The following is a 139,485-nucleotide window of genomic DNA, read 5'->3' on the forward strand; positions in this document are numbered from 1 at the left end:
ACCAGTTTTTATTTGATCATGTATGTCTTAACTTGCTTTTAAAGGCCTAGGTCAGTCCGAATCAATGACTGAATTCTGAACCAGTTTTTATTTTAATCATAGGCACCTTAACCCACCTTTAAAGGTCTAGATTTGGCCTAATCAATTACTTAATTTTGAACCAATTTTTATTTTAATCATGGTGGCCTTAACCTGGTTTTGGTCAAAATTTTGAAGTAAATCCCATTAATGCTGTTTACCAAAAAAAAATCCCATTAATGCTAGCAAAAACAATTTTTTTTTTTTTTGGTAAATAATACTAGCAAATTTGACAATGTATAATTCTTCAAGGATTAGGAGCCCTTCAGGAAATCACTGACATTAATGGTGAGTTAAAGCCGTGTTTTTCAAGTTTGGGGATTGGATCTTTAAATTGCCTCATTTATGTATATTGTCAATCAATTTAGCATTTCACCCCAAAAAAAAATCAATTTAGCACGGCCAATTCAAAGCCGAAACCGTAAAATATTTCTCCATATTGATTTTGTGGTAGAAATTAGTACCTATTAAAGGCTGAATATAATGACATTTCATTCAGTCTGGATCGGAACCCATATGAGCCGATATTTTAGATTTCAAGTTGTAAAACTTGGTCAGAACCGAATCACTGCATCTATATCAATAAGAGGAAATGGTACCCTTGGAGAGAGTCTCCTAGAACATGATTGTTGGGTTTATACTTGTCGGAGCAGAAAAAATAGTTTTAGCTCCATGGTTTGCTCTTGATCCAAACATTGCTCATGAAATCAAAACAAAGTGAAAGTGGGCCGCCTCTAAATACGGGAAACCACCTCCGACGGTCGAGTTAATCCAAACCAGCAAATTAAAGACTCCATAGTGGAGTGAAAGCCCAAAGATATGAGAAAGATCACGGTCTTCAAAGGTTAGAAAGCAAGAAAGTGGTGGCTGGAGTGTTTTGAACTTACCCCATTCATGCTTGATGAGGGATTATATAATTGAGCCATACTAAAAATATAGTATACTTCACAGTCCTTGAATGTTTATTTGATGAAATAGAGGGTGGAGATAACTTATTGGAGTGGTTTGCTTAACAAGCTAAATTGTGTGACCAGCTGGAGACTTTGTTGTGGATGAAATATTAACATTAGCTTTGGCTTTGATATGACACGTGCCCATAGTTGAGGGGACAAGAAGACAAATACAATCTCCAAGGCAAGCTTGGACCACGTGAAAGACTCATTTGTCAACATGAGCATTTAATGCTTCTTGGGACCTTGAATACTGAGCTTAGCCTTACCAGAGCCTTTAATGCTGACTTGACAGCCTGGGACAAAGATATGCTGAGTATCATATTAGTCATATTCTTTGTTGAGAAGTCACCTGAAGCCAATAGAAGTGGCAAGTTAGAGAAGTGCCGGGATGAATCTTCTTGGCCCGATTTTAGCCATTGGTCTTGGCCCAATAATCTGGTCTGATACCTTGGATTGAACCATAATTTTTTTACCATAACAATACCTATGGAGTTGAACCGACTCAATAATGAATTTGGATTCTACATCCACACCAGAAGAATTTTTTTGATTCATATGATTTGATTATTTACACGTATCTAATCTTAAAGCAAATTTTTTATTTTTATTTTTTATCATCAATAATTAATAATGTTGAGTTAAATTTTAGCTATTTTGTTAAAAAAATGAAAATTTTGACTTTAAGATTGAAAACATATTAATAATCCAACTATGTGGGTTGAAATTTTTTCTCTCCATATGGGTAAGGATCTGGACTCGAACATTCTAGAACCTCATATACCTCAACTTATCCCACAATGTCTAAAAGATATCTTACTCGATATTAGTGGAATAGAAAACTATCAAGTTTTAAACAAACAATCTATTGGAATGCTCTTAGGTTGATTCACATTTTTGACTTAGAGATTGATGAATAATTGATTCCAATTATTATATGTGATGCTATACAAACTTATGTTCCAAAATAGAAGGAGGCGATGAATTGAATATGAATGTAACATTAAACATGGAAGGGACTCCTATAATCAACGAACATAAATTACGTAAAACCGCTAGTGCTCCCACTTGGCAGTACCCTATAAGTCAAGGAGAGAAATGCTCTCCTGACGTTTGTTTTACCATACGTGTTATATGCTCACATCTGAGTATGATAAAATAATTAAGAGATGAGACCTCTAATAGATTTTACATGGATCCCACGCAATATATGTGGTGAAAAAGCGACAAGAAAGCAGGGAGGTGATCTCGACTCAGAAGAATTGGTCACCCTAGTCCATTATAGGTGTGTAAGTGTCAACAATCAATTGTTTATTGGTCTTAACTCGTCTGTACCTTCTTACCCTCAAAAAAGAAAAGGAAAAAAAAAAAAGGCATCTCTACTTTGCAGTGTAATCGAAGAGATGAAGAGCTCTCTGCATTTAGCTGGAAAGGCAATAGGGCAGTCTTGTTCAACCAAGCCCAAATGAAGCCCATGAAACTAGAGCCTAAATTAGCATCCTACCCACCTGAGGCCCAGTAGAACAAATGAATAAAAAATTATTAAGGCAAGGTTTTTTATTTTTATTTTTTTAATTTTTTTTAAGAATAGTAATTTCTTTAAGATTAAAACCACGGGTTTGTTTATAACTGAAAGCATCAAATAACAAACACCAAGTTAAAAACAAGGGGCGATGGGAATCATTTCAGAGGGACTTTGCTCTTTCCTTTACAAGTCGATCTACTGCTCCATTTCCTTTTCGAAGAGTTTGAATAAACTGGATTGAATCGAGCCCAATCGTGTAAAATGGGCTTAATTTTCCAGCATGATTCCACTTGAGGATGTAAAATAAGACTTATAACATCCCAATTGTCTCCTTCAACAATAATATTTGAGAGCCCCAAATCTTGTGTCTGTATTAGTGCAGACCTTATCACCATTGCCTCTACCATAATTGCCGATTGTTCTACTTCTCCACAACCTTCATAAAAACAAAATAACATCTGAGCCCAATGATCTCTCAAGATTCGTCCATAACGAGCTTGAGTATTAGAAGCAACATTCAAAAATCAAGAACTGTCGACATTTATTTTGAGTCCTCCATCCGTTGGTGCTACCCAGTGGATCATTCTATTGTTTTTTGAATTTGCCACCTTCTTTGTAGAGTTGTTCATATACTCCTCAGATAAGATTGAAGCAATTCTTGCTATTTCCCAATGATTCTTTGATCTATAATTATGAATAACATGATTTCGATCAGTTATGCCATATTAACCACAAAGCATTTAGATGATGAAGAAGTAAATTCGTACATTCCTCTTATTGTTTTCCTTCTTTTAAAATCATCTCCTTAACCCGTGATTGAAGAGGTTCAGTTACAGTCCAAAGACTTGGTGTTAGATGTGATCAAACTTGTTTGTTAAATCCACAATCTAAAAAGAGATGTTTTTGTGCATCATTGATTTCAAACCCACATAGCATGTTGTGGATTTCTTACATCCCTTGTGCTTGAGTAGCTCTGGTGTTGGGATTCTATTATGCAAAATTTTCCAACGAAAAAACGATGAATTTTGGAACTAAATTGAGACACCAAATTTTCAACCGTGTTGTACTATTATGTTCCAAGGGCTGAATTGTGCATAATCTATATGCCGATGCCATGCTAGACTTTCCAGAGGCTGTTAGACTCCATATGATTTCATTAGGTTTATCCAAAAGAGGTAAAGGAATTTGTGAGATCGATTGTTCCAACTCTGGTGGCCACCAATCTTTAAGAAGCCCTATATTCCATGAGTGTGTTTGTTTATCGATGAAGAAAATACCTATTTTGGTGCATTTGGAACTAAATGCTACAATATTGTTGAGAGTTTATTCCAAGAACTCAATGATCTGTCAACGGGTTAATGGAGATACCAATACTGACTAAGTGAAGTAAACTTCAAACGATTTTTTATACCCTTCCGTAACTCTCTTAATAAGGTAAATAGCTTTCATTGTAGATGTTCTCAACATGAAATGACATATTATGTATTTTTTGAAAGATTAACAAGGTTGTAAGTGCAAATACACATACTGGTGTAAGTTTAAATAATTCACTAAAAAAAAAAAAAAATGCAAGGATAATATTGTATTATAAAAAAAATGAAATTACAAAGAGAACCACAATCTCAAAAACCGTTTACCCAATTTCTCCTCTCTTTTTTTTTTTTTTTTTGGTAGAAATTTCTCCTCCCTAACATGCCACGAAGCGTGTGGGGAAGCAATTCAACGCCCAACTAAAGTTCTCCAACTGCCCGCATTGTGGATGAAACCAGTCTGCACATCTATTAGTCTCACGAACATTATGAATCACCCAACACTACCAAGGTGCCAGTTAATTATTTAAGTGTTTATTATGAGTAATTATAGAAACGGAACTATATAATAAGTATTTGTTTATAAACAATCTAGGGAAATGAATATTAGAGAGTAATAGAGGATAAATAAATGCATTCAAATATATTGTTTGGTAGGAGATATTAAAATCTATTGAGAAGTGTAAGAATCGAAGTGTACATTAGAAAATTAATAAAAAAAAATTGAGCGTATATTCGGTTCATACTTTTATAATACAATATCAATGTATAATATTAATAATAATAATAATAATAATAATAATAATAATAATAATAATATAAAGGATGGTATATGATATTATGACGTCAGACCAAAAGAGAAAATACTATAATGTAACATGCACATTTTCAAGAACACATATGAAATGGGAAACTCAAAAACAATTTTTGTTCTAAAACTACTTTTAATAGTAAAATGGTAATAAATTTTTCATAATTTGTTGGATAAGTTGAAAATAATAAATTGCGAGAGGTGTACTTTGGCAGGTAACGTGAGCCTTATGCTAGATAAAAGACCAATCATAGTGTGCATAGAAATATCTATAAGAGTAAAATGAAGAAAAAAAATAAATATCTGTAAGAGAACAATTTTATAATCATTGATGTAAGTATTTAAATTCAAAATCTCATTACAAAGTAAAAATACATCAAGGGTAAGAACTAAAAAGGATATTGAAAAATTCTATACTCATAATTCATGTTGTTAACTTTATGTTCTCATCAGATATGTCAATAATTTAAATAAATTTCAAGATTATTATAAATTCATTACATAAATCCTATATATATATATATATATATATATATATATATATATATATATATATATATATATATATATATATATATATATATATATATATTGTAGTGAGAATTAAATATATTTGATTGGTTATAAAGTCTTGTGGTTGATTTCATGTAATATTTCTAAAGTGTTTTTGGCATTTTTCTTGATGATGAACATGATTTAGATTTTCCCTAGTGTCCTTACCCAAAAGGCAAAACAAGATAAAAAAAACTAAAAAAATAGTTCACATATGTTTAAGTTGATGGAACAACTAAACTACAAAGTATATTTAAGTTACATTTGGATTGACAACCCATCAAATTTCATGGTATTTTAAATCATATATTCTATTCATTATTGGTATGAACAATAAGTATATATATATATTATTCGTGTCATGCTTGCTTCTTGTATTTTAACCCTTCTATTGCGTTACCTATAAGTTAGGGTATTATTCATAGCATTTTTCCCACATGGCAGAGTCTAAAGGATTAAAACATATATATTTTTTCTTTTTCTGTCAAAGGATTAAAACAGGTTGTGTGAAAAAAATAAAAATATTCATATATCGATATCGTTTGCTTCATAATGATTGATATTTAAATTATCAGGAGGCAGTCTCTCTGAAAACAATTAAAAAATCTCATTAAAAAAAAGAAGAAAAACTAGAATTTAATTGAGACATTTCATTAGTTTGTCCACACCCACCAAACTAGAAAATAATTTTATATGCGATTAAACAATTCTAGTAGATTTTATTAATATACTTACCCAATAGAATTAAATCAAATATTCATTTGAGTGTTGAATAATCAAAACATTTAGGCTCTCCTTTGGTGGAATGTTTCACATTGATACTTATTTTTTATTGACTAGGTCTCCTAGTTAATTTGTCAGTTTTCAATTAATATAAATTTTAGTTTGTCACAAAAAAAAAAAGAAGAAAAAAATCGAGTCATCAAGAATATAGTTTAGAATTGGAATCACAATTGTATTATACATAGCAATTATTTATTCTTGTGTTTTTTTAAGGCGCTCTTTTAAGTGGGCTCCAAATTAGTGACTGTCCCTTAAGTGGGATAAATTATACAGTTTTTTTTATTTAAATTATAAATTTTCAAGTTACACCGGTGAAACCTATTGACAATAAAGTTTGGATTGTGTACTATATAAAGATGAAAATGCCTTTCAATCAATTTTCCTTTATTTTGTTCTCATCATTTTCTTTCGTCTCCAATCACCGTAGGAAATGTAGCATCGACTAAATCTTTCAGAAAGAGGTAGGCATGGAATCCTGTTGGTAGCCAGAGCATCGTAGGAAATGCAATACCGACTAAATCTTCTCAACAATAGTTCTCCTCCCTATTCCACCATTCTCACATTCACCTCCAAACTCACACTTGTTGTCGGTAGGGAAGGTGCGGTGATGGGCTTCTGGCCAAATGAAGGAAGATGATGGTTCACCCTTCACCTATCTAGGGAGAAAAATAAAAGTAAATTGATTGAGGGGCACTTTTGTCTTTACACAGTACTGTAGGTACGTTAAACATTTTACTACCCAAATTTAACGATCAAGTCTTTTGACCGTTAAAGGGTAACTTAGAATATTTGAATCTAAGCAAAAGAGTTCGTATGTTTTATCGCATTTAAGGGGACAATCACTAATTTAGAACCCACTTAAGAGGACGTTATAAAAAAACTTTTCTTTCTTTTGTAGAGCATAATTGTTCAGAATAATATATTTAAATGGTGTGATTCATTATGTTTCATCATGGAAGTAATACCTATTAGTATCAAAGTGGCTACATAAACAATATGAACTAAATGAAACATCTCTTACCCCCAAAAAATACATAAAATAAACCATCAACAATATTTGTTATACAGTTCTAAGAATAGAATTTGTGTAACTGATGGCGCACTAACCTAAATTATAAAAACAAACAGACTAAATCTTCCACCTCATAAAGAAGATAAGCGTGATTGGATTTTCACTTTCGAAAATTACCAACCACCTTCCATGAGTTAAATATATTTAATCATGAATATATATAAAAGATTATGCTTTTTGTCCACTTCGTCATGCGTTGATTTTTCTTACCCAAAAAAAATAATCATAGAAGGCAAATTTGAAATCAAAACAAAAAAATGGTTAAAAAATAACATGTGTTGGGTTGACAAATAAATTTGATAATGATGGAATCGAAGATAATCATAATATATATTACAAAAAGAAGAAGAAGATAATCATAAATATAGGTGGATCTGGTTTAATGCATACATTATATTGCCTAGTTCAATATGCAATTTAAACTTGAGAGGTTTCCATTGGATTCTCTTGCCGTTGTTTCACTTCCTTCATTCAGAGTTTCTTTCCCATGGACTGTATAAATCTTTCCTTGTTCTTCAATACAGAGGGGGGTCGAACTCTTTTTCTGGTTTCTTGTTGCTGAGAAGGATAATCAATCGAGGAAGCTCTGATTCAAAGCATCACGAGGGATATGAAACTACCAAGAAGCAGAGTTTTGCGCCACTTGGATTACGACAGAGGTAGATACATATCATCTTTTCATTATCATCGATGAATTCACAGTAGTTAGTGCTTCTTTATATGTATTATGTGGAGACATATAGACTCACCAATTAATATTCATAATAAAGTTTTGATCATATTTCTTATAGGATAACAAGTTACAAAAAGAGAATACTGGATCATCAATTTCTCTTGAGATTACTCTTTCTGTGTGGGTGAGCCAGGTGTCATTAGTTATAGAGACATGGAAGTAGTAGATAAGAACAAAGGGAGGAAAAATTTGATCTCCAAGACATTGGAGCTGTGTAGATCAGTGAGTAGTCGTTCGGGTGGAAATAAATTAGCCCTTTCGTCCATGTTGAAAAGCAGATCATGGCCTCGAAGCGTGAACTCACCTGCAGGCGAAAGCATTCGCAGAAGACACAGCAGCAACGGTGGTAGCAGTGGTAGCAGCAGCAACAGTAATAAGAGACGTCAAGTTGCACCAGAAGGGTGTTTTGCAGTTTATGTTGGGCCACAGAGACAAAGGTTCGTGATGAAGATGAAGTATGCGAATCATCCACTGTTCAACATGCTCTTGGAAGAGACGGAAGAGCAGTATGGTTACAATAGTCAAGGCCCTCTTGTTCTGGCTTGTGATGTTGATCACTTCTATGAGGTTTTGTCGGAGATGAACTGCGACGGTTACGCTCGTCAAGGTTGTAGTTTTGTCAAGCGGAGTGGCTCTTATCATCTTCTCTCTCCATCTCGGATGCTGACCTTGAAGGATTTATAGCTCAGATTAATTAATTCCTCATCAGCATGCCCTGGTATGTTAAGGTGGGGAAATCATGCAGCATTTAATCCAACATGTATGTATAATGTAGTATACATTTAAGTTTGACTGTAATTATAATTGGAACATAATTTGATTCGATTACTTTAATAGGAATAGAGTTCTAATTATAAAGGATTCGGATATTATGTTTCCTGAAAAATATTATTAAATGGAATAAATCAAATCAAGCAAAAGTTAGCACTTGGTAAATTGGTGAATGGGTTTCTCCTATCTATATTATTTCAGATTGTGAAGCTATTTCTACAACGCTTCAAAGGACAAAAATCCAATTTGGATTGGGTTTGTAGTAGTTTCATAGTTGAGATTAATAGGATCCCAATTAGTTTTAGTCTTGTGGTTTTTTATTCTGTGCCAGATTGGTAAATGTGCTTGTTGATTATGGCACGTGGTACTAAAGAGTTTCAGCTTTTCTAGGTATTGGTGGGGTGGGTGGGTTCCTCTTTGTTTGTTGTTGACTTGATTTTTCTCTGAGACCTGTTTGCTAAGATGGTTGGTTTAGTATGATTGAATAAGTTGAGTTTCTAACAAAAAAAAAAAAATAAAATAAGTAAGTAGCGAATGGTGTGAGGAGCTTTACTGGTGTTCTTATTGATAAACGATAAATTCTTTGCAAGTATAATTCTTATGGGTGCAATGGTCAAGATTGTACCATTTATGCTATTTCGATTTAACGGTTTATGTTAAAAAGACAAATTATAATTGTAATTTAAATCTTTTTATTTTATATTCAAGGGTCTTAAGATTTCAAATTTACAAATTATACCCTAGATTGAAACTCAATGAAATTCCATTCCCATTGGATGGCTGATAGAGAACTGCTTGGACTCTTTCACTCCATAATCCTTCATCACCCATATCTTGATCAGATTATCAGGTATGTACAAATCAAAGAAAGAAATCCTCCCAAAGCCTCCAATTTGCTCTGAAAAGTATGATCCCCGGAATAGGGATTTGGAAATTTTATGAGCTTCTTATCGCCAACGTTAAAAGAAACAATAGTCTCAGCTTCGGAGCTGCTACTTGCAATCAAATGAGGAGCTCCATTAACGAAAATCCCAGAAGTACAGTAACCAATGATTCCAAAGGGAATTTCGCCGATTCTCCACCATGAATCCAATCCGAGGGTATGAACCTCGACCAAGGAATAAGAAGACTTGATCAACCTACGATCAGCGGGGAAGTGAATAACTCTAATCACTTTGTACACATGCCTTGATGGACTATAACCAAAACCCATCATTGGAAAACGAGAACCTGGATACCACTTTGGTGCGAAAGGCAATTTATTGAAGTCTCTAGTAAATGGGTTCCAAACGATGACATCAAGGAAACGCTTCGTGAAACCCAAAAGGCAAACCAAGCCATTGTAGGAGCCAACAATCCCAATATTGGAAAGCTTAATAAGGGAAAACTCAAGTTTTACGGGCTGATCATCCCAAGTGTCATTATGATTGGAATAGAGAACATGATATAGATTGGATCTATAGTTGATTATGAGATTAGGGTTAGAAATGTTGGTTTCGACTGATCAATTAGTTGTTGTTTGATGAAATGAAGATCTGAAAATACATATCGCCAGGTTTTGCAACACACACCTGAATTGAAAGGGTTTTGCAAACCCTTCGTGTTTTCCAAAGAATTCTTCGAAAATGTATAAACCCAAAACTATTGGTGATTGATTTTGTATCAGTAACGGATCACAATGAAGCGAGCTCCGCTAGCTGAACTTCCCCGTCGTAATGGGAATGGGTTTCATTGAGTTTCAATCAAGGGTATGAGTTTGTAAATTTGAAATCTTAAGATTCTTGAATATAAAATAAAAATATAAATATTATAATTATAATTTATCTTTTTAACATAAACCGTTGGATTGAAATGGCATACATGGTACAATCTTGACCATTATACCATAAGGGTATTTTGATCATCAAACTTATGATTTGTCTTTAGTCATTTCTAGAAACCTTAGGAAGCCACGTGCAAAGGAAACTTTTTATAGGCTAAAAGTGACATGGATCAAACCATGAGGGGTCCGGATGAAAATTACCAAAAAAACTATCGAGAGGAATAAAAACAAGGACGATAAAATTCCTGGCTTTCCTGCCATCTTTAGCTCCGTTCCGTAATATTCGATTCTCTCTTGTTTATTCGAGAGATTGTTTGGATCCTGATCGTTTTTATTAAATTTGATTCGATTCGGATATTTACCGACAAAAATATGCGAGAATAGCAGGTGAGAATGCTCTATTTGGATTAGTTTTGTGTCTTTCGTTGCATCCTAATTCTAGGTTTCCTCGTCTTTGTAAATTGTGTCTCCTGATTTACTTTTTTTTTCCTTCTGTATTTCATGAAAATTTAATACCGCCTGCTATGAATGTGGAAATGTCAATATTCATCCGCTTGTTTAGTATTTTAGAAAAGCTCACCATTGTGGGCATGGCTGCTTAGGAAAGAAGGTGGAAATAGACGAAAGGTTTGTTCACTTTGGTCTCAACATTAGAAGAGATCTGGATTCTGGGATGGGTTGTTTAGGTCTGGAAAAAAAGGGACAAAAGATGAAAGGATTGTTTACTTTGGTTTGGACATAAATTCTGTAAACAATATAGATGAATACGAAGAGTGGTGAACAGGAAGCTTTGCCTCTCGTTCAATGTTGTGTGTGCCCAATAAAATATCCTTTTATATAGAGACTCAACAGTGTTCTCCTAACCCGCTAAAGAGGACTTTTGGAAACAGTTCTCAACTAACAATTGATATGGTTTGTTGTTACGAGTATCAGTACCTTACTCTGCTTGTTGTGGAGTTTCAGTTTGCAGAGGCATGACAATCACCATATTTCTTTTTCCTATTTCACAATGGGATATATAATCCCTTGCACCAAGATTTTGTACTAGATAGCATTTGAGTAATATTTAATACTTAAACAAAGTATAATGTGGAATTTAATGGAATTCATAATACACAATAAACTTGATGAAACAATTGAAAATGACAATGAAAATATTTAATACACTCAATAAACCTGTTCAACCTTAAGCCCCCAACATGGAAATTTCACATTGTTAGTGAATACAGGAAAGGGGAGAGACCTAAACTTCCACTGCCACTGCTTCTTCCTTAGTTACTGTAGAGGAGTAGTTTATAATTGCTCCATATGTTTGAATCCAGTAGAAAGCTTTGTCTTCCCCCTCTTTGAACAGAACCTATGCAACAATTGGCCTCAGAAAATGCTAATTATTCCATCTATATTCTAGAACAACTCCTTCAATAGATAAAGTCCAGAAAGAGTTCCCAGAAATATCAACATCAAATGCTCTTCTCTTTTCTTCCTAGATTTGCATCAGTTCTTCGAAGATCTTCATGGCAGAGATGGGCAACCCAAGTAACACATTTATGCTTCTCCTCTCTTTCCCATGAGATAGGAACAGTATCACTTCCTTCTCAGGCAGTGCAACAGGTCCTGATAGAAGAGGTTCTCCCCATCCAAAATCAGCACTGTGAAAAGCAAGCCTAGACCAAGTAGTTATCAAAAGTGTAGCTGCCAAAGAAGGCCTAGCTCTTGTTACTTCAAAATAATCAATAGCTGATCTCATATAGCTATCTGTTACCATCTGCACTGCCTTCTGAACTAACCCAACTGTAAACGACAGTGGATTCTCCAGCTGCTCACCTGCACTGCACAGTGAATTTGTCAACACAATTCCATTGCCAAAGTATCCCTTTGGTAATATTGGATCAAATCTAGACCTTCCGTCCACAGCAAAAAGAAGCTTTGTCTGCTGGTCAGGCCTCAATTTTAGCGCTTGACTGCGTGCTTTCCACACGAATGCAGAGAGAGCTTCAAAAGTAGTGCATTTCTTGAGTATTCCTTCTTTCATGACGTTCATCTTTAGTTGATCAAGCTTATCAGGGTCAAAACAGAATGACCTGTAGAGCATTTCTTCCTCGTAAAGGTTTGCAGTGTTGGATATGTCTTCTATTTCTGCGAATTCATGGTGAGGAAACTCCATATTTGGTGTGTCGCGTGATTTTAGAATGCTTCTGTCAAGGTAAGGTGGAACACTCAGCTGTAAGCCTCTGGCAGTTTCACCCCATGAGCACACAAACTCCATAGCTCCAATCCCATCAAACATACAGTGGTTCATACCCAGGCCAAGGACAAACCCTCCACACTTGAACTTAGTTACCTGGAAGATAAAGATGTTATATATGATGCCGGTTAAAAAAATGGGAAAACAGAAGGTTAACTTTTCCTATTTTCTTTAATGAAGTCTCATTTCCTATGTAAAAATTGTATATAACAAGCTACATGGTGAGTGTTGTTTGCATGATACAATAAAACTGTTCTGACATGATTTAAATTTCATTTTGGTTTCATGAAATCTTAACAATTTTTTGGTCTTTACCAAAATAAATATATAAGGTCAAGAAACTGAAATAATTTTAGTTGAATCAATCTGAAATGTTTCAAGAATAAGAAATTCCTTTGGCAGTTCAATTCCTGAGGATAGATTCTCTATATTTCCTTTGGAAGAGGATGGAGGTGACGACAGAGTGAATTTGGTTTGATTTCTTTGTAAACACGTTGAGCAACAAAATTCTTCTTGCTGAATACATTCTTGTTAAATTGATGTGCAAAATAAACTTGAAATTTAAACAAGCCCTCAGCTTTTTCACCATTTCAGATGACATGATTCAATTTCTTATAAGTGAAAAGTGTCATACCAAATAGCCTAATTAGAATTTAAGACTCCATGAAATTGAAATAAAAAATCATAACAAAAGAGCCTATATAACCCTAATGTCTATGTTTACATCATTAGGACTGATGTAACCTGAAATAATTGTATGCAGTTCTTAAAGTAGATTTCTTGCTACTACAGACTCTGAAGAGTACAAAAGCTGATTGACTCTCTTGATGCTTCTTCAAATCAAAATACCCGGCTACTTTGATGACTAGTTCAAACCTAATGGGAATATCTTTTAAAGAGGTAGCAAGTGTTTCTTTATTTATTCTGTCTGGCTACGTTCTATGTGCTTCTTGGGCTATTTATTTCTCATTTAATGTTAAAATATGATCTTCTTGTTATTAATCAACATATTCTGAACAGTTGTATGAATATATGAATAGTGTAGTGAATATAGGAAAGCCATCCCACTATTAATACTTAAAAATTTCAAAAGAAACAGAGGCTGAAAAATAATCCACTGTTCCCCTGCTTCCTCACATGCATGCATCTCTATGATATATTATGTATTGGTATGGTAAAAGTCTTCTATGTGAGATCTATTTCTGGAAAATGATATTTGGATAAACTTGTATTTTTATATATAAAAAAGGATAGAGTTGCAGACCTGAGCCACCAGAGGAGGAATTTCCAGTATGTTCTTTGCACCTGGAATGTCATAAACCAGCTTACTTAGGGTCGCTGGATCAGGTTTGGTGATGTCCCCTATCTCATCAACAGTACAATTTGCCTCTGCATCCACAAAAACAGCACCATCCCCTGTGCAATCCACGATTAGCTTTCCCTCTGAACTGATTGTGAGCCGCCCAGCAAGTGGGTAGTAGTGAACAAGAACCTTTGCCAAAGCATCCTTGATGATTTGCCCTGCTTGCTCATTCCCCTTCTCATTGGACTGGAAGCAGTAAATAGTTCGAACGATCACAGCAATATTCTGGTCCAGGTTTGAGAGAAAGTACAGACCCTTTTTTGTCTCCTCTGCGGGTGGAACTAGCGTTGGCTCTCCATGTGTGACACTAAGTTCGAATACATGCGAATTGGGTTTTTCCATTAGACAAGTTTCTTCAAGCTCAAGGACCTTAACCTGGGTGTGTAATGAAGATCAGCAATATATTCAGAAAGTAAGCAAACCAGGGAGGTGAACTGGTTAACTGCAGTTACAAAGAAAATGCATCTTCATCTATTCCTAGATTGGGTAGAAAATTTTCTTCTATGCAATGCTGAAGGAAAGCAAGTGTGAATGCTGAAAAACTCTCATAAAAACACAATAACAATTGGAGGGGATTTCCAAGGACCCAAGAAAGAAGATACCTTACTGGAAGATTGTCCCTCAAAAGAGAATGAAATAGCCCGTTATAGATGCATGTGTTGCACTGGAACTTGTTGCTAGTGTGGTTTTCTCGGGAAAGGGGTATGGAGGGGGTTATATATAGGGAAAGCATGCCAGAGTTCATTCAAGATTGTTAAATTCTCGTCAAGAAGAAGAATAGAATGAGAAAACGACAGGTTATTGGAGAAGGTGCTTTACACAGCGATGTCTTGACGGAGGAAGTTGAAGTAAGAGGAGGAAATGGCGTTGTGGGTATAACAAAAACACTTTCCTTCTTTTGTCATCTCTCATATGGTTGGGGTTGGCTACTTGCCAAGGTACCAAAACATTACCCGTAAGATATCTCTGGCGTGGCGAGAGAGGTGGGTTGGTTGGTGTGGTAGGCGTCCCAAATTTGCAGAACTTGGTCCTTTTATGGTCTGTCCTGTTGTATGACTCCCGGCCTGTTAAGGGGAAAAAAATATTATAGAAATGGACAGGTAAAAGTCAGTGAATATGAAACGAGCTTATGATTTATGAAACACATCATGTGGTAGGTGGTGGAAATTGGATACGGATCGAGGCCAATCACAGCACTCTAGTCGATCCTGCTTGTGCTATTGGACGAAAACTGAAGGTTCCTACTGCCTAGGATGGGAATCGGACTATCCAATAACTGGCTTTGGGATGGATTCGGACCAATCCAGGTTCAGTCCGACCAACCCGGTTCAGAATAGGTTCATAATTCTATGTTTTTAAACCCTCGCAGTAGACTTAGGTCTACTGTTCTACCCAAAAAAATACCCCTAAAAAAAATAAAAAAATTAAAAAAAGAATAGGAAAAGACAGAGATGACTTTCTTTTGGTAAAAGAAAAAAACTGAGAAGACTTATTGAATCTTCTCCGGATTAAAAGTAACAGTGCTGTTGGGTTGTTTTTCTTTTAACGTGTGACAGGGGGACAAAATACTTAAGCAATACTTGGGATCTACTAATTTCATAGACTAAGGATTTTGTTTGGCTGCTTCAGTATTTTTCCTTTTAAAAATTTGTTGTGGTTGAACAGGAGTTGTTGCGTCTGCTTTGTTTATGTGCTTTTTCTTATTTTTTGGGTAATCTGTCTATGTGCTTGTTTGAATATGGGGTTTTTGTGTAAAAATATGGAAGTTGAAGATCCCTAGCCCGCGAACCCTTAATCCTGAGCCAGGAGGTTGCGGGTCATTGGGTGGCCGGGTTGTGGTTCATCAGGCCACCCAATTAAGATCTCCAAGAAACGTCAGGGAGGCACTCCCAACTGGGTAAGCAGCCGGAGAAAAAAAAAATAAAAAATAGAAATAGAAAAAGAAAAAGAAGACATGGAGGTCCTTTGGTTATATTATTTTAAGGATTGTTATCCGGTTAAAGGTAATAGATAACTCAATACGCAAGTGCGTCTTCATTTGGTATGACATTCTTTCAAATTGGTATAAAAATTAGTAAACAAATAAATTCGTTATCGAATTGTTTAGGATGTGTTGAAAATTCATAGAAAAATCCTTTTCTTTCTACTACTACTACTACTACCAAAAAAAACGACAATGTAGTGGTCATGGGACCTGGCGGTTATGGTAATAGTGTTGGCGGCCCAACTAAAAAATGGTAGTTTTTCATTTTAAACATAAATTATTTTCACACATTAAGATTAACCAAACATGCTCTAATCAGGAGTATGAATCTTACAAAATAATAATATAGAACAGGAGGCAAATTCAGCAAAATAATTCCATAAAAGAAACACTCAAAAGCAGCAGAAATTTTGAGTCAGCTTCTTACGGTCTCAACTATTTTCAAAAATTATATTCTATGAATATATAATTAAAAAGAAAACTAATCTTCTGTGTAATATAAATCACCCCTGAAATTGTGACAAAAGACACCACCATAACCTAGCCAAAGTTTCATATGTAATACATTCATACCTTTCAAACACCAACCCAACCAAAAACAAAAAAAGAAAAGAAAAACCCAAATGGATCGTACCGTACTCAATGATTGATTTGATGAGCCGTTACTGTTAGCTTTGAGTGAAAGGAAAATTTTACGGAAGTTTCTGTAACTATTAGTTCAACAAGAAATCCTAATCTTAGAACAAAATTAAAAAAGTTAAAGTTTTCCTTAACCCATGGAATTACTTCAAACATCACCATTCATAGAGATTTTCATTTTCGTCAAAGGTGGAAAGAAAATCCTGCATAAAAAACATAAAGCATCCACAAAAGATACGGCAATGACGACGGGCTTTTAGCAGCACACCACGCTTGATAAAAAAAAGGGCCACAATTGATCTCCAGCCGAATAAGAACACCAAACGAACCCACCAGGGGAAAAAAGAATGGGTGAAAGGGTCTAAAATAAGTAAACCTGTTATAAGGCCTAGGGCAGCAGGTAGCCTTCTTCTGACCTTTTTGAACAGGAGTGTCACTGTTTCTGTAAACAATTCACACACCATTAGGCATGCCATGCTGGGTAAACGGCAGTCTCTCATCTTTCCATGCGTCTCTACTGAAACAGATTAACTCGGTAAGGAAACTTAAACTAGAATTTAATTTTTCCATACAGTAGATCAAGTAATAATGAATACATATATCTATTATACAAGGAGACAAGGCTGCACCCAGATTTACTGCCTAAAGAAGATACCTTCTAGCAAACTATGATCTGAAAGAGGGGGAAAAGAAGAAAGGAAAAAAAACTAACGTTAAAAAGCTATGCCACCTGCCGGATAAACAGTTCAAAACCTTAGAGGTTCAAAGAGATGCCATGACAGATCAAGTACCTCAAATGCACCTCACGGGTCCATTATGGTTTCTTAACCCAGTTGATTGACCTAGTCATCATTATCTTCACTTGCCTTATCAGCTTCACCCTCAGCTTGTTCATTATTATCATCTTCCTCGTTTTCCCCATCATCTTCCTCATCAGTCATGTTGGTTATAACATCTTCAATTATACCCTTCACTTCTGTCTTTTTATGCATTAGATCCATACCAAAGCGGGTTCCTGAACAAATAAGTCAACACACACCTGTTAAAATTATGTTATACTACTCAAGGAACAGAATGGTCCAGGGCCATGAATGAATCTCACAGGGAATCTGAACTCTGGACAGAACACTTATCGCAACCCTGAAACTACATCTTTTCAAGGGGTGCAAACAGGATGGTCCGATTTAAACCTTATTAACCATTAAGTTATATTGAGTTCATCATAAAAATTCTATATTGCAAAAAGAAGAAATGGTACCCAATTGCCTGATAATATCTGACAAAGTTGCCTGCAACAATGAATTACAAGGTTTTGTCAGTATAAACATTTAATAGCAGAATACATAATACTAAATCAGACATTACTCACTGTATTGAAGTCCACTTCTTTCAAGATGGCAGTTACCACAACATGCATCTCTTCCCTGCTTGGTTCAACCGCAGCCTTCTTAGACTTACCCTTGTCTAAAAAATAAAATAAAATAAAATTACCAAAAAGTGGCAGCCAAATTGTGTTTGTACAAAATTAGAAACAAAATAAAGCAGCTTGTAACAGAAGAAAGGAATGGTTGATATTCAATGATACTAGAATATCAATGGCTGAAACCTACAAATTTGAGATGATTCATCAAAGGAAAGAGTGGTGTCTAGTTGAACCATAAGAGATATGTAATAGGTACAGAGACAGTCTAAGCTTAGATCCTTCAATCTCATAAAATCCAATTCATGTTGAATCTCATTTCTATTCTCATAAGATCATGTGGGTTGAGGAGGTGGGTAGGGGTGGGTAAGGTGCGGTGGGGAGTGGGGGAATTACAGTATACCTTGTTTCACCGAAACCTTGGCCCCAGACTTGCTTGTTGATTCGCCTTTCACTGGTGTACTGGATTGCTTTGCTCTTCTCTTGTCATCCTTTGTCTGTTTATTTATTCCTGCTGCCTTGGATTTGTTTGGTGAAGCAGAAACTCTATCATCATCATCAGCAGTAGCAGCACCTTTTTTCTGAGCAGATGAAGAGCCTTTGGCAGGGCCTTTTACAGATTTCGTTGGTGTTCCCCTTTTGGTTGGGGTAGCTTTAGCCTTACCCTTGGCCTCAGAGCCCTTAATGTTCTTACTAATGCCTTTTACACTTTCCGTCTCTTTATTTGTCTTGTCTTCCTCTGATTCACTTGCGCCCTCCTCAGATTCATTTCTCTCGTCTTCCTCTGATTTACTTGCACCCTCATCAGCTTCTTTTGTCTTGTCTTCCTCTGATTCACTTGCTCCACTCTGCTCTTTCTGGAGTCTATCATTGTCATCACTATCATCAGAATCACCTTTAGTACCAGCAGAACCAGGTTCATCTTCATCCTCAACTTTGGAAACAAGTTTCTGCTTCTTTGTAACTTCAGGACTTCGTTTTGTTTTCTACATGTAATAATGCATGTAAAATATATAGATATAATTACCTCAAAAGTGAGATTGCAGAGGGGACAGGGAGAGTGCATGCACAAGGGAGTACCACCTAAAAAACTACAGTATAAATACGGACAAGTAATTTTGGTTTTTAAGAAAATGTTTACAAAAGCACAAAACAACAGTTAGAAGTTCAAAACAGCAGTTAGAAGTTGGATAGACAAAATAATGTGCAGACACTGAATTTTTGTCACCCTAGAGGACCCTTGAGACAATAATGAATTGGATTCAAACTGCATTTAAATATCGCATGGCAGAGCATGATTGGCTTACCCTTGGTGTAACTTGGGTGCCCTAATAATCTCAAAACTGAAATACTTCTAGGATAAGTGTTTTCTTTTATTTTGAAGCCAAATTTAGATTATTACAAATGCTACTGTATGCCACAATAGGGGGAGTGTTCTCCCTATTGCAGCTTGATTTTCTTTTTGGTTTGTTTTCCAACTAGGAGTAGGATTCCTAGAATTCTCTTAATTCCTATATCTTGAGTACCCCGAGTTGTATGTTCTTAGGGATTCCTACTTGGACCCAATAGTTTGGGCTTCCAGTTTATCTAAGTTTTAAATATTTTTTTAAAAATGATACAATCAGTAAGGGGAGCTTCATGGGTATCAACCACTGGTATTCTTAGCAACCTTGCCTCTCCCTTTGTCAATCTTCTTATCCTCTCTAAAATGGTTGTTGGTGCTTGAAGTCTGGTATTGTCATATGGTATCAGAGCATGAATACCAGTAAACAAAGCTTCTTTCAGCTGCAGTTCAGATAGATATACAAATTCCTTCAGTTCCTGGTTGCAGCACTTCTGCCACCGGATTACTACATTGTGCCCCAGTTACTGATCTTGTGTAACTAAACTAGGGCATCCTGATTAGTATGCTAATGGTTATGAAGATTATTACTTGTAGACATCAACATTCAAGAGCTAGACGCATGCAGATTCTGAATATAAATGCATAATTCTAGATTACTGAGTTCTGCAATTACTATCTATCTATCCAGCTGATACGGGTAATCTTTTGAAACCTAATTGCTCCCATACTGAAGTACATATGCTCAACCCAGCTTCGAAAGAATATTGGAGATTTCATTTTATTCAATCAAGTTTCCTCTATTATCTCCAGGCACCTTTTCTTGGGAAGATTTTTCAGCAGTGTGCTTAAATTGATTCTGTGTTTTGATACATGAAGCTGCTCATCCCTGTCTTTTGGGGGTAGTTTCCCTCCATAAAGGTACCACTGATTAAATTTTCAGATGTCTGCAATATATTGACATCGTGCTACATAATCACTCAAAACCTAGAACAAGATTTCAGTTTGAAGAAATTGCTGCTGCTGGCTGATTTGGTCTCTGAGATAAGTTCTACTATCAGGTTCTTGTGTTTAACTGCTGCTGGCTATAATTTTACATGCTGCCTTTGATTCCTATTTGCCAATCTGCATTACAAATGATCCCAAGGCTCTAGTTGACAAATTCACATCAGATAACCAAATTCAAGCCTAATAGTGTCTCTAACTACTTGTAACAGGCCTAGGCTGTTCAAATCTACATCCACGTAAAATCAAGGTTCAAGGCCTCAGTTTCAGACCAGGGTTTAGTAAGGCTCATGACCAAGTTAGTGTATTTTCTGTTGGTCCTTGGTTTAGTTGGTCATGGGACCTAATCAGGTCCTGAAAATTGCAATATAGTCTATTTTGGTGCGCTGAAAACTGAAAACCAAGTGGAACCCTTGGTGGTAGAATACATATTTAACTTTAAAACAACTAACTCAAAATGGTAGTTTGACTTTTGACTATGGTTGCTAACCTTCATTTTGTGGCTGTAAATATACACTAATCTGGCCTATCTATACAAACCTTTTGTACTAGAATACATATAGTTCAAGTAACAGCAAGAAAAAAAAACAGACACACATTTGAAATGTTGAGTCACCGGATTACTTGTTCCAGAAGAGATTGTGGGATTAGGGCAAAAATAGAATTTTATTTATTTTGCCTTCAAAACCCAATGAGAGCAACTAAAACTAGGTATTTTTATAATAATTGATCTTCAGTTGGTCCTACTGCCCTTCCAATCTAGTGCTACATCATTAAGCACAGAAACCAAGTCCCTCTCATAGGATAACATTGCAACATTTTGCAGGGTTCTATTACTTCTCCCATATTTGGAGAGTGCTACTTGTACACCTATAGTTGTAGAACCTTCAGAATACACCTTCTACATATGCTCCTTCTACTGCCTCTACGTGGGTCATTGACTTTTGACTTTGAGCTGACTGCAGCATACACCTTCTACATATGCTCCTTCTACTGCCTCTACGTGGGTCATTGACTTTTGACTTTGAGTTGACTGCAGCATATAAGTGTTATGGCTCCTACTCTATCTGTTTTAGCAAGGAAAAGGTTATGGTTGCAGATCATACCCTTTTTTTTGTATCTAGTAATGTTGTAATGTGAGAAATTGCTCCTCAAAAGTATACTATTCACAAGACCCCAATAGGGTATTTATAGTTATAGCCTAGTTAAGCCCTATACTAAGTAGGAAAAAGAAATATAAAACAAATAGAAATAAAACTCTAGACTTATTAGGAAACATAATCCTATTTTAATTAGAAAACCTTAGTCCATGTTTTCAACACTCCCCCTCAAGTTTGAGCATAGATATTTATCATGCTTAACTTGCTCATAATGTAATTGAATATCTTCGTGCTTAAACTCTTTGTGAGCACATCAGCCCGTTGCTCATTTGAAGTAACAAAGGTGATATGGATCAGCCCAGCCTCAACCTTCTCTTTGATGAAATGTTTGTCAATCTCCACATGCTTAGTCCTATCATGCTGTACTAGGTTATGAGCTATGCTGATTGCTGACTTACTATCTAAGTATAACTATATAGGAACCTTAAAATTTGTCCCAACCTCTTGAAGCAGCCCTTTAAGCCATAATACCTCACAAATGCCTTGAGCAATCGCCCTAAACTCGGCCTCGGCATTGGACCGCGCAACCACAGCCTGTTTCTTGCTTCTCCAAGTCACAAGGTTACCTCCCATATACACACAATACCCAGAGGTAGACCTATCATTTGGACATCCTGCCCATTCTGCATTTGTATATGCTTTAATCTTCAAATGTCCATGAACTGAAATTAATATTCCTTTTCCTGAAGTAGTCTTCAAGTATCATACATATACTGGCTAACAAGACTAACTACAAATGTGATGTCAAGTCTAGTGTGAGATAGATAGATCAACTTTCCCACTAATTTTTGATACCTTATCCTGTCAACTGGTTCTTGTTCCTTTGCCTTCAAGTGTAGGTTAGGCTCAATAGGAGTCTCAGCAGGTTTACGTCTTAGCATTTCAATTTTCTCAAGAAGATCCAATGTATACTTCCTCTGGGATAGATATACACCGCTAGTAGAATATGTCAAATCTAAACCTAAGAAATATCTTAGTTTTCCCATGTTTTTTTTATCTCAAATTCAGTCCCCAAAAAAGTCTTTAATGCTGAAATCTCATCCTCATTACTGCCTGTGATCACAATATCATCCACATATACTAAAAGTATAGTGGTGTGGCAACCATCTCTTTTAATAAACAAAGTGGGGTCTGCATTGCTTTGCATATAGCCATTATAAATCATTGCCTTATAGAACCTTCCAAACCACGCTCTTGGAGATTGCTTCAACCCATATAAAGCCCTCTTTAACTTGCACACTTTCTTATAAGTCTCTGTAGTAGAATACCCAGGTGGTATATCCATATGTACCTCTACTTGGACTTCTCTATGCAAAAAGGCATTCTTTACATCTAATTATTGTAAACTCCACCCTTTATTAATTGCACATGAAATAATAGTACGAACTGTGTTCATCTTGGCAACATGGGCAAATGTCTCCTGGTAGTCAATGCCATAAGTCTGAGTGAAACCTTTGGCCACTAATCTTGCCTTGTACCTTTCAACAATCCCATCTACCTTGTATTTGATCACAAACACCCATTTGCACCCAACAGTCTGCTTTCCTATGGGCAAAGTGCCAAAGTCACAAAATCCCACGTTTTTTTTCTTCTTTTTCCAGAGCTTGCATTTCCTTATCCATAGCTTATTTCCAGTTTGAGTGAGATAATGCCTCCTGCCAAGTGTTAGGAATAGAAGTAGTGGACAAAGAAGAAATAAAACTTCGAAATTCTGAAGATAGTGACTGATATGAAACATAATTGGAAATAAGATGTTTGGTGCAAATTCGAGGCTGCTTTCTTAATGCAATTGGTAAGTCCAAAGTAGGATTAGAAGAAGGGTCAAAGACATACTCACTTGGAGGAACTGATTGTTCAGGGCCAGGAACCAAAGCTTTTGACTGGCTTGGTTCAGAAGGGGTCACTTGTTGCTTTCTTTGATAGGTCTTCAGAGGTGTAGTCTCCCCCTGAATATCCTCCACCAGCTGTTCCTGTTCGGTCATTCCATCTTCCAAAGGAGGATCATCTGCAGGAATCTTAGGAAAAATATCGAAAGGAGGAATCAACACTAGAACCTCTTCACTAAAACTCTCCCCCGAAGAGGTGTAGGGGGAAAATAAGGAATTTGTTCATGGAACACAACATCCATAGAGACAAAAAAACAATGAAAACTAGAATGATACACTTAGACCCCTTCTGTGTAGGAGGATAACCCAAGAAAATGCACTTTAACCACGAGGATCTAACTTTCCATGAACATGGTGGTTCTGGACAAAGGCAACACATCCAAAAACCTTAGGTGAGACTGTAAAGGCTGGTGTCCCTAAAAGAACCTCAAGGGGACAACGTTGATCTAAGACTCATGAAGGCATTCGGTTAATTAGATATGCCGCAGTAAGAATGGCTTCACCCCAAAACCGAAGAGGCACATGCATAGAAAACATGAGGGAATGTGCTACCTCAAGTAAATGTCTATTCTTGCGTTTGACAACCCCATTTTGAGGTGAAGTGGCGACGCAACTAGTTTGGTGTATGATGCCATGGTTTGCTAAGTAGGAACGGAATGTGCCTCCCAAGTACTCAATTCCGTTATCTGTACAAATGATTTTGACCGTCGCCTCAAACTGAGTCCCAATCATATTATGAAAATTTTGAAAGCACAAGAAAATGTCATTTTTTTGGTGAAGTAAACACATGTGGTCCTAGTATAACAGTCAATAAAAGTAACAAACCATTTATGACCAGATACAGACATGGTCTGAGGACCCACACATCAGAGTGAATGACTTAAAAAGGAATTTTACTATGATTATTTGAAATAAGGTAAACATGCCTAGTTTGTTTGGATAAAATACATGTCTCACAATAAAAATCATTCAAATTACACCTTTTAATCAGATCAGGAAATAATTTGGACAAAATAGGTAAAGGAACGTGGCTAAGACGACTATGCCATTGTAATAAGGTAAAAAGTGCAGGAGAGGTGGAACTAGAGACCGTAAAAAGAGCTGATGTCTCAAAATACATCTCTCATAATAAAAATCATTCAAATTACACCTTTTAATCAGATCAGGAAATAATTTGGACAAAATAGGTAAAGGATCGTGGCTAAGACGACTATGCCACTGTAATAAGGTAAAAAGTGCATGAGAGGTGGAACTAGAGACCGTAGAAAGAGCTGATGGGGACCCATCCATTAAGTAGAACCCCCATTTTTGTTTACCACTGCCAATCGTAAGCCCCGTTTCCAGGTCTTGAAACACACAATGAGAAGGAAAGAAAGTTATTTTGCAGTTCATAACACGAGTAAGGCTACTAATAGATAAAAGATTAGCCGAAAACTTAGGAACATGCATGACATTAAATAAGGTAAGAGAAGGCGAACAGATAATAGATCCTTTCCCAGAGATAGGGGAGAGAGACCCATCAACCATTCAAACATCCTGAGCAATAGGACATATGAATAAGTATGAAACAAAGTAGATGAGCTTGTGGTTGGTTGCCCCAGAGTCGATTACTCAGGAGGGATAAGTTAAATTGACATTGTGACAACCAAAAATACATGTGGGGAATTGTGGATCAACAGAGGGAACAATGACAGATGCTATACTCGCATTGGAAGTCGGTACTGGAGAAGATGAGTCAAGTATAGACATCAATTGGCAAAGGTGCTAGAGCTTATCTGAGGAAAGAGGTGTTGGAGTACTCAGGGTGTCAAAATTGGCTTGATTTGTAGATGTTTGATTGCTGCCCTTGATTCCATCTATCTCCTCCACGGGAATTTGTTGGATGTCCATGCAACTTCCAACACTTGACCTTTTTATGATGCTCTTTTCTACAATACTCGCACTTTATTAGAGAGAGAAATTTACCAAAACTAGATTTATTATTACCATAACCAACCACTAATGCAGATCTATCAGATGTTTGAGTGTGTATTATAGCTATCCTTCGACTGTCCTCGGTATCTACCATGGCATAGGCTTGAGCCATAGAAGGGAAAGGATCTGTGTGCGAATTTGATCAAATTCTATATTCAATCCTGCCAAAAAATCTTAAACTCTCTATTTATCTTCCCATTGTTGAAAGGCAATAGCATCTTCAGCATTCTTCGGTGTAAACTTCCCATAGAAATCTAAAATCTGATAATATCCCCGAAGAGTGTTATAGTACTGAGAAAGAGTAAGGTCCTTCTGCTGATTGATTTTTCGTCTAATTTCAAAGCACTGTGCATCATTGCCAACTTTGGAATATGTATTTTTAATAACTTCCCAAATAATTGCCGCATCAGGAAGGAGGAGATAACTCTCTGTTATGCTAGATTCAATGGAGTTGATGAAAAAACCCATGACCATTCATTTGTATACCACTTGAAAATTGCAAACCAGGTGTGGAAGATTTTGTAGAAATCCCATCAAGATGGTCAGTAAGACCACGAGCACCAACAACGAGGGAAGCTGAACGAGACCATCTAAGATAATTTGTCCCATTAAGTTTCACAGTGATTATTTGAAGCGGAGAAAATTCACGATCTTTATAAATGAAAGACATGAGAGACTCTTCAGAATGTACCGATAAAGGAGATATGGGATCAACCATCATCGTAAGGAGAAATCATTCAACTTTACAAATAGCCCCTTGGACTTTTTTAAATTACAAAAAAGTCCCTAAAATCATTAAAAATTGCAAAAAAATCCCTAAACTTTTTCAAAATTACAAAAAAAATCCTTATTTTCAAAATTACGAAATAGTACTGAGAACTATTCAAAATTGCAAAAAGCTGCCCTTGTGGATTGAATGAATAATTCAGCGTATGAATAAAGGAAAAAAAAAGGGGGGGGGAAAATTTGAGAAAAAAGGCAACACTCTTGGAAGATCAGAGGAGAGACCCTGCAATCCAAAACAACATGAATCAAAACCGGAGAAATACAAACCCAACACTTTTGGATTTGAGAAACCAAAAACCACCACCAAAATAATCTCTTCCACTCTCGGAAAGCAACAAAAGTAGTAGACCAGCAGAGGTTTAGAACCTCTGAAGAAGAGAAAAAAAGGAGATAAAAGCCAAAAAAAGAAAGAAAGAGGGAATCGTTGTAGCCAGCTGATAGAAGCCAAGATTCGTTAAGATCGGCTGAAACAGAGCAGCTAGAGAAGAGAGTAAAGGAGAAATTGAGGTCAATCTCTAGTTCTCTCTTTCTTCCTTTCTTCCCTAATCGAAATTAGGCTCTTGATACCATGTTGTAATGTGAGGAATTGCTCCTCAAAAGTATAGTATTCACAAGACCCCAATAGGGTATTTATAGTTACAACCTAGTTAAACCCTATACTAAGTAGGAAAAAAAAATATAAAACAAATAGAAATAAAACTCTAGACTTATTAGGAAACATAATCCTATTCTAATTAGAAAACCTCAGCCCATGTTTTCAACAAGTAAGCATACTGTCCATGACACTTCTTTTACCTCTCATCTCTAAGTTGTATAATAAATCCCCTAATTCTATTGTCACTTTTTCCTTTCTCATTGTGTTTTACATGAGATGGTGACAAAGGGGATTATTGACAATGAATGTGAGGAAAAGGGGCTCTTCTTGATCCAATGCCCCCTCTACCCACGGCTTAGTTGTACTCTCGTGGGGCATAGTTACAAGAGTACCCTGTAATGTTTTGGTGTCAGTGTTTGGGCCACCCATCTTGCACTGTTAATGAGACAAAAACTGCCACTTTTGATCCCTCCAATTCCTTCATCCTATGCCTTTTTAGTGCAAACAACGTTTATTTCCTAAACATTGCCAAGAATTATGAGATACTCAATCCACAAACTCCACCCACACCTGTTAGCCCAAACCCAAAGCAAGACAATCATTCAACAAACTGTAGAAGCCACAACCACGTCACTCTAATGAAAATTATAGGATCTCTTCTATAACCCTAAAGCCTATTTACTTGATTCCAGATATTGTTTATTTTGCCATTTCTAACATGTTTCCTGCCATAAATCCATATTTTTACTATATCCTATATACAGTTTTGTTTGGAATTTCACCTTTGCAGTCAAGGTTTGAAGGATACCAACTTGCATTAACACACACAGAAGATTAAATGCAAAAGAAGCAATAAGATTCTTTTTTTTTGGGACAGTGACCCCTTTGTCTCTCTTTTTCTTAGGGGGTGGGGGTGGGGGTGGGGGTGGAAGATGACAAGATGGAAAATGAACCTTGTCTGATACACTTCCTGACGCTATTTTCGTCCCTGCACTGGACTTCCTCTTTCTCTTTTTACCTTTCTGTGATTACAATAGTAAGGAAGCAAAATCAGAAGATTCCCAGAATTAAACCTCAGACTCACTAAAAGCAAAGCAAACATGTAAAACCTGCTCCTTCTCAGCAAGTGAGACTTCTGTAGTAGCATGAGGAGATTCTAAAAATTCCAACAACTTTGCTGATAGCTCCTCCTGAAAGTATAGCTCAACCAGATAAAACAAATATTTTGCAACAACACAAGGCAAACACCAGTAAGAAGATGAGCAATTGTTAACCAACCTTTCTTGTATTGGACTTGGAAAATGGAACGTCAAGCAAATCACAGAAATCAAACAATTTTTCCTTGACAAATTTATCAAGCTTTTCCTTTATTTTTGCCCTTTGTTTTTCCTATAGAAAAGACAATATGGAAAAAAAATCACGACCATTGAACATTAAAAAGAGAAGTGAAAATCACTGATTTTCCTCTCTTTTTTCCCCCACTCAATTGACGTTGATTAGTGAGTATTTATGTGAATGGAAAAGATTTGACAAGCCAAAATCAAAAGAAAGTACCTCATTCTGAAGCCACACATAGCCAGAAAACTGACTTATATTTCTCTTCAAAACATGTACCTGCAAACCATGTATTTTTCACGAGCTTTTGATATTATAGGTGCACTGGAAAACAAACAACCCATTGAATATGAAGAAGAAAATAGACTAAACACACATCAAAAAGAAAACCCCAAGGTCAAAAATTAGATTTGAAAATGGATTTGGACAATTGGTGCAGAAACCAGGAATAAACTTCACCTTGGCTTTCTTCCCAAAAAGGATTGTATGAAGAATCTGCAGGTTTTCGTCAGGTTTTCTCTTTGACAACTTGAAAGCCACTGAAACAGTACGAATATCAAACTTACAAACAGATCACTTTGAAAATATTTTAAAGGTTATGCTACTGTCCCTGGTCTAAAATTGAATAGCGAAGAGCAGCAGGATAATGAGAAGGGGGAGGGGAAGAAAAGGGCAAACCTAAAAATTCAAGGGACTGATCCATTATGAAATAAAGCAAGTTTTCACATCATGTAATACCAAAAAAGATAAGTAATATGAACAATAGGTTGTACAGAAAGGACGGACAGTGACATCAAACAGAAAGGAGAAGTCGACAGCAAAGGATAACCTTTACTGTTCGCACCCAAATAGTAGCACCAGCATTATGCATAGGGGTCACAATTAACCTTTTCAGTTGAGTGATGGAGATTTCGTTGTTCCAAACATGAACAATTAACATTTTCAGTTGATGTAGATTCCGTGTTTCCACGCAGAAAAGAGGTAACATATAGGTTAGGACTTGAAAGAACCAGGAATTGATGAAAAGAAATGTAACCAGAAGCTAAAAAAATGTACCATTGGGAATATCTTTAAGCTGAACACCACGACCCTGAAACCGCATATGATACCGTTTTAGCATAAAACACGAGCCGAAACGTGAAGTGGACTGAAAGGAATTCAATGAAACAGTACGAGAGTCACTGCCGTACCTGTTCAATTGACAAGACTTTTGTTGCGGGAACCTTTTCAGAAGACGCTGAGTAGCGTTCGACAGATTTCCTTTCTCGCGAAGGTCTGTCGGCTGGTGTAACATGCTCTACAGAGCTCGAACTCCTCTTTCTTGGCTTCTTGGGGGTTGATTCTTCTTCGGATTTCGTGGACTCCCCAGCAGCAGCACTACCACCTTTCTTGTAGCTGCGCTTTCGACTTCCTTTGGCCTTCTCGCTTGGTTCTTCTTTCCTCTCACTCTGATCCCCTTCCTTCCCAACATCTTCTTCTATCAAATCCTTCTCCGCTACTTTCTCTTCGTCCCCTTCTACGGCAGCTTCTTTCTCTTCTGTAGCCACTTCTTCATCGAGCTTCTTATCTTCGGGAGTTTCAGAAGCCATTGAAGCAAACAAACAGATTACCAACCAAAAAAGAAACGGAACTTGAGCTAACCCTAAGTTCGTAAATGCAAGAACCCTAGTAGAAGCACTGGCGATATCTGCAACTGATCTAAGTGCTTCATATAGAATCTTGCTCAAAGGTACCCTTTTGCCACTAAGGTTTAAGACCTAAAACAGTGTAGAACCAGAGAGTGGAGACTAAAAACTGAAGACTGAAGAAGAGAAGAGGTTGAACAAGCGCGTCCGAACGGAGTTCCGGGGCGAAAAAGTTGGGTTGATGTAATTGTCAGGAGCGGACAGAAGAGAGAGCATTCGATAATCCCAGATCTGTAATAAGAGAAATAAGAAAGGGCGCGCTGAAACTGAAAAATGCTCTGTTTGAAATTTGACGTTAAATTCATAGCGCGCTCTGGAATCTGGTCTGCTACTCTGGTATCCCTCGGAGTTTCGTGTCTAGTTCTCGTTAAGCGCACGCTCTCTATGGTTCAACTTCAAGTCCGCGGCACAGTACCGGAACGGCTATGAAACCGATACGTTATTGAGCACAAACCCTGAATCAAATCGAATCAAACGAAACTAAATTCAAATTTTAGAACCAACGGACATTAATGAATTTTTTCGATTTAGGTATTTATGATAAAGAAAAATCTGCCGATTTAGCCTGAATTGTCGGTTCGGATTCCAAAGTAACATCCTTTTATTTGAGACGATATGGCACATGCTGATTGTTATTTGGACTATTTAGTTAGAGAGGTATTTATGTCTAGAAAATGAAAAATCATGCTAGCTTGGTCTAGTTGCAGGCAAATGGGAGGGTGGGAAAAACGGAAGAAAAATAATTTTTGAAAATAGAAATCAAGTCTGCAATCAGAATGCTGTGTGTAACTAGCTCTTATAAGATTTGGTTAACGTTGTCTTCCTTGTACTTTTTGATATATATAATGTATATATATATCAATTTACATATATATATTTTTTTTTTTTTTTTTTTTTTTGGTTGCTTCCCCACCACCCCGCATGCAATATAATATTTCATTTTTCGAATTAAAAGAACCCACAATGCTTCACCCTGCACAACACTTATATGCCTGGATCCTCTACTCATCATGGTAGACCTCCCCGTCACCAAGATTGCCGGCCCAGCAGCAAGCTGAAAGTCTGAAACACTAATTGGTTCGAGTCCAGAGAAGTTTTTCTGGGAGAAAGGGCATAGAGTGTTATGGGGGGGGGGGGGGGGGGTTGGTACAAGACTTCATTTGAACTGCATTATCTTTTTTTTTTCTTTTGTTGGTAAACATTTGAATTGTATTATCAACCACGTACATTTTGGACGGTAGCAGCACCCAATATATCTTTACCTGACTTGGAAGGTTTTATCAGCGACAACCATAAAAGACTAGGAAGGTTTTAAGGGACAACCATACAACAACAACAAATAAAGAGGCAACGAAAATGGATGATCCAAGTGCTGGTGGCCGGGGTTTGATCATCTGCACTTCTCCATCTCTCTTTCTGTTCAAGATCCGTCAATAGCTTCATCAGAAAGACGAAATGGCGGCAATTATGCAAATCAACAATTACATTCAACAGGCATATCCTCTTTCAAACTGGCCTTCCCTTCACAATAGAGGGTATCTACAAGGGAGGACTCGTTGTCACTGGATCTTGATTCCTTTGCATGAACTTAAGCACCTTACCACCCATTGATCCCTGCTTGTAGAATATGAACTGTAGGTTACGTGACCAGACAGGGCAGAGGATGCAATTGTCAAGCCTGACCGCATTTCCTCAAACAAGCAACCCCCTCCTCCAAATAGTCCTGTTTGGTAATCCAGAATTCGGGTGCATCCTGTATGTAATTAAGCAAACAAAATAGCAACTGTCTCATGAAGGTGGGGGTAGACATTCACTTTTGACCAGACGCAAATTGACAACTGCAGAAACTCAATACTCTTGTACGTGTGGAATCAAGAATCAAAACAATGGGGAATGGTGAGGAGAAGGGGACCGCAAACCTTCATAATTCCTGCTAGGACTGCACCTCCGAGGTATACCATATGCTTTCTCCGTGGTGGATCTTCGATCCGTAGCCGTAATTTCTGTCCTCACAAAAGTTAAGAAAGTGAACTAAAATTGACTTTCACTGTAAGCAATACAAATATATGTTAAACTCTATTCAATAACACAGCCTTATCACAGCATACGTGGATCCTGCCTCTCCAATCAACTCCATTCAAAACCATATATGATACAAGACCTAAGAAACTCCTCTCTCCAAACTTCTCCCGTAGTCATCTTAGATCTTTACCTACCTCATTTAGTTCTATAATTAAGCCTCTTATATGCATGTCCATACCATAACAAATGACTTGCTGGCAGCCTACCATGGCATTAGAGCCACCTCTAAATCAGCTCTAATTTGATTATTACTAACTTCATCCTTCCTAGTTTTATCTGTATGACATTTCTTATGTAACTACCCAACACTTCAAGCGATGCATGATACCTGGTTAGCCTTGTTGTTTTGACTTCTCTAAACTTTTTCACATTCAAGGGAAGGGAAAAAGAAAAGAAAAGATGTAATCTTTCCAGAAAGAGAAATTGGGAAATGACATCAACATATTTATAGATGGCTTCAAGCTTTCAATGCCCAGTGTCAGAAATTTAAACGGATAAATATGGGAAATTGTGGACAAGAATATTACTTCCGTAGAAAATACATCTCGTTGTACTGCACATTTATATTTTCTTGTCAGTTGTTAAGTATTTCTGAAGTGTCTAACGGTGTGAACATTGGTAATTAAAAAAATCATAGTAAATACTGAGGTCAATTCACCAGCAAAAGAATAGAGAGCTCTACACTTGGAGAAGTTCAATCGGGTAAGTTGTTTTGACTCCATAGTGAGCACTGTCATTGTTGAGAGGTTTATTTAAGCTCTCTGCAGAACAGTAATCTCATCTAGAAACTGTATCATGCCAATCTCAGAGAGCCCATGACTATATATTTATAATATCTCAACCCTTTTACCAGTCCAAGTGTCATAGCCTGTCACATGTTAAAGTAACAGTAGAGACCTTGTCAACTATGGCAACTGTTTAATATACTTGGTAGTGTCTCATGCTAACTACTTGGGTTGGATGCGGCCCACTACAGATACTTCTAACTGAGGAAAGACGACCATAATTAGCTAGAAATAAACTAGAATAATGAAAAATGAACACGTGCAAGTAAATGGCCTGAATAAAGTGAGACGATAAGGATCCAGAGCTTTACCTTTAACCCATCTTTATTCCCCTTCAAGACAACTTCAAGATAACGGTCCAGAATTTCTTTCTCCAGACTGTCAGAACAAATCAATAAATGTTACTTCACATACATCTGACATGTAAAAACTGAGATATCTTTTAAAGTGTCAAAAATTGAGAAGTGTATCTATAGCTAGAATAGCTAATCAAGTGTCAAAAGACTCAACATTTGCCTGGTTTCACTCCCTCCGACTCTCAGGTACTACTTATGGGTACCTTCCAGAGTCCCAAAACAGAAGCTGAATCCTGACCTCCTCTTTCTTGACTATTCTAGGAAACCCTACTCTATCCTATCCATACATTTCCACCTTCCAGCTGTAGTTCAGCCCCAGATTTTGAGACATCAGATCATCCTACATCAAATACCTAAATTGGTAAGGTCCTTGATGCAAGATATATCACACTTCGTTAATTAAAATCCTAATCCTAATCTTACTCTGTACTTCAAATGTATCATGTCTGTCTGGAAAAGATACAAGATTATAGAAATGGTGTATAAACCTGCATAGTAATCACTTTGAACACAAAAATGTGCTATCATGCCTACAAAACAAAGGACTGTCAACAAGCCATGTCTGGATCCAAACCTAGACTCTCATGATTGCTCGGGGGTATATCATAACAGCAATCCAGGATCACATTCATGAGCAGTGACTCGAGAGTTGGCTAACAGACCAGACCAAGTGAGTAGCCAATCAGGGCCCAACCGTGTGTTTTAGTTTATCCACGAAGGTGGCTATCACACACCCATAGAACATGTCTGAGGCAGCCAGCATTCACTGGTGTGCCTCATGTTTAAAACAATAAGATACCATTGGAGAATATCAACTCAAAGATTTCATAAGCCACATACTTCACAGTTAACTGTCCATCATCAGCTGGATTCGACAGATACAATAATTTTTTTTTCTTTTTCTTTTCAGATGAACAAAGAATTCATTACCAAAGAACCCCTGAAGGGAAAAGAGAATGTATAAGAGGGAAAAATAGGGACAGTAACAAAGACAAAGGCCCCAGGAAACAAAGAACCCAGACCAAGGGCAACTAAAGGGAAGGTTAATTACTAAGCAAGTAATTATATCAACCACTTAAGGAGTATATTTAGTTACTTCAAGAATATCCCTATGAAAGCTTACTTTCTTTATGATGTACAGTTAAAATGTCATAATCTGAGCATTCAAGCTCTTTGGGTAACGTATGATGCTGTATTGTTCTGTGCATCAACTTGTATTTTACCTACTTCTCTAGTTATAAATAGAACATGGCTGTGCCTCTATAGACAAACATCATTATATTCCCCAGCTCCCACTCTCTTACCTTCATAACAAGTTTTCAGTCAGGGTTTGAGATCAAATTTTACAAGGATTTGGAGTAGATTGACTTTTTTCCAGGTACGGAAGCTTAAACTTGAGTTTTTAGGCATTGATCAACTTCATGTTTTTGTTGGCTAACTGATCTACTCAAGCCCTTCCCCTAGATCTAAACCCCTCTTCATCTTGAGACCAGCGCTGATGGAAGTAGTAGCATATCTGTATCTATTGAAAAGACAAGTCACAATCGTCACAATGGGTTTTCCACTGGAATAAGTTTTGGTTGGGTAAATAAATCTGAACCTGGTCTTTGCCTGTACATATCAAGGTGCCCATCAGATAACTGGGTTCTGAAGAAAACAATTTGATACCCCTATTTAGAGCACTAAGGGTACCTTGAGGTCCATGACATAGGAACCCCAAATCCACAGCATGTATGGAATACACATACTTGAATATAATTTATTCAAAATTAAAGAAACTTCTCTCAAACAGGATAACTCTAATACTCAGTCCAGAAAATATTTAACACATAACCTTCAAGAAACAAGAGGGTTAGGGTCCAAGCAAGTCTGATGCCATGTCCATAATGAGCATCATACACAAGAAGGAAAATCCCTTGAATGTGCCCAAATACTAATTCAAGCAAATGTGCAGATACGTAAACATCAAATATCTGTCAAAGCTAAGAAATCCACCAATAAGACAATCGCATCCAGAAACTCAATATGGACATTTGAATATCCAGGAATGACAATGGAGTAATCAATTAACTTTTGGAAACCGGAAAAAGAAAACATTACCGACTAGGTAATCCAGGATACATGGTACTCCCTCCACTTAGAACAATATGTTGGTAAAGCTGCAAAACAAAGGCAAATCACACAGAACATAGGCTGGAATCCAAAAGGCATAAAAGAAAGAATAAGAAATATTCCCATCATTTGTGGATCCTGCTTCTACCAATATAGGGCAACAATAAACAAATGGGATGGGTGGTCTCATCAGTGTCATAACAAGCATATTGATAGGGCAAACTTATTAACAAGTAGACACCATTTTGTAAGAGTCTGTCAACCTCCATCTCCCAAACCCAACCCCCCCCCTCCCCCCCCCCCAAAAAAAAATCCCCCCCCTTGGGGGGGGGAGTTAAAGAGGTAAGAAATCAACTTCAGGATTTGCCCTGTAGAACAAAATTCTGAAGCTGGTCCCAAAGGAACCTACAGAATATAACCTATTTGTCAGAGTCACGTCCACAGATGCATATGCTCTTAAAGATACTGAGAGCAAAATTAACTAACTGGAGTAATGAGTTATTCACTGGACCCCATTTAGTTGGGTTAAGTCTGAATTGCAGTCTGTGTGATCAAATATCCACTAGTACACCAATCAAAGAGTAAAACCTGGATGCTGTAAGAATATACTGGAATGACCATATTTTACAAATTATCTAGGTACATACCATCATACGGTTGTCAATATCCATTTCCTGAATGCAGCGAAATACCATGTCCGCCATACCATCGCCTTCTACATCTATTAGTTCCTGCACCCAAGACACCAAATGATCCAAATCAAAGTACAATCTGATGTCATGTGGCAACAGCTGCCAGATCTATAATTAAGACCCTTAATAAAGAGCTCTTCAGGGCATTACAATAGCAGCTTCTGAATCATGTCTTTGTTTTTCCATTTCAAGTTCTTAATGCTTGGTGCTTCAATCAGTATCATGAATAGCATTGAAAACTGTTGAAAGAGTATCACACTAAAGGAAGCCTACATTCTGAACACCACCCTCTGGCATTTGAAGAGAAAATGGAAAACTTACAGGAGTAAAAAGAGCCTCAGGAGCTTGGAACCGTTCAGTGCCAACTTTAATAACCCTTCCATCTGGTAGCTGATCAAATCAAGTTCCAGCAACAAGAAAGAAGCAAAAACCAAACATAGAGGTTTTAGATTAAAATGAACATATAATTCCACCACTACCAAGTTTTATACTTTGCATGACTAGACAAATATGGAGTGTATTATGATCGACACACTCCTCTAAAACTCAAACGGAAATTCTTATAGGAGTCATACAACCAGCTTGTGGAATCTTGAGCAGTTTAAGTATTACATACATAAACTCAACTTAGCACAGATGAGGATGTTCAAATGGGTGTTTCGCAAAACTAGGAAGGATAAAGTGAGAGATTATCACATTAGAGCTGACATGGGGGTAGCTCTGATGCATGATTAGCTGCAAGAAAGTATTTTGAGATGGCATAGCCATGATCAACTGAGGCCTTTGGATGCTCCAGTACAGAGAAGTGTTTATTCAGGTTGAAAAAAAACTAAAAAAGCCAGGCCACCAGGGGCAGACCAAAATAACCTTGAAAAAATCACAGATGACTAAACACGAGACATTCAAAATGAGGTTCCTTAGCCCTTTTATCAAGTACTACCTCAAAAGAGCTCACCGGAGAACAATGATCCCACTTAGTTGGATAAGGCTAGGTAGTTGTAGTTGTTGTTGTTTTCCAAATTGAATAATAGATGCAAGGGTTTATTATGGTAAGTTTTGAAGAAGCTGGTAGCAAAATCAAATAAACCAGAATCTGTGAAGAAGAAGAGAACCCCTAAAGCCATGGTAGGTTTCAGAATGATCATAAATATTTATAGTTGCAGATGTATGCATTGATTATCAGTGCTGCCCTTCCCTAATAGATTGAGCTTTTAAAATGAAATGATAACATGGTACCAAGCAGGGAGATCAAGGGATCGACTCTGAGGAAGTGCATCAAAACTCCTGACATTTCTTCTCCCTCAGCATCTCGTGAAGGAACTGTAATGCGAACCCCACATGCAAGGACCATGTTGTCTTGGTCTGCACTTGTGGGTGAGTGTTAACTTATAAGATTGATGCTATCTTTTACTAATATTTCAGCTTTTTAAGTGAAATGAGAGCAAACAATATTGTCATTAAAGGAGAGTCCAGTAGGTATTTAATTCAAAAAGACCCCAGATAAAGAAAGGCATAACACTAAAATGACTCTAAGAGACCAAACACATTAAAAATCTTTTACTTCTCTTTCTTTCTTTTTTTTGGGGGGGTGCCTGCGTTTTTTGCAGGCAAGGACTATGGGATACAGGGAGTAACACTTGAGAAAGAAAGTAAAAAATTCTATATTATTTAAAATTTAGGGGTCAAAAGTTATGGAAGAAAGATTTCACTTAAAGAACCTTGCAAACACTAATTGTATGTTGTTAATTCTAAATCAATATAATGCATTGAGACATACTCTAAGCCTTGAGACTCAAGCTTCTGTTCATGCCTTCCACTCCGGGAAAAACTGATTCAATATTTAACCACATTCTACAATTCCAGTAATATCATATAAAGAACTGAAACCAGTCCTCCAGTTTAAATCCGGCATATGGGCTAACCAAATGCCGAAGGTTACTACACAAGCAGAGTCCGCCGGGGGGGGGGAGGACAATTTTCCTACACAGCCTACATTAGGAAATTATGATTATTAACTTCGCCTGAGGGCAATGTTTGGGAATAGAGTCACTTTGTGAGGAGTTGTCTGTTTCTATTGTATTCTCCATGTACTAATGAATTTCTATGTAACCAGAGGTTGATCTTTGATTGCTGATCAAGGATTTTACTTTTCATAAAGCTTATTATTGTAACGTACAAATACATACATGCAAATGGCTGGTGCAAAATTCTGAGGGGAGAACTTACTGTATAATTCTTGACAAGGATTGTGGTTTCCAGTCCCAGCTGGTATTCCCGTTTGTAATCATAACTACAGTAAAATAATAAATCTAATATCAGGCAACAATGTGACAAAGTTCCACAAAAATACTCCTGAAAAGATATTTGAGCTTCACCTGATGTAACAGAGCTTCTCTTTTATTTCCCTAACAGTTTCAAAGTCTGCATTTCTATTCATAGCATACCTTAAAGCCACAAATGTTCATCCTCCATGAGAACACAGAATGATAATGATATTGTAAACCTTTTCAGAAAGAGGACACCCTTACCCTCTTCGTAGGAGCAAATCAACAAGATAAGACGTTATATGCCTTCCAGCAACATTCATTCGCTTTGTAAGATGAGGGAATGAGAAGCCATCAACAACTGGAACCTGGAGAAAAAAATCTAAAATAAATGGATCTCAACTTTTAGGTTCCTAGTTTTTCTTCTGTAGTAGTGGATACTGTCTGTCGTACATACATTATATATATACACTAATTCAAAGTTAGGTTCTTTTTAATTATCACCTTATTACCCAGAAAATGAATAAATGAGACACCTAAATGATGTAACAAAAATTTTCAAACATTTTACTATTGGGGACAATGACAAATGAAAGTAATATCAAAACTTAAAAATTATAGCTCAGAGCAATAAACTGTCTATCTGATTTTATTCAATCCAATAAAACTGACACTAGTTCCTTTTTATTTTTAAACCGACAGCTTCATTGAGACGCAATTATGTGCAAGCTTAGCATTACCATCTTATTAAATAGGAGAAGCAACTAACCAGATAGGAATTCCCTTCCCAACAACCAAAAGGATACATAAGATACAAGAAGAGGCCCATGCATGAATAGCATGGTAGCTATTACAAGTCTTACTTGCATTAATCTGTGTTGGATTTATCAATAGATACTAATAATAATATTAAGCATCATATAGGTAAGTATCATACTGACACCCACCGATATGTATCAGCTGATACAATACAATACTTAATACTTGCTAGGCACTTCTATATAGCAATAAAAACTCTTGGCACAGGGACGGTTTCACAACTATTGGCATAAGAAAACCTTCCTCAAAACACAATTCATCGGCAAATTTGTTAATTTGTTACTGTACCTTTCAGCCCAGTCAATTGGTTATTTACTCAGGATTCAACAATGTTTTGTACAGGTAGTAACTAAAGTTTTGCAAGGGGAACGGCATGTCAAAAGAAGCGCTCATAACCACTTGGTGTGGCCACATGAACATGAGTAAGGCTGTTGCTAATTCACAGACTTTTTAATTTTCATGAAACTACCACCTCATATTTTTACTTATTTATTGGATGAATAAAATATCATTACCAAAGCCCCAAGAAGGGGAAGAAAGAGAGGGAGGTGTGGCCGTGTGGGGAATGCACAGCTGCAGAGCAGTAAAAGGTGGAGGGGGAAGAGGAGGTCCAAAACATCAGTGGATATTTAATAGAGTACCTAGCTGAATTATCACAGTTAACTTAGCTATAGAACATGGATATCTTCAAAGTAACACAATCATGAGAAAACAATCCCCAACAGCTTCAAACAATTTACAGAGCATCTTACCACGTGAGTGACACCATCACCAGAGTCAATAACAAGGCCAGTCAGCAAGCCTGTGGTGAACAAGTGTCATGTAAGAAAACAAGCATCAGACCCGATAACACAATTGCCCAAATAAAAATAGAAAAGGAAGAAAGCACAAAAACAAATTTCAAAATGGAATACAGAGAATGCAGAAAACAGTTTTGAATGTCCTCCAGCAGTGTAGGGAGGCCTTTCTATTATCATCCACCACCTTAAAAAGGAGCCATCACCAGTAGACCTTTTCCTTTTCTTCCTCCCCCCCCCCCCTTTTTTATTCTAATTAAGAGGTGTAAACCTGGGCTTTATAAGCACCTTGAGCATACAGTGTCAAAACAGCTTGGATTTGAATGAAGACACCTTCAAAGCTGTACTTTTCAAACATAGTCTCTACCTGTAATTTTTTCCAAGACACAACAGGAATTAACAAGAAACATGCATCATACATGAAAAGATCATGAACTCACGGAAACAAACAAGAGAATAGATCTCTAATCGATACTAACCATTTTTTCACGGTTTTTTGAAGGATTAAGAGGTGGATCTGTGAGCAAGATCTTACATTCTGTTGGGTCTATCTGTAAAAAGATAGTGGAAGTCAGTTAGGTCTATCATAGTAATTAGCCAATGTGACTTAACACTTCTTTTAGGTTGCAAAAGGGATTGAGGCACAAGAAAATTACTTTTAATTCATTGAAAAATGCATGATCCCAAACATGGCCCATATCATCCCAATGCTGCACAATGCCATTGTGTACAGGATAAGATATATCAAGCTGATGCCGCAATGCTGCACAACCATCTCCAACCACAATGTCCTAAATGAATAAAAGCATAACAAAAGCCATTCAAACATCCAGAAATCTAGAATTCTTACAGATCTTAATACTTTAGGGCCGGTTTGGTTACATGAATCTAGAGATTTCAAATCCCTGGATTCATGAATCTGAGAATTATACCCGTTTGGTTGTAAAAATCTCTAGATTCATGAAATCTAAAGATTCACGTTTAGGTAAAAGGTGAATCGAGATTTATGGGTAAGGGTGAAACCGAGATTTCAAAAGCTATACAATTGTCATTCACAAAAATCATGTCGATCAAATAATTTTAGGATGAATTCCGTTTCTTCCACAACCAAACACTTAATTTTATAAATTATAACTCCATGATTTGATCTCGGTTTTGTCTCCGCTCTGTCCCGCTCTTAGATAATCCTAAAGTCATAGTGAAATTCCTACATGATATGATTAAGTTTGAGCAACAACATAAATAAACAATTAAAACACATATGTAAGGGTAAATATTAATGATATATACTATTTGGAACTAACAGATAAAAAATAATAATTTAATATTTTTCTCCAAAAAAAGCATTGGATACTTGAATCAGCTTCTTCTCAAGAAAAGTTTCCTGATTATGGATGCCCGCTGTATACTTTCCATACGTGTGGGTAATTTTTGTTTTTTAAACACAATAAAGTTAATTAATGGGTTTCCTCTGCTCCTTGATCAGTAGCTTTTTCATTTAAAAAAGAAAAACAGGGACAGATCAAGGGAGCTAACATCTAATGCCACTGAAATTTTCTTGCAAAATAAGTCTGCTATGGAAACCATACTTGCATCACTGTAATCAGCCAAGAAAAGTATCAGGACACATTAATCAAGGAGAGACTTGATCAAACTGACTTGTGAAATGAACAATGATCCAAGAGAGCATGCCAGGTGCTATTGAGCCTTTCAACAGCAGGATCAAACCCAATTGACAGCCTTTTCCAGGTCCATTTGGACCAATTAAGGGCCACCTCACAGTGCTTATCCAAGCTAATTCTGGGTCCTTGAAGGGATGAGTTTGTAGTTGGCCCTAACATTTAGCATCTATAATTTTTTTAACACAAGGTGATCACTCTAAGACTCAAGGTATTTGCTCCAATGTCAAAGCAATGGACCCTTAGCCAGGTATCGTTAGACCGATTAAGGGCCATTACCAGTGCTGTTCCTGCTTATGCTGGGCTTGAACGGGTGAGTTCGTTAGACCGATTAAGGGCCATTACCAGTGCTGTTCCTGCTTACGCTGGGCCTTGAATGGGTGAGTTTCAAGATGGTCCTCACCTTTAACCCTTTTTTCGGGCACAAAGTGTTCACTCTTAAGAACTATGGGGTCAATGTCAAAGAAATAGGCCATTAGCAAGTGTCTGTAGACCAATAAACGGTCATTACTAGTGCTGGTCCAGCTTATGCTGGGTCCTTAGAGGCGTGAGTTTGCCAGTGGTCCTACACAAAGCAGTCACGCATAAGAACTGAGCCTAAGCATTTGCTCCAGGGTCCAATCAATGCCCAGATGTATTATTGGTCAAGAGGTCTTGTCCAAACATTCAAAGCCTTTTTAGCACTTAGCACATACCAAGTTAGTCCAAATCATTACCTAAACATAGTAGACTTGAAACTTTTTTTTTTTTTGGACTGGGGGGGGGGGGGGGGGGTTGGGGCATCTCACCTTCAACTCCTGTTCCACAAGTGATTCTTCGTACCGCAGCATGGGCCTCCCCACCACACAAGGAAATACAGATGTTGGGAAGTTTTCCGCAGCAAATCCACATTTTACATACTGTAAGGAATGCATCAATCAAATACTGCAAAAAAAAAATCTGAAGGAAGCATTTGAAACTATTCAGGGCAACATTCACAAAACTCATTGCAAAATGCAGATAGTGAATAATGGTGCAGCCAAATCTTGAGTCAACATGTCATGATCTTCAATTTGTTCCTAGAACTATGGTTCTAGCCTCTAGGACCGTTCTTAGAGGAACCAAATTTCTCACATAAACAACACATTTTAAACTAGCTTATTTCCCAGATCAGGAAGCTATAAATTGTAACAGCATAGTCCATACCCAAAAAACGTTTCATCCTCAAGTATAACAACACATGTCCATGTTCATATACGAATTTGCAGATGCCTACAGCCGTGTTGACTCTTTATGCGTTCTGATGCGGACTACTATAAGAAGATTAACAACTTGGCAATCTACGACATTCATTAACAATCTTGATAGTCAACAATTTCACCAATTATCGTTGCATAAAACTCAATTGTTTTCAAATACATGCTGAAGCATCCCAGTGTCAGCAGTTAAACAAACATTTCAGCGACATCTATTTTTCCGACAATGTGTGTCAAACTACTCTCTGTCTCCTCTGCGGTACTCTGACGATTTGTGAGAACTCAGATCAGAATCTAGTTAACGGATGATTCAATAACGGAAGTGACGAATCCAACCGACGCCAATTCTAACAGTTCATTCTCCACTGAAGGTTTAGATTAACAATGGGTAGACAACGCTCGTAGCAGCAGAACAGTACGAAAAGAAGTAATAAGTTATACAGAATTAAAGAAAACTACCCCAGTGCCATTATCGCAGACGACGACATTTCTGTTGTCCATTCTCCCTGTCGATTAGCTGAGTTGAGGATCCTTTCTCGTTTTGCGTTCTTCTGGCTAGCTCTCTTGCAGGTTCCCGACAACTTTTCTCTGTATCAGGAACCTTGCCACTTACGTTTTGACGGAGGGTGTTGTGGCTTGCGAGTTGCGAAAACCTACCAAACTGGTGACTGCGACTGAGCACCGAGTCGCCAACCCGCCAACCCGCCAACCCGACCCAGTTTACGGTGAAGGGAAAAGGTGTCAGGAGATATTTGTGTAATCACAGCGGGTAGTATAAAGAGTAGAAAAATTACATATAACACCGCCTCTCCCATCAGATCTTACAAAAAGACCCCAAACTTACTATAGAGTGTCAAAAATACCCTTGGTTGGCTTTTGCCTTTTGCCCCGCTATATATTTTCCCTCATTTACCATTTTCAGAGTTGGCGCCCAAAGGCTCTAGGGTTTTCGCGTCGGCCGTTGTGTTACCGAACACTCGTGACGGCGATAATGGTAAGTCATCACAGTCTCTCATTCTCTTCGTATTGCCCTAACTTTAAGCGCCGACGTGTGATTCCGAATTCAGTAGTTCTTGAATAGAGTTACAGATGTAGTCAATGGTTTGGTTTCCAGTTGGGAGCCAGAAGTGGTTGGGATTTAAATTTCCCATCGTTTTAGTTCAGATCGATACGCAAATGCTGGAATGAGATAGTATATAACCATAAATGGTTAATGTATATATCTTGTCTACATGCTTTCCTCATACAAGCACTGAACAACTACAGCAAAAAAGCTTTATCCCAACTAAATGGGTTCGGCTACATACAAGCATTGAAAAACTTAATAAGTGATGTATAAATTAGGAATTATTGAGTTTTGATTCAATGCTTAAAACTGGTTTGAACTGTGGAAATATGTTGTGCTTGTGTATGATACATGTTCTAATCTCTAGTAACCATACAGTAATCAGTGGTGTTGCTCGCCTCTTCTCTTGTTTTTATTGATTTGGCTTGGCTGGTAATATTATATCCTAACAAAACCACAGGCTCCAAAGAGAGGCGGGAAAGCTCCTTCAGCGCCGGCAAAGAAGAAACCGGTTTGTGACGTTGACATTGCACTACTTATTTTCCATCATAGTGTTTATAGTTCATTCTCAGTTGCTCACAGTTTTTGTAATTTTGGTGTCAGGAGAAGGTTGTGAATCCATTGTTTGAGAAGCGTCCTAAGCAATTTGGCATCGGTGGTGCATTGCCTCCAAAAAGGGATTTGCATAGGTTTGTGAAATGGCCCAAGGTTGTCCGCATTCAAAGACAGAGGAGGATTCTCAAGCAAAGGTTGAAGGTCCCTCCTGCATTGAACCAGTTCACGAAGACACTAGACAAGAACCTTGGTAATAATCTCCATATAATTGGTTTTCAGTGTTTTATTGGGGCTGAGTGGGTAAACCTGGTTTAAATACCATCTCAGTTAAATTATTCCTACCAGATGTTAGTTGAAGGTTCATGTGAAGTTAATTAGTTTTAATCTCCTTATAGCAATTCAGTTTATAGAGAGAGTTGCATGCCCAAGCTGTTTTATCCAGATAAGATTGATAAATCTTTTGCTTGTTACTATGTGTATGGAGGCAGTGGCTATACCAACGCTGAACAAAGAATGATCACACACACAATGAGTCTAGATATATAACCTTCCCCAACCACCCACGGCCCACGAGGGAAAAAAAAGGAAGCAGGGGCCATAGTCTTTTGGGTGTGTTAATCCATTATAACTCTCACATTGTTTCCTATGTTATATTCCTTTAGAGCCCATTTTTTATGTGTCATGTGCATGTCAAAGGGCCACTGTCCATTGGCTTAACAACCCACTAAAAACGGGACTGTAACACTTACCTAGTGAGGTTGTTCTGTCATGGATTTAGGCAACATAACTATAATGCATAGTGTTATCCAGGCTTCTTTTTTTTTTTTTTTTTTTTCTTTTTCCAGTAGAATTGTTGTTATTATTTTTATGGTAGCAAAGTTTGTCATATAGGCTCACTTTTTTCTCTTCTCTAAACTGCCAATAACTAAATCTATGTGCAGCAACAAATCTTTTTAAGATGCTTTTGAAGTACAGACCTGAGGATAAAGCTGCGAAAAAAGAACGTCTTGTAAAGAGGGCTCAAGCCGAGGCAGAAGGGAAGACCGTTGAGGTTAAGAAGCCTATTGTTGTGAAATATGGACTCAATCACATTACTTACCTTATTGAGCAGGTCAGGATTAGTGTATGGATTTACAAATTGACCCCTTGATGAACTCTGTAGATTGCTAATTACAATCTGCTCATTTTTTTTGTTTTCTCTGTCTCTCTCTCCCTCTCTCTAACAGAACAAGGCTCAATTAGTGGTAATTGCACATGATGTGGAACCGATAGAGCTTGTTGTCTGGCTTCCTGCCTTGTGCAGGAAGATGGAGATCCCATACTGCATTGTGAAAGGGAAAGCACGCTTGGGATCGGTACTGTTGTATTTGTATATTCTTGTATGAAATTTTGTGGCCAAACTGATTCAGACTAAATAATGCTATTATACCATCTTTTTGGTAGGTTGTTCACAAGAAAACTGCTGCCGTTCTGTGCTTAACCACAGTAAAGAATGAGGATAAATTGGAGTTTAGCAGAATCTTGGAGGCCATCAAGGTGGGTAATAATTGAAATTTACTTTCTACTGGTCTCCTTGCTGCCTGTTTCCTGTTCAGTTCCATTACAACTTTGGTTGCTGTTTTAGGCCAATTTTAATGACAAGTACGATGAATATCGAAAGAAGTGGGGAGGTGGTATTATGGGATCCAAATCTGAGGCAAAAACAAAAGCAAAGGAGAAGGTTCTTGCTAAGGAAGCTGCACAGAGAATGACCTAGAGGAGTTGGTATCACCTTTTCCTATACCATATGAAAGCAATTTTTCTTAATTTCCATCTTTGTTTAGGTTACTCCATTTGTAGCTGCAGTCTAGTTGAGCCTACTTGTTCACATTCAGTAATTCAAATAAATTTCTTTTTAGTTTCTTTTCTGCTTGTGGGGCCTTTCCCTTTTTCAATCACACTGTCCCATGAGAAGTAAAGCATAGTAAAGATGTGAACATTGCACTCAAAGTACCCCCTCTTTTTGGTGATTTGAATAACTTAATGGGGGTGCATGTTCTGTATTATTGAGCCGTCGCTACTGGTTATCTGTTATACTAAACACATCATGAATCTCTTAGGCCAATGAATCTTTTGATCTGCTGATGTCTTGTAGGTTGAAACGAACTGCGTATGGAGTCTTTGGTTGTCTTGGGGCTTATTATATATGATGAGATGGACTCCTCTCCCTTAAGGTTCTTCCATTCATGGTGAAGGGAAGGTGTTTGAATTGGTAACTTGGTGGTAAACTCTCAGGATGACTCTGCAGATTTAGATGGTAATAAAACGACTGCCTTACCTCGGGGAGCTAGGTTGGAGAGATGTGTGGTTGGGTGTTTTGTTTGGGTGGCTGGGGTTTGTATAACCTCCTGTTGTTGTTGTCGGTGGTGGTTTTTTTTCTTTTTTCTTTTTGTGTGCGCGCGTGCACCTTTGTGTGTGGTGGGGTTGGGTAGATTGTCGAAGGTTGGATCCATATCCTCTATTTCCTGATTTGTGCCTCCCCTATAGCTGGGGTTGTGCCACCTCAGCAAAAATGCCAATCCAGTGGTTGGCAGTGAATCTCAATGTCTAACCTCAAAGTTGTGTGCTGGCTATTAAATTGGCATTTCTCTGATGTAGTCACAACTCACAACCAAGCCATAGGAAGCACAAAATCAGGGAGTATAAGATGTGTGGATCTGTGGATGGTTAGACGGCTAAACATAACTGGCAGCTTATGAACCTTTTCCCCAACAGTCATAAATAAAATAAATAAAAATTCCCCCTGAGGTTTTTGTTTCTGGTGAACCTTTCATTGTTTCACAGGGGATGGGTTCTGCTAACATTGGACAAGAGATGTTGACAAATTTATTTTTCTTTTGGCTATATATTTTGGGTGGGCACACCAGGTTTTTTTTTTTTTTTTTTTGGGGGGGGGGGGGGGGTTGTTGTGAGAGAGGAGGATACATGGTTGTTCGGAGAAGGTACTTAGCATCACTGGAACTCTGTCTGATTTAGCTATAATCATGGTTCTAGCATCCTTCTTTGGATAGCCGTATTGTATAGGTAATTATATAGTATTGGGGTGGATTAGTGGTAGTCTCCATGAGTTGTGTATCATTGATATGGTACTTGGGATTAATGCTTGGAACCAAGAGTTAGAATTTGTGGCCTTCACCTCGATCAGTAAATGGCTTACTTTTAACCTACCCCCAAAATGTCCTACTGCAGACATCTTATTTGGTCTTCAGAAGTTAAATTATACTTGATTTATGAGTGAGCTGCTGCACTCTTTGAATTTGTCTAAAAATTTTTTTTGGGTAATGAAATTTGTCTAAATTTTGGCTGATAAATTATGTTCTGGTTGGGGATGTGAGGGCTGTCTTTCACTTTCTGCACTCTGTAGCATGCCAAATAACAGCTAGTACATGGGACTTGTGATAATTTTGGCCATTTCCTGTTCCGTTTTGTTAATTAAGAATATTCAAATTTGGGTACTGCCTGCAAATTGACCTCAGAAGCCATGTTGGGTGATCTTCCAATTGGAGAGCTGTAAGTCTGACCATGAGAAGTTAGAACAAACACCTACCTCCACAGTAAATGTAGACTGGGTTAGAAAGAACCCAAGGATCTTCATCTGCATTAACGTGGGATCTCTCTGCCAACTAAATCAGATAATAATATTAAGAAGAAAGAACCTACCTGGCTGAGACAGAAATTAACAATGGCAAGTCAAATTAGTAGCTGGAGGAATTTGGCCATGTCACTGCTACTTAAAACATTCACGGGCATTGCATTGGTCCTGTTTGTATAGCTATTACCTCCTACTATCTCAGTTCCTTGTTCAAATGGTAATAGTTTGACATGAGTGATGTTGGTAGCCAATGGCCCATTACAGCAACTAGGTTTTGAGGAGGCTATGGTGCCTTGGTGTGAGAGTAAGGCCCTCTTGATTGGAATGAAAGCCAAGTAAAGTGAAGTAGAAGTAGAATAAAATTATGACGTTATGATGCATTTCAATAGTAGTATCACATCAAATATCGATCATCCTCACTATTTCTTTCTTTGGAAGGTTTGACATATTTGTACCGCAATAAAAACGAATATTTGCTAATCTCCTCTCTTTTCTTCCCCCCCTTTTTTTTTTTTTTTCTTTCCTTTTTCTGGTTGCCCTTTTTTTTTTTTTCTTTCCCTTTTTTTTTTCCCTTAGAATATTATAATTATTATTTTAGAATATAATACTTTTAAGTTCAGAGCACCGAAAATTATGTGATCAAAATAAGGCAATTGTTCTTGTGGTTTTAAGGTCACTTTCATACAGTTTGGTAGTCCTTATGTCCCACATTTTTTTTTTTTTGCATTGGATAATTGTATATTTTTTAATTTAAGCATGGGATCACTTTTGGCTTCTGTGGATCTAGGTGTAGTAGCATGCGGATTATGGAGGAAAGATGCAATTTTGTGTAGGGCCTTCGTTTCTCATGGTCAAATTACCTCGACATGTCTAACCACTCCCATAACAACCAAATGGAAGAATTTTCACAGCAATATAGTTCTTTCAAATTGATTGAGTATCTTTGTTTTCTCTCTTACCTTGACCATTTGATGCTATGAGTTTATGGTAAAGGAAACCATTTCCCAAAGGGGAAAGCAGATGAGTCACACGGATATCATCCATGTGGCAGCAAATAGAAAAATTTAAAGGTTTATAATCCTTGTTTTAGTTGACGTTGGCCTAATTCTCTTGAATATCGTCATGCACAATGCATTGGTTGGAAAAATAATCAAATCAGATAGTCATCGAATGTAACAAGAGGATGGGTGATGAATAAACGGGTGATAGGTCACACGGATACTATTTATGCAGCATCAGAAAATACTTGAAGTTTATCATCTCAGAACAAAATTCCTTGAAGTTTATTGGGGCATGTATGAATTAGATGAAGGAGAAACAAAACTATCATTCATGGAGACAGAAAGATGTAAGGCTACATAAAAAATTGTAAATCGATCTTAAGTTTGTGTGACCCTTGTAGCCTTGGGGTGCTTACATAAATTACCATTTTTAGTATTATTATTTTTTTTTTTGTGGTATCTGAGATTCATTTGGGTCAGCTTGCACGTATCTCGATTACATCCTATGGGGAAGCTTTGTCGTCCGCAATAGTCGAATCTATGATCTCTCCACTGAAAAATATAGATTTTACTACTCTACCAACCTTGCATTTTTAGCATTATTGACTCTACATAGAATGTTTATTGTGTTTAAAGCACATCCATGTTGCAAACTTGCAATGCCTTTGGATCCAAAAAGATGATAGCAAGGTTTAAAGTATCGCTATCGTGTATTGTATTGGTCATATGATTTTAAAAGCCGTATCGTCCTGTATCGAGTATTGTATTGTTCTGGCTAATGTATTTTAGTGTAATTTAATGGAGATACGTATCGATATGTATCATCTCGGTTGGGTCAAATAAAGATACGAATCGGCTAGTATTGGTATTGTGAGATATTTTTTTACCGGAAGAAAAAAAATGAGTTTTTTTCTCAAAAGTCCTTTTTTAGGCATCGTAGGAGCAATGCTTCTATTTATTTATTTTGGGTAGAGTAGGAGCAATGCTTAAAGAGAAAACGAATATGAGAAAGAGTATATAATAATTAGAAACTAATATAGATAATTGAATAATTAAATGACCAATTCAGATTGTTCATTTTAAGTTCCGAAAATTGAAACATTATTTCGTTGTTTTTTCGGCCATCCAAACCCTCACCCTTTGCATCCTCCCGGTTGCGCTCTTTCTCCCTCGCTCTCTCCGCGACAGTCTCTCTGCAATTCGTCTATGTTCATGAAAATTTCGAAGCCCTATAGTTCATGAAACCGTGAAAAGTCTCCATTTTGGATTTCTTCAACTTTTACTTGCTTCCTGTTAAGCCCTGGTTGAGTTCTTATAATTTCGTCGGTTCCCGTTTCGTATTGCGCTCGTTACCTTCCTGTGTTTTCTTAGATTCCCAATTATAGTCTTACTTTCTTGTCGATCTACTTCCCGACGCTTTCTGCAGCGATGGCTGATGCGAAGGCTGATCTACCGGTGGATCTTCTTTCATTGAAAACGGGAGATGAGACTTGGAGCACTAAAGGTACTCTGGGTTTTTGAATACTTACGTTTTGCGTTCCGTAGTTAGTGTACGATTGTTTGATCGGATAATGTTTGGGTTTGATGTGATGTAACTCTCCAGTGATGGTTTTTGAACGATCCGAAGTATTTGGAACCTGTGGCTCTTGGTTTGACAAAGGATTTTTCCGCATTATATGCCGTTTTGCTCTATGGATATTCTTACTCATTTTTCAAAAAAACCATCGTGTAGGGTTGTAGTGAAAATATAAGGTTTTCAGGTGCTAGGTTTGATTTATTTTAGCCCGTCACTTCTGGTTTGTGTAATAGGTATACAAAACTATGGTTTCTGTAGTTTCTATTGATTCTATAGATCACAAAGGCTTTGCTGCATGGTCATAGTCGAGACTTTTAGTGTGCGTATTGCCAAATTCAGTAAACTTCGATTGTTGGATGCTATGGTTGGATACTGTAGTATAGTGCTCTGCTTCATTGGTTTTTGGTGATGTATAAGATTCGCTTTGTGCCTTTGACATCTTACTTAACTTCGTCTTGGAAACTGATGCATAAGATCGTTGTTGTGCCCCAGATAGATAACTTCACCTTGGGAGCTGTAACTATATTAGTGCGTTACTGAAGTTGTGTTACTTTCTCCAACACTTCATGTGCTGCTTCCCCCCCCCCCCCCTTTCTCTTTGGAGCTGTAGGGGGTGTCTGCAAATACGGGTTGTCCTTTAAACCCTAGCATCATACCTATTATCTGGGTTATCATACATTCTTGTTGAATATTGTAAACTTTGATGGCTGTGTAACTTGGAATTCCTAACGTTGAATGTAAATAGAACTTCTCTTTACTCTGGAGGTGATTTCGCTGTCTTAGCATAGATAAATAGTTAGTATTTCCTTCTCAAGGGCCTGCATCGTGTTGCATAACTGCTATCCTATGCTATTTCTCCTGACTTGCACTATCTTTTGCTTATACTTTGTTACTGTCCTAAATAAGTGCTAGTTTATGGTTATAGCTTTGCCAGCATCTTTGCTAGTTTAGGATTTATTTGTTCCTAGTTTCCTTTTAGAAGTAGTTGTATAATTTCAAGAATGTTATTCACTGGTATTGCTGTTGACAATTGTGGTGATATTTTTTTCTATGGTCTGCTGTAGGCTTTCTTTTCGTTTTCATCCTCAATCCAGTTATGGTGTAATTGATTATTCCTGTATTCTGTCCTTTGAAGTCAGCTTCTGAAATTGTGGGTGGGTACACTAACTATTTACATTTCTTTGACTCCATTTTAGAGGAAGTCTCAGGAGGGATTGATGAGGAAAGGACACTTGTGGGGTTTCTTGATGAACCGAAAGGTAGTCTTTTCTCTTGTGTTCTCTCAGTTTTGGTATTAAAAAAAAATCTCTTTTTCCTACTGTTCTTGGTTTCTGTTCTCATTATTCATTTTCTAAAATTGTAAGTAGTTTGACATCTATTTTGTTGAGAGTCATATCTATTGTCTTTAGGATATGTTTAATTTTCGGCTTATGAGATTCCTTACCAGGCAATTTGGATGTTTGTTGGTTTATGCTGCAGATCAAGCAATATCAGAGAACAACATACCTTTGTCTCCCCAGTGGCTCTATGCCAAACCAAGTGAGACTAAATCAGCACTTTCTAGTGCATCTGGGGTAAGAGACTCATCCTTTCTTTGGCTCAGATACCTTAATTTTTTGATAGTTTTTTAATTTTGGGAGAAAGAGTGAACAGATGTCCAACCACACTATCTCGGCCACTGTAAAGTACATGTAATTAGTGAAAATTTGTTGCCTCATTTACGCGTCTTACAGAACAGGTCAATACAGTTAGCATGTGTTCGAATTTCTAAACCACTCGATGAATTGAACAGTTGGAGTCTTTTATTCTTAAAAAAAAAAACCCGGCTTGTCTGTGGAGCTATATTGTACAAATATGATATTCCTTTTTTGAGATTTTCATTGAGTTTTAGGTTCATAGTCTATAAAGCCATCCTATGGATTAAAGTGCCATTTCTTATTCTATAGACCTTTTCTTTTACACTTTTTTCTCTAGGTCTGTAGAACAATTATTATGTTCTTTTGTAATTAAGAACTTAAGGTGTAGCCAGCAACAGAGTCATTGGGGTGTGCGTAAAACTGTGGGTATGATGGGATTCTCATTTCCATTCCTTTGAAACTTCTAACTTGAGAAACTCTTTCCATTTATTTGTTTTCTGGATACAACAGATTTTTTTCATTCTGCAGTTAAAATCTCCTACGGCAATGGTACCCTCGTGCACTGGGTTTTCTCTTTAGCCACAATTTTCGTATTACAACTATTAAGCGTTTAGAAGTTATAAGCTTCCAATTAAAACTGCTGAGTACCAAATATCTCGACTTTACGACAAATTGACACTGATTTGGTCACGTAGGGTTTCTCTGCATGAATGTGTAAAAACTCTTACGAATTGGCAAAGGGAATTGGAAAGTGTTTAGGTGATGATGTATTGTTTTGGCATGGAAGCTTGTGATGAGCTTTGTATGCTTTTTATCATAATTTTGGTGTATGTTTTTTTCCAATTAAAACTACTTCGTACCAAATAAAGTATTGTGATTTTTCTTTGTTAATACTACTTTGGAGATTTATTGCTTAGGTCATTTTGTTCAGTGAAATGATAAATGTTATTCATTTGCTTTTGATAGGAGGTACGGGCACCGAATTCTTTGCCTCATGGAAGCTCCATCGATCCAACTCAGAAAGAGGGTTGGCGTTTAGATGCACCTCAGGACAAAAAAGATTGGAGGAGGGCTGCAACTGATATTGAAAGTAGTCGTCGTTGGCGTGAGGAGGAGAGAGAAACTGGTTTACTAGGTAGAAGAGACCGCAGAAAAGATGATCGTCGTGTTGATAGTACTGCTGACGGTAAAAATTTGCCTTCTTTGGATCGCTGGAATGATGTAAATAATCGTAGTTCTGGGCATGAAACACGACGAGACAGCAAATGGTCCTCAAGATGGGGTCCGGATGACAAAGAGAAAGAATCTCGAGCTGAGAAAAGGATGGAAGTCGACAAGGAAGATGCTCATGGTGAGAAGCAATCTTTTGTTGGCAGCAATCGTTCTGCTTCTGAGCGTGAAACTGATTCTCGTGATAAATGGAGGCCACGACACCGGCTAGAAATTCATTCAAGTGGGTCAAATGTGTACCGTGCTGCACCTGGATTTGGACTGGAGAGAGGAAGAATGGAGGGTTCAAATGTTGGATTTGCTCAAGGACGAGGGAGATCAAACATCACAGGAAACCTGTCTCTTAATAGGCCTCCCTCTGCAGGCTCTATTGGTGCTCCTTTAGATAAGAATGAAAATGTACATGGGAGGTCTGGCCTCCTTAGAGATTTGTTTTGTTATCCTAGAGGCAAGCTGCTTGATATTTACCGTAAGAAAAAGGTTGTTCCGTATGTCAATGCACAACCTGATTGGTATGGTGAAGTTCCAACTATAACTCAGGAAAGCTCTGTTGAGCCTTTGGCATTTGTTATACCTGATGCTGATGAACAGGTACAGATTTGAGGGTTTTCTAGCTCTGACTATAGTTCATTTTTGGAAATTCATGTTAAATATTGTGGTTCTCAATTATTAGTTTTATTCTTCCTTTCATTAAATTGATTCATATGATGTGACCAGGCTGTCCTTAATGATATATTGAAAGGAAAGATCACAAGCAGTGGAGTTGTACATAGTTCATCCCGGGATAACATGAGTAGATCAAATGAAGATTCAACAGGTATTTAAGTTTGTCTAAGTTCTTTAGCTGGCTGATTAAATAGATCAGGCTTAATTCATCCAGGAGAGAATTAAAAAAAGATCTGGCTTTCTGATAACTATGTATTGTTGCTGAACCGTTTTATGCTTAAACAACCCCCCCCCCCCCCCCACCCAACCAAAAAAAAAGAAATTCACTATAGTTTTTTCCCCCTTTCAGGTGATGGGGTTCTAACATTGTGTGAGGGTAAGCAAGAAATTATTTTTTCTGTTAGCATGCTGGAGTCCAATGAATGCTTTGAAAGTGCTGCTATCAGTGATGCTTGTGGGACAAGTGCTTCAGAAATTTCCGTCTGTGATGGTAAGGAGAAATACCTTGCATCTTTTGATCATTACAGATATTTCCATGTAATTTAACATATAGCTGGCTTACTTAGGTTGTTTGTTCTCCTTTGAAAGTTGTGTTGTATGTATTTTACTGCAGAAAGAGATTCTTTTATTGAGAAACGCAAAAATAACTTTTTGATTGATGGTGGGACACAATCTGATGGCTCGAGCATGGCAGTTCCAAAGAGTGATGATGTCTCTGATGTTGCAGGATTTGGTGGTGCTAACCATGTTAACAGAAGTGGGGAAAATCAGCAGTCAGAAAATTCTGCTTCCCCCAGGCACCCTAGTGCTGGGGGCCTTATGTCCGCTGCTAATGTTGATATTAGTAGCAAGCTTCCTGATGATTCAAGTTCTCTTTTTGATCTCTCTTATGTCCAGCCAGTTTCTAGTAGTCATGAACCGTACTTAAAGAGCAATGGTGTAGGAAAACTTATAGAAAGGTGTACCCCACCTGAAGAATGGAGTTTATATTACCGTGATCCTCAAGGAGAGATCCAAGGACCATTTCTAGGTGTTGACATCATTTCATGGTTTGAGCAGGGCTTCTTTGGGACTGATTTACCAGTCTGTCTCTCAGATGCTCCAGAAGGAACACCTTTTCAGGGACTTGGGGAAGTCATGCCACATTTAAAGACCAAGGTTGGGTCCTTCTCTAGTTCTAATGCACCTGATCAGCTTCAACCTTTTGAGGCTACTGGAGGTGGTGTCGAGTCACTTATGGCTCCTCCTTCTGCCCATGCCCATCCTCCTGCCTCTGCCCCTGTTTTTGTGGGTTCAGTTGGCATAGATGGCCAGAACTGGATGACTTCTGAATTTGAAGATCGTACTGCTCACAATGTTCACTCGGTAATGTCTGAACGTGACAATCCAATGGAACCCCATTACTCCGAGGGTCAAAACTTCCATGATTTTGTTGTGGAAGCAGAAGGTTAGTAATAGTGGGTTTTTTTCTCTTCTTTTTTTGTGCTGCTTAATATATAATTACGATTCTGAGATAATAATATTTCGTATTTATTTTATTCAGAAGTTGTGTTTCCTGGAAGGCTTGGAAGCAGTAGCGAAAATCCCGTTGCCAAGTACTCTACTAATATTGGTGATATTTTGCCAAATGCTGCCAGCCTCCCTCTTCATTCAAATAACTTGGTAGAAAATACAATGTCAAATCAGCAGGACAGCAAGTTGCATCCTTTTGGCTTGTTGTGGTCTGAGCTTGATGGTCCTCATCTGAGGCGTACCCAGTCATCAAACATGGCTTCTGGTGTCAGCGACCAGGGCCATGTTATTGATCCCCTTGTTGGAAGAGATACACCTTCTGCTGCCAGTAATAAGCACAGCTCATTCGGTGCAGTGGTTGATCCCTCTCTCGCTGGGGATGCATGGTCAAATGGCTATAGAAGAGACATAATTCAAAATGGCAATTTACATAAAGGCACAGCTGATATCCACCCATCCCACCTGGAACAAGAATCCAATCGCTTTGATCTATCTGAGCACTTGATGTCACAACAATTGCAAAAGCCACCACTACAGCCAGCAAATTTTTTGTCTCATCCTTCTTTGCACTTGAATGAATCAGTCCTGGAGCAGGTACCAGGTTCTGGTTTATCTAGAAACAGGAATTCTGCATGCTATCAACAACCAGCAATGCCTGAATTTGAGCATCATTTAAAGCTTCAACTACAGCAGCAACGACTGTTTCAGCTCCAACAACAGCAGCAGATGCAGCAGCAATTGCAGCAGAAAGAACAGCAGCGGCAGTTTCAGCTCCAACAACAGCAGCAGCAGCAGCTTCAGCTCCAGCAGCAACAACAGTCTCAAGTTAGACAGTTGCTTCTTAAACAGTTACGGCATCATCAAATGCATGAGACTGGCTTTGCACAATCACGTATGGATCCTGTAAGGGCTGACAACATGCTTGATCAGGCTTTGTTCAGGCAGCACTTCCTGCGTGAACTGCAACAACATTCCCAGCCTCTTCGCAGGCATCTTGATCCATCTTTTGAGCAGCAGCTCATCCAAATGAAATTTAGCCAAAGTCAACAGAGAGAACGTAGAGAACATCACAATGATCCATTTGAGTTCCTATCGCATGCAAAGCATGGGCAGATGCTCTCTTTGGAGCAACAACTTCAGCAGGAGCAGCTGCAGGCAAGACAATTCTCTATGGAGTCAAGGCAACAGATGGGGATGGAAGAAGAGAGGCACATTGCTGGTGCCTGGTCTGTGGATGAAAATGGTCAGTTTGTCAGAAGCACCCCAAGTGCTCACCAGGTTCAGTCTGCGGATTTTGCTCCACTGGACTTCTACCAGCGACTGCAGAGGCCCTCCCCTTTTGAGGATCAACTAAATCATCTTGAACGGAATTTTGGAGTACAGGAACGGATGCAGCGAGGTCTTTATGAGCCCAGTACACTGGAATTTGGAGAGGTCATTGTCTTTGCCTGCTGGGACTCCTAGAATGAACTTGGATGTTAATGCTTTGTCCGGTGCTCAAGGTCTAGAGTTACAGGAGCAACTCAATCACATGCACCCAAGTGGTCAAGTGGGTTCATTTTCTTCCAGTGTTCACTCTCATCAACAGCAAGTTGGAAAGCGGATTTTTGCTTCACATTCAGATGCAGTGGAGAACCGCTGGTCTGATCGAAATGGTCAGAAGGCTGATCACTGGATTGAATCCCGGATCCAACAATTGCATCTTGAAGCAGAGCATCAGAAAAGAGGGTTAGAACTTAGTGCGACTTCTGAGGTCCCTGGTCTGTGGGCATCAGCTGAACTAAATGAAAATAATTCAAAACGGATGCTGTTTGATCTGCACCAGAAACTGGGAAATCATTCTAATCAGTCGGTTGGAATGGGTGATGGTCCTACATCACTTGAAATAAGAGAACCATCTTGGCTCTTTTCTAGCTCTGCCTCTTTGGATCCACAGCCTGGTCTGAACAGTTCTTTTGTGGATGGTTCCCGTGGGTCTAACTCAGGCAACAGTCTGCAGGATCGGTTTTTAAATGCAAGCTTGGATGAGCAGTCTAGTAGTCTGGAAAGTAGTGAAAGACTATCCATGAGATCTAATTCTGGAGCTTTGATTGAGGAAGAACAGTTCTTTCCTGGCATAAATGAGAGCTCTCAGTCCTTCTATGCGGATTCTAACATTATTGGTAAATCGTCTGTATATGGTGACTTATCAGAAACTAAGGATGGAAAGAAGGGGAAGAAGCGCTTGTCCAAAAGTAAGGTTGGAAGTAAGTCGGTATCAGAGATTCAAGAAAGCATGGATGAGCAAGCAAGTGTGTCTTCTGTGGATGCTGATGTGCCAATTAACGCCCCTACAGGGCATAATCTACTTGGTAATGCTGGTAGGTTTTGTTGAGCATTATCTTCTTCATTGGACTTGCATTTTGTTCATGTTGCTGGCTGCACTTACTAAATCCTGTTGGTGGAAATGTAGGGCGCTACAACTATGAGACAGGACTGGACAGCACATACGGTGAAGAGATGGCAAAGGACAGGTATGGAGCCAGTGATGGGTTTCATTGCTGTCCTGAATGTCGGGTTATGAAGAACCCACCGAATAGAACAATCCGCAAATAAGAGAAAAGAAGAACACAATAATAACAACTAAGAGAAAAGAAAGACACAATAATATATGGGCAAGAGAGAAAACTCCACTATAAATAAAGAAATATCTAAGAGAGAAGATATTCGGGATAATAAGGAGGAGAGGCATCTTTATAGCCCCCCCCGCGCTGTCGGACTAATATTACAACACTGAATACCTTGATGAATCATGTATTGGTAACCAGAACGTCATATCTGTCCCTGTCATTGTCTGTATTCTTTGTTCTTTTGTCTTTTCCTTGCAGGCATTTAGTTGCCTTGGTCCGTGGTTAGATTTTTCAGATAATATATTGTCTGAGATTTTGCTTGTTTCCTGCGCCTGGACAGACCATGTGAAATCAGAGCTGAGCCCAGTTTCCCCTAACTCTCATTGGCCTTCATGCTGCTTGAGGCATTACATGATAGGATAACAATCTCTTACTGCTGTTGCATTATGTATAATCCTGAATGGATGCCTATACACATGCTTGGGAGACTCATTGTACCGTGGTAGCCATTTATCTGAAATCATGTTTTGGATGGTAATATTATAAATTAGGCCTTTAATTTTCTTGGCTATATAGTAATGTCTAATTTATAAGCTGATAAATGAGGGTAATGGTAGTACACGGACTGGATGGATTAGAATACCTAGAAGCTAGATAAGAGTTCTGTTATGATTATTAGAGTGGCCTGAGTGTGATTAGGAATCGTTTTGTGAGTAAAATGATAAGATTTTGGTGTTTTATATATGTAATGTGTAAGCCCCCATCAATGTGGATGATTTGAAAAAAGAATATGATTTTGCAAAGGGTTTAGCTGCTACTGAGGGCTTTAAGCAGTATGGGATCAGTATTTGGTATCTATTTTTTCTCTACTCTTCCCTCCTTCCGAGAAGATTGGTCTTATCTCTTTTCCCACCTCTTCCATCAACTTTTGTCTTCCCTTATCAATGTAGTTGCTTTTATTTCAGGTCCGATTGCTGGGTTTGAATATTGGGGCCTGCTGGCATCCGAGATCCATAATTTGGTTTTGAAGATTGCATTATAACCCTACTCTCAATGCCTGTTTTTTTCCTGTTAGAAACTAGCTATAGATGATGAGGGGATTAATTGAGTGAAGAAATATCTAACCTAAAGTTGTTCCAAGTTCAGATAGGGCTGAGATTCACCTTACTTCAATCTTGCCCTGTTTAATGTTTTAAACATTGCTTTCATGGGGATGCTATGTAGTTTAACTTTCTGAATCCTGCTTAACTCTGTCTTTGATCTAGTTGAAAATTCTGTTGGCTTAGCAATAGAAACGTGTGGGCGCCCATGATATCTTATTTATAATGCGGTGGTCCAAATGTTGTAGAACCAGCTATTGTTTGTAGCAGCAGATGGTAGTCTTGTTAAATTTAGTGTTGGTAATGAATTTTGGACAGCCATTGTTTTTACATGTATTTTTGTTTGTCAGGGCAAGAACTTTGCTATCTCAAGGGACAGATAGCTCTTTGGCAAAACGTCCGCCCGTCACACATGTTTTATCATCTCATGATACACAGTCTCACCTAATTTCTTCCCCATCCGTGAAAGGGAGAGTCATAATGAATATTGCTCCTCCTGAAGGTATGGATGCCTTAATCAACTTTAGTTTTTCTTTTGGAACAGCACTAATTGTTTTGTGCAAAGGGGTACTGGGTATTTCACTTTTTGCTAAGTAAAATTGCCATCAGCTTTGTCAGCTTTTTTGTTTTGAATTGAATGGAAATAAAATGAGAACTTCTGCTAGTCGTTACTGACAATGATAATATGACTACAATCAGAATGAAGTAATTAATTACTAAAAGTTGCTTCACTTCTCAACTCAATTACTTGCGTAATTTATAAAGGCTCTCTTTGATAAGTTTGAATGTATGATTGTTTCACCTACAAATATAAGTAGATGTATTGGTATTGATTTATGACCCTGTCTCTCATTAAAATAAGTCAATTTAAGCATAAATTTCTAAATAGATCAACGGCTGTTTATGATTAATTTCCAAAAATTGCTAAAAAAAAATTATGCAGGTACCATTAATGAACATGTGCAGAATTACTACATAAGTAGGGGTTAAATGGTAAAATCATAAAAAATTAGAACAAGAGGTCACTTTATCTCTCTCTAGCTCTCTCTCAACCTCCAACTTGCTCCCATCTCCACTTTATTAATATTTTGGGGCTATCAAAACCAATTCAAATCAGTATAAGCGAACCAAAACTAAAGCAAAATTTATATTTACAAGATAAACCAAAACAATCCCAAAACCCAAACGAAATCGAAACCCAAAACTTCAAACCCTAAACCCTGCCCCAAAACCTAAGACCTGGTGTACAAACCGGAATCTTAAGGCTTAAGGATCTTTAATGAGGCTCAAAGGTAGTGAAAACAAAGATTGAAGAGTAGAATGCAAACTTTTATAGATATTGCAGAACACAAAACCCTAAACCAAGAGTATGGGTACTCCAATATGTGGAGACTTTAGCTCTTGGGTGCTTATATAGGCACAGGATCGAGACTCAGGTGCGCATAGGGCCCCATCGTCAGTACTCGAGATTCCTTCCGGATAAGCACGAACAAAGGTGACACGCAGGCCACGTGAAAAGAAGGCGCACTAAGTAGTGGCGCTGAAAGTAAAAGATTCAGTGCGCAGACCGAAAGAAAGAAAAGATGGGCACGTAGGCCCCACACGCTATTTACAAAGTAAATGCACCATCAGTAGTGCCTGGGTCCACACGCTTCCTGTGAACTTCAGGGGGTCCTACTGGGCCCCCCGGATCAAAAGACGAGCCCGTATGGCCGACAAAAAGATGAAGCCATTTGACTGGGAACTCGTCAGAAAAATAAAGCAGATTGCCAAGGATCTGCCGGATCTAGAGATTCCCCCTCCAATAAATTTTATCATTATTGAGGGTGATGGATGCATGGAAGGATGGGGAGGAATCTTGAAGTGGAAGCCACGTGAGCATGACTCACGCAGTCTTGAAAAGATCTCAGCCTATGCCAGTGGTCGGTTTCCGATCATCAAAAGTACTATAGACGCAAAAATTGCAGCGGCTATAAATTCACTGGAGGCCTTTAAGATCTATTATCTCGACAAGCAACAGGTAACCTTAAGAACTGACTATCAAGCTATATATCTGTAAACCATAAGCCTTCAAGGCTACGTTGGCTTCAATTCGTGGACTACCTCACCGGAACCGGAGTTCAAGTCCACATAGAGCATATTGACGGTTCCTAAAACTATCTTGCCGATAAACTCTCAAGGCTTGCTCACTCATCGCAAGCATGTCCAGTCACAGTGAATCATCTAACAGTCCAGAAGCAAGCGAGATACCCATCCCTAGTATACTCTTGCATCAGCAAGTATATGAGGAAATTCAACCACTCGAGTGCCCGAGGGCCTCGCAGTATACGGACCTTATTCGCATCCGCTCGGGTTGCTCAGTCCCAACAGGTTGAAGAAACGGGTCAAAGGTCTATGGCGGAATTGGAACAGAAAGCTTGGGCCACACTACAAGACAAACAGAGGCAGCTGCTCCGATCCATCCTGGACTTGTAGAAATCTATCCGAGAAGTTGGACATATTACGGCAGCTAAAAGGGTTCTTTGCGCAAAGCAGCTCACCTGCAATATGCTTGCTACCCACTATGCCCCAAAAATTGAAAAGTTATATAATGCAGAAAATCGGTCACACACCTGGTGTCACGAAGAATTGGGCAAGATGGAAGAAGCAACACTGAAAATGGTGGATGCTACTGCAAAACTGGCAGAAGACGTTACCACGTGGACCCCCGAAGTTCACAGGGAAGCGTGTGGACCCAGGCACTACTGATGGTGCCTTTACTTTGGAAATAGCGTGTGGGGCCTACGTGCCCATCTTTTCTTTCTTTCAGTGTGCGCACCGAATCTTTTACTTTCGGCGCCACTACTTAGTGCGCCTTCTTTTCACGTGGCATGCGTGTCACCTTTGTTCGTGCTTATCCGGAAGGAATCTCGAGTACTGACGATGGGGCCCTATGCGCACCCGAGTCTCGATCCTGTGCCTATATAAGCACCCAAGAGCTTAAGTCTCCACATATTGGAGTACTCATACTTTTGGTTTAGGGTTTTGTGTTCTGCAATATCTATAAAAGTTTGCCGACTATACTGAATGTATTTCTTGTTTTATAATAACGTCACAAATAAATACAAATAGGTCATAAACAGAAATATAAGTTATTCCTAAGAGAGTGCTTAAGGGTACATTACAACGCTAAATCGTCTATTTCACAAGATTAGCATATTTGATATAAATTTTAGTACATGATTGTAAAATTTCTACCTTTTTTTTTAATAATTTGTAATTAATATTAGTTACTCTGACCCCTTCCCGGGACCTGCTTGTGGGGAGACTTTCGGCACCGGTTTGCCCATTTTAATTTTATTTACTTTCAGTGCCTTGTAGGCTCCAATTGTTTCCACAATTAGGTTTAGAAACATAAATTCCCTGAAAGCTTTCCATGCCATTTCTTGGCATACAATGATACGAATTAAGAAAAATTTTACATGGTTTAAGAATCCTATTTGCAAGGAAAATTTTAAGAAACAAGCAGAGGGTCTTACTGGTTATCAGACCAAGCCTCCTTTTGGGATTTTGCTTTTGGTTTTTTTGTTTTTTACACTTTCTTTTTTTTAATTATTTTTTTTGGGGGGATGTTATGTGGGTTGTATAAAATTTGTGTTATTTCTCTGTTGGCTTAATGCGCATATATTTTCTATTGGTCCTTCTATAACATTTATTTTTGTGATTTCCCTATTTGTAGCTTTCCCAGAGGGGAGACGAGATTCAGGAGTGAGTCTAGCTTGCCAGGTTTCTGAAAATTCTGTGTTTGGTAAGAAAGATGTGCATTTTCGGCGGACATCATCTTTCAGCGACACAGATACACCCGAGACCTCGTTTATAGACATGCTTAAAAGCAGTGCTAAGAAGCCTTTCTTACCGGAGTCTGATACTGGAGCTCTAGAGACAGCCGATGGCAGCCAAGGGAGCCGGAGTGGTAAAAAGAAAGGGAAAAAAGGGAGGCAAATTGACCCTGCTCTTCTTGGCTTTAAAGTCACTAGCAATCGAATCATGATGGGCGAGATTCAAAGACTCGAAGATTGACCGGTCATCTGGTGAGATCCTGTAATTTTTTTGTTGGGGTTGCCGATTCCTCTCAAAACTGTACAGACCTGCATTGACAGGTATGAGTATTCTTTAATTTTTTTTTTCTCCTATCTTTTTGATCCCCGGGCAAGAGCCTGATTCAATTTTGGGAATAGATGGAGCCCACAGAGAGAGACATTTTGAAAGAGTTTTGTACAGATGTCGATGTTATAGGAACATTTACTAATGAAGAAGATGTTGGTCTTGAATCACTAGTTTCGTTTATTCATGTAGCACAAGTAGGTGTGGAGTTCAACAAGTAGTGGATTAAGGTTTTCCAATTGTGAATCTTCTCATGAAGAAACGATAGAAGAAGATAAATGAATACAAAAAGGAAATTTCAAGAAAAGATAATTGGTCCATGATCATCTCTTATAATCTTTCTTAAATTTGTACAATAGTGCACGTCTTTGTTAAATTCAGTTTATTCATGATTAGATAATTTTATGGTTCCTAATTTGTCCTTGATTTCTTGGGCTATTATGTTGTTGTATTGTATTAGTGTAAAGAACTCTTAAATTTTGTCTTCGTTCTTCCTCTATATAAAACAGTTGTGTCAATTATATTGGAGTGTTCTTAAAAGTAGATCATTGGTGGAAGATTGTGTAAAATTCATGTGGCAAGATTTTGGCTAGGCAGATCCTTATTTTTTCTCATTTCAACAATACCTAATTTTTTATTTTTGTTCTTATTTTCAATCCTAGTTTTATTTTATTTCATTTTGGTGTGTATTTGATCCGCACCTTCTATTCCAAAGTTTCAATTTCTAGGGTTTTGAAGACCTGGAATCTTGAAAACGGACGATTTGGAAATTTCAACAGATCTAATGATCTCTATTTGTCCCGTTTGACAATTTTCCCCTGCCATGCTGACAGGGTCTCTTTTAGCTTGTACTTGTCTTAGTTCTGTGCTTTATGTCTAATGAATGGAAGGAACTCATGCAGTCACTATTTCCAGATTCTCCCGTCCTACTGGGTTTCTGCAAGGTTTTTTGAACTTTGAAGCATCTACATCAATCGTTGCGTTTCACATAATGAAAGAAAATGGAGAGATACCCAAGGAACTACGTTAGTTTTCCTAAAATATTTGACCAAAAAAAGGTTTTTCCTAAAATCAATCGTTAGATTTCACCTGAGATACTAAAGAATAAGAACTTTTTTCTTTTGCTTAATTGATCATAAAAATTATTGAAAAAAAAGGATTTTTATTTGGGGCAGCTGCTGCTGCCAGCAGCTGACCGCCAGGATTTTGCCACCAATTTGAAAATCAATCGAACGGTGGAAATTAAAAGATAAATGATCATCTTGTAAATATCATTTCTTATTTTTACTTTTAATGGTTTAATAGTTTGTAAATTTACAAAAAGTACTCCCTGGCTCTACGACCCTTAATCCCGCACCGATTTTCAGAAGATAAAAGAAGATTGAAAAAAACTGATCGCTCCGATGGATGCACGGCTGTAGTGGTGAGAAACTCTTCGCTCAACTCAGGAACACCAATGGTACAGGCTTCACCACTTTTGTCAACGGGATGTTCGACCACATTTCTTAACTAGGAAGTACCAATTTCGTTTTGATCGATCTCCATGAGCATTTCATCTGGGAACTTCTCACTATCGCTGCTCATCCCTAAGTTGTCATTTGTCTCGTGTCTCCCCCATTGACACCCAAAATTTTCAAATACTAAGTGCCAAAATCATAATAAAAAACCCAAGAAACTAGCTAAGTAAGAAATAAATAAACAAATGAAATGTGTAAGACCATGATCCTTTCTGCAAGACAAATAAGTTAAACAAAGTAAAAAAGAAAAAGAGAACGCTGGAGATGTTTTGAATAAGAGTTACAATGTGAACGGTGTTACTTTGAATGAAAATGTACCATTGGAAAAGCTTCATATATAGTTTCTCCACTAGCCTTCCTACCACCAAGCAATTGCCTCGAAACAGTTTTCTTCTGCTTTTCCCACTCGACTGTTCGCGGAAGCGAGATAAATTGCGATCTACGAAAGAATCCGTGCACTCCGCATTCAGTTTCTTCTTCTATCTTCTTCTGTCCTCTGTCTTCTGAAAATCGGGATTAAAGGGTCGTATAGGCAGGGAGTACTTTTTGTAAATTTACAAACTATTAAACCAATAAAAGTAAAAATAAGAAATGGTATTTACAAGATGATCCCTTATCTTTTAATTTCCACCGTTCGATTGATTTTCAAATCGGTGGCAAAATCCTGGCGGTCACTTCTTGGCAGCAGCATCTGCCCCAAATAAAAATCCGAAAAAAAAAAAGAAAGCTTAATTTTGAAAAGGAGTTATAGAATCTTTATTTTAATGCTTATTATTTTTACTTCCCTAAATAGTCTGACCTAAATTACCAATAGGGTCCTTTTTCTAGGGTTTATATTTTTGTGTTTTAAGAAAAAATAATTTACCCACAAAAGTTAGTTATCAATACATTTAATTTTTTTTTTAAGTAACTTTAAAAGTTAGTTATATACCATTAGATAAAGATAAATTAAACGGTTTTTGTTCTGTCTTTTTTTAGTTCTATTTTGGGTTTTGGTTGTCTTACTTTGACGGCTTTGACGTAAACCATCCAAGTAAATGCTACTGTTATAGAAGTTTTAAATGGATGAGTTTTATTTACCACACCTGATCTTCTAAGTTTAGAGAACAACACATAGTCAAAAAACAAACTTCATCACTTTATCTTTCCACAATACGTTCTCTTGGAGTTTAGTTTTCACCTCCTAACAATCATCCTTCCTTCCATATATGCTTGCTTGATTGCAGACTCCAAGTAATCACCCCAAAAAAAAAATTTGCAGACTCCCAAGTCTTCTTGCCTCTCCATCTCCCCTTGATAGTTGCAGGTCACTGCACACAACCACAAGTTTAAGCAGTTCAGTTGCAAGTTAGAATTGGGGGAGGGATTCCACTTAGTTGATTATTTTTTGGGCATTCGCAATGGGAAGCTTAATGATAGAACCAGATGAAATACAAGTGGATTTGCTTCATAGCCCCTTCAATACGTTAATAGCCAAGAAGCTTTGTATTCCAGTAGCGAAAATGGCTTCACGTTCCGGTGGTATTTTCTATAATAGCAACCCACTCTCTTTCCAAGCTCCCATCCTCATCTTCCACCTTTCTCTATGTGCTTCCATCATCCTTGTCACGGCTTTCCTTCTCAAGCCCACTGGTCAACCTCTCCTGCTTTCTCAACTTCTCGTAAGCTCTCTCTCTCTCTCTCTCTCTCTCTCTCTCTCTCTCTCTCCCTTTGGAGGATAAAATTGACTTATCTATACGTTATCCTGTTTTTCTAGGGTGGAATCTTACTGGGTCCTTCATTTCTGGGTTTCAAGAAGGAAATTAGGAACACATTGTTCCCCTTACAAAGCCTAGTCATGCTTGATGTGGTTTCAGACATCGGTATAATGTTTTACTTCTTCTTAGTTGGAGTTAAAATGGAACCTATCTTGATAAAGAAATCAGGGAAGAAAGCCTATACAATAGGCATTTCAGTTGTTATTGTCCCCTTGATTTTATCTAAACTTGCTTGCTTCATAGTGGTGAAGTGGATGAAGCCAAATCCCACCATGACTCATTCCATTCCATTAGTAGGAGTAGCTGAAACTATGATATCCTTCCCTGTCATTGCTCACTACCTTACTGAGCTCAAGATTGCAAATACAGATTGTGGACGTTTAGCCATGTCATCATCAATGATCAGTAGCCTTTTCACTGTGGGATTATTGTTGTTCATCTCAATGTTCAAACCAAACCAACACACAGCTTTGTTGGATCAAATCTTTTACTACATGGAAAAGGTTGCGGTCCTCGCATTGTTGATAGGACTCATTTTACTTGTGATTCAGCCAACATTGTTGTGGATGATGAGCAGGTATTCGACAGGGGAGACAGTGAATCAAGCTTTAATCCTTGGCGTGCTTGTGGCAGTCATGATGAGTGGATTTATCAGTGGGCACATTGGTCAGCATGTAATCATAGGACCTTTCTTGCTGGGTTTGACAATACCTGCTGGACCACCTCTGGGATCAACTCTGGTGAAGAGGCTAGAAGTTATTATAACATGGATACTCATGCCATTATACCTTGTGAAGAATGGTCTGTGTCTTACTGTCATTGAAATTGGTTTCAAGGAATTCGCCATTGTTCAAGTTGTCATCCTCTCAACTTGCTTGGGAAAATTTTTAGGGGCGTTTTCCCCTTCCCTCTACTTTAGGATGCCTCTGAAAGAAGCTCTCTCATTGGGATCAATTATGAATGTCCAGGGGATTCTTGAGATTACCATCTTCAGAATGATGCACAGGAAAAAGGTAGCATAAACATGCATATATCTTTCATTCCCTCATTATTAACGTTTTGCTAATTTGTTTGGAAATCTATGCAGCTCATAGATGGGGATTCCTTCGTTGTGATGTGCATATCTATGCTGGTTATTACAGGGGTGATCACACCTTTAGTAAGAGTCATCTATGGTCCATCTAGAAAGTATATCGCCTACCAAAAAAGAACCATTCTACAATTAAAGCCTCACGCAGAGCTTCGGCTTCTGGCTTGCATCCATGATGGAGATCATATCCAAGCTATGATGAACCTTATTGAAGTCTCCAACCACACTAAAGAGAACCCAATTTGTGTTTATGTTCTTCACCTTGTGGAGCTTATTGGTCGCTTCGCCACGCTTCTTATCTCTCATGATGAACAACGCAAAACACCACCTTCAAATATAGGAAACCTCTCTAGACGTGTAGTGATAGCGTTTAGAAACTATGCTAAGAAGTCTATGGGTAGTCTCACTGTGCAGTCTTTCACCTCAATCTCCTCTTATGAAACCATGGCTGATGATGTTTGTACACTAGCACTCAATAAGAGGGTTACACTCATCGTCATCCCTTTTTACAAGCAATGGCCTTGCAATGGTGTTCTCTTAATGCCATCTGAAAGTCCCATGAGATCCATGAATTTCAATGTCCTCAATAAGGCCCCTTGTTCTGTGGCTATCCTCGTTGATCGTGGCCGCTTGAGAAGCTACAAACATTGCAAAGAGTTTCTTGTTGCTATGTTCTTCTTGGGTGGAGCTGATGATCGAGAGGCACTGGCGTATGCGGCACGAATGTCTTGGAACCCCAAGGTCAAGCTCACAGTGATCCGCTTCCTCCCGCACCAGGAAGCCTCAGTTAATGGTGACAACTACGAGAAGCAGGTGAAGCTAGACAACATTGTTGTGGCTGACTTTAGGATTAAGATGGCGAGTAACAAGCAAGTCGTGTACAAAGAAGAGATGGTCACGGATGGTTCAAAGACTGTTAGTTTCATTAGATCCATAGAGAATGATTACCAACTCATATTGGTGGGTAGAGGACATGATGAGCAGTCACCACACATGGTTGGACTTGCAGGGTGGGACAATGAGGAGACATTGTTAGGGCCTATTGGTGATTATCTAGCATCGTCAGATTTCAGGGGAAATGCAACTGCCTTGGTGGTGCAACAACAGACTAATGTGGTTGAAGGCTCTTCTGAGGATAGCCTTGGGGATCTAATACCATATGAGCTAGGGTGAATCACAATTTGTTCAAGGATGAAGAAGCATAACCCAAATTTGCTTATTTTTCATGTAACGCCACTTGTGAATTCTAGAAAACTAATGGAATCATCATTATCCATTTCTGATTTAGTAAATCATTCCCTCCCTAGCTAGAATATTTTTTTTACAGACTTCCTTAACATAAACAGGTCATGACTCAAAACAGAAATCAGCTACAATGCAAAACTTAAGTAATGTTCTCAGCTAATTTATATACCCTTGACTACATCCTTAACGGGTAGCTGTTACACATAATTTAAATATAAGACAAGACTTTTCATGCCTTGTCTTTTAATGGGCCTTAAATTGGTGAGATCGTGCATGTGCTTTTACGCTCTAGCGGTAGTAGCCTCTTATGTAGATGCAATAAGTCGAAAAAAACGCCTTTGTACCAAAAAAATAAGTCAAAAAAAGTCATGGGTTCGAACCTCCATCATTACCAGTTGACCACACCTTCCCCTTTCCCCTAAACGTGTGTGCCCCAAGGTTCTATAACTTGTTTGATAATGACCAAAAAAACAATTAAATTGTTGAGATCTATTTAGCCCAACAAGGATGGATCAGAACGGACCAATTGAAACCTCTAATTTTTGTCCTAACAAAAAGAAAAACCTTTAATTTTTAAACCGAACCCAAAAAAGGGTGCATTCTGGAACATCAGATCCGGGTAGTTACTGTGCCCGACCCGTGCAGCCAGGAAGATACCATAACCGTTGGATCATCGTAAGGGTTTGCGAAACCTATTTGGAAAGCTTTTGTTTGGGATCGGGTCATGATGGAGCAATCCAAGATCCAATTCATCCGAGCAGACCCGATGATTAATACTGACTATTGTGGTGATTTTCCCCTCTCGGAGCATGCTATCGTCGTAACAAGTAACTACGAGTGCCGAGTTACGGGAGATGGAGAACGCGGAAGGCGCGAGTTCGAAATTTTCTTCCTTAAGCGAACCAGAGCAGGAGCTTTACACCATTCCAGGCTACTCCAGTGAGTCTCTTCACCTTTCAATACCTTTATTACTCCTTTGTTCCTACTTGTGTGGTGACCACTCATGTGTTTAGAACCCTAACTTTTGTGTTTCTCAGGTTGGTTTTCCTGGGACGACATTAATGAAATCGAGAAAGATTCTTTGAAGGAGTTTTTCGATGGGAGCTCTATCTCTAAAACACCGAAAGTATACAAGACATACAGGGATTTCATTATCAACAAGTTCAGGGAAGAGCCTCAAAGGAAGCTCACGTTCACGGAAATTAGGAAGTCGTTGATTGGTGATGTTAACTTGATTCATAAGGTTTTCCTTTTCTTGGAGAAGTGGGGGTTGATTAATTTCATTTCCACGACCTCATCGACCGTTGATGAGCCAGAAATTGCGGCCGAGGAGAGTTCGAGGGTTAAGCTTGAGGAAGGTGCCCCCAATGGGATCAGGGTGGTCGCTGTTCCGAATCCTTCCAAAATTGTTTTACTATCACCGACACCGAGCGGGAATGATGCTGGTGAAGCGGTCAAGAACGGGTACCGATTGCCGCCACTCGCATCTTACTCGGATGTTTTTGGCAATCTTTTGAGCCGAAAAGAATCGGTTTGTGCAAACTGTGGGGAAAATTGTGTATCGGGGCGCTATGAATCTACCAAGGTACTCTTTTTCCATTTTAAAACGAGTCTTCTCTATTTGTATGGATTATTACGTTTTTCTTATGTGGCATTTTCCATTCCCATCTTCATCTGGGATTATCATAATTTTTTAACAGAAAAGACTCCTAAATAGTTATCTAATCTGTCTTATTTGGTCCAAAATTTGCATAACATACTGGCAACAATAATATTATTAAACACAGAATTTCGGATCGCACAGAGTAGGAAAAGCCCTTAATCATGTAGTATACTTGGCTGTTTAAGATCCATAAAACTAGCTAAACTGGGCATGATCATGTATAGTTCTAGACTTCTAGTACAACTTTATCAACTACTTGAAGTATTGAGCTATCTACAGCAGCAAAGAAGGTATGTAACATGAGCGTTAATAATTGGCTAGTCTATTAGCTGCCTCAATGTTTCAAGGCTCCTCCATATGTTTAGTAAACGAAACCCAGAAATCATATGAGATAAAACCTCCCTTCTTAACGGGGGCCCCCCCCGGGGCCGGCGCCGCCCCCCCCCGGGTCCCCGGCCCCCTCGCGGCCCGCCGGCTCCCAAGCCCACTCCCACTAAGGAAAGTTATGATCATAATGAAACTTTCCTTCTACATTCCTTAATAACCGTTGCCCTGATTAAACATCATGATTATCGAGATTTGATCATTATTCATACATTTTTGCCACATCATGTCACCCTCGGTCAGCTTTTATAATTTAAGATAGATAACCCCAACAGCCACACATTTAGTTTAACTTTTAAACTAACCCATTACAGTCTGCAATTTGGAGTAGAATTCTTGATTTGTCTCATCCTACCCGGCTATCTTTGCCCCCCCCCCCTCCAAAAAAAAAAATTTTTCCAAAAAAAAGGGTTGCTTCCTTTCTTCAGAATGGCCACCTGTTCATTGCTTCCACTCTTTCTTCAAGAATACATGTTGCAGAGTTCAGACTCTTCTGATGCTTTGCTGGTGGCCTTACATGATTGACTGATGACCAAACCCTTGAGTGATCTTTTAATCAAGATGGCTATATTTTTCAATCAAACTGTAGATTTGTAGATTCAATCAAATATCGAATGCCTTTCTTGCTCTGTTTTCTACCTGAGTACATATTTTCTGTCTTTCTTGGAAAAAGAACCCTATTTTTCTTTTCTCTAATTGATCAGAAGAGAGGCAATGCTGCTTGTCCACTATACTCCTCTGTAGTCAGAGATAGAAACTGGGAGTTTAAGCATCGACACTACTACAGTCTTTTGGCTTCAGGCTAAGGATTGGTAGAGTAGTTCTGCATTTCCAAAAATATTCATTCATGGATCTTGGCCCATGATGGTAACTGGTAAGCATACATGAAAAGTCGAACATGTTTTAAGGGCTGGACCTGGTAAGCATAGCTTGGTAAACGAATCGAATCAGATAGTTCTGGATAACTGTTTGCAAAATGAATTCAAATTTTATCTCAAATTTGTTTATATTCAAAAGATGACTAACTGAATTTGAGTAACACAATTGTCAAAAGAATTCAAATATGGCTATTTCCATATCTATACTGAATTCAACTTGTGTACATTCCTAACCAGAAAACCATGACTGTAGAGAAGGATCACAATGTTATTTAATAATAAAGAACTCTCAAGTTTTAAAACAAAACTATCTTGCTGCTGAAAAATTAGGATGGACAAAATACAATCATCAATTGCCATTTAGTTGGGATAAGGCTCAGTTGCTGTCGGTGGTGTTACATTTGCAAAGCATAATGTGTTTCTACTGTTTATTATAATATATACTTTTTTTACATTATTGTTGACCCTATTTTATCTAAAAATCTGTTACTATGTGTGTAATTGGTGAATTAAGTAATTAGGCTCTGAACCCATGGCTCATATGAACCTCATGGGACTTATTTCAAGTGAAACAAATCATCCTGGTCATATTTCTGGAGTAAAGATGTATTCCTATAGCTGGAATATTAACTAGGCTATCACTTGGGATGGACATGTCTATCTCGGTCATATAACAAACAACTGAAGTTATAAAATACGCAGGAATTGGGAGGGAGTGATTGCCAGATCTGAAATCACCATGTAGTCTGAGAAAGCAGTGTATCACCTCCTAATTGTAAACTGTATTTATATAGCAGTTGTATTTGCTATGCTGGTCACTTGGGATGGACGTATGTATATCAGTCATATAACTAACAAATGAAGACATCATGGAATTTCCCTTTAAAAAAGCAGGAACTGGGGATTGCCTGATCTGAAATCATTCTGTAAGCAAAGAAAGCAGTACCACCTCATATTTGCACATGTAAATCCTCCAGGAACAAAGTTTTCTTCTTTGATGATTATAGATGCAACTTATAACTTAATTCCAGCAGTGGTTTGTTTATCACAAGCTCTTCTAGGAACTCCAAAAATGATGGTTGTTCAACTTTCCTCTTTAGTGAGTTGACCATTAATATTCTTTTTCCTTAATGCTTCTTTTTTCCATGGCATGCATCACTCTATTTCCAAATATTTGCTTCAGTGATCTTTTCTGGCCAGGAGAAATGAATCTAAAATTGGCAACTGCCATGCCCTTCCAACTCTGCAACCCCACTTTTTCATCTTTCCTCCTCATCCCTTGCTGTACAGTGTAAAAAATCAATCATACTATCCTTTTTGTATCCCTGCTGGGATCATTCATATTTTTCCAGGTTTTTAATTCTGTCGTGCAAATCTGTTATTTCCTGTCTTTTATAATATTTCACATTTTTTATTTAATTTTGTTAATAAATGTTTTCCCCTTTATTGTCTCTCAGGGAAACATCGTAGTTTGTATAAAATGCTTCAAAAGTGAAAAGTATGAGGAAAGCAAGACTGTTGATGATTTCAAGTTTATTGATTGCAACAATAATGATGGAGCCAATCTTTGGACTGATGCAGAAACTTTTCTTCTTTTAGAATCTGTCCTCAAGCATGGAGATGACTGGGACCTTGTGGCAAAAGAGGTTCAAACCAAAAGTAAAATTGAATGCATCTCAAGACTCATTGAACTCCCTTTTGGAGAGGTTATTTTGGGTTCAACCAATCAGAAGGATGATGGTGGGAATTTAAATGGCAGTACAAGTAATGTCAAACAAGGTCCACCTACCTCTGTTGATTCTCAAGAGCCAATTAAAAGACAAGATCAATGTAAAAATGAGGTTGATCTGATTGGGAAGGATGAGGTCCAAGGCCCTCCCTCAAAGAAAAGATGCATGGATGCATTTGTGGATGCCAGCAGTTCACTGATGAGACAGGTATGAGGACTAGTCAATCTCGTTTTTGAAAATATTTTCAGCATGGCTGCCAATAAATTCAAAAGACACTTGACTAGGGTAATTTCTTGTGAACATATTAGTTACATATTGGATGCTATATTCCTTTTCGGTTCTTATCAGAAAGTAGTAGGAAAAGTTAGATAAAAAGAAGATCAGATATGCTAAAGCAATAATTGCATTCTCTAGTAGAAATTTGAAAATTAATCGTTCTGTTGATCAGTTTTAAATTTCCTACTTGTAAAGGAGGGTGGATGTTTTGATATAGCCTGGGAGGGGGATTTGACCTTGTTTTGAAGGACATTGTACAATTGCTAGACTATATCATGGTTCCATGAGGCAAAACATATGTGGTTTTTTTTTTTTTTTTTTTTTTTGGGGGGGGGGGGGCAAATTTTCAAGAAGTTGGCTCCCTTGTTGTTTAAATACCAATGAATCATTTGTCTGAAAAAACTTTTTGGGGATATTGTTAATGTACAAACTGGTTGCCATCATTTATTCTTCTGATATTATGGGCAGTAGAAATCTGATACTACATTTCTTAGGTAGCTCTGCTATCTACCATGGTGGAGCCCGACGTTACAGCTGCTGCCGCTGAGGCTGCTGTTGGGGCTATGTGCAGTGAAAACCAGCACGTGAGGGAGATATTTGAGGGAATGGAGGATAAAGACTCTGATCAATTTGGATTCCCCAATTCAACTAACAAAATAGAAGGGTAAGTATTTCTTCTATCTTGATACTTGATAATGTTCTTTAGATGTTATATTCCTTATCATTGAGGTAATTTTGCCTTCCCAGACACCTTTCAGTGGCTGGCTTGAAGATGGGAGAAAGAAACACAGAATCAGGTAATTTTTCATTAGAAATGTGTTTACACAAAATTACAAAAAGAAAATATTATTTTAATTTTTGAAGATGGGAGAAAGAAATGTGTTTAATTTTCATTAGACGGTTGGTTGTATATTACAAAAAGTTGGGTATGCGAAGGTTTCATTCCTTTTATTGTTCTTATTCTATTGTTAAGTGATTATCATGGTTTCTGGTGGTTTTACTACCAGCTGTTTGGGCATCTTCTGCAGCAGTAGCTTGTGCATTTTGCCAAAATGAACTTCAGCAGAACCAGCATGGAATAAAATATTATTTTTTGGTGTTTCAACTTATATAGTTTTTGCTACAGCTAATTTTAAAATTGATCAAGCTTTACACAAGCGATGTACAGGAAGCCAGGCAGGCCACATTCAAGTTCAATGTGAATGTTCTTTCAATCTACATAACCTATCCATTACTCAATAATCATCTTTTTAGTTGAAAATACGTCTTTTGCTTAATTAATGTGTGAAAGTTTGTAGCATTGGATTTTTTTTTTCAATCAATGCGTGTGGTTAAATTTAAAACAATTGTGGATCTTGGAGTAATCGAGCAGCATCTCATATCCTTTAGTTCCAACCCAAACTACTGAGATGTCAGAGTTCTTTCGCTTAACTGGTAGGATTTTCTGTAGCACATTTATAATTGACCTTTGGTCCAGTTTGCTTTGTCAATACATCAGTCGGTGTGGATCAGTCCTGGTTCTAATGCTGTTATACATTTTACTTTTTTGAGACATGCTAATGAGGAATTTAGCCCCTTGTTGTAGTCAGAAGATCATGCTCATATCTGCACAATGCATTGCTTAATATTATTCCGTTCTGTTCCTTCATCTGGGGTTTTTTTTTTTTTACAATGACATTGCGTGGTTTTTTTTTTTTTTTTTTTATTACAGAAACGGATGTGTTTCCTCCAGAGAACATACCTCTTGCATTGCGAATTAGAGCAGCAATTGCAACAGGTTTTGGGGGAGCTGCTGCGCATGCCAAATTATTAGCAGATCAGGAAGATAGAGAAATTGAACATTTAATGGCAACCATTATAGAGACACAGGTTTGACTTTTTTTTTTCTCATGATGCTGTCATAAGGCCTTGTGGAATATTATTGCCCCTATGCTGTCAAATTTAGAATATTCGCTGACTTAACTGGTTATGTTTACCAGTTAAGTCGTCATTAAGGCTGGATAGTTGAAGCCTGGAGGATTGGATTAGTCAGTTCCTTTACTGCGAACTGGCTGGTCTTCCTTGTTTTAACTTGTTTTAACTAGTGTTACTAGAGATGGTAGGGCTTTTTTCTTGCTATTAGGTAAAATATCACTTGTTTTATGAAAATTTATCCTTGCCCGCTTCTTTTTGAGACACTGCTGTTGTATATTAACAGCTGAAGAAGATACACTGCAAAATTAAACATTTCCAAGAACTGGAGCTTATCATGGAGAAGGAATACTCCCTGGTACAGCAACTAAAAGAGTCGCTCATCAAGGAGTGGATTGATGTCTTGCACGGAACATTTGACACAGGCATTTCAAGATGGAAGGATCATTCTACTGTAAAATCTTTTGTAGCAAACGTATTTTGAATTTCAGTCGTGTACAACTGTAGAATATGGAAAGTTGTAATTTATTAGGTGATCTTACTTGTTTCTGTTCTCTGCTATGTGGAAGTGCAACTTCCATTCTTAAATGCAATGAAAAGTTTAGTTTCTTTATTTAATCAGTTGATTACCTTCTGATTGGCTCTTTACAAGTCCTCCACGCAATTATTTGGTTTGTTAGAATCCCTCCCCCTTCTTTCTGGAAGCCAATTGGAGACAAGAACAAATATTTAACCTTTCAAGGGAGAGCTCCCTGGGATGCTTTGGTGGTAGTTTTTTCAGCCAAGAACTCCTGCATCTGGAGCTCGTGTGGTGCATTATTGGTTAGTGAAATCCTATTCATAAAAGATGCTTAGAGAATTCCTTTTAAATTCAATTTCTTCGACTGCTCGTTCTTAAACCTTTGTGATGACAAAAGGTGATGGATGTCATGGTGACTTGAAATCTCGTTTTGAAAGAAGATGACGATGATAACGTATTCTCAAGCTCGGCAAATATTGAGGGCATTCTATTATAGTTCCATCATCCGGGGAAGGGTTTCAGACGGAGAGTTACACACTTACACTAACTGAAAGATATTTACAAATTTCACATACTTTTTTGCACATGAAATATTATTCTGTACAACCTTTCTGGATTTTCTTCTTTTTTAGTTTTTTTTTTTCTTCTTCTTTTAGGATGTATGTACGTCTGTACACAATTTAATCACATAATATCAAGAGGTACAAACTCAGAGATACCTACTACGACTATGACCTAACGAGTCCGAAATTTCGAGCTTTAAAGAGGTTCCCAAACAGGAAACCAGTTGTCTCGTCAGCAGGTTTGGGAGTGACACTTGGGTTCCGTCGCACCCACAGAATGTTTTGTCCAATCTGTAGGCAAATTGAGTCAATAGCCTTGGGATCAACAGGGTTACCAGAGACATCTGTGACATAGAAAATATCTCTTGCTTTCCCTCCTTTCGTTGAAATTTTTGCTCTTTGAATGCACAAACTATTTTCCCGGAATATCCTTGTAATCTCCGACAGAAGACCAAGTCTGTCCTCAGTGCACAGTTCTAGCTCCATTCCCTGCAATGCCAATAAATAAGTCTTAATTAGAATATTACAATTAGCAATGTACCTGCTGATAAAGAGTTTTCTTCTGGAGTACTGCTATTCTTTACCTCTGAAGCTCTCCTCTCAATGGCAGCTTCAAGACACTGTTTCACCCGTCGTCGTTCAGCTTCTGAGCTTATAGGGAGCCCATCAACATGCCGGATGTAATATTCCTTAACAAAACCAAAAAAATATAGTTAGAACTAAGCAAAATTAACTGAAAAACAGCCTAACCTCCTATGCCATGACTGGGTGATATGACTGAATAAACGTTCTCGAGTAAATTATTTTCACAGTTTATGTTGTCACCTCTTCCCTCTGAAAATCAATTGCCTTTGGGCAAGAATTTACCTGGTAAGCTTCCTTCCTTCCTGTATTGACTGCTCCATGAAACACCACATACTGCATGTCAGTTAGTGCACATATGGTGTCAAAGAAGAGCTTTGGCCGATCTTTAGACCTCATAGTAACCACAGTATAGTCCTTCTCTACGCAATCCAATATGACGACATGGGGTCTAGACCTTATATCATCAGCTCTCTCAAGCTCTGAGCTTTCAAACTTTTCATAATCCCTATCAGCAAACATCATCTGGTGTAACCTTCTCTCGGTGTGCATTACACCAGGGGGTGAAAGCATCATTTTTGCTTCTTTTGGATCGTTATTGACTTTAAGCACATTGCATAGGAGTTCCTTGATTTTGGAGAGGCGTCTTTGGTCTTCAATTGCACACCCTGTGTCCTCATCTGTGACATGAACTACAGCTGCTGCTCTAGCATTGTGCGTCCAGATCTCAGCATTCACCACATTACAACCAAGGTTAGCAAGCACAGCACATACTTCAGACAGTAAACCAGGCCTGTCAGTGCCAGTTAGTTCAATTGAGGTATGCTCTTTAGAGTGCATTACCCCTACAGATTCTCTTAATGGGGGAAAGAAGCAAGCATCAGTTTCGATAGTCTGCAAGAAGGAAAACAAGGGGAAATGTTAAAAGACTTCCTAATATCGATTGTTGGAAAAAGATTTTGATTTGGGATTTACTGAAAATATCGATACCATGTTTTCGCTATGGGGAAGGGGGAATATAGGTTCTAAGGTGAGACTGGAAGATTTAGAGGAAAAATCTCAAAAACTACAACTGATGCAGGAGAATTAAATTTATTGACAACTCTTTTTGGAATCATTTGGATTGTTAAAAATAATAAGCAATTTTCATCTTGAAAGCCTGAAAAGTTTACCTACTAAGAAAAGCATAGAGGAAAGGCATACACCAGGAGCAAGTGCCCTTTTTGTTCTTTAATTTTTCGTAACTATCCCAAAAGCTAAGCAAGATATATAGACGTCCGCAGAAGACAAGATGAAGACTGAAGAAAGCAGTACCTAAAGAGGTAGAAAACAGCAGCAGGAAATGGCTAACCTTTTGAATGTAATTCATGACTTCACCTTCTCTGATTTTATTCCCATCTTGGTCAGTCACGTTAAACACTGAAATATTAACATTTGGGTTGATCAGTAGATGAGTAACAAAATTTAGTGACTTCTACTGAATTTGATATTGGCAGTTACAGAAGCAGTCATACCATTCATAAACCAACCCCCATCGGAAGAGATATATGCTTTTGTTATGACAAGGTTTAGATCTACGAGTACTTGAATAACTTCCAAGAGAATGCCATGTTTGTTGACACTGTAGACCTAAACGAGAAAATATTCAGTAATTCCGATTGATTGATCGATTGAAACATAACATAGAAACTTAAATAAATATGATTAATGACAAAGCGCAGAAACCCCTCTATGATAGGATAACTGTGTTGCTCAAAACTAAGAATCAAACTAACATGGATTTCAAGTTTTACCTGAATAACAGTAGCATTCTCGCAAGTATCGTTGTTAATTACAACCCTGCATCATCCAAAGCAAATACGATTAAATCACAAAACTCTCAAAAGAAGAGTTCGCAGAGCTTGAAGGAATTAGGAAAATAGCTCTTTTAGATGCTTTCTCAAGGTTTAGTTCAGAGCATCAAATAAAAAGTATACAGTTTCAGTAACAGTATCGACGGAAATTCAGATCCCAAGAGTTGAGGGTTCGTCAAGAGCAACAAGTGCACCAGTTAAAACCCATAAATCAGAGGAGGAAAAAAAAAACTCAAACCAGAGCAAACAGAGACCCTTTGCACAAACACCAGAAACTTGAATCCTCAAACTACTAAATAACCAAATAATAGAGAGAAAAAAAATGATGGTTTCCAAATATGTAAAGGGGAAGGGGGAGAATTTTTGTTTTATTCTTCTCATACAAATCTAAACTACCTTGGGGGATTCATCCTCCTTATGAACTTCGCATACTCATCATCCATTTCTTGTTATCAAGCCTCCCAACGAACCAAACTTCTAAAGAGAAAGGGAAAAACAAAGTAAAAACAGTTCCAATGCTCTTGGAAAAATCTTTTGCTGTCGAGGAAGAAACTCAGACCTTGGAGATAAGGCAAGAGAGCAAGAGAGCAAGAGAGCAAGAGAAAGACAAGAGTGTGTGTATTTGAGAGGGGAAGAGCCAGAGAAGAAATCAGACCAAATTGTGAACAGCAAGAACGAAGGAAACCTTGGCCTTAAGAAAACGGATTTCAGAGACAAATAATCAGATTTAAATTCCAAGGCAAGGCCAAACGCAGCCTGGATATTAAAGTACCGCGTTTCTGATACGTGTCGAAATGCTATTGGCCAGAGTATAGCAGTTACGGTCTCTCTCTGTTTCTCTCTCTCTAGTCTCCACTGTGTTGCGAGCTGTTTCGAATCCCACATACTTGGAGATACTATGGGCCTCTCAAATCCCAGCCGTTGGATACGCATTTAAAGATTAGGGAAGGTCCAGATATGGGAAATTTATCAGGTGGCATTCTGTAAATGAATTTAAAATTACTTCAAATTGAAAAAGGAAATATTGTGGGCCGTTTGTGGGCCGTTGAGATTTTCAAAGGTCAAGGTTTAAAAACGGTGGAAATGGAATCCCTTTCTCAGATGGTAGGATCCACATCTTTCTGCATGAAATACGCTTTATTATTCTGTTACTGTATCCTTACCAAAAATGAATAAATAGATAAACATGTGATTTTCATGGAAAATAATTTTACCTTTTACGCTATCTATGTACTTTCTTTTTTGAGAATCCGAACCGTTTTCCTTACAAATGGGACAAAAAAAATTATTTAAAAAAAAAATCCTAAACATGTGATGGAATAAAGTGATTTTAATAATAACAGATTCGATTAAATGGAAATGTTTTGTGATTATTTACAAGTAATAATTCAATAACTTGTGTGGGATTGATGAGCTGTTCTACACCAGTCATTTTCTATATTCCATAAATAGTAGCATAAACATAAAGTGTTATGTGCCAGCATCATGGATCAACCGAACGGTCCGAACCTTCTAGTTTTAGCACTCATGTCCCTATTTGTTAAGACCGTAAATCCAAAAATAATAAATCATGTTTCTAAACATGTGTAGTTGTTTAATGCCCGTGCTTTTTATTAAAATATATATTATCATATATTTGAGAATAGATCTCACATTAACATGGTGTGTTATACAGTTATACTTCATTATCATAGATTAGGGAAATTCATCTTTCCTGTTCCATGGCTTTTGATATTGGACAAAACATACCGGTAAGTGGGTAAGATTTCTATTTTCTAGTAGAAAGCAAGTGGGTGGGTATGGGTGCTTTCATAAATATTGTTAATGTTTAGTTGAAAAATCTTATAATCTTCAATATTTACATTAAAGAGATACAAACAGGTTAGGCTCTTGGTTTTAAGTACAAATTTGGTATACATTTTCGCACTCATGTGAATGGTCTGGAGGTGAATTTGTTATATGTCTTAGCCAACCAATCCAAAGAGTTTATTCTCCATCCAATTAAGAAGAATTTTGAAAATTTGGGATGGAAATTTCATTGAAGATTGATACTGAGGAAAATTATCCCGAACCCGATTAGACTAGGTTCAAGTCTCCGAGTTCTCGTTGGACCACAGTCGGGACTAGTCTTGACCAAATCACTACAAATGGAGGCAATCGCCAGACGGTTATGGATCACAACTACATCAAAAGAAATAACTACCATTAAGGTGAGGAGAGGAATCGTGCTAAAGTGGGCAACTATCACGATCCCAAATATCCAAGGTAAAACCCTAGGATTGGACGGCCACCCAGAAGGATCCTGAACGCATTATGCAATCCGAAATTGAGGTAAAATCTATATAAACCAGTGACTTACTAGTATACCAGGTATCTGAATCGTTTTGTTTACATTTATGTTCATTCATTGCTCTGCAATTAGTCAGAACTTTATGATAAATTCATTTGTTGACTTAATCCTCGAAGGTAGTCTCCCAACCCCACGGTCGGGCCATTCCTAACGTTGTTTTGCAGATCATCTTCACAAATCTCAAGGTTGAGCATTAGAGATGTTTTTGGATTAGATCATTATTTTATATCTAATAATATGCATGATATTGTATTTAAAAAAAAAAAAGAAAAACCCAATTATCATCAAAACTCACGGGTATCATTTTCTGGACTGTGGAGAAGGAAAGAAGACAACGCGAAACGACGCGCTGCCCTTGTCCACATATCCTATCTTTTATTGGATGTCTCCGAAGAGACTCCGCATATCCTATCTGAAAACTAGATATAGAAAAAGAAAGACCTGCAACGTGTTTGCACTTGGGCTTGTGGGCTTTATCTTTTTTCCTTTTTTTTTTTTGTTGAAAAAGATTTGGGCCTTATCCAAGACAGTGCATCAAAGTCGATCCACGTCAACACGATCCGTTTCTTTGATCACGTGATGGTCCTGTTTAACTAATAAATATCTCCCACCCGAATCCTCAGATCTCAATGTAAATATCTTATATTTTCACGAAAAAACACAAGAAGAAGAGAATCTAAATATCTTGTATCTGGGTAAAGGCAGCAACGTGAATTGGTGGCCAAACCGAACAAATCCTGGCCCCCCATTCCCACCTCCCACCACCCGCCACTGACAAATTCTCCACACTGTTACTATCTAGAACTTTTCCCTTTTCTTTTTTACAAATCTAGAATCTAAGTAAGAGTGACAACTTGACATATGGCGCACCACATCGTGACTTGTGGGTTTGGAGCTGACTTCACCAGACCAGGGTGTGGGAAGAGAGAGATATAGTAAAGATAGGTATCTTTGGGATCTGAATTATTCCAATCCCATGCAGATAAGTGGGAAGAATAATTGCTTTATATCTCTAATAAGGTTCTAGTTTTTGACATCCGTTTAAACTTCCTTGGCACTACATCTACATGCATCGTTGAATCGGAATTCGAAGTGGATGTGAGATTGGTGTCGGAAATTCTTTTTGGGTGAAGATTGGAATCGGAATTGGTTCCTACTATAGAGGGACTTGTATATTTTAATGGGCCTGTTGGACTTCAAGTAAGCCCAAGCTCAATTCACATAGAGTGGCTCTTCGTACTCTGAGGTGCTTTAGTGCTTTCACAACAAGCTAATTAAGCCGAGTGCCAGAAGGATCTTGACACCGTCGGCTTCCATAGTTCCATGAATTGTATCTCGCTTTCATGACCGTTGATTTTGATACTGCCGGCTTCCAAGGGCATCTTTTCGCGCATAAATATTATTTTTATCTGTCTATCCTAAATTATTCCTATATTAACTGTTACAAACGTATTACCAAAATGATTTTTTTTTTAAATACATTAAAATGTCCACCGCCTCTGTTTCCCGCCAAAATTGCTATGGGCCTTTTCTAACTTCCTAGTTTTCTTATAAATACTACTTGTTTACTGGCGGTATTGGGATAGGAGTTTGTTGCTTCACTCGGCGGAAGAGATGGTGTCGTTCCTGCCGAGTTTGGTCACTTGGTGTGTTAATGCTATCGTCTTTTTCCTGTCTAACATTGCCCAACTCCCCTTCTGCTTTCCTTGAACGATCGAAGAAGACGGTCTGTTTCTTTCTGTCTCTATCCAGCGAAAGAAATGCTGTTCCGAAACTTCCGTTAGATAACTCACCCTCTGGTTTTGTACGGCGGTGTAAGAGTAAGACTTATGATTATGACCTAGATGCGGGGATTTTGGATTTCATCCCAAAAAAAAAAAAATTTCAGGTGTTGATGCAAAAATAGAAGTCGATTCAAAATCGGTCATCCGTTAGGGTTTTTAATTGATGTAACCATATTGAGGGATGTAGTTTGATTTATGTGTTTAAAGTGGACATGTTCTGATGTTCGTGAGTTTTTTTTTTCTTCTTCTGCAGCAGAATCTAGATTATTTTTCAGTCACCAGACGAGTAAGTAAATGTATTGATCTCATCCTTCAACCTTCTTATTATCATAAATTATACAATCTTTTACTTTTATTCAACTCTAATGACCTGAAAATCCAATTTAACTCCGGCCAGAGATGCGGGTAAAATGGAACAGGAAAACCTGTGGGGAAAAATGTCCTATGATGTATCTTCAATGATCATTTAAGAAATTGAAACAATAATTCATGTTTTCGATATGTTTACATCAATGATTGTGATGAATGCTTGTTGGCATTCTTATAAGATTGCCTTTATTGAGGTAATATTTTTTGATCACTGTCTTCATTATGGAATTCATTTATGAGACTTTCTAGATTAAATTTCACTGGGAGTGATATTCTTATTTTGGCTGAGGGCACCAGTGTTCTTCAATTTGTGTAGGTGGTGATCAAATACTCACATCATTGGTGTTCAACTTGGTCATCGGAAATAGGAAAATAGGTTACTAAAGAAGCCTGTAAAGTTCTTCGACAGGTCTGTTATATCTTATACTTCTGCTGCCTGAAGCCATTAGGGGTTTGTTTGAGGTCCTCTCAAACACGTTCGCTTATTCCTTATACATTAAATAGATAATTTGTAGAATACTGCGTTTAAGCATAGAGTTAAAATCACCCTTAATCATGAACATTAAAAACTTGCTGTTTCTTGTGGATTAAATAATTCTAATACATCATTAGTTGATTTCTATTTTTGGTAGAGAACTTGAAAAGTATTATATTTAAAATTACTAAATTTTTCATGTTCAAGCACACTGGTAGCCACTTTTTCTGAGGCATAAGTAAACCTTCCAGAAATCAGAGCTTCTCAAATTCAGAACCAGAATGTTTCTATGATCTAAAATGCTTTTTCAATGTTTCATTTAAGGTACAGTTTTAGGCACTGTGCTGTAAACAGTGAAAAGTATATTTTAATTTGTTATTAGTAAATTTCTTGTTGGAGTATATGTTTTTTCTGTTTCAGTTTCTGACTTGTTTCCTCTTCAGTTTACTTGTGAGATAGCTCATTTGGGCAGTGGGCAGCTTGGAGATGGAGATTATCAGTCAGATTGCTCTTCTGCTAGCTTAAATTCTATTTCAATTTCTGACCTGTATTGTTGAAAAAAACACATAATTAATGCACCGTAGAACATGCCATTTCCATGATGTTTTTCTTATTGGCAACCCAGCCTCTGCTGTGTCCATGATGTGAATATGCTATAAGGCGGCTTTGACATTTCACGTTCTTATTATTATTCTTATTTGCTGCACAAGAACTAACTCCATTTACTGAATCAAGTTCCATATTGTGGAACTTGTTAATTTTATGATCCCTGTTTTATATATTAATTCAACTAGGACTAGGATGAAATATATACTTATGGGAACAAAGTCCAATTATCATGAAGGATAAATAGTGTTAATGTTTGTTGTGTTTTCCTTCCAGCTACCCAATCAGAAACTTTATATTGTTATTAGGAAAGTTACTCAGTACAATAACGAAACTAACAGTTTGCTACAAGGACAATTTTTTCTTGGAACTAAATTATAAGGTGCAATCGAGTATTTTTTTTGGTATATTGAATAAATTAGATAAGATTAAAAGAAAATTTATGCAACTTGAATGTGAAATTGCCAGTTGTATCTTGTCTTTTTCAAGAAGGATTTGCAGAAAAGGCGCTTGTAAGACCAGGCGTGTTCTACCAAGGACTCCTTTTGTTGTTAGTGATCTCCTTGAGGTACGTTGCTCTGTTTTTTTTTCTTAAAATCTTGTTTTTCACTTTCTTCTTTGGCTCCTTCTTTTACTCACTTAATTCTTGTGTTTGCTTTGGAGATAAATTTTTGAAACAGTTTCTTCAGATTTTGGCTTATTCTTGCTCTGTTCAACATGGTTTCTGCATGAGCAAAACTAACAGGGAGTAGGGATACTTGAAAGTTTGAATGGGATTTTGCTGGTCTGATTCATGTTCTTCTGTTGCCAGTTGTATCTTGTCTTTTTCAACGTGTGAAGGATTTGCAGAAAAGACTCTTGTAAGACCATGGCATGTTCTACCGAGGACTCCCTTTCGTTGTTAGTGATCTCCATGAGGTATGTTGCTCTGGTGTCTCGTAAAATCTTATCTTTCACTTTCTTCTTGGGCTCGTCTTTTACTTACTAATCCTTGTGTTTGCTTGAATGTAGATAAATTTTGAACAGTTTCTTCAGATTTTGGCTTATTCTTGCTCTCTTCAACATATGCATAAGCAAACAAACAGGGAGTAGGGATACCTTGAAAGTTTAAATGGGATATTGCTGGTCTGATTCATGTTCTTCTGTTGCCGACGTCCCAGCTTGTAAATTATGGCATTGACGATGAGGAGAAATGGCAGTATGCTGGTAATATTATTCTATCTTTGTGTGTATGCTAGTGCTTTGAGAATCTAATATTGCCTTAATGACTTCAAAATAATTTTGCTGCATCTACAATTGAGTGCTTCATTTATATGTAGTTTGTTTTAACCGTCGATACCTATTGTTACAAAGCCTCTGCCTACTACAATGTTGGTTAGGACTAGGTCCCATTGTTCCATTAGAGTCTGGAATGATCTCTCTTCTTCAATATCACTCTATGTTCTAGAGGTTAAGTTAATGTCTTTTTGGGTTGAGTATATGAATACTAATCGCATTGGTGATAACTTTTCAACATTTTAGAGATTTGAGTTGATATATCTCATGAGGTTAAGATTTTTCAAAGATTGTGGATCTTGAACTAGTGCTGGAGATTCTTAACTACTTTGTTCCATCAAGTGAAACGTTTAGTATGTGCTGAGGTTTTAGCTGAAAACTTAGATGATATATTCTTTCTTTATATCTTTTCATTCTTAGTGTGATACGTGTGATCACATTACAGTTTGTACTACAGGGTTATGACCTCCCTTTTCATTCTCCCACCCAAATTTTGCATATTTTGGTCAAGCTGAAAAAATAAATACATGATTACAGTATAACTTGCTCTACAACAATTGCAAAATTATAACTTTAGTTTACAATTAATTTAACAAACTAATAATAAGAATATGTTAAAACCAACAAATATGCACATTGAGATAATAATAAGAATATGTTCAAACCAACTAATATGCATATTGAGATAATAATAAGAATATGTTAAAACCAACTAATATGCATATTGAGATATTTAAAATGTTAAAATTGAAGGATTTGGATAATTATTATTCATGAAAAATAGATAGCTTAATTTAATTCATATTATTGTACAATATTAAATTTTTTTAAACTTGATTCTTATTATATGTTAGTAGTTTTTTAATTGGCTCTAGTATCTCAGATTTATTCTTTAAATAAAAATTGACAATAGTCACATATACTTTTGATTATTGTTGTTGATTTTGTATGATTATTTATTGTTCTCAATCATGCATAATATACTAATGAACAAATCAATTCTAATTCACTAGCCAAAAAAAAAAAAAAAGAAGACAAAATGGAATACTATTTAAAACACCGCATGTGATTCACATTTTTAATAAATATAACAATTTTAAAATTTATTTGTGTTCACCTAATTTCATTTTCATTCACCACTTTATAGTTTTAAATATTATTTCCTTTCCAACAACCTTATATAGCTAGTGGTTACCTACATATATTATTTCCTTTATGATATATTCAACAACCTAAAAGCTAATGGTTACCTACATATATTATTTCTTTTATGGTATGTCCAACAACCTTAATGAATACCTACTACATATATGATTTGGGATGAGTTTATTTGATTGAAAATTGATCCAACCTAATTTTGACAAGTATTATCAAATGTTTAAACTTTACATGAATGATTTTTTTTATATATTAGGGATGGAAATATTACATAATATACCATTAGGTAGGATCGAATCACGACCTCTCCTCTGAGAAGTTTTGGTTTTTACCAACCGACCAACATTGTCGATGGTAGATCTATTAGTAATTTTATACACATATCTGAAAATTGATTAATCATCAAGTCATTGATCACATCATAGTGGAATCTTGGGATTTCAGTGCTTCATTGGGTATATCAAATTCCAACATTCATTTGGAAAAGTAAATAATGTGGTTTATAGTTGATTCCATTTCCACCTTCTTGGGAGAATATGCGGTTCAATCCTTGATGAAAAAGAGTAAGGCAAAACCAGAGGAAACATAGATTTTAGGCAGTTAGCAAATGCCTATGTCGTTGGGGCTTAGTTTGAAGCCTACATTACACTAAGAAGGATATCAAGATCATAAAATAAACAAAAACTTACATGACTGTAGAGCACATCAAGAAGTTCAAAAACATAATATCAATCATAAACATCTATTGGAACCGCGTGTTTGCCGAAGAAGAAAGAGGAGCGGGAGAGCCCTAATCGTAGAGCTCTACCCTTGATATTTAGCTCACCGTCGATCGACTCCACCTACTTACAAGTGTACTAAAATCCAAATACACAACCTTGGTTCAAGTGATTGAAAATTAGTATATTATGTAGTTCAAATGTTCAATACCGAAGTAGATCAATTATCAAATTATCTTCACTCACTTTTCTCAGTTGGCCTATTCTGATAGATAATTTAAGTTTTAATTTTCCATGTGAATTTTAAGTAAATTTCTTTTATTAGCAAAAGAAAAATTAGTATATCTGGTGATGAAAACTAGGTAGGAGATTTACTTAGAAATGTTTACCAAAAAAAGATTGTTGGCTATCTGGACTTCCACTTACTTGTCTCTTGGGAGTTGGGACTAGGGGGTCCATCATGACTCGCGACTTCGCCCAAGGCCTAGGCGGACACTTCGAGTAGGAGCCTAGGAGGTTCAGCGGGAGAGGAGGCATCCGTCATTTTAAGAGATGCAAGCCGGAGGCCCGGAGTTTTCGCACTTTGCTTGTGACTTGTGAGTAGTAGAAAAATAGAGACCCAGACAAGATCCAAAAAAACAAAATAGAGACCCACACAGGCGGAACAACAAACCAATCTCAATTTGTTTTTCTTTCTCTCGCATGCTTTTTCAGTTTTCCCCATCTGAAACCGCTTTGGAAGTGTGGACTGTGGAGAACAAGAGCTAGCAGATAAACCGATTCAAGAAAACAGAAACCCAGATTATTAATCAAACATCGGCAGAGCGTGCCTTGAATTACACGCTCAAATTTGCACCAATGGCGGCAATCCCATTCACTGCTATGGTAAGAACCCTTCTCAAAACCCTTTCATCCTTTGGTGTTGTTTTGAACTCATTGCCCAATTGATAGGGTTCTTTTCCATGTCGTAGGCTAGTGTGGGTTCGACAGTTTCCAGTTCACCTGCTTCAGCTTCTAGACACATACCGCAGTTGAAGGCTATTAACCCCTATGGAAATGCTTTTTTGCGGAAATGTTCGGCACCGACTGATATCGCCTCGCCATCGGTCTTCGTTTCTGGTTCTTTTCCCATGCGAACATCTTTTTCTTCGTCGTTGTTCCCTTCTTCGCAGAGGAGAACTGCTTTCGTCCGTGCCGCAGCTCAGGTTTGTCCATTTCTCGGATCTTGGTTATTTCTTGCTAAGATTACAAATTATCTTTCCATTTTCCTGGATTTACTATTACTTATCAATACTATGTTACGGCGGTATGCAACTCCATAGTTGTTTTCTGTCTTTTAAATATGAATTTGATTGCTGTATTATGGATTGGGATTTGTCAACATTCGCGTTTTCAGAGTTCAATTTGTTGATGTGACTCTCTGGCGTACTGGTCTTTCAGGACATTGGATTGCAGTCAAAAGTCACCCACAGGGTATATTTTGATATAAGCATCGGGAATCCAGTGGGTAAACTTGCTGGGAGGATTGTGATAGGATTGTTTGGTGATGATGTTCCTCAAACCGCTGAGAATTTCCGTGCTCTATGCACAGGTAGTGTTTCTATTCTTCGTAAGCATAACTTCCCCCTATTTCCTCCTTTTTTTCTTCTTTTTCCTGTGCATTTTTCAGTGAAACCTGTTCTCGTTTTCACTGTATTTAATCTTGCTCAGGGGAGAAGGGTTTTGGGTACAAAGGGTCCACATTCCATCGTGTAATCAAGGATTTCATGATTCAAGGAGGAGATTTCGAGAAAGGAAATGTACGATTCTTTTCTCATGGTTAATTTATTATTTCAAATGGAGCCGTCTAATGTATTCTGATTCTATGTGTTAAAATGATATAAATTGATGAATGGATCCCTTTGGAACTTTAGGCAACTTGGAACTTTACAATGTCTTTATGATTTTAAGGTCCAGACTATAAATTATGGACCCAGACTATTGGCAGTTCTGATGGTTCGGTCATTTGTTAGGTCCAAGCATAAAAGCACTGGTTGCAACACTGACCAAATTGTCACAGCCATTTATGAGATCCCGCAAGGTCACCTTCTAACTAAGCACTTTAGTTGGTGGAGGGAACTTTAATGCGACTGAGGCCCTATGCTTGCTCGTTCTATTTTGCACCCATGAGAAATTAAAAACAGACTGACAAAGCTCTAGAATGATACTGTGAACTAAGCTCAGTTATTTAGATTTAGTTGGCTTCAGTTGGTGAAAAACTGAATATCAATGGCAGAAATTATTTACCTGAAGCAACCTCAGGGGAAAATGGGGCAGAAGTTCCTACCCAGCCCCTCCCAGTGGCCGTCTAGAAGGGTAACAATATCAGCAATTTAGCAACAAGTGAGGGTCAGTGTTGGACCCATCTTTCAGAGAAAAAGAGAAGAAAGGGGGTGCTGGAGTATTAATCAGAGATCATTTGGGAAGGTCATCAATGGCAATTTTGCTCCCGCTGCAGCTCAATTCTGTGCTCGAAGCAGAAGCAATGGCATTCAGGTATGGGTTGCTGTAAGCTATAGGGTAAGGCTTCAAATTTGTGGAGATAGAATCCGACTCTCAAGTTCTGGTAAATTTTCTTGTAACTGAGGAGGTATTCTTCCATTGAGGCCCAACCTGTTGTGGAGGACATTAAATATTTGTCCTCAAAGTTGTTGGGCCTTAAGCCCAGTTATATCTCTAGAAAATCTAACCAGATAGCAGATTTTCTAGCTCAGAGCACTCGCGGTGTCGTGCCCAACCGAGTGGCCGTGTTCCTCTGACTGGTTGTTAGAGCTATGCTCGGCCTCATTTGAAGTACGTCATGAATAAAGTATTTTATTACCCTAAAAAAAAGTTAGTTTCTAGTCACGTTTTGTTGTCAGAAATTAGTGCTTACATTAGTCTAGAAGACTGAGAAGTGTTTCAATTTGCAGTTTCTACTTAGTTATAGGCTTTTGCTTCACTTCAAACTTGAGCCATTGAGCTGATCCCTGCCTCTGTAAGTTTGGGATCCCTTGTTAATGAATTTGTTTATGATCACTGAAGTTCTGTTTGCTGCTTAATTCTGTGAGGATTCAGTGTGTTGGGAGTGTACTTCCATTGTTGCTTCTTATTTCATGCATTACTATTTCAGCTTCAGTTCGTGGAAATTGACCCTTGAAAAAGCCCATTAATCTGGTCTTTTCCCTTACCTTTTCTACACCATACAATAACCTTTTTTTTTTCTTCTGACACATAATTGTCCATTTCCTTAACTCTCGCAAGTCTGATAAGTTTGTCCAGAGACTTTTTCCAATATCCTATTTCAGGTGACTAGGCAAAATTGAACTAGGCAATAAGTCAATGGCATGCCTCCCTGCACTAAAACATCTGAAAAGTCAGACGTAAGCTCTTTAATGGGTTGTGAGAGCTGTATATCTTGCTGTGTAGTGTCTTCTCTAGTAGTCAGTGCCAACATCACTCCTAAACCCTTAACTCCTTTTTTCGAAATCCTTTGTTGAAGGGGCCAACAGCTTCCTCTCATTTAGCTCAATGACTGTTGTTGGCACATTTTAGCAGGTAGGTTAAGACGGCGAGACACAATATGATGCCTGTTGTGCATGGACCCACATTGGTTCTTCTTACTACCAACCATGAGATCATTATCATAGAATCATAGTTTTCCCAGTAACTCATTGGTCAATCTCACGAGGATGTAACAGCATCATTTTTTTTCTTTTTTCTTTCAAGAGCAATAGAGTTGCAAATGTATGGGTCAACATTGTTTTACCGTGATGTTGTTGCTATTCAATAGGTATTCTTTGTAGGGTTGGATGTTTCTTTGTTCTTAACCTAAGCCTGTTTCACAAATATTCTGAAACATTAACTAAAAAGTTGTCAAGTTGTCTGGATTTCTAGGGGCCTGGGTAGCCACTGCCTTATCTTTTGAGTGCTTTGTTTTGGTTTAAATAGTATAGATTCAAGTTTTTGTCATGTCCATCCATCTAGTTTTTGAGAATCTCTTTTCTGGGTTGATGCAAATATACAGCTTGAAGGGAATAACAAAAAGAAAAACAAAGGGGAGATAAGGAGTGGTTTTTTTTGGGGGGGGTGGGGGATTGAGACAAAGCCTACCCTAGGAGGATTAAGTAAAGAGCTATTGAGGCCCCAGATAACAAGAAAGAGCATATTCTTTGGAGAATCTACAAGAGATTGTTGAGGAAGAAGGGAAAGCTTGGAACTAAGATCTTTGCAGCTGACCTTCCAAATCTATCTGGTCTTGAGATCTGGATTTGGTGACATCTACAAATGTTGCACTCTGCGCAAGTCAGAGATATACAGACACCAAACATCAGCTTTCAAATTCTATTGGCAGTCAAGGAAGCACTAAAGGATGAGCTTAGCAACAGCATTTAGTGTCAAAGCCATCAGAGAATTGAAACTCTCTCAGTTCTAGACTTTTGTGTGGTTTTCTTTTCTAGCCCATCAGGTTTTACAGCATATATTTAAAATCTAATCACAGTTAAACTTTTCATATGGTTGAGTGCTTCTGTGTCATGTCATGTCTTGCAGATTCATTTTAAGCATAGTTTGCCTTTGGCTTATGCTACCTTGCATCTCCGTTGACTAATTCTCAGAATTGTCTTTGCTTGCAGGGAACTGGAGGCAAGAGTATTTACGGTCGAACATTTAAAGATGAGAACTTCAAGTGTAAGTTGATTTATAACACCTTGTTCCCTCCAAAAGTAACAAAGACTGTTAAGACTACCATGGTGATAGTATGTGTGGCATCCCACCTGGGGATTAGGTACCAGTCATCCAAAGATACAAAAGAACTTTCTAGTTCAAATTTCAATTGTTTGGATGGATCGAGCATAGAGAGAACCTCCAGCGGTCCTATTCAAGGATTTAGGGATTGGAAATCCCTGTCCTGGCTGACACCAAATTAAGTCAGCCAATGAAGCTGAGTTATACTTGGCTTTGAAGTGATAAGTGGGCTTTTTTTTATTTTTTTTTATTATTATTATGCCCCCCCCCCCCCCCTCCTTTTCTTTTGTGATGTCAGTTCGATCAGTTGCCAATCCATGGTTTAGACAGCTGATACAACTGATGTGAGACTGGTCTTTAAAACCTTCTTCTGAATTGGAAACTATTGGTTGGTTTGTTCTGAAAGATCCAGATATCTGGTTGTGATCCATTCACCGTATGATCCACCATCACCAAAGTGGATGGCACATTGTTCCATCTCCCCTCCCCCCCCCCCCACCGCCCCAAAAAAAAAAAAACCCCAAACCCCTTATAAATGCAGATATATTCATTTTCCAACAGAAAAAAAAGTAAAAATAAAATAATAGCAGATATAATTACTTATTTATTAGTTAGGTAGAAATATACCTGAACTGTAGAATTTCAACAGTGTCTCATGTTGGACCGGGAGTTGTCAGTATGGCAAATGCAGGGCCAAATACCAATGGAAGTCAGTTTTTCATTTGCACTGTTAAGGTAGGTTCTCCCCTTCCCAAGTTCAATTTCTCGATGGCACAGTTATAAAGTGTTTATATGCGTGGAGCTGCTGAAAACTGTTGATATGATTGTCAATTTGGTATGGTGCAGACACCATGGTTGGATCAGAGGCATGTTGTGCTCGGGCAGGTTTTGGAAGGCATTGACATTGTAAAGTTGATCGAGTCGCAAGATACTGATAGAGGGGACCGACCAAGAATGAAGGTGGTGATAAGTGACTGTGGTGAACTTCCAGTAGTCTAAGATTCCACACCCAATCATGAAGGTGCTCTCCTGCTGTTGGATGTAGGAGCCTTTTCTAATGTTTGGTATTCAATAACCCAGTTTTGTTTTTGATGTAGTACTCTGAATGAAGCCACCCTTCCTGGTTTTTCCCCGATAGAATGCTGGCTTTGAGCCTTCATTTGGACCCCCAATATAAGTGTTTGATATGTTTTCAGACTCGGGATTGTCACAATAATCAGACTTGTGTTATGGTTCGTGATGATCTAGGCTTACACGGTTCCAGATTGGCCGGATCCGTCCAAAGTAGCCTACAATGACCAAAATGCAGGGTTTGCCGGTTCAGTTCTCTCAATAAAAAGGTATAGGGATAATTACTGACACTCTCTATATATTTTACAAATATCTTTTTTCATTAGATTTAACCTTCAATAATTTCTTCATGGTTTCCTTTCTTCAAAAAATTATACCGTATTTTGTTTGCGAATTTGTATCTTTCACGTTAGCTCCATGCGGATATTGACTCCATATTGCATCGTATCTGTTGCGACCCTTTTAAAGCGGGAGGATTCAAATCAATCATTACACGTAGAGGCATTAAACTAAACTTTGGCCAAGAGTTTATTACAATGGTGGTCACCGTCAGGGTTTTTTGGGTCTAAACCACCAGGCACAATGAGTGAGTCAAAACACCGCCTATAGAATTATACAAAAATGAAGTTCTTTTAGGTCGTAGATTTTATAGAGCTGTTTGTTTCGTAAGGTCTGGGGTTCAGGGACTATTCGCTTCACTTCACAACAAGGCATTGCTTGCCAAACTAGGTTGGAGGCTGTTGAAGAATCCACGGTCCCTTTTGCAAAGGCAGTGTGGACGGGGTGCTGGCTGGGATTCAGATTTGATGAAAGGAGGGACTGCAATTTGGCGCATTGGATCCTTGAATGGATGGAGTTCAAGAGCTTGGGAAAGGAACAGTGTGAAGCAGTTTTGTGTGACATTGGAATTGGATTCCCCCCTTGTGGTACTTATGGTGTGCCTGGGACGCAGTTTATTATCGGGAACGACAATGGTGCCCCCCAAGTGGTTATCGTACAGGCAACAAGGGCAGCGCAGGAGGTCCTTAATGCGTACAGTTGAGGTGCAGCAAGGGGAACTACCTTGGTGATTTCATCGCAGACAATTTACAAACTCAAACAGTGATGCGTCTTTTAAAAAGGAGGATTCTAAGAGCTGATTGGGCTTTATAATCAGAGATTGCAGGGGTGAGCCTGTAATGGCTAAGTCCATTAGGAATCACTTCGTCAACAAGGGCTTCTGGAGGCGTTGGGAATGGGCCTTAACGATATTGAAGTCGAGTCTGATTGTCGAACCGTCGTTATCAATGTGTTGCAAAATCGCAAGAGGCTACTACTTTCATGCTAGTTTTCTTTTGCTCCGTGAGATGCCAACATGGTGGCAAGTTCTCCCCGCCAGGGAGGCCCTATCACTAGAGACGGTGATGGTTTGGCTATTACCCACTAGCTGGCTGAAGGAGGTTATCCGGTTATCCCTTCGCCGCCGTCTGTGTTTTCCAACAACTATTATTGCTAGGATTGTGTCTTCAGACAAAGATGGATCCGATCCAAACTGAGCCGATTAAACCATTCTGGGATTCAAACCTTGACTTGTCGCTTATTCTATTCTAGAGTCCAACATGCAAACGTGCAAGGTCCCCAGATGCTGATGAAGTTCAGAAAAGTTTTTTAATTAACCACTGGAGGTATTCCAAAATTTCATTGAGAGTAATTATCCGGTTCTAAATTTGGTCTAGTGCCTAGTTGTGGCGCATTCCGGAGGAGCAGAAAGCAGAAACCCTATTAAAGGGAATCAGTATGATGTGGTCAACACCAATGGTAGGAAAATTGCTATACATGTATATACATTCTATTGTGGACAAAAGAGAAGCTGTACAGTACAGGTGAATTATACAAGGGAGCTTCAAGTACCTATGTTGTTGGAGAGGAGACCCTGGCTTCCAAGGCTCTCATTCTATTGACTTGCTGGTTTACAGACATTTGGACAAGAGTGTGCTTGATTGATCTATTGTCGCTTCTATGAGAATGATTTTCTTAGGCCCAGGTTATACAGGAATTTTTCTGATCTAGTTCGGAAGAGAGTACCAAGGGAAAATCTAGCATTCTCCCGTGAAGCAGATTTTGAATATAGATCGTCTTTCACATGGAGTATTGTCTGCCCAATCTCGTTCCTTACTGCCTCAATGGTTTCACTCTTGACCGGATACCCAGATGCATCCGTCACATAGAACACATTAACCGCTTGGGATCCTCTGGTTGTGACTTCTGCCCGAATCACGGCAAGTCCATTTTCTCTAAATATGCGGGTTACATCAGATAAAAGTCCAACACGATCTTCACTGCAGAGTTCTAGCCTTATTCCCTGGATTACAATTATAATACCAGAACATCAACATGGTTCAGAAATTCTTCCATCATCGTAGAAGTAGAAAGAAAAATAAAACAGGTGTGATTTTACTGGATGAAAAACAGAGTGCAACTCGGTATATCCTAGGTTCGTACCTCTGAAGTTCGCCTTCTGATAGCTGCCTCCAAGCAATGGATTAACCGTTGCCTCTCCGCTTCTGAATTGACAGGATACCCATCCTTGTGCCTGATAAAAAATTCCTATGAGAGGGAGAAAAAAGTTGAGCATCAGACATAACTGTTGCATTGAGAAATGAAGATGGGGGTAAGGTAGCTAATTAAAACACAAACTGAATAGGATTGTAGATAACTAGACCTAGGAGATTTGAGGTATACAAACTAACTTGGAGTCAAAAGAATATTCCATTCATCCAAGATTGAGTTCAGTTAGGGTAGCCTTGGACATTTTTCTTTTTAAGATACATAAGGTGATCAGTATTCTATATTCTACGCTAAATGGGTCAATGAAACTCAGCATGGCAAAACTAAACTTTAGGCAGGCTGCTTCTGTCAGCCTTCCCTGCCGCCTGTCCTGATATTGGCATGCATCCCCAAGTATATTCATGAGCTTTGTCAGTACTCCCACCACTGCTATTTAGTCTCACATAATTGTAGCTTTTCAAAGCTCTTTGCAGTAAACTCTTTTGGGTTGAATTTTGATACATGATCTAGAGACCAGGAGTCTACTTTGTGCACAAAATTGAAGTTCCAATTAAGCTGCCTAAGTGTAAGATTCTCGGGATACACTAAATTCGGCATATACTATTCTATTAAAAAAAGTGAATGAAGAAAACCTGATAAGCTTCTGGTCCTTCTGCAATGACAGTAGCATGAAATACCACATACTGCATATCTGTTAAAGTGCACAGAGTATCAAAAAGTAGCTTGGAGCGGTCCTTGGACCTCAAGTTCACAACTGTATACCCCTTCTCTTCATAATTTTCCACCGTCACTAAAGGTTTGCTCTGGTTATAGGTAGTCATGGGCTCATCTTCGTCCCTATCATAATCACGGTCAGCATACATCATCTGATGAAGCCTCCGTTCCGTGTGAGTTCCACCCACAGAGACAACGGTACTTGCACTGCGCTCTCTATCCCCTTTAAGCACATAAAGGAGAAGTTGTTTGATCTTAGCAAGGTGTTCTGGACAATCAATTGGCAAACCGGTTTCTTCATCCGTGATGTAGACTACGGATGCCATCCTTGAATTATGGGTCCAGACTTCGGAAGCCACAACGTTGCATTTGAGGTCAGCAAGAACAGCAAAAATTTCTGACAGCAAGCCTGGTCGGTCTCTGCCAGTCAATTCAATACTTGTGTGTTCTGTAGCAGCCTGAACACCCACAGACCTTCTCAAGGATCGGAAGCTTCGAGCTCTTGGTCCCAACGACTGTCACAAATCAAATGGTAACCATCAGAACGCTTACAATTCTCTTGTTTTACAGTAAGCTTAGCTTTCTGGTAGACAATGCTTTCCTGCCAACTTATTTATATATTATCTGAAGAGTGAAGGGGGGGGGGGGGGGGATGGATTAAGACATTAAGTCATTGACGGACAAGGTGTCATAGCAAATCATGAATAGAAATCAAGATTCCACCTGCAAGTTATGGTTTTTATTTTCTTGTGAAGGGGAGGGTGGAACATCAGTCCTTTGTGAAGCAAGGCATGACCATAGGATGAGTGCTCGCAAATCAAACAATTAGAAGGCAGAATAGGAAGCAATTAGGTTAATTCCTCATCTGTGATGTATGAACAGTATTCGGGGGATATGATCTTTTATTGAGAAATTTTAATGGCTACCTGATTCCATTTGTTTATATTTCTTGTAAGAATCCAATTACCTAATTAAGACAAGTTGCAAAAAATGAAGAAAGGAATACTTTTCATGGATCTACCTGTTCAATGTGGTTGATATCAATATCTGACAGCTTATTTCCAAATTGATCTACAACATGGAGTACTGCAAGAAACAACGATACAAGCATAAATTATAATTAAATAAGTAAAACAAAAAGATGAAGAGTTGTTTGCGAGAGAAGAGGGAAAAGGGGAAAAGGAAAGAAGAGGGGGAATCTCACCATCCATAAACCATGCACCATCTGAAGAAATGTAAGCCCTGCTGATTGTTAAATTCAAATCAGTTAGAGCCTGAACTACCTCTAACAAGCTCCCATGCTTTTTAGCACTGACCACCTGAGAGTGTAAATTTTTTTCCCATCAAACGGAAGTTAAAAGGAAAAAAATACATCGCAAGAAGAACACAAAATCCCAAGGACGGGGAGGATAAAAATCCTTGGTTATCCTAACAAGTCAATTTAAAACCGATATTCCAAGAACAAACGAAAAGGAATTGCAGGAGGCATGGTTAATATCAACCTACCTCGACTAAAGTTGCCTTGGGGTTTGAAGCATTATCAACAGTGACCCTGCAATTTCCATGTTTAAAATTAGAAACGGTTTACAAGAAAAAACCCAACTGGGGATAGATATCGAAGCTGTTGAAACATTAAAAGAATGAAGAAAAGCCAAGGCATGACGAAATAAGAAATTAGAAACACCAAGAAAGGGGCAAACCTTGGAGGGTTCATGCGAAACATAAGTTTCTCAAATTCATTGTCAACGTCGAGAGAAGCATACCAACAATCCATGGACGATTTCCAAATTAAACCCAGAACTCACAAGAGAGAAAGAAACAGGATGAGAGGGAAGGCTTTCTTGTATATGTTTGTCCAGATATAAATGAATTTGTTGGTCGTTCTGGGAGTCCAGTGCCGATGCGAAGGAGCTGTGGCTCTTGATTGAGCAATTGAGCATTAAAGGATCGGGTGGAGACTTCACAGTGTTGGGGTGTGTTTAGGCTTTCCGAGAAGATTGAGATCTGAGAATCTAACAAAGGAAAAATAAAAATAAAAATGGAGATATACTCAGATTAACCAAAGAGGATTCGAAGACTGCTCTCTTTCAATGATTCTGCTATAAATAAATAAAAGAGAATTCCAACCACAGAGGAGAGGAGAGGAGAGGAGAGGAGTGGTGTGCGACAGCGGAGAACGGGAGAAGTTAGGGTCCACACTCCACACCGAAACGTTCATCCAACCCCAGCAGGAAGCGAAAAGCCGTTGTTCGAAACTTCGAAGGTTGGCTTGACTCTTTTAGCAGTGCGCGTCATCTCGACTCGGCTGGGTTGTCGAGATGCACGTCGTCTAGAAATGTGCTGACGTGTCCAAAGCGGTGTCTCAGCCGTTGGATGAACGCAGTTTATCTTAATCGTAACTCCCGCCGAAACGAACAAGTTTTGGATCAGTACGGGATACAATTACAATTTACAAACATAAGTTTGAGACTTCGAGGGTAGTTTGGATAATTAGTTAATTACGTCATTTAAACATCACATTGCACGTCTTGAATTGCTGGGGATTTAGTTTTAGCGTGGCCGTCCATTTTGGGTAATGAGCATCATCATATCATCATCATCTGGCATCGATCCCCATACCATCATCATCCCCAACATCATCGGCATCAGTGTAATATATTAGTATATACATATAATCCTAGTCGGAGTGGTTGATGTTTATTAGTTGGGTAATCACGAAGGTTCCGGGCGCCGTTCGTTTTTGCCCTTTTTTTCTTTTTGTTTTTTTTTATAGTTTTTTTCAAAACTTTCCCGGCCCCCCCCCCCCCCCCTTCTCTTTTCTTCTTCCTTTTTTTCTCCCTCCTTGTTCTTTGTTGTTTCTCCCGTCCCCGTCTGGTTGTCTCTTTCCTTGCCTTCCGTGGTTGGTTGTCGCCCCGCCCCGCCGCCCCCCCCCGCCCCGGCCGCCGTCTCCCCCTTCTTTTTCTCGTTCTTTGGGTTTCCTGGTTGCCGTCTTTCTTGTTTTCCTGGCGTTTTCTTCTGTCCGTTCTCCGTGCTCTGTTTTTTTGTTTTTTTTTCTTTTCCTCCTTGCCTTCTCTTCTTTCTGTCTTCTGTCCCTTCTCGGCCTTGCTTTGTTGGGGGTTTCGGTGTGGGGTGGGGGTGTGTTTTTGCTCCCGTGTTGTCTTTGGCGGCGCATAGCTCTTTTCTTTTTCTTTTTTTGCCCTGGATTGGGGGTTTTTGTTCATATTGTGGGTTTTCCATTTTACTCGTTTCGTCTTGTCCTTTTTGTCTTTCTTGCCCGGGCCTTCGCTTCCGCGTGCCGGCCCGGGGTCCGTGTCCCTTTTGTTTATCTATTTATTCATTTTCTTACATGTCAGATGGACGGCTACCAACAGCCGTTGACATGTTCTGATTAGACTCCCAAGCTTCTGAGCCACGTTGATCATCTACATTCGTCATCGGAGTGAATCGATGATGATGATGATCCATTTATTATGGATCTCTTCTCGCCTTTTTTTTTTCTTCTTTCTTTTTCTTCAAATTCTTGGCCTTCTTCAACTGCGTAGCATTCCTATCCCGTTTCTCAGGTCTAAGTCTAATTTTCTCCTCTTAATTAATTTTTTTAAACAAATCCTCTTAATTAATTAATGACATAAAACAAAGCAGTGCATAGGTGCGTGAATAAGCACGATTGCTTCATTTGGTTGAGTGTTTAGGTTTCATTTTCAATCCAATTCAACGAGGCCATACTTTTGTTTGTGTGTGTTATCGTGGTACTTCCAACGGCCCAAAGGACTGGTTTCTGGGCCAGCCCATAATCGCCTACTAGGCCTGGGCTTTCCTCGACTGAACATCACCCTAAGGGTTCTCTTGCCGAGAAGTGACTCAAGAGCACTAGTCGGATCCTAATCCGCGATAGGGCGAGAATGGTCTACGTGGCAAAAACCACCTTATGTAGACCCAATTCCTCTACAGCTAGTTGCCTGTGTCAGGCGGTCTTACACATTCAGAGATCTCCTTGAGCCCAGAGATGGCAGCATCATCGGCTCTTATTCGTGAGTCTCCAGCATGCCGCACAAAAGGGTGCGATTGAGACGTAACCCTCAAATGTGACCCTCCAAACGGTTGAGGTGACTTTCTTGGCCGTGTCTTGGACCCCTAAACCGCAGAAGCCATCTCCACCTTCCATCTCCATAATTGATCATGCAAAGGCTACAAGGTCCACTACCTCTTGGGGTATGAATCTTTAATATAATCTCTCATTATAGACGAATGAGGTAAACTTTACACACTCCAGCCATCTCTCATTCGCTTTCTAACCCTTCAAGAGCATGATCTTCATCATCTCTTGGGGCTCTTTACTTTTCAATGGAGTCTTTGATTTATTGGCTTGGACTAACTCGATTGTCGGAAGTGGCTTCCCGTCCTCAAAGGCGGCCCACTTTCACTTTCTTTTGTCTCTAGAATAGGGGCTGGATCAGGAGATAACCATGTGGTCAAGGTCATATTTCTTGCACCAACAATGTGTAACATTTACGAGTGGATATTCCTCCTAGATGTTAAAACCAATACTCATTGACAAATAATCAAAATTGTCCCAAAGCATGTCTGGCTTTTGCGTTTGTTTTTTGAATTCAATAATTTCCCCTTTAACCTGAATTCAATGGTTTCGATAGCTCAGTATACTTTTTTTTCTTTCTTTTTTTCTTTTCCTAATGAGTCCTAAAATATTTTTTGTATTTATATCCATAAATCATGTTGCACAAGTTGAGATTTATTTGACTTTGTACATAGTACTGATATTATTCTTCAATCTTTTCTCAAAATTGCAAAATTATAAAAACAATTTTTAAAGTCAATCATTTCTACATTTTTTTATGTGTAATCATTACTTTATACACCATTGAAAACCTTTAAGGTAAAATAAGATATCAAATATTATTATACCACCACAATCTAGCGTTTTGTTGTTATGTATGCATAGCACCTTTTTCCCTTTTTTTAATCTTTTTAATAGATAGGTGGATCCTTAACCAATGCGAGAAGACCCGTGCTACTCTCTTCTAACGAACGCGTATAAGTAAAAGTAATTTCTATTGGAAAAGGGAATAAACCTAATAGAAGGAAAAAATAATGAATTTTAAGAAATAGTACATGTAGCTGACAACAAAAATTTATACATTAAATCAGAATAGTTGACTCAAAAAAATTTTGCAGAAGCAACTTGTCGTTGACAAATTTTTTTATTACATTTTCTGTCCTAATCCTAAAATTTCTAGTAATATTGTATAGGTTATTATATAATATATATCCATTTTTCTTATACCCCAGTTACAGCCTAAAATATAATTTTCTTTCGGTTAAAAGCCTAAAATATTGATACTAGATTACTAGGGGCGCTTGCTTCCGCCTGAGTGCATGCATCACTTCATATCCCCGACAGACATTCCAAACTTTGAGAAAACGAAACCAAAAACGAAACCCTCAAATAAAAATAAAAATATACATAAAAAAGCGAACCACCATGACATAATATAAGAAACTATTCCATCACCAAGAAAGCTAGATCTGTCTTTCGTGGTGTGCTTTCATTAGCCTTGCATGCTTTGGCACAGAGAATTATTTTCTTCGGCAGTTCACCCAAAGCCCAAACACAGGAGGTGAGATGAGAGAAAATAATAGATCAGCTATTCCTGATCTGACACTGTGTTCTTGGTTAGTTTGATTCAATTTGGAACTAAGTATTTTGTTCAAATCAAAATTGTTAAAGATTAGTCTTAACACCAGGAAGGGGAATGGCAAATTGGCAAGGGCATAACGATGAATAAGCCCACTCAACAGCATGGACTTTGACTGAGACCCATTCAGTTTGGAATTTAGCCCATAATGAGGCCCATGGGTTGAGCAGCCATACTCCATTAATGGCATCGCCGATACTAGACCGGAGAGGGCAAAAGACCCAATCCGGCCCACTGTGGGAATCCATGTTGGTATTGGGCCTCTTGGCTGAGACCAATACCGGAGGTACCAGGGGTCCAGTACTGCTAGCTAACTGCCTTATGGTAGAAACTAAACTTTCACAGAGTTCAAATGACTAACCATAGCTGTATCTAGCATGGTTTCAAACGGAGTTATTGGAATACAAGAATCCATGTAACTGACCCCATAGTTGGGACAATGCTTCTTGTGTTGTTGTTGTTGTCAAATAACTAGCAGTAGTAGAGATACAAAATATACGACACTACCCACAATAGTAGATGTACACAAAACATGGCATTACCCTGTAGGCAGCAATCAACATTCTGGATTTTTCCCCAGACTCAAAGTTGGCAGACGTGAATATCATTTTTTCTACTTTTATGGTCAGAAGATGCTCACTATGTCATGTTAGTTAGAATCTCCTTCCAGAGCCAGCAGCTATGCATCTCCTTATTGTCTGAAAGGCAGACAATTAATATTCTGAACTAAAACACCAAACCTAACTACAAGTGGCAGCCTGATAAAATGTTAAAACTTCTTCAAAAGAAGCTCTAAGGAGCTGCACTATCCTATATATAGGCTAGTACAAAGCATTTTAGGGTTATCCAAAATATTCACATTGAAAAGCTTAGTACCTTATATATTAAGGCACCCGTTACAAACCTTGGCACTTACAGAAATTGTAAGCCTCTTATACTGGGGACAGTGTTAGTGATGTGTGCAACAGAAAGCAGTTATAATGTCCAGGACATGAGAAAGAAGTGACCAGAAGACAAGCAGATTAGTTGAAAATTCGTTTTGGTAGGTTATAAGATATTTCAAATGTAAGAAGGAAAATGACTTGATCATAATAATATAGCAACCAGGTAATGCTACTGTTTACAACCCGCATTTGATCTGGTCAAATCCACTGTATTGACACTCAAGAACATGGCAGGCAATGAGAAATCAACCCAGATAGATTCTTAATAACATTCACTGTGCATGCTAGAGGATTGGACCCCTAGAGAGGATTACTAAGGTCTCAGAGAAAATTTTAGATGTGATTATGTGTGGTTCAATTTTAGATATCTACCTCTCTTATGTGTGTTTTGAATTCCTTGTACAATTTCAAAGTTTGCTCTGCTCCAACATTTTTGGTAGCAGAGAGGGCTTCAGCCAATAGCCTCAAGCAAAAGGCCCATCACTGATACAACTCGGCCTGGCAGATCTACCCTATTTGTAGGAGTATTTCTTTGTTTTATTGTCTTGTCATGTGAGAGACAAGAAGCTAGATTTGGAGGTTCTCTTGAGTTAGGGGTTTCTAGTTAGAGTTCTTGTTGCAAACTTGGTTGACTCATTTCCAAGTTCACCCATGGATGTAACACAATCATATTAGGCATGAACCACATTAAATCTGTGTCATGTCTGCTCTGTTTTGTGTGTCTTCAATGTTTCTGGGTGTTTGCATAACAGTCTCAGAGTGAGAACTTCTCTTAAACATTAGCCACCCATAATTTATCTGCTTAGACTATCTGTCCGAGAAACTCACTTTCTGTCCATTCAACTATTTCTATAATGGAATACTTCTTTCTCAATACAAACTACTTCACTTTAGTCTGAAAAAAAAATGCTTGTTTTTAGTTCGAACAACTGCAGAAGAACTAAAGTTCTTGAAGCTCTAATGTTTGAGTGACACAAAAAATGAAAATAAATAATCCCACGATTAGAGCACACATATCTACCTACTTCATTATAAATTATTCATGGTTTTAACAGGGAGGTATAACAAGAGATGGATTTGGTAATATGATGTTATTTTTCTGAAAATCTAAGCAAACTGTATAGAGTCAAGACTATGGCAATATCGTCCTGTATTGTGTTATCCATAGGCACTTACTTCATCTTGTGACACCAGTTCAGTAAAAAGAACCTACAGCACTGTCAGTAGAGAAATAGAGTGCCTCACATTAATACAAATATTTGATCTGGAAAAAACCATAGCGAAGAAGTAACAGTAGCACCCTTAAGTTTTACAATGAGTCACTAGTCAAATTCGCCAGAAATACTGAAAGCCCAAATGCAGAAGCCAGAGATAGGTTTTAGTCACAAACGTCAGAAAAAGAGTTGCATTTGACAATAAATCAATCCGATTTAGAACTTATAATTCATACAGGAATATGCGACTGCCGATCTGAACTAGCGCTTCTGCAAGTGCTAAATGTGACCTGAATTATAAGCAGAGAGGTTGCATGCTAAATGATTGCACAATCAAACTGTGGTAAGCAACATCTTCACTTACCAAACATTGAAAATAGAATAATAATTGAAATCACCAAGTATGTGTACTAGATCTAACAGAAACCTCATGCTTCGGAAGAAGAAAAGAAAAACAAATGACTGTAATTCCTCATACAAAACTGACCATCATTCCGGGTCCAAACCTAATAAGGACAAATGACTGAAGACTGCTTATACTAAGAAAACACACCTTGAAAAAAACCAAGAAATCAACTCCACCCGCCCCCAGCTACGCAGCTCTGCGACGTCTCACTTCAGGTGCACTATCTGATCCAGAAGCAACAGCATTACAATTATCAGTCTTCCAAAAGAGAAGAAGAGTTATTTGACATGAATTGTGGAGAAAGGATGGAGAACCAAGAAAGCACCTGTATTTGGAAACCTGGATGGAACTGTGGAGAGAAAAGGAGTGGACTCAGTAAACAAAATCCAGTCTCTACGATCCAACTCCATAAAACATCGAACTCTCACATTTTATTCTCTCCACTGTTGCATGCAAGCAGCAAATAAACCGTCAGAGAAACGAAAATTTCTCAGTGGTGTTACTTCTCTCTGTTCCTTCAAATTCTCTACTAAAGACTGTCTAACTATCACTAGTTATTGATCTAATGTCCTGATCCTTGAGAATCATCTTCGGCAGGAGGTTGTTGCTGCTGTGGGTGCTGTTGCTGCTGGTGCATGGGGCTAGACCCACCTCGAGCCTGTCCCATCTGCTGCTGGTAAAACTGATTCAAAGCTTGAGGGTTTAAAACCCCAAAATGACCATCTTGAGAAAGCCCAAGCTCTAATCCCGGAAGTTGCTGCGCGTTCCCACTTAGAAGTGAGCTGAAATTCATTGGACCCAAAGTGGAACCCGGAAGTTCAAACCCATGGAACCCAATTCTGGGCAAGTAATTCGAGCTTTCAGTGGGCAAATTTGATGCAGAAGGACCAGAAGAATGAACAAAACCGGTACTGAAGCCGCTGACAGAGGGCCATAACCCTGGTGTGCCCACATGAGATCTGCCCAAATTACCCCCAACCAACGCCCAATTGGTCCTACCCAACTCGTCGATCTTCGAATGCAATCCGGCGGAAACAGAGGAACCCTGTTGAGAAACAGAGCCACCCGCAGCAGCAAGTGCCGAGGCAGGAACCGTTCCTGTACCAGTGGCAGCGATGATCGACGGCTCAGCTTGCTGTAACAACCACTGTATGGTTTCGCCGTCAGATTTGTGACCCAATTCTCTCGTCAACTGGAAAATCCTTGCAGCACACAGAGCTGGCATCCTTATCCTTCTTCCTCTTCCATCGACCTTGGTGTGTCTGTCCTTGTTTGAGCTTCTCTTAGGTGCTAATTGCTTCTTTCCCTCATCTTTTTCCGCAACTACAATCTGGAAATCCTTGATTTCTGCGGGTTTATTATCACCGCCTATGTCTGACTGCGGCAAGCTCAGGAAATTGGGCACCTCGGAAGGCTGCTTGGAACCCTTGGGATCCATGACAAGAGGGAGGGAAAGGGGCCTCTTTGATTGAAGAAGGTGAAGGTGATCTGAATAGGCCTAAGGCCTTACCCTTTGTTTGGTTTCCACTGTTTCTGGAAAAGATCTATCTTGTTGTTCAAAAGAGAGAAGGGAAAGAGACGAAATTCCAGATTCCCATTCTCCTTTCAAAATTTACACGCAGGGACCAATTTACTGTCTCAGTGTGAGTGGGAGTCTTGATCCATCCGTGTTTCATGTTCATATCTCTTTTTCACTGTACGTAATTGATGGATGGATGGATTACCTTGACTTGATGGCCTCATTAGTCTTTAACCGCCAATCCCGCACTTGAGAGTTGAGAGTTGAGAGTAGGAGTGGGAGTTCAGACACTCACTCCATATCTATAGATTTCACACCAACACCAACACCCATATTCGTACTTGTAGATGGGTTTCTCTCTTTGTCATCATTTCACTCCTCTTCCTCTTCCTCTTCCTCTTCCTCTTGCTCTTCCTCTCTTGAAGATTAAATAAATGGAATGGATACTATTATTGCAAATGCCAGTCTAATCTAATGAATGAAACATGAATGACTAACTTCGAAGGAACTCAAGTTTACTCAATGGCCCACGTGGCACCCTATCAAGAATCCAAGACCCACTCGGCGGTCAGGCGCGCTCAATATAATTAATAAATGGATAATTGGGATTTCTTCTCTACCTTTTTCCCCTATGAGGCTATGATCCCCGGAAATGGAAAATTAAGATTTTGCCCAAAAACAGAAGGGCCGCAGGTAGGGTTTTTTTATGCGAGTCTGGATCACCTCTTCATTCATTCAGAGCATATATTGCTTTTTTTGAATGCTTTCCCATCACATTAACAGGGGTAGAGTTCATGTATATTCATTGAGTTTCAATTTCGAATTATTTTATCATTATTTAAATATAAGTATTAACACTTATTGTGTGGTGAAAAACTATTGGAAGAGCAGTATGTACTTAGTCCTATGAGAAAATGATCAATACTCATTTTATGCATGGAGGGACTAAATTAGTCTAGTCGATGCCCAAGGCCCAACCCCTTTAGTTTGTATCACTAATAGGCAAGATCCAAGGGAAGAATTGAAATTTTGATTGGCAAGTGCACCAAAATTAGATTTCTATTGTTACTGTTTGGGAGAGAACCATTGTCCTATTATTCAATTCAACTAAATGTTTTTTTTTTGGAATGAAGAATTTGAGAAAAGTTACTGAAGTCGCAAAAAATAATAATAACAATAAAATTTTTACAAGTTTAAAAACAAAAAATGGACATGCTTCTAGAGCAATAGTAATAGCTTTATGGGTAAAGATAATAAATCCAAAGAAGTCGTCGGTTGAAATTTTCGTCCCCTTTGTCCTTAGACTAGTCCGAAGATGACCAGAAAAAAGAAAGAAAAAAAAGGTTTTAAAACCAATGAAAAAAGTGAAGGAGAAATGTCACTTTAACCTTGGCTAAGGTAAAGTGTGTTATGGTTCATGGGTCAATTTTATCATTAATGAAGAGAACCAAATTGTGCTGCTTTCAGATGAGGGTATTTATTTTCACCAATTAAAAGAAGAAAGTGACCATGAGAGCAAGTGTCTCACTCCATCCTTTGCCGAGGCCATGGAGAAAATAATTCTTAGGAGAGCGTTGAGAGCTCCACTTTATGATCAATTATATATATACATTAATTATATATATCCAAAGAATCTAAAATCAGTAAATTAAATGAACATTTTTCAAACACGCAATAAATTAACCTGAGTCTTCCAATCAAAGAAAATTTGACAACAAGATCTTACAGTTATTTGGAATTCTATTGCAAGTAATGATTTTGCATAATCCTGTTTGATTCTTGCTAACTGTGATAATTTCAACCAAGAAAGACACACTCTTCTGAACTTTTGAAGATATTCCTGCGATTCATAAACTAAAAAAATGTCAGCAAACAAACATTATATAGTCTCCCATTACTCTTAGAACCAAAGAAATTTTGGCTTCTGATAGTCAAAAGGTAATTCCTTTTTTTTTTTTCTTAGAAAAAGAAACAGAAATTAAAATAAATACCAAAAATTTCTCCTTGAGGAAATGGTAGGGTGGAAGCCACCATTAACCAATAAGTGTCATAAATTTAAAACTGTTAGGAGCATATGGTTGGTGTAAAGCAGAAAGGATACATTAGGCATTTACATGGATTCCATCATTTCCACACTACTTTTCCTGCCAACCTGAAAAACGATTATCCATGTTCATACATGCATGTAAAACTCTATTTTCATATGATCTTTTTACTTGTTTTGTTTTTTGTGGTTTTAGTTTAGAAAGAATTTCCATTAGTCATACTACTAGAACTTACCCCACATCGAGGAATATAACAAAATCAAAATTACTTTCTGAATGGAAAAGATATATATATATATATATGATTTTGTTATTCTGTAACAAATACTAAAAATTTGTCAAAATATTTTCTAGAAGAAATTTAAAAATGGGAGTTAGCAAGGGTCAAAGTATTTTTTTTCTTGATGCTCCTGTTTTCCACTTTGCCGCCTTACTCCTTTCTTCATCATCCATCCCCTATTTTCAAGTTTGAAGTCTGTAAAGCGAATATTATTTTTTTCTGGGGCAAGGAATTCAAAGTTGCACCAACTTGGAAGAATCGCCAGTTGGTCTGATTATAATAGCCTCTCTAACTACTTTACCTATCCATGACAACCAAAGCTCTAATGAGAGTTCAAGTATATATATTCAAATTTAGAGCTACCGGCCAACTCCTTATCTAGCTTTTCTTTGGTTAATTAATTTTCTCAAGCAATCTGAGCGCAAGAAATCTTGCATATCTATTTGTTTAAGTGTGAAAAAATGATCATCGATCAGGTTGTTTTAGGAGATGTGGACATGGAGGGCTCTTTATAGATTGATCTTTCTTTATTTTCTGGCATGCAGTTATGAGCTCGCTTGATATGCTTTGTGTGTGAGATATTTATTGGAGAAGATGATATAGAAAAGACAGATAAAAATATCATTTGGGTTTTGGCGTGGTTATGTGTGCGTTGGTGCTTGCATCTCTTGTCATCAGTTGTATCCCACCATGGAGACATGGGGTCCCCTCGCCCTCCCTCGCTCTCTTTCTCTAACCTCCTTTCTTGAAAGTTCAGTGATTTTGACATATTTTCTTCGGGCGATACAAAAATTCAAAGCTGGAAAGAAGAACGTTCTCACCGCTTTATATATGTTAATGTAAGACTTGAACCAACCTTGAAGAAAGATTGGATACAATAGAATCGTTATTGATTTTTCCTTAAAATCATTCGCTCCCGGCCCCCAAGGCTTATTACCTTTCTCCAAAAGCTTTGCTCAGCTGCTCTGCTTTTTGAATCAAGAAAAAGGAACAACTAGGACTGTTAGATTACGAATTAGATTTTCTTCGACATGGATGGATCTGAATCATTCGCAGATATAAAACCCATCTGAATATTATTTTTTTCTTTTCAAATACACATTTAGAATCATGTAAATATACCAGAGAAGAAGCGATAGTCTTAAAATTAAACTACACAGTCTACACGTCAAACCCAGAAAAAACATTTGAAGGATCCATGAAAGACGTAGGGAGGCCCAGGCCCAAGCCTGAGGGATAATTTGGGATTCTTACATAAATCCCACTTCCAGATGCTTAAACTAACCAAAAGATAACTGAGTATGTAACCCAAGGTAGAAAGTAGAAAGTAGAAACTAACCCATAAACAGAAACAAGAATTCTGAAAGGGGAAACATCGAACAACCACAGGCTTCAAACTATATACATATGATATTACACAGGCTTCAATCATGCTTTTCTCGAGTTCAGTCAGATTTGATTTCAGGGGAATGGATGGGAGAAGGGTATAGAAATTTCTTTGCGCCGGTGAAATGGAGGAGTTTCTTGTTTAGAGCATCGCTATTTGAATCACCGTGGCCGGGGACGTAGAGGAAGCGGCAACACCACTCTACCACCTCAGGGCACAACACCTTCCACTGGTACAATAACCTGAACCAAGAAGGCTCCGTCAGGTATCGATCCCCTCTGCAAGCGCTGTTGAGAATAGATTTGGCACATTCCTCTCCGGACACCACTGGCATCATCCCTACCTGTACGTCTCTCAACTCCTGGTCCACCTCCATTTTTCCTTCCTTCGTTAGAAATCTCCCCTTCGTTATCTCTGACTCGACGAACCCTGGTGTTACTATCGTGATACCAATGTCTTCACCCAGTTCAACCCTCAATGTCTCGAAGAAGCTTAACATCGCTGCTTTGCTTGCCTGTTGCACCACCCACAGCAGAAAAATTATAAACCTATGATCCAGAATACTAAGAGAAAGGACAGAAGAAGATGATGCGTTTGGGATGTCAATTACATTGTAGATGCTAAATCTGGGCGTGGGCAACCATGCGGCGGCTGAAGAGATCACAATAATCTTTCCTCTGCTCCTTTTGAGGTGAGGAACTGCTAAATGGGTAGTGTACACTGAACCCCAAAAGTCTATATCCTGCACAGAGGAAGAAACTATTAGCTATGGACAGAAAAAGGAAAAATTTTAGAGGCAGAGAAAGGGGAAGGGAATTACCATCACCGGTGAGGCGCTTGTAATGTCCGTGAATTCTTCAAACATGCAGGCGGAAACCACCCCGGCGTTATTCACAAGGTGATCCACTGCAAAACAGAACAGGGTATGGAGTATACCTTTCTACCATTAGTATAGGCTGTTCGCTTAGCAGGGCGAAACTTCCCTCAACAGAGTGACAGTGAGAAGTTTGTTTTTGGGTTCTCGGAACATTTACATCGGCCAAAGTGTTCAATTGCTTGATTAATGAAGCGCTTGCAATCGTCGAGCTTGGAAACATCAGCGGTGATCGGTATTACATTGGGAGATCCCAATTCACGAGCTCTCTCGGCGACTTCTTGAAGACTCTTCTCCCTCCTCGCAATCAGGACTAGGCATGCTCTTCTTATCGCGTACTGGTACGCAAGTTGCTGCGGCGCAGTGAAAAGAATCACAAACACCAGTACGTTAAACACATAATAAGATAGTAAAAGCCGATAAACAAACAAGGGAGGGGAAGAACTTGTAGAATGAACTTCCCTTCATTGTCTAGACAGGTTCGAAAGAGAAGAAAACCAACCTCACCGATGCCGGAAGAAGCTCCGGTTATGAGGACGACCTTACCGGAGACGTTCTCAGTGAAGACGGACCTAATAATATTGAATAAAAACTTGAAAAACAGGAAAGTTGGTAGGAAGAGGAAAAGAGTCATGAGAGTGGTGGGAACAGCGACTAAGTTCATGATCTGGTGAATCCACTCCATCGTATACAGCTTTGCCTATATGTGTCACTTAACAATATACAGAACTCACAATGAGGAAGACGACAGTCCGGAGTCTTGTAATACTCTTGAAGGTGGGGGAAGCATGAGTTGCGTTGTACAGGTTTATTTATTAAGAATGGCTGAGGTGACGCTGGGTTGTTTCCTGCAGATTGAAATGGAAGTGGGAGTGACACTTGTTGATGACACCTGAAGATTATCGCTTTCTCTGGGTTGTTCTGTATTCAGCGCGTTGGCAGTGGCATCTAAATCCAGAACCGCCTCATCGTTTTGGGGAGTGTGTGCCACATGGACCCATGAACACATCAAGATAAAGGATTCGTTTGATTCATAACAAAAGCTAACGAAGTAGAAATTTGTTTTCGTCTCCGTCGTACAAATTTTGCCACACCTATCACTACAAGCTGATATACATACACCGACCCAAGCATTCCTATTGTCAGTCTGTATGTACAATGAGAGGGATGGATTCGTAAAAAAGGACGAATGCAATCCTCGCTAGGTTCGGTAGTTAGCCGAAGGACCAAAGTTCATACAGATAGGAGGTTCAATCCTGAAGATGGAGAGAATGGCAGAAGGTATTGTCCAGATGCCATCACCACATATCAGGCCAGATGCAACCGCTCCTGCGTAATCCTCTGCACCCTGTTTGTTCACTTTCTCCCATACGAACAGGATCACAGACCCAACAAACATGTCAATGGCAAAGTAAGCTCCAATGTAGAATGGAATAGCCATCGCCATAGGCACGGGGATGAAGCGAGAATATTTCTTTGGAGTCATATCCCTTGCCAGGTTTAGGCCCAATGCTGTCACGAAGAATACACAGCAGAAAGCCAGACAATTTTTAGGCAGCTCAGAGAAGCCTTCAACTCCTAGGATAGCCATTTCCCTCATTATTACTGCATAGGGGGCTTTGTAGGGGCCGTTTGGATCCCCAACCTCGAAAGCAGTCCAAAACAACCAGAACGTGAGAGGTGCAATAACACAACCCATGGCCGTCCCTATCAATTGGCTCACAAACATGGACCTAGCCGATGATAGAGTGAGGTAACCGGTCTTGAAGTCTTGCATTAGATCTGCAGCCGTGGACACAATCGCCATCATGACTCCACATGCTGCCAACCCAGCAATGACTCCTCCATCCTTACCCACCATAGCAGCAAAGATGAAAAGGCCAATCTTTCCGTAAGTAGAAGCCAGGTTCCAGTCAGTAAGCCCAGTGCCATAAGAGTTGCAGAATGCAAGAGCTGGGGCAATGATATAGGCACCAAGTACCAGGTACCATCTCAATGGTGGGAAGATAAAGGGTATTATTGCTGTAGATATTGCTGCCAGTCCCACATACCCAGAAGCCGCAAACCACGGAGGTATCCTATCTTTCAAGAATACCTCATCTTTTCTCTTTTCTTCTTTCAACAAATTTGAAGTCTCGTCATCTGCAGACAGCAACAATTATCAGTAACAATCAATTTGCAAATCATCATACTGTTTGTGTCAGGCTTCTATCTACATATTCTACATTCAGATTTAGCTGCATCAAATTGGCTGAGCAAAAAATTTTCCAAGTCCATGCCCACAAGAGAAGAACGAAGAAGCATTTCCTTCTATTTGCAAGAATAACGTTCCCCACCCTCTTTTGATCATTTGAGATGTAACGAAACAATATTTGATTTAAGAAACAAAAAGCTACTTGAAAAGAAAGAAAATACAGAAACGGCCAAACGAGAAGAGATTATTAAATTCCTACATCTAGAAGTGAATTTGGGTTAAAAATCATAGAAACCCATTCACACAATCAAAAAACAAGAACACACGATTAGAAATAACTTCACTGTTTTATGCAATCAATACAAAACCCAGTTGTACTTGGAAGCATGGTTTTGGCATAAACCAACAGCCCACTAGTTATACCAACCTTGAATCTCGCTAATAATTGGAAGGTTCTCTTTTGTGCTCTTGCTGCACATTTCCTTCAGAGTTACTGATATAATTTTAATCAAGTTGTACAGCCCGTCTCCAAGTATAAGAGATATAGCTATGAATACCTGGCAAATAAATCCAGTACCAAGCCATTTAGAGTAAAAACAAGTATACAACATGTGAAATAAAAAAGATGAAGCTTAGGCGTTTTCCCACTTTTGCAAACTAGAGAGAAATACTAGTGTCTTAGAAAGTCGGATCTAACAGCTTGTCCACAAGGAATTAGCAGTTCTCGAGCTTTGTCAAACTCCACCATACTCTAGGAGAGAATTAGTAATTTAAAAATCGAAATGTCTCTCACAAATTCTGTGGGCTTCATGACTCACAGCCCAATCACAGAGTCACAAAATAAATTTTACATTCCATCCCCTACTTTACAGGGTCCAATGCCCGAAATCCAAGTCAAATTCACTAGGGCGGTCAGCAAACCTCACAGTCATTTGTTGTAATTGGAAACCAGCCTAGCCACCGCCCATTATGCAAGTTGAAATGTTGCTTCCATCACTACCATAACAACAATAGCAGCAACAGCAAGCAGTCTTGTCGCAACTAAATGAGATCGGATATTTGGATCATTGCTTTCCAATCAGTTCAATTTGAGGCCATACTAGATACAAAGCCTAAGCTACGCATGTCATTTCTCACCACTTCTTCTAAAGTTATCTTAAGTCTGCCCCTAGTTCTTCCAATTCCTTCGATCTGGATTAAACTGTACATGGGCATTTAAAGCCCCCATTGAACGTACCCATGCCACCTCAGGCAACTTTCTTGTTGCTACTCCAAGAGCAGCTCTAATATGATATGGGAATAACTCCTATAAATGACAACTACCATAACTACCATCCACTTGGTAAAATTCTTGTCATATTTTTATAAAAAGCATGTGCTGGGTTAAGATTAAACTGGGTCATGACCCATTTTATGTACTCGATCGAGATCACAGGTTCACCTGCCAGGTCAGACTATAAATTGATCATCAGTCTGAAACAAAAGATAAATCTTAAAACTGATTCACCCACTCTGAAGGCCATGCAACAGACTAACCAGTGCAACAGCTTCAAGGGGTGAGATCTCGGAGCATTGCCTTTTTTTCCTCTACTATTGATCAGAACTTGTCTGAGTTCATCTAGAGATGTGCCTGTCTGCACCTTTATTTCCTACAGTGTTCACACATGAGTGCATGTGTGCTTTATATGCAGATAGGTATGTCATGAACTAATTATAAGGGGAAGGATGGTAACAACACCAGAAAACTGATTAACTGCATTTGTTATCAGATAAATTATTCAAATCTACCTTATATCCATAGAGTCCTTTAAAATCATTGGTACCAAGGTCAGCTGGGTACCAATCTCCAGCATGTTTAGAAATAAAGGGCCACAGCACACCCCAAGATATAATGGCCCCAAGAAGAAGTGAGCAGTTGACTATGTGGGGGCAGATAAGGCCACATCCGACATAAGTTGGGCTGAAGTCAAAATAAAATCTGCACAGGAAAAGAAATCCATGAATCAACTAGCTCAATGAATATATATTTATTTTTTTCACAGCCAATTTTCAGTATTCTGCATGAGTTGGCACCTTTGTTTCAAAGAAACAAATTAACGCAAATATAGAAACCAAACATACAATTTTCATATCCCATAAAACAGAATTTTTGCATTCTGCGATTTATACTAATTTTTGTTCTGGAGGATCTTTTGATGCTTGTCACAAATACATGTTGATCATTAAAATCTGCATCCACAGATTCATTGGGTCGCCACCTCCAGAACTAACCATGGCCCAAATTCACTACACAAGCCTCTTACCAGTTGCTGGTATGATTGAGCTTCAACTTCTGGTTTGATATACAAGTTGAAATTCTACCCCAAGAAAAAGATATGCAAGGTGAAAAGTAGTCATCTTTTGTTCTTACAAGTCCAACTAAGTTTGTTCTTTGGATTAGACCTGCTACCCTTGGTTAGGAGGCAGACAGTACCATCTACTGGAAGGAGTAGGACGATTTACCACAAAAAAGACTATTAAGAGAAGACAAGTTACTAATAAAAATAAATAAATGGATAAATAAAGGCATTAGAGCCTTACGTTTGCTTAAAGGCTTCCAGACCAAAGCTGGGGAAATTATCAAAGCCACAGGAATCTCCAACACCGCTGAAAAACCACTTAAAGCAGCTCCAACAGAAACTTAAACTTAGATACTTCCCGAGGCTGTAAACTTGTTTCCTGCAAAAGTTGATAAACACCAAAGCTTGAAGCAGAAAGAAACAGTTAACAAGGACTACTTTAAACTCTGTTTGCAAGCAAAATAGTACCACTAATTATTGGACAGTGATATTTCACAAGTAAACCAAGGATACCAGAAGAAAATTTACCCATTCTGAACTAAATTACAGGAACATAATAGGAGCATTCCTCAAACAGTAAGCCAGGGCTTTTGCAATATGTACAAAGATGAAAGGATGGTGAGTTTATATCATATTCAAGTCCATATAAATGAACAGCTTACCCTGCTAGCTCTGCACCACTTCTTGTATGAAAGCTATTTATAAGCATTGCTGTGGCTGTCCCACTGGGGTATGTGAGCTTGTAATCCATGACCATTACCTACAAATTTCACAAGAAAAAGAAATAAGTTTCATTACCATCAGAGACAAGATATTTCAATGTCAACATAAATAATAAAAATAGACATGTAGGTTGAACACACTCAAGCAACTCAAATTCAGAGCAAATTCTAAAGAGTAATATTCATATTTGTTCTCTTGTCTTTTAGGACTCAAGCTTGTAGTCCTCATCTATTAAATAAAGTCCTAACAGTCTATATTCAATCAGGTCCATAATAAATATTTGTATCTGGATAAAGCTGAGTAGAGATGAGTGCTTTCAGAAAGCACCACTTCCAATAAACGATTGCATAACCTAAACCTACAGAAAGTACCACTTCCAATAAACGATTACATAACCTAAACCTACTACATCACCAGCTAGTGGGATTTATAAAGATGATATCAGCAGTTGAAGCTCTGATTGGGGAATCTCCTAATGTAATCTTGTATAGCTCCGAAAAAGGTCATGGTTGATGGTTTGGTGATATTAGTAGATTTTCATTTACTCCTGAACTAAAGTATTTCATATAAAAAGTACGGATGGCATTTCACTATAAGTTCTCTCAATTAGAAAGTTTGCGAGGAGCTAGAATTTTTTTTTCTTTTTTGGGACGAATAAGATTTTATTAACAAAAACACAGCAAAAAAGCTCCAAGAGACAGCTAGAATCTTCATGGATCCATATTAGATTTTGTGAGTTTTCATTGACTCCCAAATTTAGTTCTTTTCCCAGTGATTCAAGCACATGACATTTACAGGATCCGAACTTAATCCCTTGCCGCGAATTTCAGAATCAGAAGAGGTAGGTATATACCTTACGAAGTGGAACAAGGCTGAAGAGTCCAAGAAAACTGACAACGAACATGAAGCCAATCATCCAACCCAAAGCCGGATTTTTAACATCTTCCGCCCGATTTCCAGGATAATCAACACCAATGAGTTTGTAAGTCCTCTCGTCCATTGCAACCATGTATGAACCAAATCCCCCTGCCACACAGAAGCATAACCAGAAATGACATGTAGCGAAGAATTCATCAAAATTAAGATAGCTGGGCTTAAACAACAAAGAATAGGGCAAATTACCGCTAAAAGCAAGGCCGTAGCAGGCGACGACACAGGTCTGGATGACGGTATTCTCCTGGCGGGTGAAAGGGGCAACAGAGAAGCCTAATTTGGAGAGGAAACCTGTCCATGACTTGACAAAGAAAAAGCCGAGCAGACCAGCGGCGACATTGAGGGAGGGAATAATACCCACAGTAAGGTTTAGCTTGTTGGTTATGATGCAGAACAAGGTCCCCAGAATGAGGCTCACAACCAATCCTCGAATCGTTATCTGATTCTTCCATGGTGGGATCTCCTCCGGTATCTCGAAGTCAACATCTCTGGTGATCTTCTCAGATTCTATTAGCGGTTCCGATATCTCAAAATCGGCTGCCCCGTGTTCCGTCCCCATATTCTGGATTCAGAATCGAACTTTCTCTCTCCCCCTGCGTCTTTGTGTGTCTTGCCCCGATTCTGGGTTCAGCATTCAACTCCTCTCTCTCTCTCTCTCTCTCTCTCTCTCTACGATTTCAGAGAGTTCCTCCACAGCACTCAATAACAATTTATTGGCACCGATCTATTATCTACACAATCACGAATGGAGTAAATTAAGGATTAGCAATTAAAGATTAGGTCTCGAGGGAGGGAGAGGACAAATGACAAAAGGCAGGAGCAACTCTCTCGCGCATTGCGGGCATCCCAATGATCTCATTCATGATTCATCCAGTAGAGTAATAGAACCACATTTCAGATTTTTCTGTTAAACTAAAAATTATTCCGTTTAACAGCTACAGAACCACTACGTAGATTATGAAAAAATATTACGGATATATTTGTTGAGTAGCTGTTGAGTCGGATATATCCTTGAAGATGCTGCTTCCCGTGCATGTATCGGAAGTCTTCCCACGTCTCATAGTTGTTGAGTCGAAGTTAAGTTTAATGGGGTCACATCATGCTCATCCGATTTGATGCAGAAGTGAGCGTTACAGCTTGTCTCTTACGGGTATTCGGAGTTGATAAAGACCAATACCAAAACTCAAAGAGGCATGGCCCGTGTTTGAAATTGGTATTTTATGCGCATAACAGTCAAGCGAAATTTCGGTTCATCAAATAAGATCTGTCAAAATTATTTTATGGGCATTCCGAATTGAAAGAGACCAATACCGAAACTCAAAGAGGGTCCGCACCAGAGGCATGGCCCATTTGAAATCGTTTCAGTCATGCGCATTTAAGGCGCATGCCAAGCAAGGTCCTGGCCCATTGGGCCATGGTCCTTGCAGCAATTGAGTGGAGTTCTTCACAAGATCAAATTGTACTAGGTTAATGGCAAAATAGAAAAGGGTAGTAAATTGGAAGTGATTATTTAAAGAGCTAACCTCCGTAACAACTTGAATTCTCTGATTTGGTACCATCTTTCGATCCAGATTCTATGTTTCAGGCTAGGTTTCATTTTTCTCCTCCATGTCAGCATAAATTACCAAAACTAATTTGTTATTTTTCGTGTTATTCTGAGGCATATCCCTGTTTCCAATTGGTGATCTTCTCCTGAAGAATCAAACTAAATTAACAGCTGAATCGATCAACAAGTCCTCAGTTACTCTTCCCTGTCTCTTTTCTGAATTCCTGATTCTGTGACACACTCATAGTTGATAAGGTCGGCACACCATAGTTATTGGATCAACCAGGCTAACGTACAAGGTCGATGGTTTAGACTGAATTGGGAATTGTGAGCGATCTACACAGTGATTCATCAGCTATCCTTATCCAACACTCAGTTTCCTTATGTTCCCTCCAGTCCCTCGATTCATCCTTAGCTGGGGAAAAAAAACCTTTTAAAACTCCTAATAGGCTAATACCCTTACGAATGAAGGAATTTGAGCTGTTCAATCATTCAATACACTTCCTTTGTCTCAACAGAAAATGCAGATCATTTCCATTTCAATCTGAAGGCTACTCTAGTGGCAAGCACGCTAATGGAGCAACCCCTTCCCATCCCAACACAAACACAACACAACTCCAGAAGTTTATCCGGTCCATTTCTGATAAGAAAATAGACCATCTATTTTCTTGTGGATGTGTGACACATATTGACAAATCACATCAAAGATTGTGACTAAATTAAAAACATCAACCTTTTGATGTGATGTAAAAACACATATCACACATTCAAAAGAAAATACATGATTCATTTGAACTGGATCTCCAAACAAAAACAAAAACAAAAAACCCAAAAAAGAAGAGAAACATTTGGTCTTCCCTAGGCTGTATCCTTCTGCTAACGAGAGGTGGCAGCAAAAAACCCATCAGAACTGTAGCCACTATAGGTCCCCCCATCGCACATTGTATCTAGCTGCAAGGTAGTGGGCACCAACCGGTCCCCGACTCCCATAAGGGTAGTACTCGGGTATTATCTTATTCTCCTCCAACTCTTTCAATACAGGAGTGAAGAGTTTCCAAGCCGCATCCAACTCATCACTCCGGATGAACAGCCTCCTCTCACCTTCAATAGCATCAAGCAGAAGCCTTTCATATGCATCTGGAATCTCTTTACTATACCTACAATCATCCAAAACATTTTTTATCAATCAAAAACAATTGCATTTGACAATTGTCAAAGGAATAACAATCACAAAAGATAATGCAACAAAATCAAAGACAAAGTTAGGGGTCCCATAAATTTTGTTAGGCTACAAGCTAAACCAGTTGAACCACCTTCACAGAAACCATTAGGCATCCTGAAGGTTCTGGGTCTTTAACATTAACAGGTATTATCCTCTAACATCGACATAAGACGTTTTCAGAATTTACCTGGCTGCATAGTGAAGATTTAGATGACTGTTATCCAACCTCATCCCCAAACCAGGGACCTTATTATTGATCTTCAGATAAATAGCTTCATCAGGTTGAACCCGGATAACAAGCTCATTTGTTGCTTGATCAAGATCTGTTCCAAAACTCTTATTGTATAAATTACCAGGAACATGCCTGAATTGCACCCTGATCTCAGCTCTGATAAAAAAAAGGCACACAGTTAACATTTCTGTCAAATTAGTCGTTTGAAAAGAGCACACTCACTCTCCAAGTTAAAAATCATGATGATGCAATGATTTGATTTATATGCCTATCTCCCTCCTTCAAATTCAGAATTTTTGAATTTTTCATTTCTTTTTCTTGGCATCCAAAGCATAGGCCTAAATTATTAGTATGGAAAGCTAGGTACCAATTGAACAGACCAACAATGGATAAGTACTCCCACATACCCCTTAGTATGTAATGCCTTCCCAGCTTTCAATAGAAATGGCACCCCATCCCATCTTGCATTATCAATAAAAAGAGCAGCTGCTGCAAATGTTGGAGTAAGGCTGCCTGAAGGTACTGTTTTATCATCTGTGTATGCTGGGTGCTTGATACCCCCTCTGGTATGGCTTTTATACTGCCCGATCACCACATTTTCGAGTAGCAAAGGTTTCATTGAGCGAAGAACTTTGACCTGGCAAAGAGAAAGAAAATTAATATAGGAAATCTTTTGACCCGTATTTTAAAAAAGTTATACGACTTTATGTTTCCTTCAAAAACCTTTTCATTCCGGATGTCTTCTGCATCCAAGCTAACAGGAGTTTCCATGGCAAAAATAGCTAATATTTGAAGCAGATGGTTCTGCATAATGTCCCTTATAATACCGTAATGGTCAAAATACCTGAATTTAATAGATATGTAAAGTAAGAAAACTGAGAACCCCCACCCCAAAGGGGGAAAAAAATGTTGAGGCTAGTATAAATGCCAAATTGTAAAGAAAGCTTACCCTCCTCTTCCTTCAGTGCCAAAATCTTCAGAAAAAATTAATTGCACATTTCTTATGTACTGCCTTGACCATAAAGGTTCAAAAATGAGATTTGAGAACCGGAGTACAGATAGGTTCTCCACTAGTTCCTTTCCCAAATAGTGGTCAATCCTGAAGAAAAATTGCAATATGTTCATGATAGAGTCCTAGTCCTTGACCTACAAGAAGCCACTTCAGTACAGGAAAGTCACCTAAATATTTGATCTTCTTCCAAGTATTGCTTCAATCCTCTGGTCAAAGCAGCTGAAGATTCAGAATCCCGTCCAAAGGGTTTTTCCACAATAACCCTCGTCCAGCCATTGGTAGAAGAAGCTGATAAGCTTCCACATCGTACCACATCAACAAAGACATTGGGTGGGACTGATAAATAGTAAAGGCGATTTGAAACCCTAATGCCCTGCATGACCAATTTGTCATACTGTCAAACTGGAAGATGAATACCAAAAAGGGGGTAATACTGATGCTTTAAGGATGAAATTAATGAAATTTGATGAGTGTGGGCTTAGCACACCCAAATACAAATATTTGTTTGGAATAAGCAAGAATTTGCTGCCTTTAGATTTAACTCAAGTTGGAATCTTTTACAAGGACCAAGTAAAAAAAATAATAATAATAATAAATTTGTAATGGATGACATAACCATGGGCTGGCCCAAGAAAACTCAAACTCCCAACAAACAAGCTTCACAATATGAACCACATGCGGCATTACCTCATGTTCTTTTAGCTTCGAGTCTAGCTCTGCAAAATTTTTCTCTGAATCATACTGGCCAGAATGGTAAAAACACCTTTTTAGGAACTGATCCATCTTTTCGCTACAGTTCTCCCTGAAAAAAATTGGCACGCAAATCCCAGTTCTCAACATACAAGAAAACAAGGAAAGGACTATGACAAAAAAGACATCTGATTTCTTATAAAGACAAAATAAGTTACAGATAATTATATAAAAAAACATAAGCCTAAATGAAGAACAAGCATCAAAGCAAGATCACCTTTTATCAATTCTGCAGGTAAGGGTCTTGCTAACCATGTTCCTCAGCTCTGCATCGGTCATCTTACTTCGAGCATAACCAAACACAGTAAAATGCTATAGCACAGAAACACATACATTCAAAATTAGAAATACTCCTCAGAAAAGAAAAGAAATAACAGGGGAAAGTATTTGACCCAAATCACATAATAAGCTATAAACCTTAGGGAGGCAATCTTCATAATAAAGTGCAAAAAGGGCAGGAAAAATCTTCTTCTTTGCAAGGTCACCAGAGGCCCCAACTACAGTAATGCTGACTGTGGACTCCTCTTTGAAATCAGAACTTGCAGTATCCATACATTCCTCTGAAGATTGTATTTTCAACAATTCATCCTTGAATATTGTCACAGGAGTATCGTTTGCAGGCAATGATGCAGTAACATCCATTTCACCTGGTACCAAATTTGCAATGTAAATTAAACACAAACAGACATATCATAGGTGTCATCTTTCTCCAGTGAATCTAGTAAAAGACAACACAGGAAATGAACAAACATGTCTGAAAATGCAAACTCTTTAAATTTAGACTCAACTCATACAACCCGTCTCCCCAGTATTTGGAATGAGGTGAAGTCCTGTTTCATGCTTCCATCATACTACTATTTCTAGGACACATTTTCCACCAGAAGCATCTGTGTCATTGCTCTTTAACCCAAATCATTTTGGGTCTTCCCTCGCCTTCTTCTTGTAATCAAATCATATTACATCACCATGCACCCTACAGACTCTATGCACTTGCATATAACCTTCTTTTTTTTCAATTTCTAAGCTATTGCTTCAAGTTCCCATAGATGCATTCAAATGTAATTCCTTTTATTCTTTTTTTTTTCCAGTTTATCCAATGACTGAAATTCGTCATCTTGCTTCTAATTGATGCATTGGGTGGTATGCATTCTGTCGTACTACTGTTACCTAAAGGTGCTACCATTGACTTTTGGTGGTTCTACACTTCTACTCGACTCTAAATTTCTAATTTCGCCACTAGTTCCTCTCAAAATCCCCAGTACTTGATTGTTTATATTTACAACCTAAAGAGCAACCAACGAAATAAAACAAGGGAATACAAGTTGAGGACTATGATTCCCTGACTCACCAAAGAAAAGTGAGCAAACCACCTTAGATAAAAACCTCAGAATTTGGTACGGGACAGAGACAACTGCCACACGATAAAATAAAACATATGCACTAATCAAGAAGAAATCCACCTAATTAAACAAGGAACGAATCAAATGAAACCCATTAATTAGTACAAAAAACAAGGGGGGAAGGGGGGGGGGGAAGAAGAGTCTTAGATTGACCACGCATCTTAAACAGCTAAAAGCAGCTCAAAGAAGAAAGCAGGGAGATGGAGAAGACCCCATCATCAATGAAAACCAAGAAGTCATTCAAATACAAAATTTGACCAACCTGCTTGCATGCGAACGACGATGTGGCGTTGATTTCTTGAAGACTGAAGACAGTTCTTCCTATGAACTCGTTTTGGGGGTGCGGAAACTGTAATCCGTGGTTGATACCCAGATGATGGAGAAGAGGAAGATACTGTAAGACGGGAACAATTGACTGAGGAAGAGCAATTCGAAGAATACAGGGTCGACATCTTATGCTTCGGATATCAAAATTGAAGCTTTACTACTGGTCGCATAAATGAAATTTCAGAACTGAAATAGAAGAAGAAGAAGAGAGAGAGAGAGCGTTTCGGAGACAACGAGGGAGCTTGAGATCCCCGAAGAGGCAGTCAGATGGAGAAATGTTAATGACTGGGAACTAACAGGGGTTTGGCAATAAAAAGAGACAAAACTAATTTCCGTTTTTATAAGGAGCCACGTAATTGTAGAGACTCGTTCACCTTATACCAAGCATTTTGTCTTCAAAGATTCGATCTGAGCGTCTCTTACATGGTTCATGTGCTGCTTTAGATTCCATCATATATTAGATTCCAATACAACGGTGCGTGCTCTTAAGCATATTCTATTCCTCATTACACTGGACTGCTTCTTCGCACATTTTGACCGTTCCCGCCGGCCTTCCGGGTCACTTCATTCCACCTAAAACAAGAGCAACTACTAGGTACAGTGCCGAAGTCGACGAATGAATAGATAAATAATACAGATGACCATGGGAGGACGAAATTCATACTCTCCACTGAAAGGAATTTTTTTTTTTTTTTTAGTGAAAGGAACTTCAAAACTAGTCAATAACACTAGCCAATCCTTCTTGTTGAAAGGGATGGCTTTACAGTCTATCATGTGTTCTTGTCATATTTTTTAGATCGCACTTGTTATTATTATTATTATTTAAATTTAAGGTTTATTTAGACTAATTTATTCATATGTTAATTATATTCTCAAAATAATTTTTATATATAATTCAAATATACAATAAAAAATAATTGAATTCATGAGTTTTTTACTAAACATTAATCATTGTCAACTGTTGGAACGTTTTTTAATGTCGATGAGGGTCAGATTTTGAATTAACAAGGGATAACCTAATTTTGCTGAAGTCCATATTTTGTTTCCGAGGGGTCGGAAGGATGGAACATTTCATCCTTCCATCGACGTTGCAACGCAAGTGAGCTGTGAGCTTGGGTCGCCCTTTCGTGACTCCGAACGCCGGTTTTTACTAAACGCAACCCTTCGACCCATGGGCCTTGAGGCTCCATAAAAGTCAAATTCGTCTTCTCATAAAAAATAAAAAATAAAAAACTTCGAATGGCCAACTTATCATTTAAACTTTTATCTGCAATTTTTATTGTGGGCTGCAGCCCATAGGGCATCTCTATTTTCATCCAAATTTCTTGTAGCCACTTCAAGTACTTGTAGTTTTTCTTCATCTACATGTAATGAAGGAAGGGTTGATCACTCAAAAATATAGCTGAAGTGGAGAACTAAAGACTACGAGGCTCCAACCAATGCAAACTGCCCAACTGTCCAAGAAGGGAAACCAAACTATATGGGCTCATCATTGACGTCTCATGGCCCATTGTATTGTCCAAAATACCACTGTATTAATTGCTTGTCTGTTGAGGAAATCACAAGACTTTCGAGTTTGGAAAAAGTCCAAGCCCATTTAAACCCTTTGTCGTACTGGGCTTGACTGGGCCTTTGGATTGAGCCTGATCGGGCTATATTATTAATAGCAAGACAAAATCCTACTATGAAGCTTACTTGTTTTCCTTTTCTTTTTCTCATTCAATAATTAAAATGAAAAATCTGATGTTTAGTTCCCCAAATGCCAACTCCATCACTATGTTCATTGCCTCCGAGAAGTTTTGATGAAAGTTGAAATTTTATGCTCAGAAAGAACCCAATTGATGTCTACACTCTAGACATGCATGAGATGAGATATATCTTTCCATTTTTCACAATTAAATGGTGAATGTTGTTTATCTTAAAGAGTTCATCAAATGACATTAATGAAAGCAAAATGGACAGACTTGTCATTGGACCTGAATATTAAGTTTAAACACATGGTTCAAGATCTATTATTTATTTATTAAAAAAATAAAAATTTTAAAATTACCTCATGCCCAAGAGAGGAGAAGAGGAGAGAGTTAAAAGGATAAAAGTTTCAATATAAGACATCTTTAGTCTTATTGTCTCAACATAAAAAGTTGCCACCATTATACAAGAAGCACGTCCCAGTTTAAGTTAATATCTATTATTCATATGGGTAATAGAAATGAACAAATTCTCACTGCTGATGGGAACATAAGACTCACATCTAAGTTGTAAGTGTTAGAATGGAATCCTATGAACAATAACATAACGAAAAAAGAAAAAGAAAAAATAATGAATATAGAGACAAACAAGATTTTACGTGAGAAACCCTTCAAGGTGAAGAAGCCGGTGGCTACTAAACAATTCACTAATTTGAATGATTTCTAAAATCAATTATAGAGGAGGAGAGTAACGTTTTTATATCAAAACCCTAAACCGAGATATAATTAGTATCATATATATCTTAGGGTAATCTAGACCGTCAAATGCAATAATTTTCAGCGCAAAGTTGCCTCCGCCTTTGTGAACTCAGCCTTTGCTTGTTTCGTAATGAACTCCATGAGCTCTGTTCCCTTTGGGAGCTGCCACCCCCGCAGTCACAGAATTAGGCCCAGATACATAACAGTAACAATCATGCATGGTGAATGAATGAACCGATAATCCCTGTGTGGACAGAAAATCTGGTCTTTAATTATAATTTATGTAATCAACCCAATCTGATTTCAATTCTGAAGCAAACTGGAATCAGCAAAAACTTTATAGAATTTAGAAATAAATTGGATTGGATCTAATGCTTGGAATTGCGAGGAATCCAGCAAGTTGAGTCTCAATCAAATTCGACCAATCTGGATTCCTTGAACATTAATGGAAGCAAAAGTCACGGTAGTAGACGACGAGATCACTTTATAAGGGAATCTTGCATTATAGTTTGAATGTCGGGGATCGACGGTGAGAGGAAGCTTGGGTTTCCTTCGTGATTAAGCGAAGGGTGTCAACGGTTAGATGAAGATCCACCATCATAACAATACCTTTCTCCTATGCATGCATGTCAATTAGAGTCCATACCAAACAATATATCTTCTCTTCTCGATCTTTTCTAAGTAAAAAAACAATTTTCTTGTCTCCCTGACTCTCTCTCTCTATTGAAAAGAGCAGAAAATACCAAACGCATGCACTTCCCCCACTTAGAAGATTCATAGAATACCCTTTTTTCTTTTTTTTTTCATTTTGAAGTAGAAAGAAGAATTGTAGAATACAAGCTAGTGAGTGGATATTCCTTAATTCCCCAGTTTCTTACTGTGCATTCAATTCAAAAGCTTGAGGTGCTTTTCTTTTTCCAGATTTTTTGTGTGTTGTCCATTGAGAGATGGTCCCACCATTTCAACAGCAACATATGTAAAAATATAACAAAGGCTTAATGATTGTCTTTACTTTACTATTTCCATACCTACTTTGTGACTTGTATATACCAGACCACTTGTTTCGGATTCTAAGTACGACTGTCTTTCTTTGGTGAAGAGATTCTAAGTACAACTCATCTTAACTTTAAAAAAAAAAAAAAGCGGGCTTTGTTAAGGAGAAGATGGTCTAAACCTAATATAATTAATGCTTCATAATTCACATCTAATATTATGAAATATATAGTTGTTTCAGGTTATATAATTTATGATCAATATTCTGATATATACATGCATGACTGCATGTAAATCCTGCATTCCTGCTGCCTTCGCTATTATACGAGTTAATAATTAATAGGGTTATATTGTCATTCACATGGAATTTGATGTTGTGAAGTTTATTTGAAGTGTTTCAGTGTTTGTGACCACCACCACATGAAAGAGCCCCGGCCCAAAGGGCATTCCATCCTTCAATGCTGAAGTGACCATTCTTGACATGCGATCCTTTGAAGAATCGATTCATGCCTCTCAGTTCAGTTTCTAAATCTGGAGCACAACAGTTACAATCAGCAAGAATTGGATGGTATGAGTTTCAAAAACCCTAGCGCAAATCTGAAGGTCTATGATCAATTCATTAGATTTTTTGTATGTCTTGTATTCTATAAGTTCATGTAATAGATTTGATCATAGTTTTAATTGGAAGGGGTTTTGGGGTCAATTGCTTGGCCAGTGATACAATTATAATTATATTAGGATTAGGGTTCCGGATTCCTTATCAATATTATCTACAAGTTAAATAATAAATAAGAAGTAAATGGTAGCATTTTGTAAAGTATGAGAATGGCAAAAATTTTAAGAAATAGCAACAGAGTATCTTTTTCTTTGAGCGAATATAGACAATTTTGGCAAAGATGGATGAAGCTCAAGAAAAAGCACTTCTATTAGTAGAATTTCATCACCACAAAGCCTCTGAAAATGCCATACAAAAATAAATAATAAAAGAAATGATTTATCTTCAATGTTCATGGAAACCACCATGAACTAATCAACTACGATTTATCTATATATTGAAATTTGAAGAAATTATTGCTCAAAAGGTATACTTTATTCATAGCTCCCAATACGGGTAGTTATAATTACGATCTAAATAAATTTCACTCTGATTACAAGAATAAGTAAATAACTGATACTTAGAAACCAATCTAACACCAAATAAGAAATCAATATAGAAAATAAATAATATAATTAAACTATGAGATTTAACGAAGAATGGTATTATAATTAGGAAACCTAGTCATACTTCCAACACTATGTATAAGGAGTCAGTCATATTTATAGTTTTGTTTTTGTGATGTTCAAATTTTCCTCTTGACGAATCCTGATCAGCTGCGACATGTCAGTAACTTAATTGTTCAGCTTCAAGCCTCATTTGTCTGTTTACCCTTGCAATGAAATCTTCCACCCTTTGTTTCAATTCATCAGGTGGCAAACCAGGCTCTTCTTCTCCTTCTTCGACTTCTCTCTCTTCTCCTCCTCCTCCTTCTTCTTTTTCTTCTTCTTCATCTTCTTCTTCATGAACAGTCTTTGCGGTTTCTTCAACCAGAGGCAACTCCAATCCCAACTTCCTCCCTTCTTTATTGTCTTCATGGGAAGACACCCTCCTTAAGCTTTGGCTCCTTTTCATATACTCATCATAGATGTCAGTAGCTGGTGACTGCAAGGAGCCCACCTGCAGCTTAGATTCTCCAACAAGGAAGATGATAATGACATTGCAAACCACAAACAGACATTTAGGGGTGAAGAAGGAAAACCTCATTTCGGGGAGAGAGACGAAGAGGAAAGACTTGATGGAAGAGAACAGAGGGGAAAACCAAAGAGGGCTAGAGCAGAAAATGGCACAGGTGAAAGCCGTCAAAGAGTAGACGATGAGGGTGCTTAAAAGCTGGCTTTTCTTGGATTTGTTTTTCAAGGCTTTTTCTATCTTGATGGGATCCATTGGTGAGGAGGTTAAAAGAAATAAGGGTTTGTTTAATAGCGGGGTGGGTATAGGTATGGCTAAGGGATCTTTGTGAAGAAACTGTAGAAGCTCAGAGAGGTGGTCTTAGAGAAGCTCAGAGAGGATTCTCATCTGACAGAACATAGAGAGATGCAAAGATGTCTTTATATAGTGGAGGAAGAGAGACTATAGTGGCATTGATCACATGCCACATCTTTTCCTTTAATTCATTGGGAGCTATCAGCTACAGTCGATCGGGAGTGACTTTTTAAAAAAAGCCATGAGAGAGATCACTGGCGGTATTGCTTTCCAGTTTCCACCATTCGAAGTTGATGGATTTGGATTTGTTACTCTCTACACCTTTCAATAATTTCATCACCAGAAGTATCAACATGCATGAACACGATCAACGGTCCTCTTTCAATTGAATTAAATACGTCAGCCCTACCTACTTAGAAATCCACACAATCCTATCATGATGAAACTCAAATGATATAAACCGTTCAATTCGACTCAGGAAAACCAATATTTTTCAAATTAACTAGCTCTTTTTTTTTTCTTTTTTTTTTTTGGTAAATCAAATTAACTAACTCAAAAGTGTGTATATAGTGAGCAGCTTTGTACGTGTATTATCGGAAAAAGATAACTACAACATCAAAAATTTTCCCCAAAAGGGCATGCTAATACCCCTCATAACACTTATCACTGTAACTTCCCTTCTCTAAAATATTTAATCTGTATTTCTTCTAATTTATCTCTCCATTCTTACTGTCCTCCAAAGCATGAAACTATACACCAACAGAGATTATCACAAAGTCTAGATTAGACCTATAAATGGCTAAAGTTTGCCTCCAAATTTGCATTCGTATTCATTTAAGAGTCTCCGAATTTGAAAATTTTCTTACCAGAAAATATCGGCATCCATCCAATAAGTAATCGGATTTGGATATCTGTTAAATTTTATTCGCACCCTTCGCGGTTTATTATATAATTAAAGCTCCCTGAGGATGAACCTCATATCCAAATAATATATATATATATATATATATATATATATATATATATATATATATATATATTATATATATATATATATATATATTTTTTATATATATATATATATATATATATATATATTATATATATATATATATTGTTTTCTAATATATAAATATGGCTTCCATTACCCTATGTTTCTACCATTAACCCTAATGTTGAACTTATCCTTTAAAGGGAGATCCCCTATTTTCTAACCCGTCCGCGTCCGCTCCCTTCGTCCTCGGACCTTGGTTGCCCGGGTTCGGGTCGCCTGGTTTGGTGTCGTGTGGCCCCGCCCCTTTTTGACTTCCCGGGGGTTCTCCGGGCTTGTGGGTTTTGGTGTGCTCGGGCTTGCGGAGGCTTTCTGGTTTTCCTTGGTGGTTTTCGTGGTCCTCCCTCCGGGCCTTTGCTCGGCCTCGCTGGTGTTTGGGGGCGGTCGGTGGGGCGGCTATTTTCCTGTCCCTCCCACTGGGCTGGTCTTTTACCTTTAGATTGCCTTTTCTGTCTCACTCCCGTTTTTGTGAGCTCTTTTGGGGCTTTGGGGGGGAGGGGGGCGCTTGGGGGGGTTTGGGTGTTTCGCGTGCGTTGCGTTTGGGTTTGTCGCGTGGAGGTGGTTCTTCACCTCACCTTTGGGTGTTTCTTGATATTTTGTGGGTTTTTTTTATGTGATTTGGAGGGCTTAGGTTGAGGTTTTTCGCTCGTGGTTCGCATGGCTTTGTGCCGTCTTTGTGCCTCGTGCGCGGCCTTTCGCCGGTTGACTCGGTGCTCCCCCGAGTCCCGGGTGTTGGGGCTGGTTGCCCGCCTGTTGCCGGATTTCCCGGTTCTCTTTTGTCTGTGTTCATTGATCCGTTGGGTCTTATTTATCCTTTTATTTGCTAGGTTATCGGTCTTGGGCGGTGTTTTTTGTGTTCTCGATTCGGTGGGATACATCACATTTTTGTTTTCTTGTGTGTTTGGCTGTGTGTTGTTGCATGATTTGTCATTACCTTCTATATCTCGATTCCCGCTGTCTCTGTCTCTGCTAATTGATTAAATGTAAATTGTATGTGATTATGTGATTGGTTACTTCACTTGATTGATGCATATAAATGTATGTGACTGTGAATGGGGTTTACCTATCTTGGTATTCCTAGCTTGGGTTATCGGCGGCTGTGGTATGGGACCTGTCTCTCGTGTCCGGCACTTTTCATAGTCGGTGTGGTTGTCTAGATGCATGTGGTTAGATCCCGTGAGTGCTACTACCCTTTCGGCGGGGGTTTGGCCGAGTGACCCGTGATATCGGTGGATGGGGTTCGTGTCATCACGGCCCACGGTATCATGCGGTGGTATAGTGCATGTGTTAGCGGACCTCGTGATCGCCCGCGGCGGTTGGCGGCGTGGGGGACATGGCGGCATCCACCCTAGCATTGTTGCTCGGGGTTAGGTGGGATCCAATGATGCCTCCCGTTGAGGATTCCATTCATGGTGCGATCCGGACCGGGCGCTTAGGCTGGGGGTATCCGGATCACATGTAGCACGGACATGTGACTTTGCATTGGGCTAGGTAATCCTTGCGCGCCGGTTCTCGGGCCTGGTGTGGGGGGTGTTGACCTAATCCCCCTGGTTGTGTGCGCCCTCTCTGGCTTGTGCCGTGGGGTGAGGGATGGACTACTCGGGGAGGCTGGTGTGTTATCTTGCGTGTCTCCGTGGACTACATGGTGGTTTTCATATCTTCATGTTCATTCTTTTATTCATCGCTGTATATGCTGATTGTGTGTGTGTACATGTGATGCTGTGTTGATTGTTCGCTCGGTTCGTGGCTCATCCTCTGTGTTTTTCCTTTTCTTTGCTCGTTGGGTGGTGCGATTCTTTCTTGGGGTCGCCGCCGGGTCTCGTGGGCCGGCGTGTGGTTCGTGTCTGCGCTTGTGCGTTGTGCTGTTGTGCGTCGGGGCTGTTCTTTGTCTTGGGGTTTTGTTTGGGTTGGGCTTTGTTTCTTTTTGCGGTACATCGTCTCTTCCGCGTTCTCTGTGTCCTTTTCTCCTACCGGCTTCTTGTCGTGTGCTTTTGTGGGCTGTTCTCTTGTGTCTCTTTTGTCCTCTTGCTCTTTCTGCTTGTTGTTTTTTGTTTGGTTGGCTCGCCGGTCCTGTGTGTTTCCCGGGTATTTCGGGTGAGACCGAAACCGGCTGGGTGGGGTGTGACAAAATCTATTATGTTTCAAACCATCAATTCACAACCCTAACTAATGACTAAATTACCTAAATAACAACACACTCATCCAACGTCTTCAAACTTAGGAAACCCAAACAACCAAACTCTAGCCACCCTTCTTTCAACTAGTGGCAACCAACAATAGTCTCTGTCTTTCTAATCTTCATCTTCTGCCTCTTTCTTCTTAGATTCAAACCTTTACATGACTAAAGGTCTCTAGATTTGTATAGGCCACTCTTGCGAAAGTTCTATGTACAACTCTTCTTCAAAGGTTATGCTCAAGACATCAAAAAGTTGAGAAGATTAAGCATGTGCATCATCTGGACAATTTTCTCCCTTAATTTTTCCTCAATTCCTACTGAAAAAAAGTCTTCAATTGGTAAAGTTTCTTCAAGAATGATAGCAATTCACTTGCACATATTAATGAGATTAATTGAAGGTCTAGTCTTATTTCTTCTTCCTCCTCTTCTTCTTCTTCATCATCATCTTTTCTCATTTCCTTTTGTCAGTTGGTTTTCTTAGATTTTGAATGTCCGGGTTTTCTTATGTCTTCTTCTTCCCTTCTCATTTCGTTTTTTGTAGGTTTTTCCCCCTCCAAAAGCAACTTCTTCTCTTTTATCAATCCGGTTTCTTGAATTTTTTGACTTTTGGTGTTTTCTATTAGATACTTTATCGAATAGGATTATCACATAAAGTTTCGGATTTGAATTCGGATACCTTTTGTGAGTTTTCACCGGATAGCGGATTCAGATAATAGTTTTATAATAGGAATTGGATTCAGATTTGGATAGTGGTGTATCCGAGCTGAATCCGATCTATTTGTAGGTCTAGTGTAAATCACCTTCCTATCGAAAGAGCACATATTAAGTTTGACTGTTTAACGCCCATATTTAGAAATGTTAAAATAATTCACAAGTGAGACCCCTAGCTAGTAGGTCATCATGAACCCTATCCTTACGGTGTGATAAAAAAATGTTAGAGAAGCAATAAGTGACCCCCTGACACGGAGGTGATCCGGGGCCGAATATCACTCTCTTAAGAATTATATATGTAAAGCCTGGTTTGAACTTTGATTAATCTCTAAATAGGACCAACTTGATTCCAGGCAAAGCCCAAGCCCAAGCCCCCCCCGTTATCCTCCCAAATTTGCTGACATTATATTTTATTGGACAATCAAGAATAGGATGTGTAAATGAAAAGGATCAATGGGCCTCAACTCATAGAGGAAGACGTCTTTCATTTATTTTCTATTTTCTTTTGGCCCATAAGAAATCTTTGTTTTTTATTTTGTGGGGGAATAATATTTTTTTTCTTCAGGGTGACCTGACCAGATTGGATCGTATATATTCTACATAACTAAACGCTAATAAATATTCTCCCACACTAATAATCAGTTGCCCTTAATCCTAAAGATTCCAACCTCACCACCACGGCTATAAATTAACAAATTAAATTGGTCGGCTACCAAAAAGATTGATTGAGATTGTGGGAAAAAGCAAAAAAGGATGGTTCGTTGAGCTGGGAAATCTGTTGCCTAGTTGGGACGGCAAGTCCTTAGAAAGCAGTTAAATTATCAGCAATTAATTCATGTTATCTAGAACCGGCCACTCACTTAGATTAGACGTGTCTTTTTCTCTTTCTCTTGTGGCTATTGCTAAAAGGAGGTCTCCTTCAATTTTTTGCCCTTTAACAATGAGAAATGCGTCATTTGCTTTCTGGGGTGGTAGTGTGAAACATAAGATTAATTATCATAATTATACGAGTGGAAAAGAAAATTACAGGTGCAACTTTACAGATACACAAGATCATGTAAATCCGAAGCTGGAAAACAAATTGAGAACCCAGTGTCTACTGGAGTGATCTCCAACTGATTCTGCTTAAGAAGCCTCCTGCCCTCCCTGCGAATATATGTATGATAAATCAAAATCAGAAACTGATGATGGTGTATATTGTGGTGGAAGTTAATTACAGAAAGAAAGGGGTGTGAAAATGATATTTACTTTCTTGGAGGAGATGAAGTCGACGAACTTGTTCTTGAGTGGAGAACCAGCTGCTGCTGCAGCTGAACCTGTACGATTTTTGGTCTGGACACCGACCTTTCGAAGCTTCTCTCTCACGAATCTTTCGTAAATGAAAGCTGCACCTCTGAACTGTGGAAGAACCAACCACGCTACGAACGCCAATTTTATATCGTACCAAATTGGTATCCTAATTTGTTTTAAACCAATAATCATTAACTCGTGAGTCTAATCGGTGTTATTTAAGGAAAAGAAGAGGATTATGATCGAGTTGCTAACCATTTGAGAAGAGGTTCGAATAGCATCTCAAGGAGAGTGAGGAATGAGTATAAGATCCAATAAGCTAACCACTGCTCGTCATCCACCTTAGAAGTGCTCTCTATCGCCATTACTGACGCATACAGTGGGTAACCCAGCATCATCGAAGGCCTGTGTAACAAGAAATTTCAGTTTCAGTTCCCAACATCAAAATGTATACTAATTAATCGCCCAAATCAAATAAAAAAGCATGAGAACAACATGAATTACCCGGCGAGGGAATGAAGATGAACCAGCAAAGTCCAGAAACGACTCATTTCTTTTGATCAATTCTTCTCTTTGTTGGAATAGCTGTATTGTAGTAGTATTAAACCCTAAGGAAAAAGATTTAAGGGGTGATCAGAGAAATGAAACCAGCCAATGAACCAAAAGAAGAAGCTACAGAAGATTGTTATAGGAAACGATATGGCGAACACCGATTTAGAATAGGAATATATACAAGTGTGTTTTATAGTGGGATTTGTCGAAAAACGGAGCGGACACGTGTCAAGAAGAGTGAAGAGGTATCAGATTCTGCCTTCAACGTGTTGGTCAAAATTTAGCACCGACATAACCCTAGATTTTGATCCAATCTATCCATCCATCTCATCTCATATTCTCATCAGCAACTGAGATGTTCGATGTGCTTTTCCCCAGACACAAGCCACGTGTCACGTTTTCCCATGTGAAAGTCGGTGACAGGTGTTCTTCGGACTCTCCTCGTGGGGCCCTGCCTCGATTACAAGCTAGAACGGTGTCATTTACAACTTAAAAGCTGAAATTAAAAAAGCAAAGCGCATGGAGGTCTGTGCGTGATTATTAATTACCCAAAAAAAGTCTTCCTTTCCTAATTTAATAAAAATCTGTGTTCGGTCATCGGTGTTCCTCAATCTTCATCCCTTTCACGTATAAAACCTCTCAGCTTCCTTGTAAGGGTTGCATTAGGATCTACAACGGAGCGAATACCCACCCTCTACAGAGAAGAATAACCTCGATTAGTTATTGCCATTCTTTATTTGCTTGGGTAATGCACGTACTTAGTGATACCCATCTCCCAATGGCAAATCTAAGCCCACTTCTGAGTTTCAAGAGGGCATTGGTTCAGCTTGCAGCTTAGGTAAACTGGGACAGCCTGACCTGAAGCTTCTGCTCGAATTTAGACTGGCTGAACCCAACTTAGTTATTTATATATATAAGAGGTACCCATAAGATAGTCTTTGTGCCGGTTGGGTTGAGACATTTGGCATGAGTTTTTTCCTCTGCTTTTTTTTTTTTTTTTTTTTTTGGTAGAAAGACATCTGGCATGAGTTGATGTGGTCATGAGTTCACACTTCACAAGAATAAAATCCATACGTTGATAAAGATTCATCACACTATAATCATTACATGAGCAATTTGCAGTTGCTGCAAGCAAGTAAACAGGAAATATACACCACAAGCTACATTTAAGTCTTCTCTTTCCACTTCTGTTTTTCTCAATAATTTCCTTCATGATTTGTGAATCCTCACAATACATTCTTTCAGAACCGTTCCGCCATTTCGTGGCTTCAGATATTCACGACTCAATTCTAAAACACAGAATGCAGAAAGGAAAGCTGGAGAAGGATGCAAAAGATACACTTTCTCGTTCAAAATCAATTGAAATACATTCCCTGACAACAACAACAACAACAACAACAACAGGGGCAATCCAGATTGCTCTAAAATCTTCAAAAAAATCAACATAGGCCGCAAAAACTACTACGAATGTACTAACACATGGGTCTCAAGTGCAGGCAAAAAGACCTGCGATTAAAGTCAATGATGCAAAAAACTAGATATTGCTCATAATGGAAAGGAGTGCAATGAATACTCCCTTGCATCTGAGGAAAGAATGATGAACAGTTGAAGACTCATTTGCAGGCAAAATATTCCCACTGGATTTGGGGGGAGAGATGAACATGGATCCTTAGGAACAAAAAAGGAGAGGATAATCCTAATTCGATATAAACCTAACCAACAAAACTTCAAGATGGCATGCTGCTCAAAGTACAACAGCAGCCTTCTCCTGGGAAACACATAGAGCTGGATGGGCTATCAAGGGCTCATAGTGATCGGCTCCGGCACCACACCAACCTGTATGGCAGATAAATGTAAGAAACAACTTGAGAAATACCAACGTTGATTACACAAGTAAATAGAGTCAGAAAATAAAATGAAACTAGGCAGCCTAGCCCAAATAACAGTCAACAACTAAGTCACAAAGCTACAGCAGAGAACCTGGGGAAAAAAAAGTTTCTTCCCCTTTATACCCTTTTCCTATTGGCTTCTTTGTCACCTCAGACTGACTCTGGATCACAACTTGCAATCATATTTCCTCATAATAACAATGGGTTGCAATGTTAATCTTTTATGGTGGAACATACCGTATGTTTGAAGTAGCCGACTTATGTAAAAACGCAATAATTGGCAATGGGCAACACAAGACAACAGGATATCAATCAAAAACAAGAAGAACCTGGAGGTCTCAGGTACAAGCCTTTTGTATCCATCCCCCCCAAAAAAAAGAAAACGCCAGGACAATTTCTTCACATCAGATCATGGACAACTATTTTCTAACTTAAAATCACGGACAATGGATCTGCATGCTGCCCACATGAAAGCATGGGAGAGGATGCCACACAGTCCATATGCAAAGAGGACTAACGTGTACACAAACAAGCCATGAAATTAATAACAGGAAAGCAACTTTGGCGTCTTGAACCCAGGACACTGAACCCTTTGAAATGAAAAAGGCCCACCTACTACCTCTATGAGACCAAACTTTCCATTAGTAAATAAATGTAACTTTTATGCATATATACATAAGATGCTTCTTCAACTAAAGAATTGAACCACTATGACAGTAGGTGCCTAGTTCATGTCTAAAGGCAGTGGGTAGAAAAATTAACACCATGCATTGTATTATGAGAAATAACCATTTACCTGTCCCTTTCATGAAAAGAAAAAAAGGAGGTTCACAGATTTGAACCCTTGGACGATGAGGAAGAAAGAAAACACAATTTTCTCCATCAACCATTCCATCTGAGCCATGTGCTTGGACCTGTCAAAAAAAAAAAAATTTGGGTGTTGGTGTATGTTTTCAGAATACTTAGTATATGTAGGTCTTTGCAATCCAATATCACTAAATGTTCAACTTGACATTGCTCAGAAAACAGAGAAACATCATGATATTGATTCAGTGAAAGCACAAGGTGATTCTATCAAATTGACTGATTATACATCCATATTTGCATAAGGGGGAATGAATTGTTAACAACATCAGTTTTTATCCAATCCATCAAATAAACTAACAATATTCACTTTGACAAATGGACCTCAAAGTAGTAATTGTAGGTAAATTTTATTAAATAATACCCAAGTTGAAGGGAAACACAAAGTTGGACAGCATAAAACTTAGAAGGAGAAATCCCAAATAGCAAGTTCTGTGAGCTGGCTAACTGCGATAATTTACAGTGGGACAAGGGAGAAAGAAGAGGAATTGTGGGGTGCTGTTGATGAGGTTAATGCAACGCCAGTAAGGGCAGCACAGGATTAAGGCAATGTGAATACCCACCCATAAAGGTACACAAATATGTACTCCAGATATTCACCATTCTGTGATTACTCAACCCCCCCCCCCCCCCCCACACACACACACACACACCCTTTTTTCAAAAAATGCAAATAAGGAGTTCACTGGGGTTCATGAACAGATGCAAAGGCACCCGCTATGTTTCTATGGAGCCAATAATTAAACAATACCCACTACATACATACAGTACTCCCAACTAGTCAATATCTACTCCAGGAAGGTGTTAGCACTCATTAGCTTTTTAGAGTAATAACACATGAACATAATTTTCTAGTACCACTTACAAACCACGAACAGATTAATTTTGGTGCTCATTACATGAATATTTTCAAACCATTTTTTCAGTCCACAGGAAACGTTTCCATTCATGGTTATTTGTATGGATGCTCAGTGATCCCAATCTGGAATTAGAGAGTGACACATACCGTCAGACCACTTTTCTTTGGATCCACCCATTATGGGATTTAATAACGTCCATATAAACTAAACAACCGCATTGTGCAAAATGCTAAAAAATGCATCAAGTTTTACCATCAGCCCAAATGGAAAAGAGAGTCAAGTTTAATCATTCAGGACATACATAAAATATAAATAGAGAAACATGGAATAGGAAGAAGAGTTTGAAGGATAGAAGCAGATTCTCACCACATAAACCTCTCTCTTGAATTCAGTTGCT

At 38.4% G+C, this 139,485-nt stretch overlaps 15 protein-coding genes, 1 long non-coding RNA gene and 3 pseudogenes across 20 annotated transcripts in view; 7 read left to right on the forward strand and 12 right to left on the reverse strand.

The window, feature by feature from the left end:
- The first annotated feature begins 7,490 nt into the window (after positions 1–7,490).
- On the forward strand, positions 7,491–8,743 carry LOC149019928 (uncharacterized). Its single transcript, XM_089146849.1, has 2 exons — positions 7,491–7,740; positions 7,873–8,743. Exon 2 carries the CDS (start codon positions 7,968–7,970, stop codon positions 8,496–8,498), a length of 531 nt encoding a protein of 176 aa, XP_089002975.1. The 5' UTR covers positions 7,491–7,740; positions 7,873–7,967; the 3' UTR covers positions 8,499–8,743.
- Positions 8,744–9,337: 594 nt separating this feature from the next.
- LOC149019929 (F-box/kelch-repeat protein At3g06240-like) lies at positions 9,338–10,464 on the reverse strand (annotated as a pseudogene).
- A 173-nt stretch (positions 10,465–10,637) lies between these two features.
- Positions 10,638–13,976, forward strand: LOC149019930 (uncharacterized). The gene is made up of 3 exons (XR_016172127.1): positions 10,638–10,794; positions 13,416–13,552; positions 13,902–13,976. It is a non-coding gene; the product is annotated as an uncharacterized LOC149019930 (long non-coding RNA).
- On the reverse strand, positions 11,706–14,702 carry LOC149019931 (omega-hydroxypalmitate O-feruloyl transferase-like). The gene is made up of 3 exons (XM_089147929.1): positions 14,618–14,702; positions 13,917–14,390; positions 11,706–12,748 (listed from the first exon to the last, which is right to left on the reverse strand). Exons 2-3 carry the CDS (start codon positions 14,355–14,357, stop codon positions 11,891–11,893), a joined length of 1,299 nt encoding a protein of 432 aa, XP_089004055.1. The 5' UTR covers positions 14,358–14,390; positions 14,618–14,702; the 3' UTR covers positions 11,706–11,890.
- A 2,079-nt stretch (positions 14,703–16,781) lies between these two features.
- LOC149019932 (DEK domain-containing chromatin-associated protein 1-like) lies at positions 16,782–30,260 on the reverse strand. Of its 3 annotated transcripts, none has more exons than XR_016172126.1 (12): positions 29,332–30,260; positions 29,198–29,231; positions 28,601–28,680; positions 28,361–28,420; positions 28,085–28,195; positions 27,916–27,996; positions 27,760–27,828; positions 18,462–19,044; positions 18,008–18,102; positions 17,897–17,927; positions 17,430–17,653; positions 16,782–17,155 (listed from the first exon to the last, which is right to left on the reverse strand). XR_016172126.1 is itself a non-coding variant. In XM_089147928.1 (11 exons), the coding sequence occupies exons 1-11, from the start codon at positions 29,728–29,730 to the stop codon at positions 17,481–17,483; spliced, it is 1,716 nt and encodes a 571-aa protein (XP_089004054.1). In that variant the 5' UTR covers positions 29,731–30,260; the 3' UTR covers positions 16,782–17,480. The 3 variants fall into 3 exon arrangements, 1 of the variants encoding a protein (XP_089004054.1); XR_016172125.1 differs by having other exon boundaries at positions 16,782–17,311; XM_089147928.1 differs by having other exon boundaries at positions 16,782–17,653.
- An 873-nt stretch (positions 30,261–31,133) lies between these two features.
- ARP2 (actin related protein 2) lies at positions 31,134–43,322 on the reverse strand. The gene is made up of 15 exons (XM_089147930.1): positions 43,107–43,322; positions 42,201–42,311; positions 40,390–40,524; positions 40,213–40,284; positions 40,022–40,100; positions 39,689–39,738; positions 38,382–38,485; positions 38,229–38,297; positions 38,080–38,143; positions 36,175–36,243; positions 35,809–35,892; positions 35,150–35,208; positions 33,005–33,071; positions 31,746–31,829; positions 31,134–31,579 (listed from the first exon to the last, which is right to left on the reverse strand). Exons 1-15 carry the CDS (start codon positions 43,146–43,148, stop codon positions 31,499–31,501), a joined length of 1,170 nt encoding a protein of 389 aa, XP_089004056.1. The 5' UTR covers positions 43,149–43,322; the 3' UTR covers positions 31,134–31,498.
- A 269-nt stretch (positions 43,323–43,591) lies between these two features.
- Positions 43,592–46,313, forward strand: LOC149019934 (large ribosomal subunit protein eL8y). Its single transcript, XM_089147931.1, has 7 exons — positions 43,592–43,641; positions 44,174–44,224; positions 44,317–44,518; positions 45,210–45,379; positions 45,495–45,623; positions 45,712–45,804; positions 45,893–46,313. The coding sequence occupies exons 1-7, from the start codon at positions 43,639–43,641 to the stop codon at positions 46,022–46,024; spliced, it is 780 nt and encodes a 259-aa protein (XP_089004057.1). The 5' UTR covers positions 43,592–43,638; the 3' UTR covers positions 46,025–46,313.
- A 3,639-nt stretch (positions 46,314–49,952) lies between these two features.
- LOC149019935 (uncharacterized) lies at positions 49,953–64,439 on the forward strand. The gene is given in 12 exon segments (XM_089147932.1): positions 49,953–50,404; positions 51,673–51,735; positions 51,956–52,050; positions 53,080–53,934; positions 54,061–54,160; positions 54,359–54,499; positions 54,623–55,456; positions 55,553–56,949; positions 56,951–57,881; positions 57,974–58,034; positions 59,581–59,732; positions 62,949–64,439. Coding segments are annotated over 12 exon segments (5,046 nt in total). The 5' UTR covers positions 49,953–50,328; the 3' UTR covers positions 63,290–64,439.
- Positions 64,440–66,290: 1,851 nt separating this feature from the next.
- On the forward strand, positions 66,291–68,910 carry LOC149019936 (cation/H(+) antiporter 15 pseudogene; annotated as a pseudogene).
- Positions 68,911–69,799: 889 nt separating this feature from the next.
- Positions 69,800–76,488, forward strand: SWI3A (SWITCH/sucrose nonfermenting 3A). The gene is made up of 7 exons (XM_089147933.1): positions 69,800–69,921; positions 70,020–70,567; positions 73,365–73,844; positions 74,408–74,577; positions 74,661–74,710; positions 75,625–75,782; positions 76,111–76,488. Exons 1-7 carry the CDS (start codon positions 69,837–69,839, stop codon positions 76,306–76,308), a joined length of 1,689 nt encoding a protein of 562 aa, XP_089004059.1. The 5' UTR covers positions 69,800–69,836; the 3' UTR covers positions 76,309–76,488.
- Positions 76,489–76,901: 413 nt separating this feature from the next.
- LOC149019938 (ACT domain-containing protein ACR6-like) lies at positions 76,902–80,051 on the reverse strand. The gene is made up of 7 exons (XM_089147934.1): positions 79,739–80,051; positions 79,283–79,328; positions 79,004–79,118; positions 78,841–78,908; positions 77,775–78,383; positions 77,492–77,596; positions 76,902–77,396 (listed from the first exon to the last, which is right to left on the reverse strand). The coding sequence occupies exons 1-7, from the start codon at positions 79,783–79,785 to the stop codon at positions 77,073–77,075; spliced, it is 1,314 nt and encodes a 437-aa protein (XP_089004060.1). The 5' UTR covers positions 79,786–80,051; the 3' UTR covers positions 76,902–77,072.
- An 8,533-nt stretch (positions 80,052–88,584) lies between these two features.
- Positions 88,585–94,464, forward strand: LOC149019939 (photosynthetic NDH subunit of lumenal location 5, chloroplastic-like). Of its 2 annotated transcripts, XM_089147937.1 has the most exons (8): positions 88,585–88,963; positions 89,050–89,283; positions 89,519–89,669; positions 89,789–89,877; positions 92,731–92,785; positions 93,492–93,577; positions 93,689–93,863; positions 93,940–94,464. In XM_089147937.1, the coding sequence occupies exons 1-7, from the start codon at positions 88,937–88,939 to the stop codon at positions 93,839–93,841; spliced, it is 795 nt and encodes a 264-aa protein (XP_089004063.1). In that variant the 5' UTR covers positions 88,585–88,936; the 3' UTR covers positions 93,842–93,863; positions 93,940–94,464. The 2 variants fall into 2 exon arrangements, with proteins under 2 accessions (XP_089004063.1, XP_089004062.1); XM_089147936.1 differs by having other exon boundaries at positions 88,586–88,963; positions 93,689–94,451.
- Positions 94,465–95,248: 784 nt separating this feature from the next.
- Positions 95,249–99,396, reverse strand: LOC149019940 (ACT domain-containing protein ACR4-like). The gene is made up of 7 exons (XM_089147935.1): positions 98,875–99,396; positions 98,681–98,726; positions 98,379–98,493; positions 98,196–98,260; positions 97,093–97,689; positions 96,395–96,499; positions 95,249–96,254 (listed from the first exon to the last, which is right to left on the reverse strand). The coding sequence occupies exons 1-7, from the start codon at positions 98,946–98,948 to the stop codon at positions 95,910–95,912; spliced, it is 1,347 nt and encodes a 448-aa protein (XP_089004061.1). The 5' UTR covers positions 98,949–99,396; the 3' UTR covers positions 95,249–95,909.
- A 2,212-nt stretch (positions 99,397–101,608) lies between these two features.
- Positions 101,609–107,366, reverse strand: LOC149019941 (transcription factor TCP20 pseudogene; annotated as a pseudogene). The gene is made up of 2 exons (XR_016172128.1): positions 105,778–107,366; positions 101,609–105,676 (listed from the first exon to the last, which is right to left on the reverse strand). The product of XR_016172128.1 is annotated as a transcription factor TCP20 pseudogene (transcript).
- Positions 107,367–110,425: 3,059 nt separating this feature from the next.
- Positions 110,426–112,242, reverse strand: LOC149019942 (11-beta-hydroxysteroid dehydrogenase 1A-like). The gene is made up of 5 exons (XM_089147940.1): positions 112,060–112,242; positions 111,718–111,910; positions 111,504–111,589; positions 111,294–111,425; positions 110,426–111,197 (listed from the first exon to the last, which is right to left on the reverse strand). The coding sequence occupies exons 1-5, from the start codon at positions 112,240–112,242 to the stop codon at positions 110,742–110,744; spliced, it is 1,050 nt and encodes a 349-aa protein (XP_089004066.1). The 3' UTR covers positions 110,426–110,741.
- A 75-nt stretch (positions 112,243–112,317) lies between these two features.
- LOC149019943 (putative metal-nicotianamine transporter YSL6) lies at positions 112,318–118,381 on the reverse strand. The gene is made up of 7 exons (XM_089147939.1): positions 117,936–118,381; positions 117,667–117,839; positions 116,753–116,850; positions 116,332–116,469; positions 115,540–115,729; positions 114,179–114,308; positions 112,318–113,699 (listed from the first exon to the last, which is right to left on the reverse strand). Exons 1-7 carry the CDS (start codon positions 118,303–118,305, stop codon positions 112,759–112,761), a joined length of 2,040 nt encoding a protein of 679 aa, XP_089004065.1. The 5' UTR covers positions 118,306–118,381; the 3' UTR covers positions 112,318–112,758.
- Positions 118,382–119,250: 869 nt separating this feature from the next.
- Positions 119,251–124,801, reverse strand: G6PD2 (glucose-6-phosphate dehydrogenase 2). Its single transcript, XM_089147941.1, has 10 exons — positions 124,171–124,801; positions 122,926–123,155; positions 122,726–122,820; positions 122,446–122,560; positions 121,926–122,131; positions 121,696–121,845; positions 121,470–121,590; positions 121,154–121,383; positions 120,702–120,902; positions 119,251–120,449 (listed from the first exon to the last, which is right to left on the reverse strand). Exons 1-10 carry the CDS (start codon positions 124,358–124,360, stop codon positions 120,212–120,214), a joined length of 1,776 nt encoding a protein of 591 aa, XP_089004067.1. The 5' UTR covers positions 124,361–124,801; the 3' UTR covers positions 119,251–120,211.
- A 9,477-nt stretch (positions 124,802–134,278) lies between these two features.
- Positions 134,279–135,623, reverse strand: HVA22E (HVA22 homolog E). The gene is made up of 4 exons (XM_089146850.1): positions 135,428–135,623; positions 135,179–135,328; positions 134,882–135,089; positions 134,279–134,779 (listed from the first exon to the last, which is right to left on the reverse strand). The coding sequence occupies exons 1-4, from the start codon at positions 135,472–135,474 to the stop codon at positions 134,759–134,761; spliced, it is 426 nt and encodes a 141-aa protein (XP_089002976.1). The 5' UTR covers positions 135,475–135,623; the 3' UTR covers positions 134,279–134,758.
- A 426-nt stretch (positions 135,624–136,049) lies between these two features.
- The window catches only part of LOC149019946 (Gap junction beta-4 protein), a 4,908-nt gene continuing 1,472 nt past the window's right edge, over positions 136,050–139,485 (reverse strand). Inside the window, exons 2-4 of the mRNA XM_089147942.1 lie at positions 139,455–139,485; positions 138,161–138,278; positions 136,050–137,311 (exon numbers count right to left, since the gene is read on the reverse strand). The exon at positions 139,455–139,485 is cut by the window's right edge and continues 210 nt beyond it. Coding sequence (XP_089004068.1) covers positions 137,220–137,311; positions 138,161–138,278; positions 139,455–139,485 — 241 coding nt within the window. The 3' untranslated portion in view covers positions 136,050–137,219. The remainder of the gene's footprint in view (positions 137,312–138,160; positions 138,279–139,454) is intronic.

This window comes from Hakea prostrata, chromosome 3 (assembly GCF_041222555.1).
Source record: "Hakea prostrata isolate BN-2017 chromosome 3, UWA_Hpros_2, whole genome shotgun sequence".
NCBI lineage: Eukaryota > Viridiplantae > Streptophyta > Magnoliopsida > Proteales > Proteaceae > Hakea > Hakea prostrata.

Excerpts from the sequence above, each read along its gene's own strand:
- LOC149019928 (XM_089146849.1), top strand. The coding sequence starts at position 7,968 with ATGGAAGTAGTAGATAAGAACAAAGGGAGGAAAAATTTGATCTCCAAG.
- LOC149019931 (XM_089147929.1), bottom strand. The coding sequence starts at position 14,357 with ATGGAAAAACCCAATTCGCATGTATTCGAACTTAGTGTCACACATGGA. Across the intron at positions 12,749-13,916 it reads TTCCTCCTCTGGTGGCTCAG|GTAACTAAGTTCAAGTGTGG; the intron begins GTCTGCAACTCT and ends TTTATCTTCCAG.
- LOC149019932 (XM_089147928.1), bottom strand. The coding sequence starts at position 29,730 with ATGGCTTCTGAAACTCCCGAAGATAAGAAGCTCGATGAAGAAGTGGCT. Across the intron at positions 28,681-29,197 it reads GCTTAAAGATATTCCCAATG|TGGCTTTCAAGTTGTCAAAG; the intron begins GTACATTTTTTT and ends GTACTGTTTCAG. Across the intron at positions 28,421-28,600 it reads TTTTTGGGAAGAAAGCCAAG|GTACATGTTTTGAAGAGAAA; the intron begins GTGAAGTTTATT and ends CATGGTTTGCAG.
- ARP2 (XM_089147930.1), bottom strand. The coding sequence starts at position 43,148 with ATGGACAACAGAAATGTCGTCGTCTGCGATAATGGCACTGGG. Across the intron at positions 36,244-38,079 it reads TCCTTGTCAAGAATTATACA|CTACCAGATGGAAGGGTTAT; the intron begins GTAAGTTCTCCC and ends TGATTTGATCAG. Across the intron at positions 35,209-35,808 it reads ATATTGACAACCGTATGATG|CTTTACCAACATATTGTTCT; the intron begins GTATGTACCTAG and ends TTTGTTTTGCAG.
- LOC149019934 (XM_089147931.1), top strand. Across the intron at positions 44,225-44,316 it reads CGCCGGCAAAGAAGAAACCG|GAGAAGGTTGTGAATCCATT; the intron begins GTTTGTGACGTT and ends TTTTGGTGTCAG. Across the intron at positions 45,380-45,494 it reads TTACTTACCTTATTGAGCAG|AACAAGGCTCAATTAGTGGT; the intron begins GTCAGGATTAGT and ends TCTCTCTAACAG.
- SWI3A (XM_089147933.1), top strand. The coding sequence starts at position 69,837 with ATGGAGAACGCGGAAGGCGCGAGTTCGAAATTTTCTTCCTTAAGCGAA. Across the intron at positions 73,845-74,407 it reads GCAGTTCACTGATGAGACAG|GTAGCTCTGCTATCTACCAT; the intron begins GTATGAGGACTA and ends TACATTTCTTAG. Across the intron at positions 74,578-74,660 it reads TCAACTAACAAAATAGAAGG|ACACCTTTCAGTGGCTGGCT; the intron begins GTAAGTATTTCT and ends TTGCCTTCCCAG.
- LOC149019938 (XM_089147934.1), bottom strand. The coding sequence starts at position 79,785 with ATGGATGATGAGTATGCGAAGTTCATAAGGAGGATGAATCCCCCAAG. Across the intron at positions 79,329-79,738 it reads AGGAGGATGAATCCCCCAAG|GGTTGTAATTAACAACGATA; the intron begins GTAGTTTAGATT and ends TGGATGATGCAG. Across the intron at positions 77,597-77,774 it reads GAAGGAAGGAAGCTTACCAG|GAATATTACATCCGGCATGT; the intron begins GTAAATTCTTGC and ends GGTTTTGTTAAG.
- LOC149019939 (XM_089147937.1), top strand. The coding sequence starts at position 88,937 with ATGGCGGCAATCCCATTCACTGCTATG. Across the intron at positions 89,284-89,518 it reads TCGTCCGTGCCGCAGCTCAG|GACATTGGATTGCAGTCAAA; the intron begins GTTTGTCCATTT and ends CTGGTCTTTCAG. Across the intron at positions 89,878-92,730 it reads GAGATTTCGAGAAAGGAAAT|GGAACTGGAGGCAAGAGTAT; the intron begins GTACGATTCTTT and ends CTTTGCTTGCAG.
- LOC149019940 (XM_089147935.1), bottom strand. The coding sequence starts at position 98,948 with ATGGATTGTTGGTATGCTTCTCTCGACGTTGACAATGAATTTGAGAAA. Across the intron at positions 98,494-98,680 it reads CCAAGGCAACTTTAGTCGAG|GTGGTCAGTGCTAAAAAGCA; the intron begins GTAGGTTGATAT and ends TTACACTCTCAG. Across the intron at positions 96,500-97,092 it reads AAGGACCAGAAGCTTATCAG|GAATTTTTTATCAGGCACAA; the intron begins GTTTTCTTCATT and ends TCCCTCTCATAG.
- LOC149019942 (XM_089147940.1), bottom strand. The coding sequence starts at position 112,242 with ATGGAGTGGATTCACCAGATCATGAACTTAGTCGCTGTTCCCACCACT. Across the intron at positions 111,590-111,717 it reads AATTGAACACTTTGGCCGAT|TGGATCACCTTGTGAATAAC; the intron begins GTAAATGTTCCG and ends TCTGTTTTGCAG. Across the intron at positions 111,426-111,503 it reads CAAGCGCCTCACCGGTGATG|GATATAGACTTTTGGGGTTC; the intron begins GTAATTCCCTTC and ends TCCTCTGTGCAG.
- LOC149019943 (XM_089147939.1), bottom strand. The coding sequence starts at position 118,305 with ATGGGGACGGAACACGGGGCAGCCGATTTTGAGATATCGGAACCGCTA. Across the intron at positions 115,730-116,331 it reads CTGGAAGCCTTTAAGCAAAC|ATTTTATTTTGACTTCAGCC; the intron begins GTAAGGCTCTAA and ends TTTCCTGTGCAG. Across the intron at positions 113,700-114,178 it reads AATTATTAGCGAGATTCAAG|ATGACGAGACTTCAAATTTG; the intron begins GTTGGTATAACT and ends TGCTGTCTGCAG.
- G6PD2 (XM_089147941.1), bottom strand. The coding sequence starts at position 124,360 with ATGTCGACCCTGTATTCTTCGAATTGCTCTTCCTCAGTCAATTGTTCC. Across the intron at positions 122,561-122,725 it reads ACCTGCAGAATTGATAAAAG|GGAGAACTGTAGCGAAAAGA; the intron begins GTGATCTTGCTT and ends AATTTTTTTCAG. Across the intron at positions 121,591-121,695 it reads GGCACTGAAGGAAGAGGAGG|GTATTTTGACCATTACGGTA; the intron begins GTAAGCTTTCTT and ends TATTAAATTCAG.
- HVA22E (XM_089146850.1), bottom strand. The coding sequence starts at position 135,474 with ATGAGTCGTTTCTGGACTTTGCTGGTTCATCTTCATTCCCTCGCCGG. Across the intron at positions 135,090-135,178 it reads TTCGAACCTCTTCTCAAATG|GATACCAATTTGGTACGATA; the intron begins GTTAGCAACTCG and ends AAAACAAATTAG. Across the intron at positions 134,780-134,881 it reads ACTTCATCTCCTCCAAGAAA|GGAGGGCAGGAGGCTTCTTA; the intron begins GTAAATATCATT and ends ATATATTCGCAG.